Below are 142493 nucleotides of genomic sequence, written 5' to 3'. Positions count from 1 at the left end.
TGATCTCAGGATTTCTCTCTCATCAGACCTAGTTCGGGGCAGTGGAGCAGACATTCAAAGTTGGAAAGAGGGAGGGAGGGGATAGAAGGATGGATGAGATGGATGAAAGAAGAAAGGAAACGAAGCTGGATGGGCGGATGGCAGGACGGAGAGCCAGAAGCCCGGTGGAAAGAATGACGTGGATGGGAGGGGGTGGCCCTGTGCGTAAGCTCCCTCCTGGCTGTCATCGCCTGCGACTCTGAGCCCACGCTCCTAACTGACCTCCTGCCATTTCTTTCAGGCGTGGTATTGGGAGGCTGCGGAGACAAATCCATTCGTTTCCGTCCCACTCTGGTCTTCAGGGATCACCACGCACACCTGTTCCTCAATATTTTCAGCGACATCTTAGCTGACTTCAAGTAAAGAAGCCATTTCCGCTATGCTCTGAGGAAGCCCTGATCTCAACAGTTGTCAAATTGATTAGTTTGCCTAATTCATGTTTTCACTTAAAGTCTCAGAGGTGAATGCATAAACTGAAGGGTGGTGTGTGGGGAGGGGACTCTTTTGGTGGCTTGGGGGGAAGGGAGAGGATGGAGGGACTGGCTCGGTTTTCCTCCCTGCAGAGCCGATGGCGTCCATCGGTGTAAGCCCAGGAATTGTGCTTGAGCCCCGGACAGTTTTAGGATGGGCCAAGAGGGTTCTGGTCATACCTCTGCTCACCCTTGACCCCAACAATTTCTTCGGAAGCCAGTCAGGGAATGACACTTGCTTCCGGGACTGGTGGCTTGTACTCCAGAGTTCTGGTCCCTTGCAAGTGCCATCTTCTGATATCAAGGATGTTGGCTCCTGTGCCCTGTGCAAACATGCTCACCCTCTCACCCAACCCCTGGAGCTCTGAGCGTGTCCCGGACACAGTTCAGTGAAGGACAGGACAGGTCATAGAAAGGCAGGGTTGTAGGGACATAAAGGCTGCATAAGGGGGCGTGGGAAGGGGTCTTCTAGCCTTCTGAAGACTTGGGCCACTCATCCCAGTGCACCTAAGGACAGAGCTTTGGAGACTCTTGGGTGGCACCACAAATGGCCGTCCTTCATTCCCCCAGGCGCTTTCTTCCTGATAAATGTCGACCAAGACCTTCAAAGACAAAACTGTAGCCTGAGCAGTGGGCACACAGGGACACAGGTGAGCTGAAGGCTCAGAATTGCAACCAATCTCCTGGGAGCCTGAGCCCAGGGCCCGGGACAGCAGTCACCTCCTCCTGTCTCCCCGGCATCTGGGGTCTGCTTCTTGGACCCCTCACCCAGGAGACTTGCTCTAGCTTTGGCTCATCCACCTTTGCTCTACTTCTGAGCAACCCTAAACTAGATCTCTTCTTAAGGGAAGCATCATAAATAAAAGGCATCACGACTCCACACAGAAAAATACAGGCTGTTGAGTTAAGGTGGTTTCCTTGTGCTTGCCACGCCCAGTTAGAGGTTTTCCTGACACGAAGGAGCGTGGCGATTACCAGGCCCGTGGGACTTAAAGGCTCGCCTGCACTGTGGCTGAGGCTACAGCAAATCTGCTGAAGGCTAGACATTCTTGGAACTGATTTGAGTTCGCGGTCTCCAAAAAGAGCATCTGGTAGTCCTAGAGCATTGAAGGACTGGTCAAAGGGCAGACAGAGGAAGTCTGGCTTCCCCATCCAAAAGGAAGCCACTTCACCTTCCAATGCTTTGGTTGACCGTTTGGGAAGATCGGCATTTTGCTCTTTTAGCAATTAGTCATCCAAAGATCTTAAAGTGATTTTTTCAGCTTCCGCTCTTGACCTGTTCTTGTTGAGAACAAAAGGCAGTCACATGCCCAAGGGACACGGACTGATCCGTGAGTTCCTGTTCACTTTGCATTCTTGCAGTCAGTGCGAATCCACTGCTTTAAAGAAGTTCTGCCGTGTGTAATGTAAGGCTGTTTACGCTGCCAATTGAATGGAGATGTATGCCTCCCTCTCTCTGTGTGGCTTCACTCGTTTGTCTATTTATTTAGTCATTCATTCATGAAACTTGCATTGACTCCCTGCTCTGCCCCAGGCCCAGTGCTAACCACTAAGATTACATACCTGAAATAAAACATGGTCCCTGCTCTCAAGGGGCTCAGAGCCCACTGTGGACAACAGACCCTCAAACCAATAATTCAACCTTCAGTGGCAAGTGCTATAGCAGAGGTATGGATAGGAGTATCAGGAAATTGGAGGGAGTGCCCCAATCCACGTAAGGGTGAGAAGAGGTTTCAAGGAGAAAGTGACATTTGAACAGAGTTTTGCAGAATGAGCAAGAATTCACCAAACAGGCAAGGCAAGGAAGAGTGTTATGGAAGGGGAACAGCATGTGCAAAGACCTACCAGTCCACGGCCCCACACCTTTCACTGGGGATTCAGATTCCACAGGCAATAGCCCAGGACTCAAGGCCTTATTTAACAAACAAGCAAAATGCACAGCAAACCATGATTCATGTATTGGCATGAGTATGCTATCTCCTAAGAACTTTAGCACTAAATACAAATATATAATAAGATTCCTGGAGTCCGAAAGATTTTTACACTAAGGCACAATCAGAGATGTGGCTCTCTTAGGTGGAGAGAGTGGCTCTAATATTTTGTTTTCTCTCCAGAGGGCATTAACAGTATAATGCAACTACTTTGTCTCTAGAAAGTCATTTCCAGCCTTATTCACTCCTTACCAAGGGAAGTTATTCTCACAGAACTTTTAAAGCCATTTATCAAGTTCTTGTTGGCTCAGGGCATAAGGAGTTCCTGAGACATCTGCTTTTGGGGGTGGAGGACTGGCTGGATGAATTTCAAGGGAAAGAATTCTCAGCAGAGCTCAAGATGGTAGGAACTTGGAAGAGGTTGGTGAAAGCTCCAGGGGGCGGGGGGATGCAGCAGACAGGTTACCATGTAGGGCAGAGCCCGCAGAGAAGTGCTTCTGTGGCCGAAGGTCTGGAAATAGATCCATCAAACATTAGTGCCATCGAGTTTAGTAAACATCTCTAGCAAATCTCATCATTTTTACAGAAAACAAGGTCCAGTAATAGCAATTATTAGCACATCCTCCCTTTTATTATAAATGGGTGTTTTTTTATAATTTTTACTGACACTCAGTAACCATGCAAAAATGTGTGCATTAATATATCTGTCTGTCTAGCTATATATATATATATTAGCTCATGGTAGAAAACCTTAGCTAGGGAGCATCGCCGACTCACCCATACGAAGTGATCTTGTTTACAGTATTCTGTTGACAGTGCCAATAAATGACAAAGAAATTAACATGTCGCAATGTAACTGATGACCATATGCACAATTCCATGAATTAAATCTGTTTCCTGTGTTAATCAGTATTGTTAAATTTAAAAAAAATATATTTATAATGGAAATATCAGAGTGAATGTGGCCTTTTTTTTTTGGCTGGAAATGGTTTGAAGTAATTATTTGGCAAGCACTTATTAGGGTCGTCTTTGGGGAACATTCTGCATTGGGTTTGGGAAGCACTGTGAGGCCATTAATTTCAGCAGGGTTCATTAAGGACATACCATGTGATAGGATGGACAAAGTGTGGTCCTTAACCATCAGCTCACCTCCTAGTAGGGCAGAGGTCACAGGAACCCAGCCTAAGGACCGGACACAGGAAGACCCTGGATACTGTACATGCATGAAGGACAGGCCTTTGTGGGGTGGGAGTTGGGTCCCTGAGTTTCCTCTTTGAGGCTGAGCACAAAATGCTCCAGGGACTCAGAGGGGGGAGCATTCCAGATCAAGAGAATAGCTAACTGAAGGCACAAAGGCAGGGTGAGACAAAGCATTTCTCCGCTGTTCAGCACTACTAGATGGCAAAGGGAGGGATCCCAGAACAGCCTCGAGATGAGGCCAAAGAAATGGGCGGGCCTCAGATGGAGAGAGCCTCCTGTGCCGTGCTGAGGGCACGCCCGCCTCCCACACAGTGATGGAGCCACGGAAGGGCTGGGGCAGGACAGTGTGCTAGTGTGCATTTGAGAAGACTCATCCTGAGTGTTCGCCATGCCAAACAGGGAGGTGGGGGGACTGGTCAGGACACTGTTACAGTCAAGATCCCCTGGTGTCCTATCTAGGACAATAATAGGAGGGATGGAGAGGGAAAGAAAAACACAGAACCCAAAACATGCATGACTTTCAACACTGGGTGCACTTTCCTCACCTACAGGGCTCTATAAACAATCCTCATGCTGGGGCCCCGCCCCAAACCAATTAAATCAGATTCTCTGAGGTAGTAAGTTGACGAGTGGCTGGAATCAATGGGCAGGCCCAGAGGGGCTGTCCAGCGAGCACCCACGTAAGGGAGTCAGAGCTTCATCCTCCCGGCGTCCTGACCTGGAAGCACCTGGAAGCGCACGGTGCATCTCATGGCCACTCCCAGCTGCCCTTCGTGGCCACTATCACCCTTATTTTTATTTTAATCTATTCATTTTAAAGAGTAGATAGAATGTGTGTGTGTGTGAGAGAGAGAGAGAGCATACGAGAGACAGAGAGAGAGAGACAGAAAGGGGGGAGGAGCAGGAAGCATCAAGTCCCATATGTGCCTTGACCAGACAAGTGCAGGGTTTCAAACTGGCGACCTCAGTGTTCCCAGGTCGACGCTTTATCCACTGTGCCACCACAGGTCAGGCCTCTATCACCCTTTTTTTTTCTCACCTGTAAAAAGTACGGTTTGGACCCAGTGATTTCCAAGGTTTCTCCCACCTTGGACATGCAATATGTTCAAGAAACAATAGACTTGTTAGGCAATATCTACCATTAAACGTATTTTTTAAATAATCACACAGTGATAACTATCATTTGTTGAGCATCTACAGTGTGCAGGCATATTCTTCTGGTGCTTTATAATTTTCACAACAAACCTAGGAGCTATGGATTTGTATGCCTATTTTTAGTATGAAGAAACTGAAGCTCATGGAGTAGTTTAGGGGAGCTGCTGAAAATCAGTTTGGAAGGCAGTGTACACACAGCTGTATCAGAGATGACACATATGTAATCAAACGTGTGCTTGCGTGTGCATACACACAGCTTGAGATTGGTTGAGGATGGGGACAACTGATGACTCAGCGACCTTTCTCCCAGCCGGCCTGGCCACCGGCCTCGGAACATGTACTTGAACCCGTGAATACTAGTGTGACATCCTAAATATGCAGTCCTAAGGCAAGTGGGGGGAAGGTGCCAGAACCTCACGATCAACTACTGTTCCCTAAAAATAATCAGTTTTCTATTCTCTGTGCTTCTTCCCCACTGGGGAGGCAGGACAAGGTGGTAGAATGACCCAACTCTGCTGCTTTCTAGCCGAGTGACCTTGAACAAGTCACTTTACCTCTCAGAGCCTCATCTGCAAAATGGGGTTGATAACAGTAATGCTCACTAACACTCGAATGCTCCCTTGGACCAAGAGCTATTTAAAGTGCTTTTCCTGTAGCGAGCCAGTCCCCTCCACCACCCTCAGTGGGTGCTTTATTATTATCATCGCTTCACAGGTGAGGAAACCGAGACGAGAATGTATAACTGGCCCAAGGCCACAGCTAGGAAGTGCCAGGGCTGGGATTCTAGCAGACACAAAGTCTTGCTTCAAAGCCACTGCTTCACCCTGTATCTACTGCCTCTCTCTGCCTCTCAACTTGAACAGTTACTGGGAGGATTCCATAAAATCATGTAATAACCACCTGGCATATAGCAGGTGCTTAATATGTTACTTCCTTTCGCTGATGCATTTCTGTGAATAGTGTCGCATATATGGTTCTGAACTAGTGGTTCTCTACCTTCTTACACTTGGGGACCAATGAAAATAGGAGAATTATTTCAGGGACCACTAAGGCAGAAATCACCTGACCATAAGTAAATTCACCCAAGATCATTGGGTCTATAATGTTCATACATCAGGGTGCTTAACTCTTTAGTGGACAGGCACAAAATTTCTAGTGGACCACCAGTTGAAAAACACTGTTGTAAATAACCTATTTCTATTAGAGTTAGCTTCCCACTTGTAAATATTAAATCTATTTCCCAACACAGGTAAACTCAACCGAATCCTGGAATATATTTCAACTGTTAATAAGTAAAACAGATGTTTTGTCCCTCGAGTTGGTACAAACATGGCCAGATGGTATTGGCTCTGCTTGATTAACTCTAATCAGCCAAGATTTTATAGTTGAATGCTGCAGGATCAAAACAAGGCCATAAAAGTTGGACTCTGCCTGAGGGTCAGAGGGGACTTAGCTTTCCATCTGGAGACTCACAAGTCCTGAAGTCATAAAGCAGCAAAAGGAAAGCTCCAGCCCTAGTTATTTGGGAAACTCACCCAGGCTGGCCCTGCATGCAGCCTAGCACAACCAGATCTGTTCTGGGGAGTGCATTAAACGGGGTCACTTAATGATGAGCTGGGGTGGGACATCTGGCCCTTTGACAAGGTAAGTCTCATTTCTGGTAACCAGTGGAAGAAGGACAACAGCTCTCAGCCACGCACAATGGGGACGTCCCCAGCTACAGCTGACATCACTCTGGTCTGGAGGACTCCGTCTTAGCTCGGGCTGACACCACCATAGACTGGACGGCCCAAACTGCAAACACTTCCTTCTCACCATTCAGGAGGCTGGAAGTCCAGTCAGATCCTTGGTGAAGGCTTCTTTTTTTTTTTTAATTTTATTGATTGATTTTACAGAGAGAGGAGGGAAGAAAACAAGAAGTATCAGGTCATAGTTGCTTCATTTTAGTTGCTCATTGATTGCTTGTTGTATGTGCCCTGACCGGGCCAGCTCAGGGTTTTGAACCGGCGACCTCAGCATTCCAAGTCAATGCTTTATCCACCACGCCACCACAGGTCAGGCTGAAGGCTTCTTCTGGTTATGCTCTCATATGGCATTCCTTAGTGCATTAGAGTCTTGTCCTCTTCTTTTTAGGACATTAATCTACTATGAGAGCCCCACCCTCAAGACCTCATCTAATCCTAATCACCTCTCAAAAGCCCAACCTCCAAACACCATCGCATTGGGGCTTATGGTTTCAACATATGGATTTTAGAGAGGACAATTCAGTCCATAACAATTACCACTGAAAACTAACATGCTACAGACCCCCCCCCCCAGGTCCCTGCATCTACATTATATGCGTCCTGGGGCTTATACAAAGTCCACACGGTTCTGAGCGGACGGGAAGGAAAGCCAGTCTACGAGAGACAAACACAGTACGTCTCACTGACACTTTCAATGACTGAATGTTTCCGACTGTCAACTCAGCTTCCAAGTCCAGAGTGGGAATTCAGGGTTGAGAAATGTTTCTTTACCTAGAAAGCCAACGTAAGGAGGAAAGGATGGAGGACTGAGTTTACCACAGCACTTTCCTTCATTTGTTAAGACAGGACATGCTCCTGAAAATCTTAAATGCTAGGTTATCAAGTTGGAAGTAGAAGTGTTCCCTTTGTTTCACCCACCCCAAACCTCTCCCCAGAGGTAATGACTGTTAACAATTAGGAATGTTTGCTTTTTAAACACAAATAAGATCACACAAAACTATATTGTTCGGAGACTCGTTTTTTTCCATATAACACCATTTCATGGTTACCTTTCCACATCAACAGAGATCGTTCAACCTCACTCTTTTTAAGGGCCATGTAATATCCCTTAATATGGACCTACTAACATTTTTTTCCATTGATTTGGGGGGAGAAGGGAAAGAGAGTGAGAGAGACAGAGAGGGGGAAGGGAAAGAGAAGCATCAACTCATTCCACTTAGTTGTGTACTCATTGGTTGTTTTTTGTATGTGCCCTGACCAGGGATTGAACCTGGGTCCTCAACGCACCAGGAAGATGCTCTATCCACTGAGCAACCCTGCCAGGGCCCAACTTTTTTTTTAGTGAGAGAAAGCATGGGGAAAGAGGGAGAAAGAGAGACAGACAGACAGGAAGGGAGAGAGATGAGAAGCACCAACTTGTAGTTACATCACTTTAGTGGTTCATTGATTGCTTCTCCTACATGCCTTGACTGGGGGTCTCTAGCCGAGCCAGTGAGCCCTTGCTCAAGCCAGTGACCTTGGTCTCAAGCCAGCAACTATGAAGTCATGGCTATGATCCCATGCTCAAGCGGGCAATCCTACACTCAAGCTGGTAAGTATGCACTCAAGCCAGATGAACCTGCACTCAAGCTGGTGACCTTGGGGTTTCAAATCTGAGACCTCAGCTTCCCAGGTCAATGCTCTATCTGCTGTGCCACCACCAGCCAGGCAAATTTTTTTTTTGGGGGGGGGACAGAGACAGAGAGAGGGACAGATAGGGACAAACAAACAGGAATGGAGAGACGAGAAGCATCAATTCTTCGTTGCGGCACCTTAGTTGTTCATTGATTGCTTTTTCATATGGGTCTTGACCAGGGAGCTACAGCAGACCAAGTGACCCCTTGCTCAAGCCAGCGACCTTGGGCTCATGCTGGTGAGCCTTGCTCAAACCAGATGAGCCCATGCTCAAGCTAGCGACCTCGGGGTTTCGAACTTGGGCCCTCCGCATCCCAGACTGACGCTCTATCCACTGCACCACCATCTGGTCAGGCCAAGCAAACATTTTTAAAATTTTATTTTTCAATTACAGTTTACCAACACTTCATTAACTGTGTTGCCTACTAATGGAAACTTAGTTTACTCCAGTTGGTGCTATTGTTTTGTTTGATTTGCTATTAGAAACATTCATTGAGCATCCTCATCCGGGTGCTTGGGTATTTCTACTAGATTACTATTTTGGAATTGTTGTCAAAAGGGGTAATAACCAAGTATATCCACCACCTGAATCTAAAGACCACTTCCATTTTCTGAGAAACTGCTGCATGGTTTTGGGGAAAAGTAAGCCCCACACAAAACTTGGGAGTGCCTTGGAAGTACCTGAGAAGCAAAAAAATACAATGCCCAGCTTCTCCCAGAATCTGCAGGGCTTGAACACAGGCCAGTTTTGCTGACTCTTTTGATGTTGATTTAGGAGGTTTTTTGGACAGCTCCCAGGTGCTGCCCACACCTGCTGTAGAAGCCCTAACCTGATTTCCAGCGTCAGGAGATCTGGGGTTTTAGCTCAGGAAGAAAGGGACGGACGATGCATTTGCTCTGTGTGCCCTCTGCTGGTGCTGCGTGAGCAGACCACGCATTGAAGTGGAAGCTCTTTCATGCCAAGGCTGGTGAGAATCCCGGCTCTCGCCTCCCGTGTGGTGAGAGCCCACCCAGGCTACAAGAGAACCACCTGGGGGCGTGGTTTGCACCTTTTTAAAAAGCTCTCCAAACGATTCTACATGTGGAGCCAGGGTTTGAGAACCCATTCTTTGGGCAAAAAATTGGCCCAGGGGCCCTGGTCTGTTGGCTCAGTGGTAGAGTGTTGGCCTGGCATGCAGGAGTCCTGGGTTTGATTCCCGGCCTGGGCATACAGGAGAAGCGTCCATCTGCTTCTCCACCCCTCCCCCTCTCCTTCCTCTCTGTCTCTCTCTTCCCCTCCTGCAGCCAAGGCTCCATTGGAGCAAAGTTGGCCCGAGCGCTGAGAATGGCTCTGGTTGCAACAGAGCAACGCCCCAGATGGGCAGAGCATCGCCCCCTGGTGGGCATGCCGGGTGGATCCCGGTCGGGTGTATGTGGGAGTCTGTCTGACTGCCTCCCTGTTTCCAACTTCAGAAAAATACCCCCCCCCCAAAAAAAAAAAAATTGGCCCAGGAACACAAAGTCCACAGAGGCATCCCACTGAAGAGCCCCTGGACCCCTGGGTAGTGAACAGTCTCGGCAGGGTGCTGTGCTCACCTGGATAACACTCCTGCCCTAGTCGTGCAGTTACCATCTGGCAGAGTGGTGGCAGAGTGAAATGACCTTCATCTAGGCTGCATCCCAGTCCCAATCACTGCTGGATCCACCATACCGTCGAATCGGAACTAACAATGCTTGCTCTCACCTGCTGAGTTTGCAAAGCACTTGACATTTATGCTTTATTCTCATACCCACCCCACAAGACAAGCAGGATTTTCCACTTCACAAATGTGAAAAACAAAGTTCAGAGAGACTGTTACCTGCCCCCAGACAGGGAGTTAAGGACAAAGAGAACACAAGTCTTCCAACTCCAAGTCCTCTGTTCCCTCTCCAATACCTGTCTTCCCATTTCAGCACTGTTCTATCTGAGTGAACTGGGCACAGCTTCTTTTAGCCATCACCTAACAATGTCATACACAAGTGCAGTAAAATCTGCACTAAGGCCTCTTTCCTAAACTGGGTTACTAGCATCCCCTTTATGAATGTCTTCATCCCAACAGACAAGTTTCCCAGGGCCCCTGGCAAAGTCTCCAGCTGTCAGACCCTTCTTTGGCCTCACCCACACCCTCAGCCTTCTGTCTGAGACCCAGGTGGCCCAGGGCTACCTGGAAGCCCAGCGCCCAGCTGTTCACTTCAGCGTCTCCAGCATCCCAAACACCTGTCTGAAACGCTCTCTGTCCAGGACGTGTCCGTAGCGCAGGGTGAGGTAGAAAGTCTGCTCCCCACTGTACTGCTGGATCCGAACGAAAAGCTCCTGGGGCCGGTCCTGGCTTTCCGTCATAGGGATCACGTTGGCCACTGGGCAGTACGTGTCCTGCCGCCAGCCCCAGAAGGTCAAGTGGGCCACTCGCAGCATGGTGCCTGACTCGTTCACATATAGGATACCCACCAGCCTCCGGAAGAAATAGCTCATCCAGCACAGCATGGCCAAGGCAAAGCCAGCTACTCCACCCACGAGACACAGGGAGTTCAAAGTCATGAGGCCCTGGGAGTACCAGTAAAAGCCAGGCGGCAGGGCCAACACCGTCAGGGCTGTCTGTGCCACCTTCAGCTGCGACAAATACCGAAAGGCTCTGATGCCATCAAACCGGTAAATCATCTGGAATTTCTCTGTCTCTGCGCCTGGTGGTTTCTCCTTCGAGGTGGGTGACCTGCTCCCCACCCACCTCCTAAACTCCTGTCCACTGCAGCAGCGCAGCCCATGGAGTGGCCTTCCCGGCACAGCTGGCCCTGGCAACCGCAGCACTGCTCGGAGGAGGGTGGCCTGGAAGGGACACAAAAGATCATTTCTCTCAAAGAACTCAACCGTCCGTGCTCATCACACAACGAACATCTGCAAAGCATCTTAACCTGGAGGCTCCCGCCAGTCTTGTGAGTGCACCATTATTGCCAAAAACGGAGGGAAAGGGAAAGCCAGACGCTTAACTAACTAACTTCATGGGATCTTCACAAAAGCTGTGTGAAATAGGAACCACTGCATCCACTTCACACCATGGAGGAAACTACGGCCAGAAAAGGTAAGACATTTACCCAAGAACACACAGAGAGTGAGTGGAGCAGAGTCTGACTCTCAAACTGGTCCTCTTTCCTCCAGGCAGTTCAAGTAGGCATGGGAAAGAGGCACAGCCTTCATTCACTAAACAGCTGCCTAGCGAGAGCCAGCTCTGGGCTGGGCACTGGATCCATAAGGCTGAACACTTCCCCAAGCAGGAAACTAAACAATCACTGTCTCAGTGGAGAACAAATTTGTTAGATACTTAACACAATAACTTTCCCAATCTGTCAGATTAAGGCGTCATCGGGGGGTTTAAGGGAACTGGTGTTTCCTTTGCCTAGTTAGGAAGAGGGGGAAGAATGGAGGAGGAGAGAAAGAGGAAGGAGCCAAACGGAAGCACAAGGGCTTTATTAGGTGCAGTTTCACACCTTGAGTAGTGCAGTGAAAGATGCTTTGGGTTCTGGAACCGGATATGAGTTCCAATTCTGACTGCTAAAGCCACATAGCTGTGGATCCCCGGGCAAGTTATTCCACCTCTCTGGCCTCCGTTTCTTCATCTTTCAAATGGGGATTCAGAATATACTGAATACGATGGTTTTAAAGCCCTCATGAGCACTTGATGGATTTGACGCACAGTGAGCGCTCAGTTTTAGTATCGCGGTTGTTGACGCACGTGACCTGAGCGCAAAGGCAGCCCGGGAATAACAAATCGTAACCCACGTCGGAGGTCCCTCCCGCGCATTCTCTATATCACAACCCAGCATCGGCCTGCCTGCCCCAAGCCTGACCCCGACCCGAAGAGCGCGTCACCTTCCCCAGTTCCCACCATCCCCCCCCCCTCTTACCATGGCCGGCAGCCTGCTGCCGGACCCCACCTGTACCCGGGATCTCTAAGAGCGCATGCTCAGCCGTAGCGGGATTGCGTAGACACATTGCATCCTGGGACTTGTGGTCCAGCGGGAATGGCTGACGCTATTCCCAGGCATTGTGGGAGTGGATTCTGCTCCTCCCGACGTGCCCTGCAGCACGGGGGTTGAACCCGGAAGTTCCGGACCGAGTTCTAGATGCCAACGGGTCACGTCTGGTGCAGCATGCCGTCTGGAGACGTGGCTATGGCGGGCCCAGCGCTCTGCCTCTTCGACGTGGACGGGACCTTGACGGCCCCGCGGCAGGTAGGCGGCGCCCAGCGGGCTGGAGGCAGCGTATGCAGAATCTCGCTGTCCCCAAATGGGGCTAATGACCGGCCAGGGCGGGCTCCGAGGGGCGGCTGAGGGCCGCCTAGATCCTGTGGCGGGGCTGACCTGTGTTCTGGACACCCGGGAGGGATGAGGCGGAAGACCTCAGGGTGCTTGGACATGGAATGGGCCCAAAAACCTCGAGAGAAAGAAACTTGTATTGAGTTGGGAAAGACAGTTCTGGACTCGCACGGCAAGCCCTGGTTCGAACCACTGCCCAGCCCCCTGACCCGCTCTGTGCCCTCCTCAGCTCTGTCACCGATGAGATGTGCCTGGCATCCTGATAATAATGAAAAAACGTGGGTTTCCGGGTCGAACAGACCTAGCAGAGTCTCAGCGTTTCCTCTTGACAACTGTGTGACTTTGAGCAAGTCACTTAGGCACCGAGCCTCAGCATCTGTGTTTATAAATGGGGACGTTCCCTGTTCCATTTGGTGTTTGTGAGGGTCGAATGAAATCAAACAAGTTCACGAAAGTGTCTTTGGCTTACAGTAGGCTCTGTTCAATAACATACAGTAAATATTAGACACCACCATCACCCCCCTCTTCCAGCCCCTGCAGTGGGTCTTGGGTGATCAAGGGGACCTAGGTGGTGCCAGGCTGCCTGTTAAGAGCCTCCTTGGACTTCTGGAAACTTCTCACTTCCAGATGGTGCTGCTGCAGGCACAGATAGGTTTCAGTTACGATACGCATTTGTGGTGAAGCTCACTCTGACCTCCTCTTTGTACAAAGTGGTCACCGAACACCAGCCAATCAAATTTGAGGCCCAGATGGCCTCGCTATCTCAGGTTCTCTCTACACACCTTAATTTTGGCTGGGAGGTAGCAGTGGTGAGCTTCAGAATTCCACATCAAACGTGTGTGACCTCAGACATGTCGTTTTACCTTTCTGAGCCACACACATTCGAGGCATCTAGTGAAGATTCAACTGCAAGTTCTCCACAGGCCCGTTTTGACTCTGAGATTCAGTAATCCACACACACCTGTGGGCTGTTAAAAGCCCATAGTGGTCTAGAGCGGAGGTCAGCAATTCATAGTTTGTCAAGAGTCAAATAACTAATGCTCCTCTTCGCCCACCATATGGTTTGTGGTAACTATTCAACTTTGTAATGCAAAGCAGCCCATAGCCCATATGTAGACACAGCATGGCTCTGTTCTGTTAAAACTTGGTTACAAAAACACAGCTGCTCAATTTGGTGCATTGGCCTTAATGGTCTAGGGTTGACATTCCAAGCCTTTTTACACGCTATGGTTGGACCCTCTCAGTATTTCTCCTTTTATCCCAAGTAGGATCGTTTTTTAAACATAAGGAAACAGACAAACAAGATGTCTTGATTTCACACAGATCTGGTACCAGTTCCTGGCAGTGCATTTGCTAAGTTTACCATTTTCTGCCATTGTTCTATGGTGGAAGCTCTTCCGGTTGCTGGATATGCCATTCAGGAAAGCTTCCAATTCCCAGAAAGACAGGCTTTGCAAGCATAGAGTATGAAATAGCAACGAAACCAGGCAACCCACAACGTACATAGTCCCTTAAAACTTTGGAAGCATGATATTCTCTGTGATGAACATAAATCATGTTAACACTCAAATCAGTAATTCAAAAGAGAATTGTTTCTATATGCTGGGAGCTCGAGGTAAAAAATAAACATGTTTTAGCAGCAGATCTTTGTTATCTAACCTTTCTCTTCCTCGCTAAATGCTCTCAAACAATGCTAAGCACAGTACAGTGTAGAAGTAGAAAGATGGGCTGTCGTTCTCTGACGCTGCTGAGACAGTAAAATCTAGTAAGAATGGAGTCCAGGACTTTGCAGCACTGCTTCAATAGGATTTTGTTGTACTTAGTACTTTCCTAAGAAATGCCGTTTCATCTAAAGACAGTTGAAACTTAGAATAAAAGCCTGCACAAAGAATGGGAGCTTAAACCTGGGGGAATTGTTTTCCAACTTTCTATCACGTGAAATTTAAAACATACCAAACCGCTGAAGAAATAGTACACAGAATAGCCGTATCCCCACCACATAAATTCGATTGACAATTTTATCTGCTTTTTTTTTTAAGTCTTTGCTGTACCATTTACTAAGCTGCAGTCATCATAGTATTTCAGCCTGCATCTCTTGAGGACAGGACATCTATCATAACCACAGAATTCATCATCACACCTAAGAAAACTTACCAAGTCCCTAGTATTATTTAATACTATAGTCTAAGGGTCAGTAAACATTTTTCTGTAGGCCAGGTGAATAGTTGAGGCTTCGCAGGCCATGTGGTCTTTGTCACAACCACTCAACTCTGTTGTTGCCATAGACACTACAGAAATGAGCCAGCGTGGCTGTGTTCCAGTCATGCTTTGCAGAAAAACAGGCAGCGGCTTATTCTGGCCCACAGATCCTATCTTGTTGACTCTTGCTCTGTTCCACTCAGTTTTCCTTAATTGTTCCAAAAGAGTCTTATATAATTGTTTTTTTCCTCCAGAAGGTGAATTATTTTTTCCACCTTAATTTCAAGCTTTTAGATCTTGCTCTGTTTTATTTTGTCTAGAGTGATTGATAAAGAATGCCTTGGCCTGACCGGTGGTGGCACAGTGGATAGAGCATTGACCTGGGACGCTAAGGTCCCAGGTTCGAAACTCCTGGGTCATTGGCAAGCATGGGCTTATTCAACTTGAACTCAGGCTCACCTGCTTGAGTGCAGGGTTACTGGCTTAAATATGGGATCATAAACCTGACCCCATAGCTAACTGGCTTGAGCCCAAGGTAGCCGGCTTGAGCAAGGGGTCACTGGCTCAGCTGGAGGCCCTTCCATCCCCCACTCCCCCGTCAGAGCACATATAATAAGCAACGAATAAACAAGTAAAGTGCCACAACTACAAGTTGATGCTTCTCATCTCTCTCCCTTCCTGTCTCTCTAAAAAAAATAAAGAATTCCTTGTAACTATCAACACAAGACTTATTTGGGAACAACACAACAATTTTGCTCTAAAGATCTGTCCTGCACTGGGATGCAGAGGATCGAGGTTCGAGACCCCGAGGTCGCCAGCTTGAGCGCGGGCTCATCTGGTTTGAGCAAAGCTCACCAGCTTGGACCCAAGGTTGCTGGCTTGAGCAAGGGGTCACTCGGTCTGCTGAAGGCCCGCAGTCAAGGCACATATGAGAAAGCAATCAGTGAACAACTAAGGTGTCACAACGAAAAACTAATGATTGATGCTTCTCATCTCTCTCCGTTCCTATCTATCGCTCTCTCTGACTCTCTCTGTCTCTGTAAAAAAAAAAGAAAAAAAAAAAAGATCTGTCTTGCAGTGGGATGTAATTTCCATGCTCTGTTGTATCACAAGCATCTGGGTCTTATTTCCTGTTAAAAAAACAAACACACACATTTGCTACCACTTGGAAGTTGAAAAGGCACCTTCTGCAACCCATTCACATTGCAGAACAGGTCTGATGACTGACCACAATACCATTTAGCTCATCAGCTTGCACAGGGATAAGATAAAAATTTCCCCTTAGGCTTCTGTTAGAAGATGAAGTTAGTGATGCTGCTGTTATTGTTAGTATTGCATTTTTCATATTTTGCAATTAAAGGAGTTTTCCCCATTTCCTCCCATTCTGACGTCAAGACTCGGTAAACCACTCGAGGGACTCAGGGACTACTTTTTATGGTCATTGACTCATCTAGGCCGCTAATGCAGTCCCAAATTTTGTCTACTGGGTCGAGATTCCACTGGAAGATGGAAAAGAAATTGCACTCTGTTTAAGCCCTTCTGTATAATTTTATTTTATTACTCATATCTATGTCCTACTATAAATTTTTTTTTTAAGAAAACAGAGGATTGGCCTGACCAGGTGGTGTGCAGTGAATAGCGCGTCGGACTGGAATGTAGAGGACCCAGGTTCAATACCCCGAGGTCGCCAGCTTGAGCACGAGCTCATCTGGTTTGAGCAAGGCTCACCAGCTTGAGCCCAAGGTTGCTGGCTCAAGTAAGGGGTCACTCAGTCTGCTGTAGCCCCACGGTCAAGGCACATATGAGAAAGCAATCAATGAAAAACTAAGGTGTCGCAACGAAGAATTGATGTTTCTCATCTCTCTCCCTTCCTGTCTCTCTGTCCCTATCTGTCCCTCTCTCTGACTCTCTCTGTCTCTCCCACAAGAAAAAGAAAAAAAAAAAGGAAAGAAAAGAGAGGATTGAGCCCCAGATGTTTATATTGAATATATGGAAGTGGACATAAGTGGTTGTTTTGGGGGTTTGTTTGTTTTTTGCTTTTGTTTTTAATTTCTGTTAACTTTACTTGTAAAGATATTTATTCCATGTAAGTGCACAATTAAGATTGCTAAAGTAATAAATTACAACTTTTAAAAATTCATTGTCAGTTGTGTTAATACAAAGATTATTTTTTCATCTTTAGTTTATAATTTCTTTTGAATTAGTATATAGTTTGGAATTTAATGAGCATCAAATTATACCACTGAATCCACTGTTTATAGATAGGAGCTTTTGTTTTAGGAGAGACTAAGAAACCTAGTCACCTTTTAGGCTTTTTTTGTTTGTAATCAAAATAAACCAATTCTGCATTTCATCTTTAATCTCTTTGTACTATTTCGTTTTTAAGTTAAGTTAAATCCATAAATAAAGCACAAGTCGCATTTGAAAGGAAGCACTGGATCTGGGTAGAGTGGCAGGGAATGATCACGTGAAAAAGACATGGATCAAGTCCACCTGTGTTTAAAAAACTAGGACCTACTTATATATATTCATATGTATGTGCATATAGCCAAGTGTATAAATGCCTAGAGAAGAAGCTGGAATGGTACACAACAGCTGTTAATATAGCATGAGTTTTAAATGAGGTAAAAATAAGTAAACTTTAACAGAAGTGATGTCCTCAAAAGTATAGTTAAAATATTTGGACTTTATGGACCTAGAAATGGAATGGGCATGTAGAAAAATAAGGGTTCTATTCTTGCGGTTTTAGTCTCCTGATTACTTTATAACTCATAGCTATTGTATTTTATTTTCTTTCTTTTTTTTTTTTTTTTTTTTTTTTTGAAATGTAGAAAATTACCAAAGAAATGGATGACTTTCTACAAAAATTGAGACAGAAGGTCAAAATCGGAGTTGTAGGCGGCTCGGACTTTGAGAAAGTGCAGGAGCAACTGGGAAATGATGGTAAATGATGCATTGCTGATTACAGTTTGGTAAAAGATTAACTTCTTATGAGGATATTGAGACCTGTAGCCATGCAGTATCCTAAGCAGCCCTAACCCTCGTCCCCTGCTTTCTTCTATAGGGAAATATTTTCTCTTTCTTTACTTCCCTCTGTTTTTAATCCTGTAAGTAAGTTTCTGGAGTTGCTGACAGAGCACTTGGTGCTCAGACACATGGGTAGATTGACCTAGAAGGGTGGTGTCTGTGTCATTGCCTGGAATCCTTCCTGTCCCCATGCACTGCTCTCTGAACCCCAGCTCAGGCCCTGTCTCTGGAGTGCCCTCACCCAGGCATTGAGGGGCCCTCCCTGTCTAGATGCCTCCTCTCTGTTGCCCCAACACAGTGTTTCCCAGTTTCCTTGGTCATGAGTTGCCCAAGCTCCTCCCCCAGCTACTGAGCCGTAATCTCCAGCGCAGGACCCCAGGAAGCTGGAGATCCTTGTGGACCTTTCCCAGGAGATTCTGAATCGGCAGGTCTGCAGGGTCTGGGAACTACCCCTGGTGTTAGCAGCTACCCCCAAGAGCTTCTAATGCACAGCCTGCCCGAGTAGCACTCTCTGATTCTGTTTGTTTTGAGGAGAGGACTGTGGATTACTCATCTCATAGCCCCAGGGCCTCCAGGGTGCCTGGCCTAAAAGAAAGAGTGGGTGGAAAAATAGATGAATTGATCATTGTTTTTGTCACTGTTGACATCTTTATAACCAAGCAAAGAGTTCTGTCCACCCCGCACTGCAGATAGCCAATTACTCTGACACAGTGCAGTGAAAGAGATTGATGTTTATTGTATAGCACTACACAATGGGGACCAGGCAGCTTGTGCTGGAAAACTCTGAACTCACTGATGGTTACAGACAAGAGGTTTTATAGAGCAAAAATCATGAGTAATCGAGAGTAGAGTCCAGAGTCATGGGCTGTGTTGATTGGCCAGTTTTTTTGTTTGTTTGGTTGGGTTTTTTTTTACAGAGACTGAGAGAGTCAGAGAGAGGGATAGACAGACAGGAACAGAGAGATGAGAAGCATCAATCATCGGTTTTTCATTGCAACACCCTAGTTGTTCATTGATTGCTTTCTCATATGTACCTTGACTGTGGGGCTACAGCAGACCGAGTAACCCCTTGCTCGAGCCAGCGACCTTGGGCTCAAGCTGGTGAGCTTTTGCTCAAACCAGATGAGCCCGCGCTCAAGTTGGCAACCTTGGGGTCTCGAACCTGGGTCCTCCACATCCCAGTCCAGCGCTCTGTGCACTGCACCACCGCCTGGTCAGGTGATTGGCCAGTTCTTATGCAAGCTTTAGCAATCTGATTTATTAAGCTCCAGGTGGCATTCTGTCTGGTTCTCTGTGACTATGGCCAGGTGGTCTTGAACCAGAAGTAGGATTGTGTAAACATCTTGGGGTTGTAAGCCAGTGACATTATCTTAAGAGCAGAAAGAAAAGAACAGGCCTATACATGTCATGCTTAGCAGGTTACATTCTTCTGTTATCTTAAGTAAGGAAACCTGCTTTACAGGCAGGGCCATGGGCCCCAGGACATGGATACATTGCAGTGTAGCTAAGACTTGTAAGAAGGGCTGATTTAATAACTTTAACTGAAAGCTGAATTCTAATGGATCTAGTCCGTTATGCTTTGGGCAGGTCATTCTCTGTTGTGGGGCTGTCCTGTGCACTGCAGCTGTTTAGAAGCTTCCAGGCCTTTATGCACTTGGTGCTAGTAGCCCCCTTACCCTCGGTGTAACAATCGAAAATGTCACCAGAAATTCCCAAAACCATCCCCAAATGAGAACCGCTCTTCTAGATATAGTATCTTACAGTCCACATTCATGTCGGCCCACTGAATGGACCAGTAGAGAGTCATCTCTGTGTTCCTTTTAAAACTCGGTTCCCCTTACACTCAATTTTCCTTCTAGGTGCTCTGTGTAGAAACACTATGAACAACATAATGAGGCACATTAAGCCCGGGAAGTCAAGTTACCTGGTCCTGATTGCCCTCCCTGCCACGGCCTTCTTACACTTAACCCTGGGCCGAGAGGTTTTGTGCAGTGTAGGATGGGGTTCGTGCTTTTGAGAGTGAGTCAAACAGCAGAATCAAACAGTCACAAGCCAGAAGAAAGTTAAAGACCCACCTGTATCATAATCACATGGGGAACTCATTAAAATAGAGAGGTGGGGGCCCCACCCAACACAGCCTGGGAAGCTGCATTCTAGCAGCACCGCAAGTTTGCGAGTTCGTTTGGATTTGTGTGGAAGGTCTCCAGATCTGGCTGCATGTAAGAACTACCAGCAGAGCTTTTTAAGAACCTGTTTTTAGCTGGCCCCTGCAGATTCTGATTGGGGAAGCAGAGCCCAGAAATCTGCACGTGTTCATCCCACTGGGGATGCTGATTCCCAGGAGGCGTGGGGGCGGCCGTCACTGGCTCCCGTCTTCCCAACAGACAGGCAGGCTGAGGTAGCGGCGTGAGGTGGGCCATCTCCAAGTCGCAGGTCACCAGCCTATCATCGTCTTTTAAATACGTAATTAATAGCCTTTAAAAAAAATGAAGGAGCTTTTTCTGACTCTCCCAAGTCTGTGAAGAATAGGTATTCTCTCAGAGTCCGTACTAGAGTTTAATTTAACTAGAGTCTTGTTGATGGTAGGTGTTCATTGAGAAATAGAAACACGCCTGACCAGGCAGTGGCGCAGTGGGTGGAGTGTTGGACTGGGATGCGGAGGACCCAGGTTCAAGACCCCGAGGTCACCAGCTTGAGTGCAGGCTCATCTGGCTTGAGCAAAGCTCACCAGCTTGAAGCCAAAGTTGCTGGCTTGAGCAAGGGGTCACTCTGTCTACTGTAGCCTCCCCATTAAGGCACAAAGGAGAAAGCAATAGATGAACAACTGAGGTGCCGCAACAAAGAATTGATGCTTCTCATCTCTCTCCCTTCCTGTTTGTTTGTCCCTATCTGTCCCTCTCTCTGTCTCTGTCACACACAAAAGAAAACAACACAAGTTTTGATTCATTGCATTCTGAGTTTTCTTCTGTTTTGGTTGCAGTGGTTGAAAAATACGATTATGTGTTTCCAGAAAATGGCTTGGTAGCATACAAAGATGGGAAACTCTTGTGTAAACAGGTGGGTTCAAGAGTATCCATCCACACTATTGTCTACTACAGGGGTCCCCAAACTTTTTACACAGGGGGCCAGTTCACTGTCCCTCAGACTGTTGGAGGGCTGGACTATAAAAAAAACTATGAACAAATCCCTATGCACACTGCACATATCTTATTTTAAAGTAAAAAAACAAAACGGGAACAAATACAATATTTAAAATAAAGAACAAGTAAATTTAAATCAACAAACTGACCAATATTTCAATGGGAACTATGCTCCTCTCACTGACCACCAATGAAAGAGGTCCCCTTCCGGAAGTACAGTGGGGCCAGGTAAATGGTCTCAGGAGGCCGCATGTGGCCCGCGGGCCGTAGTTTGGGGACCCCTGGTCTACTACTAGTAAAATGTCTTCTAAAAAAAATCTTTGACACCGCCTGCCGCTGCGGAAGTCTATTTGGGAACAGAGGAGCATGGATAGGAATGAATCTTCCCCTTGTGTTTTACATTTTGAATGTTGAACCTTGGAACTATTACATACTCCAAATTGTTAACTAAATTTTTATAATTGTTTTTTAAGGATACTTAATCTAATATTTCTGTTATGATCGCAGAGACCAGGGCAAACTGCTTCATGACAGGCGTATTAAGAAGTACTGGATAGCTCTTATTAGTGTTAAGATCATTCTGTTCAGACATATGAGAAAGCCAAAGCCGACACATGTATTTTCTTTCAGTATCAGTGGATATTTTGATTGAATAAAAGCAGCAGCAGTAAGCTCTCTAGGCCTTCCATTAAGCATGTGAAAGATAATGAATACAAAAATCTTGACTAATGAAGCAGAAAATGCTTTGACTAAGGCCTTTCCGGTTTGCCTAATGTTTTCAGCCAGAGAACAAAGGGAAGGGAGGAGAAAGGCTGGAGGGGGATGTCACCCTCACTGCCACATCAGCCTAGTGACCCTCAGCTTACAGTAGCAGAAGACCATTTTTTAAATGCCTCCCACTGAGTCGAGTAACTCCGATGTTTCCTTTGTCCTAGAATATTCAAGGTCAGTTGGGCGAGGCCCTAATCCAAGACTTAATCAACTACTGTCTGAGCTACATTGCGAAAATTAAACTCCCGAAGAAGAGGTGGGTTTGCTTTTAGCAAAGAGACTCCAGTGGAGTATGGAGTGATGTCATCTGGTGGGTTGTTGCTCATTTTAAGTGCAAAGCCCAGTGCTTAGTAAGGAATCACCGGAAGCCTCTGTAAAGCCAGAGGTAGAAGGATGATTGTATCAGTGATGGCGTGTCCACTTGATGGAAATTGAATAGGCTATGTTTTCAAAGGCTACCAGTTAAGGGAAATGCCTGTGAATCAGCACTGGGAAAAAAGCAACATAAACCCCAGACCTGGAAATCTCAAACTGGAAGCCCACGGACCAAATCCCATACAAAGCCATGTTTGGTTGACCCACAGTGTTAAATCTTGTCTGAATTCATTGCTATCGTTTAAAGTCTGACTTAACATTTTGAACTATCTGAATTTCTGGCTTGTTGCATCTGAAGACCTGACAACGGGGTGCCCATTCCCACAGAGCAGCACTCCCCTCCCCCCCACCCCATCTTTCACAGGCCACTTCTCAGTTTTCTGACTTCTGTAGGCATTTGATTTGGGGACCTACCTCTTGGATTCTATTATCTCAGTTCCCATTTTGAAAACAAAAATTAATGTACGTACATGCCCACAGTTAAAAGATTAGCAGGAGCCCTGACCAGTGGCTCAACTGGTTATGAGCATCAGCCCCAGACGCTGAGAATAGCTTGGTTGGCCTGAGCGTCAGCCCCAGATGGGGGTTGCTGGGTAGATCCCGGTCGGGGCACATGCGGAAGTCTGTCTTCCTTCCTCTCACTTAAAAAAAGGAAAAGAAAAGAAATGGCAGATAGGGTCTGGGGGAAAGGCTTCAGAGCCTGATCGTGTCAGCGTTCAGATTGGAGGCCTCTTCAGAGCAGTCTGTCACCAAGCACTCCATTGCATTTGTCAGAGTAAATAGCTTACACGTCTGTTGCATTTTTAAGAAACTCTTTTTTTTTTAAGACTCGAACTGGAAACATGGTGGGCAAAAATGTTTTTTAAAAAACAATCTTCATTTGAGGTAGCTAAAAAAGTGTGGTCAGATCAACCGTTCGGTCTGCCACTCGGTAACTTGCATTTCCTTGGTCACTGGAGAGGCTCAGGGTGATTCTCAGAACCTTTTCCTGTGTCCCTTTGCTTGGTAAGATCAAGGTCTTCAAGAGGTCCTAGCAAAGTTGTGTGGGACATACATTTTCAAACTCCTCAGAAAACTTGGAGAGCTGGTCATCGTTTTCATAGCTTTGTACTAACTAAAATTTCCTGCCCAATGCCAGCCCTGTCCAACAGGGAGCCACACACATGCAACTTTAAGTTTTCTGTAGCCACGTTAAAAAAAAAGGAACAGGTGAAATTAACGTTTCATTTAACCCAATATAGTCAAAATATAACTATTTTAACATAATCAATATAAAACATTATTAATGATAATTATTGAATACATTCCTTTTTTCTGCTAAGTCTTTGAAACCTAGTTTCAGTTTGGATTAGCTGCAATTCAAGGCTCAGTAGCCTCGTGTGGCTCGTGGCTGCCACAGCTCTGAAATGTGGATCACACCAGCCTCTGCCTTTTGGAATCACACACCTTTGTAAGCCCATTTATCCATCTATAATGTTGCCCAAAGAAATAATGTATTTCTGGGATCTCTGTCCCCTGTTCCTCCCTAGGGGTACTTTCATCGAATTCCGAAACGGGATGTTAAATGTGTCCCCTATTGGAAGAGGCTGCAGCCAAGAAGAACGCATTGAGTTCTATGAACTTGATAAAGTGAGTTTTTCTGAAATATCCTGGGTTTGTGAGGATAACAAGTGCCACTTTGTGGCAGTAAAGTGTGCAACACAATAGACAATCGGTATCTTTTTGTTTTTCTCAGAAAGAAAATATAAGACAAAAATTTGTAGCAGACCTACGGAAAGAGTTTGCCGGAAAAGGCCTCACGTTTTCCATAGGTATTGTACATTCAGATGGGTTTCCGCTTAGCCGGGAGCATGTGACAGGCTGGTGCGCGCTTGGCAGTGGACTGTGCCCAGCTCTCCAGTGGGCCAGAGGGCTCCAGAAGTCCTTCTGGAGGGAGACCTCTCCTGTGGGCTGGACCGTGGCAGAGAACTGCCCTGCTAGGAGTAGCTTCCAGGCTGCTGGGCTGGGTCTGAATTCTTACCCAGCAGGAGTCTCCCTCCCCTGTCTCCTCCTGGTAAAAATAAGCATCCTGCTTAACGGAGGGTATGAACTCATCCTCACACCTTGGGCAGAAGACGGCACGTTAGTGGACGCTATCGGGGAGGGGCGGGAGGGGAGGGAGGGGAGCCTCTTGGGTAAAAGAGACTGAACACGTTCTGGAATCACACACACACTGTTTGGAAAAGGCAGGGAAATTTTTTAGAAGTCAGCTCAGTTCTACAAATCAAGGAACTGAGGCCCAGAAAGGAAAAGGGACTGTCTAAGCTCGCCAGACTTCCAGCAACTGACAGACCAGCACACGAGCGTTTCTGGGGGCTGTCGCAGATTTCTGCCCACGGCACTCAGGTCTCGGGCTTGTCTTTTGGTGGAACGCGCCTGTCAAATGCTCGAAGCAGGCTGATTCCTCCTGTCAGTGCCGCTGAGTCGTTACTGAAAGCCCCCTCACTACTAGCGCTGATAAAGGTGCGGGTTGTGGACAGACTGGAATTGCAGACGGATCGTGTATAATGGATGATGGGTGGGCCTTTCGTGTTCCTGAACTGGAAGATGAACATCTTTTCTGACACAGCTCTGAAAGGGTTCTTGTTGCGCGTGAATGCTGCCTGTAAACCACCTCCCACGTGATTTTTGTTTCTCCTGTGAGATGAGCTGGAGGCATCGCGTCCAGGCCTTCTCCACCGCGAGCGGGCTGACGCTGGAGGTGGGCCCCGCTGAGCGAGGTCTGATCAGTTGTCCCCGGCATGCTTCGAGTGAGCCCGCTCGCCTGAGGGGCACTTACATGTGCTGACACGCATTACCCCTCTGCTCTGACACTCCAGGTCCTGTTTCAATTTTAGGGCAATAATGGTGGAAAAACACATAAGGTGGAATGAATGTCTAGAACCTGTCTGTCCCTAAAGTGGTATAAGTGGCAAACTAGAGTATTAAGAACCATGGCAAGAGTAAATTGCACATTTTTCCCAGTGACAGGTCGTTAGCCTCCTTTTCACTGTTAGCTTTTGTGTGTCCCCTCCCCACTTGGCAGGAGGCCAGATCAGCTTTGATGTCTTTCCTGAGGGATGGGACAAGAGGTATTGCCTGAGACATGTGGAAAGTGACGGCTATAAGACCATTTATTTCTTTGGCGACAAAACCATGCCGGTGAGTATGGACGTGTTTGCGGTGTCATTGTTGGTTGTGGGCCGGAAGGAAGAAGATGGACAAGTGGGCTTTTCCCCCTCACCCCCACCTGACCCACCAAACTGAGTGATGCGCCCATCCTACGAGACGGGTGTGACCGAGGCCCCTCCCTGCCGGGCGCAGCACCTGACACCTTAAGAACCGAGCCTCCTGTCTGGCTCTGAATTAAACATCGCCCTGTCCTGCAGCGGCTCCCAGGACACCTGACCCAGGGCTGTTGTCAGGCCCTCTGGCATTGCAGAGCCCTCGCCCTTCTTTTCTTTCTCCGCAGTCTTTTGTTTCCCGGGAGCACTCATTTAGGTGGGGCGCTGGGCGTCCTGAGTGAGGAGGACAAGGAGTCTCCCCGGCCTGGAATTCAGGAGTGGGCACGGGGGACACTGATAGGTAGGGGCAGTCCTGGGCAGCACCCAGGGTACAGGAGCTGTCCGAGGGTGCCAGGGCAGAGCAGAGCAGAGCAGGGTGAAAGGCCGGCCCAGGAGGAGTTCCCCAGAGTTCCCAGCAGTCTCAGGAGTTCCCCAGAGCGAGGCTCTCCTGAGGACCGGTGGTCCCCAAGGAGGTAGCCACCGTGAGGCCCAAGACAGGGCTCAGCACCAGTGTGCACTGCTGGCCTCGGGCTCAGTCTCCCTTTGTATTCCCCCCCCTCCCCAGCCCTGCTTTTCTCTCACATGCCACGCAGGGGTGGTGCTTACCTTGCCATCAGGCGTCCTGGGCCACACTGTGCCAGCAGGTGCATCATAAATGCTGCATGGAGGTTTAAATCCTTCGCTTTCAGGCCCACTCCAGAATACTTGCTTTTTTCTGCTAAGATCTATCCCTGGTGACCCTGCCTTTCAGCATGAAAGGGACTTCAGGATATATAGTTGCGTGTCTGCCTCTCAGAATTATAAAACGGGGTTCAGAAAGGGTAAGGAACTTGCCCAAGGTCACACAGCTTTGAAAGAACGAGTGGCACCAGAACAAACCACCTGCTCTTTACATGACGCTTTCCAGGCAGCAAGCCCTCTCTCCGGTGGCGCTTTCCAGGGTGTATCAGTCAGCCTTGTCCTTACGACGGGGAGAAATGGTTTCTAATCACACCCTTTTGTCGTGGTGCCCTGGCTGCGGCAGTGCTTTGAGTGCAGGCTGTGAGGAAGAGCCTCTGTCCAACTTGATGTCTTTAGAAAAAGTAAGCTAATGAAACAACACTCAAGATCTAAGGAACGGACAGAAGCTTCAGTCCTTCCAAATCAGTGCCATTCATTCAGGCAGAGAAAAAGCGATCAGGCCGACTAGAACAGTTCTCTGTAAGGGCGGTGTTCTTGCTGTGTGTGAACAGCCATCGGGAGCCTCAGGTGGGACTTGGCACAATGGGACGTACATAGTTCTTGAGTGACTTGGAAAATGACTTTATTTGGGAATTAGTTTTCTGTTTAACCACTGCATTACCAGACATCAGTTGTTTTTCTAAATCTTACCTGCTTTTAAAAAATGTGGATACTAATCAGTAGAGGATCCCGTACCCCCATTCTTAAGTATTATGCATTCATTGTAGAAAATTGGGGAAAGTATGAAGAAGAAAATGTAGGTCCCTACAGTTAACGCCGATGTGATGGGCTTTTCTCTCTGCACGGACAGGATCCCAAATGTTGGCCCCTGCGTGCTCGTTGTTTCACTTTTTGCTGCTGTTGTACCATATTTTATTTCTGTCCATGTTAGTGAGTCTTCTTTGAAAGCGAGGTTTTATTGGCTGTGTGACATCCTGTCATGTGCTTATTCCCTAGTGGAGGCATTTGTGGGTTGTGAGGTTTGCTGTTGTAACTGACAGTGGTCAGTGTTCTTGCATCATTCTTTGCCCTCATCCCTGATCTTTTTGCCGGTGATTTCCTGGAAATAGGAGTAAACAGTCCAGCCATCTAAACCTTTTAATGACAGACACAGCAATTGTAGAAACTATAGGCACAGAGCTGGTGAAATGCTAACTGAACTTTCATATTTGGGGATAGACATTTTAAAAGCTATTTTCTCTCCGTATGTCAAGCAAGGCAGATGTTTTTGCTGGCTTCCAGGGAAATGGCACCTGAGCTAAGGAAGAGCTGTCATTAAGAAGCCATTTCCCTACCAAGCACCTCGGGGCAGCGGCTGCCTGACCGCCTCCTCTCTCCCGACACGACTCGCGGGCTCTGTCTGCCGGGGTCTGGTGTTACACACAGGGTGCCGCCTGCATTAGCACCTCCAGAGAGCAGAGTAAGGAAGTAAGGCCTTGGCCCCTGCTTCTCTAAATGCCTGGCAGCCTTGGAACTCCTCTGTTGCTCCCATCGGGCACAAGAATCAGAGTGTGAAACCCACCTCTGAGTTCCGCATAGAGGCGGGACTTGCTTTGCTGCGGGGAAGGAGGTGGCCAGGGCATGGAACACATGCCCAGACTGCTCTGTGTGGCTTTCCAGGGGCTGCCGCAGCCAGATCGCTCCCAGCCTTGCTGAATTCTCAGGCAAGACAACTGCTTCTCCAATGCTTTTAGTAAAAGACATCTTTCCTTGCCTGACCTGTGGTGGCGCAGTGGATAAAGCATCGACCTGGATATGCTGAGGTCGCCAGTTCAAAACCCTGGGCTTGCCTGGTCAAGGCACATATGGGAGTTGATGCTTCCAGCTCCTCCTCCCCTTCTCTCTTTCTGTCTCTCCTCTCTCTCTTTCCCTCTGTCTCTCCCTCTCCTCTCTAAAATGAATAAATTTAAAAAAAATTTTAAAAAAAACCTTTAAAAAAAAATTAAATAAATAAATAAATAAATAAATAAAAAGACATCTTTCCTTTAAAGCAGCTGCAGCATGAAAACTTCTTAACACTTTGTGAACCGTTGACTCTGACTCAGCAGTTCCACTTGGGTTGGACCGGATCAGAGGTTCTCAGCCCGGCTGAGGAGGCCCTGCTGGCTCCCTGCGGGAGGACGGGAAGTGCTTACGCGGTCCCTGCTGGCCTGCCCGCCTCCTAGACACTGGAACCCACGGCCTCGTTGGTCCTGAGACCAGGTGTGGCTGAGTGGACAAGCCCCAGGGAAAGACCCCCCTCACACACAGCTCCTGTGCAGGGAGACTCGGGTCTCAAGCCCCTGCGCTGTGGCTAGCCTTCCAGAGTCCCTTTACGACCCTGTGTCCACAGAAACAGCATCTCCTGGGTATGCATGAGGGGGTTGTGCTCGGGCCATCGGCAGTCACAGAGGGTCACCCCAGGGACATGAGCCTGACAGCCAGCTCTCTCCACCACCCCTCAGGCTTGTTCGTCACCCGATTCTGAGCCCCTGGTCCTCAGCCCTGAACTACCTCAGACTCACCTGATAGCTTTCCAAACACGGTGACTCTGGGGCCAGGCCTTTTTTTCTTTCTATAAAGTGTAAGTGTTTATTTTATTTTATTGTGGCAGAGACAGAGTCAGAGAGGGACAGCTAGGGACAGACAGACAGGAAAGGAGAGAGATGAGACACATCAATTCTTCATTGCGTTTCCTTAGTTTTCATTGATTGATTTCTTATATGTGCCTTGACCAGGGGGGCTACAGAAGACCAAGTGACCCCTTGCTTGAGCCAGCAACCTTGGGCTCAAGCTGGTGACCTCGGGGTCTCGAACCCGGGTCCTCTGCGTCCCAGTCCGACACTATCCACTGTGCCACAACCTGGTCAGGCTAAATGTTTATTTTTTTAAAAGAAAATTCAGTACAGGTATCTAAGAGCATGCATTTTTTTTTTTAATTTTTTTTTTTTATTCAATTTAGAGAGGAGAGGGAGTGACAGAGAGAGAGAGAGAGAGAGAGAGAAGGGGGAGGAGCTGGAAGCATCAACTCCCATATGTGCCTTGACCAGGCAAGCCCAGGATTTCAAACTGGCAACCTCAGCATTTCCAGGTCGATGCTTTATCCACTGCGCCACCACAGGTCAGGCAGGGCATGCATTTTTAATTTACTTATTTTTACCCTTCTAGAAGTATTTCCCTGCTGACCACTTGGTTACAGCATACAGCTAGCTCTCCAGCACGAGCTGCCACCCTCCCTGCTGTAGCGCAGACGCTGTGGGCTGCCGCTGGGCTTTCCCGCCTTTCAGGGGCCTTTCTGACCATCGTTACCTAGGGCCGGGCCTTACTCCCTATAAAAAGCAACTTCATGTCTCTTGTACAAAACACTAATTGGCAGACTTAGGTCCAAAGTGGAAAGGGAAAAAAATTTTTACTCTAGTTCTATAAATTACTAGGAGTAAAATAAACTTTTCTCCTTGCCTAGTTATAAGGAAATTGATTCTTTTCTATCAGGGGCAGGACAACGCTGTAGTTGTTTGTGAGCTGGGCCGTCTCAGTACGTACATCGGGGCTCGGAACCCGCAGGCTGTACTCGTCTATTAACATAAACCAGATGCTGAAAAATAAAATCAAGAACATCTCAAACTAATTTTAAGTCTTTTAAAGAATAAATGACAGCCTGACCAGGTGGTGGTGCAGTGGGTAAAGCGTTGGACTGGGATGCGGAAGACCCAGGTTCAAGACCCCGAGGTTGCTAGCTTGCGCACGGGCTCATCTGGTTTGAGCAAAAGCTCACCAGCTTGAGCCCAAGGTCGCTGGCTCAAGCAAGGGGTTACTTGGTCTGCTGAAGGCCCGCGGTCAAGGCACATATGAGAGGGCAGACAATGAACAACTAAGGTGTTGCAACGCGCAACAAAAAACTAATGATTGATGCTTCTCATCTCTCTGTTCCTGTCTGTCTGTCCCTGTCTATCCCTCTCTCTGACTCTCTGTCTCTGTAAAAGGAAAAAATAATAATAAAATAAAATAGCTATTGGCAATACTTTAAAAAAAAAAAAGAATAAATGTCAAAAACATTTTAGCTTTTTTTTTTTTTTTTAGCGAGAGAAACAGAGAGAGGGAAGTATCAACTCGTAGTTGTATCACTTTAATTGTTCATTGATTGCTTTCATATGTCCCTTGACCAGGGGCTCCAGAAAAGCCAGTGACCCCTTGCTCAAGCCAGCGACCTTGGGCTCAAGCCAGCAACTATGGAGTCATGTCTGTGATCCCACACACTGGTGAGCCCTCATTCAAGCCGGCAACCTTGGGGTGTCAAACCTGGGTCTTCAGTGTCCCAGGTCAATGCTCTATCCACCGTGCCACCACTGGTCAGGCCATTTTAGCTTCTTAATCAAGGGGTGCTATAATATAATTTCAAGCCACCTTCATACAATTTATTTAACCCTGAAGCGATTTTGCAATAAGCAAAATATAAAAGGGAAACAAAGACTAACTTCCTACAGAGCCCAGCAGACAAGCTCTCTGCAGCAGGGCAATTAGCCTTCACATACTGGAGTCTTACTTAAATGTCCATCAAACATTTAGATTACTGAAAATCACAAATGTCACCAAAAAAAGGAATTTGGGCAGAATCAAAAAGCTCCCCAAAGGACTGCCTTCTCGGAAGGAATTTCAGACTGTCAGCACAGGTTAAATCCCACTGATGACTCCGTTAGAGATGAAATAAAGAGTGTGCATTTTTAAATACACGTTAAAGTTGTTTGTGGCTAATATCCTCTGCAGCTAAGTGTCACTCACCAGAAAGCAGCCGCATACTGCCGGCAAGCAGCATGCCTGCCCACACGTGCCCTAGTGGACCACCTGCAGTGGCCCGGGGACACCAGGCACCTTGCTCACTGTCATCTCTCAGGACATCCTGGGCCTCTGCACCGAGTGTCTTTATTCTTTCCCCACCTTGACAGGTACTTAGTACGCTCCTGCTGTGACTGTCCCCTATACCAGGGAGAACCCCTCTCCGCGCTCTGAGGGCAGAGCCCTCAGCTTTGTACTCATCATACCTAGAAATTTGATAGGTGCTAGTTAAACTGACCTACCTGAGGTCTGTGTCCATGGGCAGCGAGTCTGTTCTCCAGGCTACAGGGGCTGTGTGCCATGCGGGTCAGCAGTGACCCCCTGAAAGTCCAGCTGCGTCAGTCCTGCTTCTGCTATCACAGTCTCTTTGTCTCCAACGTCAGGACAATCAGGGTTCACTTCTGCGACTGGGTGCGGGGGGGGTGGGGACTGCAGACCCCTGGCCCCTTCCCTGGTGTCTCAGCACTGCAGACACCACTTCTGCGACTGGGTGCAGGGGTGGGGACTGCAGACCCCTGGCCCCTTCCCTGGTGTCTCAGCACTGCAGACACCACTTCTGTGACTGGGTGCAGGGGGGCGTGGGGACTGCAGACCCCTGGCCCCTTCCCTGGTGTCTCAGCACTGCAGACACCACTTCTGTGACTGGGTGCAGGGGTGGGGTGGGGACTGCGGACTCCTGGCCCCTTCCCTGGTGTCTCAGCACTGCAGACACCACTTCTGTGACTGGGTGCAGGGGGGGGTGGGGACTGCAGACCCCTGGCCCCTTCCCTGGTGTCTCAGCACTGCAGACACCACTTCTGTGACTGGGTGCAGGGGTGGGGTGGGGACTGCAGACCCCTGGCCCCTTCCCTGGTGTCTCAGCACTGCAGACACCACTTCTGTGACTGGGTGCAGGGGTGGGGACTGCAGACCCTGGCCCCTTCCCTGGTGTCTCAGCACTGCAGACACCACTTCTGTGACTGGGTGCAGGGGTGGGGTGGGGACTGCAGACTCCTGGCCCCTTCCCTGGTGTCTCAGCACTGCAGACACCACTTCTGCGACTGGGTGCAGGGGTGGGGACTGCAGACCCCTGGCCCCTTCCCTGGTGTCTCAGCACTGCAGACACCACTTCTGTGACTGGGTGCAGGGGGGGGTGGGGACTGCAGACTCCTGGCCCCTTCCCTGGTGTCTCAGCACTGCAGACACCACTTCTGTGACTGGGTGCAGGGGTGGGGACTGCAGACCCCTGGCCCCTTCCCTGGTGTCTCAGCACTGCAGACACCACTTCTGTGACTGGGTGCAGGGGGGGGTGGGGACTGCAGACTCCTGGCCCCTTCCCTGGTGTCTCAGCACTGCAGACACCACTTCTGTGACTGGGTGCAGGGGTGGGGTGGGGACTGCAGACTCCTGGCCCCTTCCCTGGTGTCTCAGCACTGCAGACACCACTTCTGTGACTGGGTGCAGGGGGGGGGGGGGACTGCAGACTCCTGGCCCCTTCCCTGGTGTCTCAGCACTGCAGACACCACTTCTGTGACTGGGTGCAGGGGTGGGGTGGGGACTGCAGACTCCTGGCCCCTTCCCTGGTGTCTCAGCACTGCAGACACCACTTCTGCGACTGGGTGCAGGGGTGGGGTGGGGTGGGGACTCCTGGCCCCTTCCCTGGTGTCTCAGCACTGCAGACACCACTTCTGTGACTGGGTGCAGGGGTGGGGTGGGGACTGCGGACTCCTGGCCCCTTCCCTGGTGTCTCAGCACTGCAGACACCACTTCTGTGACTGGGTGCAGGGGGGGGTGGGGACTGCAGACCCCTGGCCCCTTCCCTGGTGTCTCAGCACTGCAGACACCACTTCTGTGACTGGGTGCAGGGGTGGGGTGGGGACTGCAGACCCCTGGCCCCTTCCCTGGTGTCTCAGCACTGCAGACACCACTTCTGTGACTGGGTGCAGGGGTGGGGACTGCAGACCCTGGCCCCTTCCCTGGTGTCTCAGCACTGCAGACACCACTTCTGTGACTGGGTGCAGGGGGGGGTGGGGACTGCAGACCCCTGGCCCCTTCCCTGGTGTCTCAGCACTGCAGACACCACTTCTGTGACTGGGTGCAGGGGTGGGGTGGGGACTGCAGACCCCTGGCCCCTTCCCTGGTGTCTCAGCACTGCAGACACCACTTCTGTGACTGGGTGCAGGGGTGGGGTGGGGACTGCAGACCCCTGGCCTCTTCCCTGGTGTCTCAGCACTGCAGACACTGTTTCATCCCCAGGCCTAGGCTGGGTGGGCATTTTTTTTAAGTATTCATGGGCGGTTTGCTCGGAGCTGTGACCTCTCCTCTGGGCCCATCACACACGCTCTAACGGGAATTCATCCATCCAAGTTTTGTTTGGGATCTTGAAAGCTGAGCTTCCCCGGCTGGAGTCAAGTAACCTTTGGTGCACATGCAAACCCAGTGTCTGAAGTTGCTGGTTGTCTGAGGCCGTTGTTCAGGGCGCTCTCCCTGGCTCAGTGCTCTGGCTCTGCCTCTCCTGACCTTCCTCTGACTCTCATTCGCATGCTCTGTGCAGAGCTGGTGTGGCGGGAGGGAACGGGTGGGAGAGGTTGGGGGGGAGCGTTGTGGTGCAGATGCTTTGCTGCCCTCTGAAAGCAAGTCCAGCCCAGGTAGGGGAGCTTTTGATTCTCTGGAGCCGTTGTCCTTCTGTGTGGATGAGTTGCATAGTAGCTCCCGGCCCCACCCTTGTATGATCATGGGAGACGCAACCAAATTAGGCACCCGTCAGGTACACATCTGTCCCCAAATGTGACGTCCTCTCCAGGGAGGGGCAGGTGCCGCAGCTGTAAACCCTCCTTGCTTCACAGGTCACTGGCTGCAGGGGCCTCCGGACTCTGCTCTGCTTCTGCCTTTGCGTCCTTATCCCCCATCCGTTCTGCAGAAAGATTCGGCTGTAGGTGGAGCTCATTGTGTCCTGGGTTGCTGCTTTGTGGTGGCTTGACAGGAGGTCCCAGGTCCTTACCATGATGTTCCAGGCTCCATGGGGCCTAGCCCCCACCTGTCCTTCCAGCCCAGCCCAGTAGGTTCTGAGAGCTGAGCTGCCTTCCCCACAGATAGCTGGCCACACGGCTGTCCCCTCACGTCCTTCAGGTCTCTGCTCAAAGGCTCCTCGTCACTCTGGGTTCCCTTCTCTGTTCTGTGCAGCTCTGCCCCGTGGCCCACCGAGCTGGGCCTCTGGCTGCTGGGACTGCCAGGCAGGGAGCTCATGCCCCCCAGGCTTGTCAGGCTAGTGGGTGACTATGGGCTCCTCCCTCCCAAGTCCACGAGTGATGGAACAAACGTGTCCCAGACGGATGGGTGCTCTTGTGGGTGTGCCGGAGTTTGTTTTCCCTTGAACACAGTGCCCAGTGGTGGTATTTACCTGCCATGCCATTTCTAAGAGAAATCTGGCCTTTTCTTTGAATCATAATTATTAGATTTGGTTCCACATTTACCATGCTTGCTTAGGTAGCAGATGGCCATGAAACCCACGGTCCTCTGAATGACCAGAGGACAGCAGGCTCCCGAGTCGGCACTGGGAAAGGGCATTTGCAGCTCCAAGCCTTGGCCTCCTCCACCCAGCATCCCGTGGGCCCTGGCAGTGGGCCCTCCGGAAATCTTGAACTTCGCTTCCACCCGGGAAAGCCATCTGCTTGGGGATGGGTCAGTTTTAAAATACAGGAGTAATAATTTCAGGTGTCAGTCACCCCTTTAAAAGCATGTCAGATTTTCCTGCAGAATCTTTATGAGAAAAACCCATTTTCTCAGCACGTTTTTTCATTATATGATAAACTGAATTTTTTATTTTCAAGATTTTGAGTTAGACTGCTTATCCAGTTTTATGAGAAAAATACAGGAAATTCCATGAGAAGAAAAGCAAACCCCCCCCCACACACACACACACACACACACACAGCGCTTGGCAGGAAGCCTGATTCATTCACCTGAGACCAGCAGGACTGGGGACCCACAGTCACAGGACTGCCCCCCGCCCTGCAGCAGGCCAGGTCCCCCAGATATGTGCCCTTGCACGGAGTTCTTGCCCTCAGCACCTGGTGGCACACCCGATAAATTACATGTGAAAACACCCAGGAAGCTGAACTCGGCTGCTGCAGACTGAGATCGCTTTCCCGGGGCCTTACTCAGACCCTGTGGGCGCAGCCGATGCCACAGGGCCACTCCCTGTTTTATAGCTAGGGAGTTGTCCCAAGTATCCCCTAGTCAACAGTGGAATCAGGATCTAAACCCAGGCCGTCTGGCTTGTGGGGCTGTTTCCTTCTAAGTGAATGGAAGTTAAAATCCACTTCCTCTGTCCACTGGGCACATGGCAGGTGCCCCCGAGTCCCATGTGGTGAGTGGCCTCTCAGCTCTGAGGTGGACGCAGCCATCATCACAGAAAATTTCAGCAGAGCTGCTCTTGACTCTCTGGCCTGCCCTACTCCCTGTGACTTGTTAGAAAAGTGGGCACAGTTACAACAAATTGGCGGCACGGAGAGTTCTGTCACCTGCTGTGCTTATTTTAATAGAAAAATAAGCCCTAGACAGATCTTCACAAGAACATCGTGAGTTCTTTCATCGACATAATTACATGTTCCCAGTTGAATTGCAGTTCAGGAGAAGGTGGTAAACCCATTCTTGGTGATGACTAGCTCTTGGTTTCCAGAGGAACACTGTAACTAAAGAACCCCCCCCCCTCCTTCAGCCCCATAAAATGGCAGGTTCCTCATTTCCCTGGTGGCCCGGGCTCCAGGATTGACAGCAACCGCTGCACCTGCTTCGTGTCTCTGCAGGGTGGAAATGACCACGAGATCTTCACAGACCCAAGGACCGTGGGCTACACTGTGATGGCGCCCGAGGACACACGCAGGATCTGTGAAGAGCTTTTCTAAGGTCCCTTCCCGTGGGAGCAGAGGGTGGCCCAGCTGACAGGCCTGAAAGGGTCATTCGGTGGCTAACCCAGATCCCTCCCTCGCACGGCCACTGACTTACAACCATCCAACCCAGGACAGAAATTAAAAACACTTCCTGAAATGAAGCACCCGCTGGGTGTCAGTGCAGTGGGAACTTTGAAACCAAGGATGTGTGGTCATCAGGCAGTGCGAGCCAAGTGACCATGTGCAGTTTTCCCCCTCACTTCCTGTTTGACAGCCACAGACCTCAGCATGGCCTGCAGGTGGCTGGTTGGCCAAGTGACAGCCGACTCCGAGGAGTCTGCACCCCAGCTGGCCTAGTGCACAGGGTAGCTCAGTACCCACCGCACAGGGAGGAGGAGCCAGTTCGCCCGAGAGGGGAGGAAGCAGGTACAAACAGGCCCCGTGGAGAATTGGCACACGCCCTTCCCTGGCACTGGCCCTGAGCCCAGGCTCAGAGAGACTGACTTAGGGTGTCACGCTTTACCAAAAGCACCTCCTCCCTGGACCTGGCTGGGCTTCCCAACGGCTTTATCTGCCTCGAGTTTCTCAGGGGTCAGGTGAGAGCCACGACCAAGGACAGAACTGAAGCTGCACCGTTTGCGGATCTTTTAATGAAGACGCATCTGGCCAGGCCCTCACCCAGACCCTGACCTCAAGGCCAGGACCCTCACTCCTTCCTTCCTTCCAGGCTCTGCAAGTTCCTCGAAACTGGAAGGCATCTCCAGACCAGGGTCTGGAATAGCGTGGAAGTCAGCTTTCTAAGACAACGGTTAACATGTCACTTTTTAGCACCTGGAAATGTTGGGACTGACAGCCCTCCATGGATTGGTGCTGGGGGCCCTGCCGACCTGACTCCATGTGCTTTGCACACTCACCTCCCTGCCCCACCAGCTGCTGTCATCACAGAGGAACCTGGCTTTCCCCCAGACCTGTCCCCAGGCTGTCTTGGCACAGTGACATTTCTTAGCGGTTCCCAGGACACACCATCAGGCAGCATCTTCCCTTGTTGAAGTATTTTGCAAATGATACTGTAATGACCTTTCAGAATGAAAAGTAGCAAATTAAAGTGATTTATTTCCTATTTCTGGTTCTGACTAGTTTTTCATGTCAACCTGTCCTATCACACGGGATACGATCCCAACCACATAGGTCACTTCATTTCCGAAAAACCCTCTGAACGGTACATGTGAGCGGTCACTAACTCAGCGCCCCAAGAGTTAGTACATGTGAACAGCACCCTCAGCCCTGGTCTACACAAGGAGCAGCTAAGTCATTCCCTCAGCCTTGTGGAGTCCGCGGGATAGAGACGCCATCGCCAAAACCGGAAACATGGCGGCCACGTGTTGAGCAAGAGGAAGCTGAGGCTGCACCCTGTGCGGCGTGGGCCGGTAAGGCAGGTCCCGTCCCTGCAGTGCGGGCACTGACCCGCTGTTAGCCTGGTCTCACGGTCACTCAGGAAAGGCCTATGTGGAGGGCTGGTGGGTGCAGGCACACCAGGTGGCTGCTGGGGCTCAAGACCACCAGAAGGCCCTTCTGAACCTCGTGAGGGACCTGAACTGGACGAAGCTCTAGGTCTGCATGACAAGTGACGGGAGGGCGAGGAGGGGAGCAGACTGGGTTCAGGAAGGGCGGGACATAGGTGGCCATGAATCACTTCCTCTCCGAGAACTTCCTCTTCCCTCTTCCCCCAAGCGCTCCTGGACCTCACCCCGGCAGGCTCTGGGCTAGGCAGCCTGACCGCCAGGCCCCTGCCACCTGCCTGCCTCCACAGCGCCCTGTCTGGACCCCGGGCCATCACCCTCACCTGTGGCCAGCATCACCCGCAGTGTTTGCCAAGGCCTCCCTTATCCACGTGTGCAACACTTAGTGCAAAACATCCCAGATAGCACGATTGAGCTACACGCCTACCTGGGCCTCTCCCTAAACAGTTCAGTGGGCCGCTTCTAATTTTCCCTAATATACTTTGAAGACTTGTGTATTCTTACAATAAAAATGTTCGCCTCCACACCACCAAGTCATCTACCTGGCAAACTGGCCGAGGACCTCCCAGCCTCACACACACAGACCCGCACTGCAGCCCTGCGGTCGCCCAGCTTCCCCATCTCCCCCACCCTCCTGGAAACCAGCAGCTCGGGCTTCCATAACTGACCACTTCCCACCTCCGACCTTCCTTCTGTCCAGACTGCTTTGTTCTCACGGCTCATCTTCAGCCAAGTATAGATGATCCACAAGTGACCAGAAATGGCCTCCTGAGTTCTGCACTGAGAAGGATGATTAAGGGGAAAGGGATGACCCCGTTTTCTTACCCCCTAAAACAGGCAGGCTGGGAAGAATGGCTGAGCCCGCCTGCTCTGGGGAGACGCCCCTACCGGCTTGGCTTAGAGGAAAAGCTTCTTGGCCGCCAGCCTCCCGCGTTAACAAACACACAGCCTTGCACAAAACAAACTTTATTGAGGAAGGAGGCCGGTGGGAGGAATGAGTGTAGTTAGGAATCCGGGATGCTCCTCCCAGCTCGGTCACCACCGTGAGTCCTCTGGAGCCTCGAAGAGCATCTGTCCATGGAGACTGCACAGGAAGGCGTCCTTCCAGCTCCAACACCCTGCAGTGCTAGAACCCTCGTGACTGAAGGCGATGTGGTCACACAGGAAGGACTGACTGCAAAAGCCGTTTACAAGGGATTGCACACAGCGGTCACCTCCGAACAGCAGGTCCAATTCCCAACCGACTGGCAGGCGGAGTCTCGTGGGCTCACTCAAAAGACGCAGGCTCTTGGCAGAAGTGGCCCAGGAAGCGTGGTCTGTACCCAACAGGCAGGCCTCCCAGGGCCACCTTGGACCCAGCAGAAGGCTGAGGCAGGAAGAGGACCCTTCAAGGGGCACAACCGCCCAGGAAAAAGCAGATGGGATCATGTAACTATGACGTTTCACTGCACACACGTCATCAACACACTTAACTGTTTTAAAACAACTGCACTGGTCATCAGCTAAATAGTTTCCATCCTCCCACCCCCTTCAAATGAAGCTGTCCCCAGAATGGAGACCCTTGACCAGGCTAGTACTGCTTCCCGCACCCAAAGTCCTGTCTTTTGTCTGGACCATCCTTGTCTGTCCAAAAGCCAGCTTTAAAGGGTTCGCTTCCCCGCGTTGACAAATGGATTCATGACTACATACAAGCCACATATTTCAGACATATTACCCATTTCTATCTTTAATCACAACGAAAGCCAAACCAAACCACAGCAAAGAAAATCCTAAAGATTTGTTTACTGGGACTATCTCCCAAGGTTCGTGGTGCCAGCAGCAAAGCAAACAGCCGGCCCCTGGCTGAGAACTTGAGTTATTTAAAAGCAAAGACTCCGAAGCATTTCTTCATAGCTGTTTTCAAGAAAACACCTTCATTACAGGTGTGTTTCTCCTTCAACGTTTGACTTTACCAGGCTGTCAGAGTGCAAGCTACCTACTCTTTTCTGGATGGATCAGGAAAAAGGTCTGTTTTTAAACAAACACTCTCCCCTCTCCACAGTCCCTTCTCCCACCCCACCCACCCACCAGCTAAATGACAGGAGGCTGAGTCACAGTCACTCAGCCTTAGGGCAGATGGAATTCAGGGTCTAGAATTCACGCTGCATGCGTTCCCAGGTGCAGGGCTATGGGCCCCTGGAAAAACTTTTCCTGACGCCCAGCGGTGATGCCCAGCGGTGACACCCCCTGCTGCAAAGGCACCTAAGACCTCCACAAGGCCCTCTGCATCCTCCCCACCCAGCCCTCGCAAGTCAGGTCCCCTGGAACCAACCAAGCCCAGAATCAAAGAAGCCAGCTCTGCCCAAGGGCCAAGGAGACACTAGAAGGGGCGCTGGGGTGGAAATTCATGCTGGGAAAACGGGGCCCAGGTCACCACTCAGCGGAATGTTGAGCCTCCAACTCCAGGGAAAGGGGAACGAGGGACTCTGTGGACCGGAGAAATAGCGGCTGACCCACCCCCAGGGGGAAGGTAGGCCCCTCACTCAGCCACCAGCCGGGAGCACCTCTCCTTGTTCAATGCTTTTAATACTTTGTAGATGGTGAGGTTGTTGTGATGGTCAGAGACTGTGCTGGCGGCCAAGGCACCCCTGTGCCTGCCCCTGACACCCCTTCTTCCAGGAAATACTTGAAAGGGACTCTGCTCCCTCCCCTTGGAAGCCGTGTCTCGGGCAGAATGGATTCTCCAGTCTCATCTCCGCCTCCCCCCCGAGTCTCCCACCAGCTGGGAAGAAGGGGTGCTTCTGGCGTCTCCTAAGAGCTGACGACGTGGCCAGACCAGGTCTCATGCTTGGTGCCCGGAACCAGGTGAGTGATGACCACCTCCACGGCCTGCAGCTTCTCGTTCTTGGGTGGGATGGAACACATCTTGTAGGTGACCTCATCGCCTTCCATGGGAACGTACTCCCCTTCCACACTGCAAGGGGGGGAAGCACTCAGCGCCCAGCACTCCTTAAAGCCCCACATGGCGCAATGCCCAGGACACACAGGACGCAGCCCCCTGCTGGTTAGGGGCAACCCCTTTCTGAGGCTCTGCCCCTGTGCCCTGTCATCACAGGGAGCCACCATGCTCCAATGGCACCACACTGCCCCAGCCTCCAGTCGTGGCTCGGAGCCCCCGACCCAATCAGCTGCTTCTCCTGGGACTGGGATGCAGAGCTCCGCCCACTGGGGGTGCTCACACTTGATGTTAAGCATGGGTGCCCTGGGCCCTATGGACAGAAGAGCGGGAGAGCCAGTCTGAGCCAGAAAAAGGACTGAGGAGGTCACACGGAGTTGAGAGATGGCCGGGGCGAGGGTGTTCTGAGCACCCACAGCACGCCCGCCCACCCTGGTCCAGAAGTCCCAGGAGCCAGGCTGCAATCCCTGCTCTTCAATTCCCCAGAAACCTGATGAGCCTTTGAGAAAGACTCTTTTGTGCTTAATTCCAGGAAGGGCCCTGGCCCTCGGGATCACCCCCTGGAAGATTCCCTTACTTCCTACAAGACACAACTCACCATCCCACCCACAATGGGGAGGTGCCTGTCTTGACACTCCCTTGATGAGACCCCACGAATCCCCTTCCGGTCCTGAATGCCAGGGCCAGCCAGCTCCCCCAGACCTGGCTCGCCTTGACTGAAGAATCACATAGCAAATGGAGCCTCCCTTTTTGACCTGGCCACCAGGACGCTCAGGAATCAATGTGAGCCTCTTTCTGCCTGCCGCTTCATCGGGCTCGCAACATCGCCATCTTTCCCATGTGCCTCATGTTTTCCTAACTTCTTTTCATGCTGCCCTGTGTATGTATATCCTTGTAAACCACAGAATTCGTTTCTGGAAAGAGGCGATACACACCCACGTATGCACTCACACACACACACACACAGTGCACTGCTCTAGCCTCTCTCCTAGGTCCACGCTGTACAGGGGACCTATGTAAGACCTGATGTGCAAGTATGTGGGCGTGGTGGGGTGAAGAAAGGATAATTCTTCCATCAAGGCAGACATTTGCCATAGGGCCCTATTTCCTAAAACATGATTCCTATACACAGGGTGGGCAAAAGTGGGCTTACAGTTGTTTGTATGGAAAATGATACAATAGTTAATAAATCATAATAAAAGAAGAAACTGTTTCGTGTGCACACAGCTGTAAACCTACTTTTGCCCCACCCGGTACTGCCAGGCCCACTGTGCAGAGCAGGTCTGTCCCACACACCGAAACAGGAGATCAGGGGCCGAATCACGAGGCAGAGGTGGGGGCAGCTCAGGTCCCCACACGTCTGCAGGCTACCCCACAGACCGGAAGCGAAACACGGGCTGCAGGAGCAGGACACGGGGCCTAGGATGCGCGGGCCCCACCCGGGGCCCTTCAAGGCCTTCCAGACACTCAGGAAGGAAGGACATCAGTGAGCAAGTGACTAGAGAAAGGGTCTAGCGCCAAACTTCCTGGATCAGAGGGGCCAGGCAGCCCCCAGCCTCATCAGGCCACTTCCTGCATCCTGAAGGTCAGGCAGGAAACCGCCCTGAGGCCAAACACGGCTCCCCCAGCCCACGGGGCGCCCCTCCCGTCCCTCAAGCCACCCCAGTGGTTCTCAGCTCTCTCCCTCTCCCTCCCTCCCTCTCTCTCTCTCACACACACACACACACAGACACACACAGAGGCGGACTGCCACCTGCAATGTCAGACACACCAGCACCCCAGGTGCAGCATCTCTACCCCGCCCCTGAGCACAGCCACCCCAGGTCACACATGCCTGGCCTCACCCCCCCCCCCCAGCACCCAGCACCCTCACACTCTCTCCCTGTCCCTGAGGAACCAACCAGCGGCCAGCCCAGCCCGGCCCAGCCTGCCCAGGACAGCCGACTCACTCGGAGATGTGCAGGAAGATATCGGGGCCACCATCGGCCGGGGTGATGAAGCCGTGGCCCTTGGAGCGACAGAAGCACTTGCAGACGCCTTTGTAGACGGGGCCCTGGGAGGCCCGCACCGTCCTGACAGGAAGGGGAGAGTGAGAGGCCCCCGCGCCCATCCCAGCGCCTGCCCACAGCTGTGCCCTGGGAGCCCAGGCCAGGGCCACCACACACAGCCGTCTGGGAGCCATTCACACAGAACCCAGTAACAGTGACTCTCTGGATGACCTTGGCAAATTTTCTCAGGATCAGTTTCTCCATTTTGAAAAGAGGACATTAGACTAACAGCTCTCTCTGCTTTGCTGATGACAAATTATTAACCACAGCAGCAGGTGCCATGCGCTGGGCCTGAGGTTGGCCTCTGCCAGGTAGGTACCAACCGTGCGGTCTTTGCAGCATCGTGGCAACCCAGCTACTGTCCCATTTTGCAGCTGAGGAAGTTGAGGTCTCAAAAGGGAAAAGGTTTGTGTGCAATTAAAGGCCAATGATTTAAGACCCCGGTGATGCCCTCCTGTCGTGACCTCTCTCCCCCATCCCCAGCTCACAACAGGCCTGAGGAGTTCACAAGGCACCTTCCCAGTTTCTCACCCTGACCCCAACCCTGTCTCCCCATTTGACAAACTGAGGCACAGAGGTGGCCAGTCTCTGGAAGCCACTCAAGACTCACGCGGAGAAAGTCCTCGTCCGGCGAGTGGGCAGCGGGCTGGGGACCACGTTGCCCCGGAGAGGGGACGGGGAGCGGTGGCGGGCCCGTTGGGTGTCCAGCAGCCCGACCGAGGCCTGGTGGGTGGGGGGCTGTGATGCCGGAGGACGTTCAGATGACATGGCTGACCTGGCGGGAGACGGGGCTCTCAGGGGCTCGCACCTCACAAGGGGGCCCCCAGATACATCCCCACGCCCACGCAGGGGAGTCTGCCATCTGAGACTCATTCCCCGCGCCAGGGAATGCAGGCTCGAGCTCCCTCAGCGTGGAGGTCACGGTCCTGTCTCTACAAACACGCTGGCCCGCCCAGCTGGGTCCGAAGCAGAAGGGGCCTCCCTCTATCACAGCTGCGCTTGGAAATGCCAGTTCGTACCCATGACAAGGACATCACGGATCCCCTGTGTGTCCCCAGTGCCCAGCACAGCCCTGGGACACTTAGTAAGTGCTTGTGAAAGGAATAGGGAAGGAGGCAGGCAGGGCAGGCCGGTGCTGGCGTTCAGGCCGGTGCTGGCGTTCAGGCCAGCTGCCTAGATCAGGACCCCAGCCACTCAGAAACACTTCCTGACCCTGCCAGGCGCCAGGGGTTGGAGAAGGGGCGGCAAAGGGGGAGGGAGGGACAGCACAGTATTCCTTTAGGAAACTCTGGGACCCAGATCAAAGACTCAGGCACCAAGTCTGGGTGCCCGGGGGCTGTCTCAGCCTGCAGCAAGGGGCATTTCAAAGGGAGCATCTCCACCAGGCCCCTTACAAAGACCCAGGGCTCCAAGTGAATTTCCCCGTCTGGAAAGCCAGGCTGCGACATATCAAATTACCTTGGTGAATGGTGATCCCCAGCTCGCATCAAGGGGGGTGGGAGTCAGAGCCAGCTGCAGGGCGGAGGGGAGTGGACTCCACAGTGGCTGCCTTGCTCTAGAAGTTTTGCCAAGATCAGCATGTGGCTGTGGTACCCAAGAAACACCAAATTGTGACCATAAAGGTGCCTTCTCTAACACGGCCTTGGCACGAGGTCGAGAGGAACGAGCAAAGGCCAGGAGCTGGAAGGCCTTGGGCAAGTCCTTTCCGCTCTCTGGGATCAGCTCCCTCTCAGCAGAGCGGGGCAGCTGAGTGAGCTCACTTAGACCTGCTCAGGGCTTCTACCTGGACACAGGTGACACGGAGGAGCCTGCGCTCAGACCTCACCCAAGTTCACACAGGGGGACAGAAGCAGCCCCAGGGGGCTTTATGTGCCTCAGCTGGGGTTTTCAAATTTAAAATACGAGCTATCTTTTAAACATCCCAGGAACTTGCCCCAAACTCCAGATTTCCAGCTACTCATGAAAAAGTTGACCTGCTCTGACAATCCTGAACCCCTAGTTCGCCACCCCGCTTCCCTGATGTACAGTGACTGTGTGGTCCCGATTTTCAGTCTACATCACCAGCAACATCCCTTCTGTCCGTCCTCAACCCAAACCGCCCACGATCAGGCCTGATCCCTCCCCTCAAAACACAAAATCTCTCCCCGACATTCCCCACCACCACCCCAGCAGTCCCTTGTCAGATCTGTTCTGTCTGGCTGGGAAGGGAGAGGGACGACGGCTGGCCTTCTGGACGAAGTGACATAGCTACCTCCTGCCTTCTATCAGCTGCAGCTGCGGCCGGCGAGGACCGCAAGTCTGGGAAGACCCCACCTCAAAAAGGCCCTGGCAGCTCGGCTGGAGGTCAGGGCTCCAGCATGACCCACCAGCACAGGTCATAGAGTCCTGGAATGTTCCGACACATGGGGTTCTGGGAAGGGGGGCGCCCGGGGGAAGGAGAGGGGAGAAGGGGAGAAGGGGAGAAGGGGAGAGGGGAGAAGGGGAGAAGGGAAGAAGGGGAGAAGGGGAGAAGGGGAGAAGGGGAGAAGGGGAGAAGGGGAGAAGAGAGGGGAGAGGGGAGGGGAGAGGGGAGAGGGGAGAGGGGAGAGGGGAAAGGGGAGAGGGGAGAGGGGAGAGGGGAGAGGGGAGAGGGGAGGGGGGAGAGGGGAGAGGGGAGAGGGAGGGCCCTACCCCACCCCACCCCCGCCCAGGCTTTTCAGGACAGCAGGTGGAACTACAGAGGCTCAGGGACACCAGGGCCAGGTGGAAAACTGCCCTTCTCACTTTTCCCCATAATCTCCCTCCTGTTCTCTGGAGTCAGGCGCATCTGACTTCAAATCCCACCACTTGCCAGCTGTGTGATCTTGGGCAAGTTACTTAATCTCTCTGGACCTCATTTTCCACGTCTGGGAAGTAGAGATGGTAAGAGCCCTGACTTCACACCATGATCCTAACGTTGAAACGAAATAATACGCGCTGAGCACTCAGCATACCATCCGCCCAGAACAAGTGAGCTGTCATTGTCAGCTATAATTGCTGTATAACTGTCATCATAAAATCAACCAACAAATGTGTGCCCAGTGTCGGGTCCTGTTCATGGCTCTAGAGACACAGAGCAAAATTTGGAGCCAGAGAATAAACAGGTAAATCAATCTATGAACCAGATCATTACAGATTTCTAAAAGGGCTGGTAAGATACACAGGAGATAAAAATAACAGGGTGGGGTTGCTTCCCTAATGAAGGTACAAGCTGGGCCCTGAACAGTAACAGTCAATCATCTGAACAACAGAAGGAGGTTCTTCCAGGTAGGGGGAAATGCCTGTGCAAAGGCCCTGAGGTTGACAAGGGCCCGGGTGTGACTGATACCAGTGAAGAGACTATGTGGCCAGTGTGGGGGTGGAGTGGGTAAGAGACAGGAGGCGAGGTGAAAAGGAGGGCAGGGCCAGCTCAGGGAGCACTGGGCATCAGCACCATTGCCACGTGTCTCCTTTCTTCGCACCTATTTGTCTGTCTCCATTCCCCTTGCTATGCCCATCTCCCTCAGTTAGTAAAGTAGGCCCAGGCCTGACCAGGCGGTGGCGCAGTGGATAGAGCGTCAGACTGGGATGCAGAGGACCCAGGTTCGAGACCCCGAGGTCACCAGCTTGAGCGCGGGCTCATCTGATGTGAGCAAAAAAAAAAAAAAAAAAAGCTCACCAGCTTGTACCCAAGGTCGCTGACTTGAGCAAGGGGTTACTTGGTCTGCTGAAGGCCCGTGGTCAAGGCACATATGAGAAAGCAACCAATGAATGAACAACTAAGGTGTTGCAATGCGCAATGAAAAACTAATGATTGATGCTGTCTGTCTGTCCCTGTCTGTCCCTCTCTCTGACTACTCTCCGTCTCTGTAAAAAACAAATAAATAAATAAATAATTTTAAAAAAAAGATTAGAGCTCTTAAAAAATAAAAAAATAAAAAAAAACCCTGATGATTGACGCATCTCATCTCATCTCTATCAGTTCCTGTCTGTCCCTATCTATCCCTCTCTCTGACTCTCTGTCTCTGTAATAAATAAATAATAAAGCAGGCCCAGATTGGGGTCCCCTTCTCTCTCCACCCCAGCCCCCTCGACTCCCCCAGTGCGCTCAGTCTCTTAGAGATGCCAACAGGAGCCCAAGACCTTGTGGGGTAAGCAATTGAGGGCAGCAGGGTTCCTCTAGGGCCCCAGGGCCCAGCGCTGGGGCCGCCACGGAGCGGGGTTTTAGAGCCAGTCCAGGAATGACCAAGACGCCTTACCCAGCACCAGACCCAAAGCCCTGGCTGTGCTTACCGTGCACTTGATGCGTGCTCAGCGCCCAGCAGTCGGCAGGTGGCTGCACTCACTCACACTCACCTGGCCGTGGAAGAAACTGAAGCACTAACAGCACAGTGACTTAGCAAGAGGGGGTGGGGTGGGGGTGGCGGCCTGGGAGACCCTGGAGCCCTAACCGCCCCCTGCCCGCCTCTCATGGTCCATCTGAGCTGGGGCAGCTTGGGGCAGAAGGGCACTGGGGCAGGCCTGGCCCAGGGCCGGCACCGCCCCCCCACCAAGGAGGAGTGGGAAAAATGGCCTGTGTGGGGGAGGCCTCTGTCAAGGTCAAGGTCCAGCTCTAAGGAAGAGAGCTGGGGGAGGGGTGAGCCAGTCACCCAGGAGGCCGCTAGGCCACCTGCCCCCCCCAGCGCATACACAGGTGGCAGGTGTAAGCAGCAGCCTAGCCCCGCCCAGCCCCGCCCCGCCCCCAGGCTTCCCACTGGGTAAAGGCTCTCCTAGCACCACCAGCAGTGGCCTTGGTGCCCTGGAAGAGGCAGTGCCACCCACCTGAGGAACCAACTCCTGAAATCCGGAGGAGTTTGCAAACAGAGGCAGGAAGCTCAGGCTGCTGGCAAGAGGCTTAAGGCCACACCTGGGACAGGGCTCTAGCCCACACCTGGGACAGGGCTCTAGCCCACACCTGGGATGGCCTCTGGCCTGTAGCAAACTCAGGCCAAATACTGTGCGCGCGCACACGAGGCATGACACAGTTGCTGACTATACACGTTTGTGAACATGTGAGTGTATGTGTGTGGTTGTGTCTGTGTGTGCTCATGATGGATGGGTGTCTGTGTATGTGTGCTCTGTGTGTGCGCAAGGTGTGTGGGTACAGGTGTGTGCTCACACAGAGCTCTCTCAACAAGTGTGCACGCACTGGCTTGTGGCCCAGGCTTGGCACTGCCAGTGTGCACACCAGCGGGCTAGGTGGAGCCTCAGCCTGACCCCAAGCACACCGGGCACCTGCACTGGCACCAAAGGGCTTTGAAGAATGTGGCCTTCCATTTATTTATTTATTTTTTATTTAATTTTTTTTTACAGGAATGGAGAGAGATGAGAGGCATCAATCATCAGTTTTTCATTGCGACACCTTAGTTGTTCACTGATTGCTTTCTCTTATGTGCCTTGACCGTGGGCCCTCAGCAGACCGAGTAATCCCTTACTCAAGCCAGTGACCTTGGGTCCACGCTGGTGAGCTTTGCTCAAAGCAGACAAGCCCGCGCTCAAGCTGGCGACCTCGGGGTCTCGAACCTGGGTCTTCCGCATCCCAGTCCGACGCTCTATCCACTGTGCCACTGCCTGGTCAGGCTGTGACCTTCCATTGAAACAAGAGTTACTGGACCACCCACCATGCACAGGAATGGAACGCAGGACAGCAAAGTTCCTGTCCTCCAGCAGCTTATGTGCAGGGAGGGGAGCCGCACAATCACCAGGACAAGAGCAGCACCCTGAGGCCAGGGAATGTTCTCAGCACTTCACACATCTCAGCTTACTCATCCTCATTTCACTGGCGGAAAAACCGAGGCACAAAGTGTCAAGTGACTTGCCCAGGTCCCACATGTAATAAATTGGTGAAACACACAGTATGTTCAGCAGTGAAAAAGCTAGGGCAAGCAAGCAAGCAGGGGAGGGGAGTGTGGGTGAGGGGCTCTATTTTTAAAGCAGGTGGTCCCAGGTGAGCAGCTGGCTATATTCTACTTCTGACTTCAGCAACCCCAGGTTCTGAAAAGTGTCCAGCCAGGAGAGGGAACCCAGGGCCTAGAGGTGGGGAGGCCAGGAAGCCACTCCCACCCTGCCTGTCCCCAGGGAAGGGTGTGTTAGCAGGGCCTTTACCCTGGGAAAGGGTGGAGAAGGGGGCCTCAGCCCAAAATAGCCTGGGAATTTTCCACAGGCCATGCAGGTCCTCCTGGAAGATTGTGAGAGTCCACAGGGCCCAGGCTCGGGGCCTGCCAGACCCCTCCTCTATTCACCCACATATCTGGGGGCGGGAGACCCAATCCTGCAGGTCCTGTCCTCTCAGCCTAAAAGCCACCAACCATATCAAGGGCAAGTGTGTCTTGGGTCAAGGAGCCAGTTGCTTACTCCAGGGAGGAGAGCTTTGGCAGTAGTATTGTCAGTCACTCACACTTTAGTGAAAGGGAGTTTGCAGTTCATTTTCAAGGCTCCATTCTTGGTAGCTTTCAGACCCTTTGAAGGCACAAAGATAGGGGCACAAGAGCAGGGTTCAAGTTGGGAGCTTCGTTCTTAGCATGCTTCTCATCAAAGCCAAACCTCTCCCAGCCTATTTTTTATTTTTAAGCTCCTCCTCCTGAAAAATGAGGGTGTCTTGAGCCTTCCACGGGTTTCTGGCTAGGGAAGGCCAGTGCCGGGCATCATGTTCAGACACTCCCGACCCCAGAGCCAAGCCCCTGCTGGCAGCTGAGGATGAGTACTAACCAGCCTGCCCAAAGGGGAGGGGATAAGGCAGTGGAGAACCAGCCATGGGGGGGGGGGGCAATGAAGGTGTGATGCCCACTGTCCACCCCACTTCTGTGTCAGGCTCTTTGTCAGCATTTATATACATTAACTAGATTCATGCCAACATAAGCACCACAGAGGAGATCCTTCTGTCATCCGCATTTTACAGATAAGGAAACCAAGGCATGGGCAAGTCTAAAACAGCTCTTCTCACCCTTCAGTCAACTCACAAATCTCTTAGGATGGTCATAAAACACTCACTCTGACTCTGAAGCCTGTGAGCCTGCATTTCTAAGGCACTCCAGGGAGACAGACGCTGCTGGGCCACTGAACACAGAGCAGGGCAGGCTACCGGACTTGCCCGCCTATCGGTCAGCCAGTACCAGAGGGTGGGAGGGAGACTGAGGGTGGTGTGGTGGTAGGGGTTGAGGCTCTAGATGAGTCACAAAATTACCCTGGTGTACCGGGAACCCTGGCCTGCAAACTGAAGCAGGGACAGCCCTCCCTGGTCCCCTGTCCCCCCCACCCGCCTCCAGCCCAGGGGAGCCCCAGCCTGGCAGAACTCGAGGCTGTGCAGGCCTAGCAGGGCAGGTCGGCTAAGACAGGACAGAGCACTAGGCAGGACAGAGCGGGCCCAGGAAGCCAGAGAGGCCCACAGTAAACACCATTCCCCTCCACTGCTCTGGTATAGCCTGGCTCCAGGGGAGGAAGAGGGTGGAGTGGAGGGGGCTAAGGGAGGAAAAGGGAGCAGTGGGGTGCAGGGAGTCCAGGGCAGAGGCCCAGGAGTCAAGGGAAGGGTGGGGAGTGTGGCCACATGGAGAGAAATACAAACAGGGCAGGAAGGTGCACCCCCCCCCCCAGGCAGATGAGAACAGGTGAGCCCAGTAGGCCTTAAACTGCTCTCTGGCCCCTGTCTACCTCCTGGGGTCCGAGTGCTGGGAAGAGGGCCCCAGGACCAGTGTACTGGGCACCAGAGGTGGGTCCTCCAGCGCTGCCAACTGAGCCCCTCAGCCATTAGCACTCTTGCCCCCATCCCTCCCAGAGAGGGTAACCCGGTGCCCTGACGCCCCGGGGCCCAGCACAGCCCAGTTCACGCTGACAGCCCCTTCTGCCAGCACAGCCCAGTTCACGCTGACAGCCCCTTCTGGGAGCCCAAGCCCTTGTCAGTAACCAGAAGCCACCTCTGCACCCCCCGCGCCCCCACGGCAAGCACGCGGGTGTGCCATCCTTGCCTCACTTGCACTGAGAGTAGGGCTGCGTTTCAGGCCCGACTCTGCTCTTCACTCCCTATGTGACCCCCGACAAGTGACCTCACTGCTCCATGCCTCAGCTTCCTCACCTGTCAAATGGGACAGTGACAGTGGCAGCCTCCCAGGCCCAGGGACATTGTGCAGACTTGACGGTGCCAACTACAATAGGCTGGGTCAACAATAGTTAAGCTGCTCATGGCAGAACTATCAGGCACTGGGTCATCCAGAATGATCCCTCCCATTCCTGTCCCTGCTGATGGGACACAAACCAAATGCCCTGACTTTGCCATTCATCAGGACAAAGGAAAACCAAGGGAACCCACTCTCCACCCTACCCCCAGACCCCAGCATCCAACCTGGGCCCAGATTAGCTCATTGGGACCCCCAGCACTTACTCTGTCCTGGGTCCATGACCCTGTCTTGCCCTGAAGGCGGCTCCTGGGCCAGTTGGGAGTTAGGGGAGGACAGAGAGGCCAGCAGTGAGAACTGGAGGATCCCAGGGAGGAGAGAAGCAGTAGAGGTAGGGAGACCCCTGACCGCAGGGCGGGGCAGAATCACTTCAGGTGTGGGCTAGTCTTCCAGGCAGAGGGCCTGAAGGGGCGCCCAGGGGGAGGGGTGCAGACCACAGAGAGAAGTGGGAAGTATCCAGGTGGACGACAGAAAGCTCTGTTGAGAAGTTTGGCACTCTGACAACAATGGGGACATCAGTGGATAATTTTAAGCCTGGGGTTGATTTGAACCGACTGTTTTTACAAATTTCCCCGGGCGAACGGATTGGAGGGTGGTCAAGACTAGGAGCTAAGAGACGGAAAAATATCAAAATAGCGAGTAAAAAATGTTAAGAGTCGCTAACCCTTCGCCCCGCACTGGGTTAGCCATCTCCTTTCATTGTCACACATCACCTTACGGTAGGGAAAGCTATATCCCCAGTCTACGGAGGGGAAATTGAGGCTCTGCGAGGCCTCCCAGGTTGCAATAAGACCCCCGCCTAGGAGAACGGAGGCCCTGCCTGGGGCGGGTTGATCTGCGCTCCCCCCCACCCCAACGCACACACCCACTCCCACCCCTGAGAGGCGGTGGGGGTCAGGAGCTTCTTTTTTAAAAAAATCGAAGAACAGTTCATATCCGGCCTGCAAACGGGCAGCCAGCGAGGCCAGCTGGGAGGGGGGTGCGGATGCGGGTGAAGTTTTCGGCTCCGCCTAGGGGCCCCCAACCGAGCGCAAACACACCAGGGAGCGCCCGGCGAACCCTCCCTCCCTCAGGGACAGCCAATCGCGCGGCGCCAGGCCGGCTCCCCCACGGCCCGCGCCCGGCCTGGCCGAGGTCCTGCGCCGAAACCGCAGCTGGCGCGGCCGGCTCCACCTCCCGGCGCGGCGCCCCCCGCGTCCTGCCCGCCGCCCCGCGAGTCACCCCATCCACGCTCCGGCGCACCGACGGAAGCGCGGGGAGGGGGGAGGGCCGAGCACAGAGAACAGGTGGCCAGGCGGGAAGTGCGAACCGCCGTCCGCTCCCAAGCCCTCCGCTGCCGCCACACCCACCCTTCCCCGGGGAAGGAGGAGCGCTCTCCCCAAACAGGCCGCGGCGACCGGGATGTTTCTCGGAGCCCCGAGTCCCAGCCCGGAGCCCCCTGCCGGCGAGCTGGAAGACCCTGCACCAGGGGGTTGAACGGGGCAGCGGCGCAGAAGAGGCCGAGGTCCCATTGCGGCAGCTTCCAGGCCTCGGGTCGGGGCACCCCGCCACACCCATCCTGGGGTCTCCCGAGAAGGTCCCTACCCGGCTATCCGCTCCGCTCCGCTCCGCCAGCTGCTTGGCTCCGTCTGCCAGAGCCAAGAAGCTGGGGAGGGGGCGTGGCCCGCGGGGTGGGCCCGCCGAGGACCCGCCCCGGTCCCGCCCCCAGGAGCTTCCAGCCAATGGAACCGGGCCGGAGCCCGGGACGACGCGGGCGGGGACGGCTTCCCGGACCTTTGTGTCCGCGCGCAGGTCTGGCGGGACCGTGGGACGCGTGGCTGAGGGGATCACAGCTCCCAGCCCCGCGCGGGGGCGGGAACAGTGCCTCCTGTGCTGCTGCTCTCGTCAGACAGCTCCCCGGGAAAGTGGGAGAATCTGATCCTGGTGCGCGTCCCTCCCCTAACCCACCGGATCTGGACCTTGGCTCGGATGGGCTTGGGGCGATCTCGTAGAGCTCAAGGAATGTCAAGAAGAGGCCGAAGGGGAACGAACAAGCAAAGAACAGAAGGGAGGAAAAAGAGAGGAAATGGAAACATCAGGAAAACGCAAAAAAAGAAAGAAAACGAGGGAAAGCTGTTGACTTTTTTTTTTCTTTTATGATTGTTTTTGTCTCACTTTATTCTTAATGTCCCCTCCCTCCTTGAATTCTCTGTCTTTGGAGGTATCTGATGTTCCTGGCATTTTACAGGCGAGGAAACTGAAGCACGCAGGGAGAGAGGTGACATACCACCCCTGTCACAGCAAGTCGGTAGCAGCCCCTGAATGCGAGTCAGCCCTGGGCCCAGACCCAGGTTGGTAAATGAAAGGAAGGGAAGTGGGGAGGTTCCTGTAACTGTCCTGGGAGCACAGGGTCCAGGAGCCGGGAGACGGGGTGACTCTAAGGTCTCTGCAGGAGCCCGCCAGCTGTCTCCCACTCATCTCCCTCTATTTCTGTCCCCCAACACCCCCTGAGGAGCACACAGACCACTGAAGACAAAATGTGAGGACAGCTGTCTACAAGCCAGGAAGAGGGCCCTCCGCTGGGAACCAGGTTGGCCAGAATCTTGATCTTGGACTTCTCGGCCTCGGGCCTCCGGAACTGTGATAATTACATTTCTGTTGTTTGAGCTGCCAGCCTGCGGTATTTTGTTAGGGCAGTCAGAAGAGGCAAAGGCTGTCCCTCTTTCTTCCTTCTCCCCCCAGAGCCCTTCTCTACTTCTCAACTACTTGGAACCTCAGAATTTCACACCTTAGTTTGGTCAGTTCTGGTTTGCAGTCACTCACTGAGTAGTGTGCTCTTCACGCTGGGCTCTGTGTTTGGTACTGAACACTCAGAAATTCAAGTACCCACCCAGTCCCCCACCTCAGAGCAGCTGCAGCCTGGTAAGGTGGCAGACAGGTCGATAACCAGTAACATGGCTGTCGTGTGGTTGGCTGGATAAGCCTGCAAGGCTCTGAGTGGCCCACCCTCGGGCCAATCAGACAAGTCAAGTCTCAGGGAGAAGTTCTCTCCCAAATTGCTGTGGCTTAAGTCTCCTGTAGCCAGTGATATCTGCCCGCCACGCTGGCCCTGTCTGATAGCACCGGGCCTAGCCGCAAGCCTTGAAGCCAACAGCTAATGAAGAGATCTAGCCTAAATTTTCTGCCCAATAAGGACCACTCAGCCAGCCAGCCATCTGACAAATATTTATTGCTCATGAGCTCTGTCCCAAGCCCCTGGACTAAACAAATACTCACATTGGCCCTGCGCCTTGGAGTATTACTACATTCTTTGGGAGCAGATGTGAAACCAGGGATCACACAATGGTATAAAACCCCACTGTACCCACAGCAGGGACAGTCATTATGCTGGAGGAGCCAGTAATGGCTTCTTTGGGAAGTGCTAATTGACCTGAGATCTTCCAGAAGGTCAGGAATTAAACAAAGGAAAGGACATTTCCAAGAGAGGTTAAATGTGCAAAGGCCCTGAGGGTGAGGGTGATGGTATCCACATAAGAGCTTAAAGCTGGGATGAAATGGAGACTCCTCCATTCAAAGTGGAGCTCCCATCAACCTCCTGTCCTCTTTCTTCTCACCATGACTTGGGCCTGCACTGTCTGAGCAGGAGCAGTGGTCTCCACCTGTTCCTTCTGCCTCCCCCAATTTCATGCCCATGCTCCAATTTTCTGTGCAGCAGCCAGAATGGTCTTTCAAAATCTAACCATTTTTAAAGAAAAAAATTACTCATAATACTTGTTAAAACAGTAAAGCAGACTTTATTCAGGACTGTCATGGTAGGTTGGGGGAGCACTGCAGTGGGGGGTTGCAGTAAGGGAGAGAGATTGCACTCAACTACAAATACAACAAGGGAAAGTGGGAGTTTATACCCAAGGAGGAGGGGGGATTACTAAGAGGAAACATCTGTGTTGGGGGAAGATTCTGGCCAAACTGGCCTAGCAGGATTCTTGCAGAAAGCAGGCCAAGGTGATCAGACATCACCTGGGGGTTGGTGGGAGATGAAGAATTTGGTCAGATATCAAGGGTGGGGGACTCTGGCCAAACCAACTGGACAGAATTCTTGCTAAAACTGAACTATACAAGGACAAAGACAGGAGCCCAAGGTCAAGCCCAGTCAAGCACAGGGTTCAGAGGAGCCTGCCTGAAGTTTGGTCAAGAAGAAAATCTTTAAAAAAGAAAATAAAAAGAGGCCCTGGCCGGTTGGCTCAGCAGTAGAGAGTCAGCCTGGCATGTGGAAGTCCCGGGTTCAATTCCTGGCCAGGGCACACAGGAGAAGCACCCATCTGCTTCTCCACCCCTCCCCCTCTCTTTCCTCTCTCTCTCTTCCCCTCCTGCAGCCAAGGCTCCATTAGAGCAAAGTTGGCCAGGGCGCTGAGGATGGCTCTGTGGCCTCTGCCTCAGGCACTAGAATGGCTCCTGCCACAATGGAGCAGCACCCCAGATGAGCAGAGCATCGCCCCCTGGTGGGCATGCCGGGTGGATCCTGGTCGGGCACATGCGAGAGTCTGTCTGCCTCCCCACTTCTAACTTCGAAAAAATAAAAAAAAAGAAAGAAAGAAAAGAATCTTTGACACCATTTCCCTCCCATGCTCAGAACCTTTCAGTGACTTCTTATTGCTCGATAAACAAAATGCCAACTCTTCTGCTGTAACATTGCAGATTTGGCTTAACTGAATATAAGAACACTCCAATAAGAAGCTTTTGCAAGTGGGAGATTTATATCTGTCGAGTTACACGTCTCGGGTGGATACAGCAGGTCGACAGTCCTCAGAGGACTTGGATGTCTCCTATGTGTTTTCTCGCTCTATCATCTGTTGGAGACTGCAAGCTGACTGGGTCCTTGCGGTTTAGATTTGGGGGGGACCGAGGTGTGGGGGACTGGCAGTGGGCTGACAGTCCAACCCCCCACCTCACTTGCTTTCTCAGGTTGCTGGAGGCTGTTTTCCCCACACCTCCATGTTACCTGTGATGCTGGAGTGTTTCTACTTGTCCCATCCCCACTTGTTTGATGAAGTTGCTAGAGGCAATTTACATGCCCTTCCTCTTCCACTTTGTTTGTTCTGTGTTGGTTGATTTCAGTTATTATGCAGGGTGGGGGGATTCCTGTTTAAGCCTTAAAAGGATTCCTGTTTATGCCTCAGATGTGTGATTTTGTATCGGAAATGTCCTTATTTGCACATAGCTCTGCACTATATAATAAAGCAAACCCGGGGCTTTGCTTTTGCTCTGGTTTGCATCAGCTTGCAGAGGCCTCCCAATCCCATCCTTTTTTCTCTCTGAGTTTATTTCTTCATTCCACACCATTCTCACTCGGGACCTGGACAGTTACTAGCCGCGCTGGTCCCTGGCAATCATCCTAACATTTGGCTTCTGGCCTCAGGGTTGTCTAATGGGCCAAAGCAGCTGCTGGAGCTCCAGCCATCACACATCAGCATGTTTATTAAGTGGGCGGAGGCAAAAGAGTGTCTTCTCATCTCTCAAGTCTTAACACTATTGCCTAGAGGAGCCCTAGATTCCCCTTAGAGTTCTCATCTAAACCTCTTATTATTTTGTCTGCCAGTTAATTTTGTCCCCCAGTAGAACATAACTTTGGGAACACACAACATTGTCTACTGGGCTTAGTTAGCATGCATCTCCAGTGCCCGGCCTGCACAGCGTCCTTGAAAGCAGTCTTGAGTCAGTGACGGAATACATGAATGGATAAAATGAATATGTGCTTGAAGCCATTTCTTACCAAACCCCTTTTTTTTTCTCATCTCCATAGAAATGCTGACCTGGGGAACTGGAGTGACTCTTCCTTGGTCCTGCCCAGGACTTCCTGGAGGGCTTCCTGTAGGAAATGCCAAGTGGAGTCTTAGCAGATGAGAAGAACATTCCAGGCAGGGGATTGGCATAATTGAAGACCACCTTTCAACCTCCCACCCTCCCTCACAGCTTAAGGAGGTGCCACCACCCCCAAGGGTAGTGTTTTGGGAATGTCGTAGGGCCTCCAGGGTCATCCAGCTGACTCTGGGGCACTCCTGGCATGAAGAGCAAGAGGCCATGGTTATGCAGGTGATACTGTGCTGGGCAGGCTTACCCAGTGAAGACTCGCCCACATATAAACAGCTTCCAGCACCCCTCCCTACACCTGTCAGTAGAACACTTCCTAGAACTGTTCCCCTGCCCCACACACACGCAGGCCCCCCACGATCAGCATCCCCCCCAGACTGGAACACGTTACAGTGGATGAGCGCATGCTGACATCATCACCCCGCGCCGCCCCCACAGGCAGGCCCACCCCCTCCATCTGTTCCCGCTCAGCTTTCAGGGGTGTCGCCCCTCTGCTAGGGTCAGACAGATATTCTGTGGCATTTCCTGTTTCCTTCTCATTCTTTCATCATTTTGAGAAGCCACTGTATATCTTCTGGAATGTAGATCGGTGAGTGGGGGGAGGAGGGGCCCCCCATCCAGCTGTGTTGAGCTAGGTGGGCAGTCTCTGGGGACAGAGGGCTAGTGCCTAGACTCTGCTGACATCCTGACCTGGGGGAACTATTCCCAGCATGCCTCTTTCTGGTCATTACACCAAATTAGGGGACCCTCCTCCCACCCTGAACCAAAGCTGGTGCCCCTGCAATCAGCGTGTCCTCTCTATCCGCCGTCATTGTCTTCATCAGCCTTTTCCCGGGAGGACGGTGTTTGGTGTCGGCTTCCCCACTGAGGTGTGAGCATCCGGGCAGGCACCTCGTCTGCCTTGCTTCATTTCCTAGGCCTGGCGCCCAGTAGATGCTCAACAAGTGCATGTCTTCTTTTTGCTTGCTTGTTTTTAAATAAACACATGTTGAAGAAACAAGGGCCTGTCACCGATGAGGGACCAGGTAGATGACTCAGTTTCCCCTTCTGTAAAATGGCGCTGGAAGACCCTATAGTTGAGAGGAAGCTGAAAACTTCACCCTGAGCCCGGGGTGGGGGCCATGGAGGGGTCCAGCCCTCTGCCTGCCCCCGGTGCCCCTCCACACGCCTTTCCCACATGGATATGGACGCACAATACCTCTGCATACCTACCTGCATGCACACAAATACCCCATGCAGAGATGTTCACAGACAAGCACATTCTGCCCCCATGCAAACACCGCAGGGGAACATGCGTAACCACACACCCTCCCCATCCCACGGCTTCCGGGGCTCCCCCAGGCCCCAAGAGCTTTCTCAGACTAGAAACAGTGCCCACTTCTCCCCCAGGCAGGCCTCCGGGGCGCTGTCCAAGAGTTCTGAGGGCAGGGGGTGGACAGCAGCCACCAGGGACTGTCACCCTTCTCCGTCAGGGGTGCCTGCTGCCCTGCCCGGGAGAGGGCCCCCACCTGCCCAGGAAGTGAGGCCCCACCTGCGGTGGGGCTGGGCTGCCTACACTGGCCCACGTGCCTCACACCTCCCACCCCCAGCTGACCACACGCTGGGAGGAAAAGAAAGCAGACAGGGTGGTTGGCAGAGCTGGGAATTCCACTCAGAGAGGTTAGGGGACATCCCAGTATGACCCAGCAGTTCCCCACGCAGAGCTCCAGGCTCCCCGTGGGGGGGGGGGTGTGGAAACTCGCTGATGGGCAGGAGGACAAGGAAGGGGGGGCTGTGGTGAAAACCCTGGCCCCCTCAGCAACCCAGGCCCCCTCCCCACACACTTGCCCAATAATTACAATTACAGGCTCTGGCTGGTTAGCTCAGTTGGTTAAGGCATCCTGAAACGACAAGGTTGCAGGTTCGATCCCTGGTCAGGGCACATGAGGGAAGCAACCAGTGAATGCATGACTGAGTGAAGCAAATGAATGCTTCCCTCCCCCTCCCCTCTCCCCCTTCCTCTCTCTGTCTCTCTAAACATTAATCAATAAAAAATTAAGCCCTGGCCAGATAGCTCGATTGGTTGAAGCATTGTCCCAAAGCACAGAGGTTGTGGGCTCAATCCCTGGTCAGGGCACATACAAGAACAGCTCGATGTCTCTCTGTCTCTCTCTAAATAATAATTACAGTTATGATTCCTTCCTCTGGGTTTCTTCCTCCTTATCACATCGCCTTCCTGAGAAGAGAGAATGAACAGGAAGGAAAAAAATGCCCCATCTCATTTTCCCCTTAAGCAGCCCTGGCTTCAGAGTCTTCCTTATTTTTCAAAAAGAAAGCATAACCCAGAGAGGGTGAGTGAAGTGCCCAGGGTCACACAGCAGGAGAGAACCAGAGGGGTCTGCCTAACTCCAGGCTCTTTCCATTCCCAGGATGGCCTGCCCACGGCCCTGGCTTTCATGCCTCTGCTTACTTAATTTATTATTGTCATGCTTATTACTGTTAGTGATTACTAACTCGTTGTAAGCTTTCTCCTGGCCAAGCACAGGGCTAAGGGCTTCACGTGGGTTTCTTTCATTTATTCTTCACTCAACAGATCTTTATTGAGCATCTACTATGTCCCAGGCACTGTGCTAGGTACTAGGGAGGGAGCTGGGAACAAAATCTATCAGGGTCCTGGTAGATTTATGGAGCTGGTGTTTATAGGGCAATGGACAATGATCAGGTAAACTAAGACATAAACCAGCCAATTCCATGCAGAGGTGACTGTTGTCAAAATTGAACCAGGTGGTATGATAGAGTACGGCCGTCTCCTCTCGTCAAGGGAGCCACAGCACCCCCCATGAGGAGTGGCAGGTGAGCTGAGTTTGACGGTGAGAATGGGCCATGGGCTGTCTTGGGAAAGAGCATTCCGGCACAGGAACAGTGAGTGCACATGCCCAGTGGGCAGGATGGAATGAAGAGAAAGTAGTCGTGTGAAGGATTAGCCAACAAGGTGAAACTGTCTTACTGAATTTTCATAACATTCGTAGCTGGAAGGATTAACATTATTAGATCCATTAGGCAGAGGAAGACACTGAGGCCTCCTGGGGTCACACAGCTAGGAGTGACTGACTCCATGTTTTGGCCACCTCTTTTCTCCTCTGTGCCAGGCCTTATTGGTGATGCAAAGGTTTAAAAGAAACAGTAAGTCCATCCTCCAGGATCCCTGAGCTTGGCACAGAACTGATGCTCACCAAAGAGGCCCAGGAAGAGCCCAGTCGAGTCTCAGGGCTCCCCCAAGGGCCCTGCGTGTCTGGGTGCAGAGAGACTGGGGACTAACCTGGCTCCCCACAGCCCTGCAGTGTGGCCTGGTGCTGGCCTCCAGCCCCCTCTAATAACTCCTCATTCCTTCCAGCCTGGCTTGAAGGAGACCGGGTGGGACAGGAGTCCTCAGGCCCAGCACAGGGTGGGGACATCCTTCAGGGGAGGGTGGCAGACGCAGCCTTGCTCCATGAGTCCATGCCCAAAATGGAGACCTCTCACCCCAGCAGAGCCCCAAGGGATGAGGCTGATTCATGCAGCCTGGTGCTGCCCTCTGGTGGCCATGTCTGGGATGGTCGCGCCCAAGAGCATCGCCCATCAAACCTTTCTTCATTCACCCTCAGAGTGTCCCACGCAGTCACAGCAGCCAGGACCCTAATCCTCGTTGAGGAAGACCGTCGTCTGCAAAATCCCCAAAGAAGGCAGTCTCCAACTGCTCCCAAGATATCTCAAGTCTATAGGACCTTGGGTCCTGGAGTGTGATATCCACGGGATTTTAAGCCAAATGGCGTGGGCTGCGGTGAGTGGATCATGCAGCTTATTCATTCTTTCATTCACTCGTTCATTCACTCCCCTACTGACCTATTGAACCTATAGGTATTGAGCCCCTCCTCCACTCTAGGGGATGCAGTACTAGCCTGGGGATCTCAGAGGCTAACACGTATAGGGGGGTGTGGATGCCATGGGTATGGGTAGGGAGATGGAGAGGAAGGAGGTCAGAAGGTCAGCTGAGGGGGGCGGGTGCTGCTGGAGTCAGGCATTTCATTTTTCCAGGAAGATGGCGCCTTTGCGGGAATTAGCAAAGGGCTTCCTCAAGAGCCTTTCTTCCCCTTCAAGAAAAGAGGTTATTACTGTGCACAAGTCTACGGCAGCCGAGACGTAAGTGGCGCTTGGCTACGCCAGGCACCCCGGCCTGCATGCTGATTCTCTCGCTGCGTAGACAGCACCTGCACTTTCACCAGACCGCACAGCTGAGCCTGTGTTAGAGGCTCAGATAAACAGACTCACAGGAGACGTACTGTGTAGGGCAGGTTTCTTTTGCTCAAAATTGTTTTGTGAGATATATTCCTCTTGCTGAGTACATCGATGATTCCTTCTTTTTATTGCTGCACAATGCTTGGTATAAATATCCACAATCTGTTTATCCACTCACCTGTTGACAGATATTTGGGTTGTTCCTAAATTTTGGCTATTATGAATATTATCATATGGGTCTGGTTCTGAACATATTTTTATTTCTCCTGGGTAAAAATCTGGGAGTGGAATTGCTGGTAACAGGTGAGCATGTTTGTCTTTATAAGAAACTGCCAGTTTTCCAAAGCAATGCATTGATTTACATTCACACAAGCTCTGCACAGCCTCATCCCTGTATTGTCTGTTTTTAGACATACCCAGTATTGTCTGCTTTTTAAATGTAAACCAGACCCTGGGCGGTTGGCTCAGTGGTAGACTGTCAGCCCAGCATCTGGATGCCCTGAGTTTGATTCCAGGTCGGGCAAGGGACCATCTGCTTCTTTACCCCTCCCCTTTCTCTCTCTCTCATTCTCTTCTTCTCCCACAGCCATGGCTCAATTGGTTTGAGTACATCGGCCCCCGGTGCTGAGGATTGCTCTGTGGAGCCTCTGCCTCCGGTTCTGAAAATAGCTTAGTTGTGAGCATGGTACCAGGCAGACAGAGCATGGGCCCCAGATGGGGGTTGCCGGGTGGATCCCAGTCAGGGTATATGTGGGAGTCTGTCTCCCTATTTTCCCTCCTCTCACTTGGAAAAGAAGAAAAAATATTAAACCAGTGGTATATATATATGCTATTCCTATTGTGGAGTTTCTGTCTAGATTTTTTGCCCACTTTTAATATTGTATTCTTTTTTTTTTTTTTTCTGAAGCCGGAAACGGGGAGAGACAGTCAGACAGACTCCCGCATGCGCCCGACCGGGATCCACCCGGCACGCCCACCAGGGGGCGATGCTCTGCCCCTCCGGGGCATCACTCTGTCGCAGCCAGAACCACTCTAGCGCCTGGGGCAGAGGCCAAGGAGCCATCCCCAGCACCCGGGCCATCTTTGCTCCAATGGAGCCTCAGCTGCGGGAGGGGAAGAGAGAGACAGAGAGGAAGGAGAGGGGGAGGGGTGGAGAAGCAAATGGGCGCCTCTCCTGTGTGCCCTGGCCGGGAATTGAACCCGGGACTTATGCATGCCAGGCCGACACTCTACCACTGAGCCAACCGGCCAGGGCCTTAATATTGTATTTTTAAGATAGCTATTACTGAGTAGAAGGAGCTTTTTTATATTCTGGATACCTCTGCTTTTTGTCACACATACGGACTGTAAATATTTTCTTTCAGCCACAGCTTGCGTTCGTTTTATATGTGGTGTCTTTTAAAGAGCGGGCACTCTGAGCCCTGATGAAGTCATTTTTCAGGTTTTTCTTTTATGGCTTGTGCTCTGTGTCCCCTGTGAGAACTTTTGATATGTTATCACATTTGTTTGTTTTCCATTGCTTTTCGTTCTTCAGTGTTGCTTTCTTCTTGTTTACATACCTCTTTTTTAATTATAAAAAAAGATACAGTTCCAAAGTCAAACCAATAAAATTATATAGCTCCCTCCCTGTTTCCTTATAAAGTTGTACTATATTATATATATATATATAATCTTCATGTTTGTTTTTCTTAGCAATATATCCTGTAGTGATTATACCACATAACACAGGGAGATCTTCCTCTTTTATCTTTTCTCTCTCTTCTCCTTTTCCCTCCTTCCTCTCCCGCCCCCCACCACCTGGACCCCCATCTCTCTCTCCTTTCCTCACTACCTCCCTGTATTTTTGGTAGCTGAAGAGGAGCTAGACAATCATTTGGGGTTATGTCTACTTTTCACTGCTGTCTTGAATAGTCTGGTGCCTGTGTCATTTGATTTTTTGGCTAGTCCATATTGTGGATGCATTTCTAGAAAAAGTCCTTTCTAGTCAATGGGTCCCGCATCGGTAACTCTGCTAGCAATCACCGAATCCTGCCTCCGCCCAGGCTTGCCATAACTTTTGGTTGCCGCTAGCCTGAGACAAACAGGCTATCCAGAAAATCCGCCCCCTCTCCCCCCCAATTTTATGGCCCCATGAGAAGCCACATAGTAAGTATACTAACCAAGTGTGTGCCTCTGCACGCACAGATCCTGGCTGGGCCCCGCCTGGCTGGGACCCCAGCTTAGACACTGAAGCCAGCCTGTGCCCGGACACTACCCCCTGCAATTGGGAGCATCTATTCCAAGCTGTTCAGGCCACTGATCACGTCACAGTGACAATGCTGGCTTCATTCGCTGCACCCGGCTGAGCCCATTACTTGGGTTATGTCACTGGATCTCATAACAACCCTATAAGGTAGCTATTATTATCCTCATCTCACAGATGAGTAAGCCAGGGGATGGCTGGGTAGAGAAAGGGGGGATCTGGCCCAAACTCACACAGCTCAACAAGCAGGAGAGGCAGTTGTACGAATGTGTGTATCACATATTTGTAGTACATGTCTACATACATGTATATACATGTGTATGCATATGTCTGCACATCTGTACATATATAGATGTGTTCATATATAATGTATGCATATATATACATGTGTGTGTATGTATATACACCGACCTACAGACAAGACATGAACACCCTTATAGCTGGATCTCTGCATAGAGCAGAATGAATCCCTCAAAGCAGAATTGCGAGCTCTAATCAGGTCCATTACTCTAAGGCTCCAGGTCAGCTCTCCCGCCGGTCCTGTGAGCCACGGCCCCGGCTTCCGCTCTGCCACAGCGTGGGACAGTGGACAGGTGCTGACAGGCCCTCTTCAGAGGTTCCTCGGACTGGGCACCTGGGGGTCCCCGCCCCTCCCACAGAGTGAGGGTGAAGCTCACCCCCTGGCCATTGTGAGGACACACAGTCACAATGGCTGTCCACCCAGGGGAGGCCTGCAGTCCTGTCCACAAGCGGCCAGGCCACCATGAGGACTCCTGGAGACGAGGGCTCTGCCGCTCCGAGCTTGGGACCCGGCGTGCTCAGATACCGTTGCTAGAACAGAGGACCTCCAGGGAACCAAGATGGAATCATCCCCAGAGTAAGGCTGTCCCCGTTCAGGTGTCGGGGCTCGGAGAGGCAGGGCCCATGGGAAGCAGCCGAGTCATGTGTCTCCTTACTGAGCTGGGGGCTGATTCCAGTCCTCACCCTCCCAAGCCCTGCTGTCCCCCACCAACCTGGGAACACGTGACCCAATGGGGACAAAGTGGGGCCTTTGACATCCTGTGCCCTCTCTTAAAGTGTCACAGGAAAATCGTGGACCAAAGCTAATGACTCCTGCAAGTATGTCCCGCCCTCCTCTTGCCCACCCGCCGTGTGACCAGAGACACCTAGGCTGACAGGGTGGGGTAGGGGTTCTGACCATGCTGACGTGACCTTGGGTAAGTCTCTGAATCCCTTTAAATCTGTCTTCTCATCTGAACACTGTCGGGAAGAATAGAAGAGACGACTGACGTAGGGCTGGGCGCTTGCTAACTCAGAGATCAGAATGACTTTCTAACTCAGCGGTTCTCAACCTGTGGGTCGCGACCCCGGCGGGGGTCGAACAACCAAAACACAGGGGTCGCCTAAGCCATTGGAAATACATATTTTATTTAAAAATGTATTGTATAATAAATATGTATTTTCCGATGGCTTTAGGCGACCCCTGTGTTTTGGTCATTCGAACCCCGCCGGGGTCGTGACCCACAGGTTGAGAACCGCTGTTCTAACTAGAGCCCTGGGCCAGATACTTAATTTCTGACCTTCAGTTTTTGTCATCTGTAAATTGGGTACACAAACCAGCCCCTGGTGTGGCTGCTGGGGGCACCGGGTGGGTATGAAACCTCTTCTTGTCCCAAGAGTCTAGACGGTGGTGAGGAGTTGGGGGTAGGGTCCCTGTGTTCTGGTCGCTCCTCTCTGGGGAAAGGCACTGGGGGGAACCCAGGGGTTTCCCTCAAGTCATGGGGCCCCTTTCCTGGAACGGTCTGGTTCCCGTGCAAAGCACTGTGTGGCTCCCAATGATGGGATCCCATCCATGGCCCACACTGTCATGAAAATTATGGGGCTCATCTCTCAGACCACACTCTGGGGACCCAGGGTCCCAGAATCCCTTGTCCAAACAGCCTTCCTCCTGCATCCAGGGCCTGTGAGGGGACTCCTCCTGGTCCCCAAGGGCCGGCCAAGAGCTGACTACTGGGAGATGATGAGGGACAGAGCTGGGTGTCCATACGCTGTGAGAAGCCTCTTTGGGTCAGGAGGGACCCAATGTTGGGAAGAATGGAGTCAGACCTGGGGGCCCAAAAAGTCCTTCCCGGAAGGAGTGGCTAGGCTGTCGCCACTTTCTGAGTTGTCCTGACCAGCGGCAAGGGACACGGCACAGCGCAGCCTGTGCTCTGGAGGCGGACACGCCAAGTCCCATCCTCGACTCTGATGCTTATGTGTTGGGGGACCTCAGGCATGTCCCTTCTTCTCTCTGAGCCTAATCTCCACATCTGCAGATGTGGAATAATGCCACATAGCTACCTCGCTGGTGTTTCAGCAAGAGTAAATGGCAGTGAGGGATGTAGTGTGTCTTCTGTGGAATTTGGCACATAAACACTTCAGATTAAAAAAGAAGAAGAATACTAGAGTCCCGTGCTAGCATCTGTAGCTCCCTGGCACAGCCTCCAGGAAGGTCTTACATCCTACGACAATTCCAGCACCACTGGCATCAGAAATGCCTGGGTTCACCTCTCAGCTCTTCCATCCATGCACCGTACAACCACAGGCAACTTGGTTCATTCCGCTTGGCCTCGGTGTTCTCCCCTGTAAAATGGGTGTCTTCCTCAGGCTTTCAGCTCAGCAGCTGGCACATAGTGGGCCTTCAAATCACGGGTGTTTCTCCTTCCTCTCTCCCAAAGATCCAGCACCGCTGCTGCTACCCCAACTCCCCTCCCCAAGAAAGAAAAAAGAACCTCCCCGAGGCCCAGAGTTGTTCACACAGGTGAGTGCCCTGCCCTGCCTCCTCGCCTTGCCCTGACCACTCACCAAGACTCTGCCAAAAGAGCACCTCCTCTGGAAGCCCTCCTTCCCTGCCCCCACAACAGCCAGGGGCCACAAGCACTTCCTCTGATGGGAAATCACTAGTGTGGGGCCTGGTACACAGTAGGTGCTCAGGAGATGTGTGTGTGTGTGCCGGGAGGCAGAATCCTGTCCCCCAGGCTGCGAAGGCACCACCCCACCCACAGATGCGGGGGAGGCAGACCCCAGGTGGGGCCTGGGCTTTGGGATGGTTCTACACACTTGCCAAGGAATTCGGGAGCACTGTGAAGACTGAGCTGCTGGGCTGGGCTGTAACCCCCGGTGGGCTGAAGGAAGATGGCGTCCTCTCTGTTGGAAAGGCCGTTAGAGCCCGCGGGTCACCCCTTTCTAGCAAGAGGCAGTTCTATCCTCAGTTCTCTGCCAAACCAGGGAGTCCACAGCTTCACACAGCAGGTTCCAGCTCTCCGAATCCAGCACGCCCTCACCCTGGACCCAGAAGCAGCCAAAGTCTGCCATAAGCACTCCCCGTGGCTCTGACCAAGTCCACCCGGCCAGGCCCTGAGGCTTCCGTCCGCCATGGCTGAGCTTCCTGGAATCGGGGCTTCCTGACAATAAATTTGGCCAACACCAAAGCCCATCCTTCTCTGCACACACACCCAAGAGTGTAGACATGGCTAAACCGTTTAAAAGAGCGACACACAGTGTTTTGGGTCCCTCTGTACAAATGCAAACGGGATAGACAAGAACACTCCAGGAAAGTTTGGGGATTTGGGGCGGTGCTGGGTTTTTGTTGTTTTAAAAAATTAGGGGACATTTCAAAATGAATATGAAGCAATTAAAATAAGCATTTGATTTTTCTTATTAAAAACATCAGAAAAGCAATTGATAAGTTCAAAGAAAATTGTTCCATTATGCTAATGAGATGCAAAACTAACTTATTTCGTTGGTGAAAATGCACCATACAAAAGGCTGAAAGTACTGGAGTATCTGCACGTTAATGCAGCTGCTTTACCAAGGGTGTCAGTCAGAGCTTTGTAACTGCTGGGTTGGAACCCAGCTCTGGCTGAGTCAAACAAAAACCCGAGAGGGAGGAACTCGCTGAATTGAAGTTGAGCCAGTTTTAAACCCAGAGACGCTCGCCGTTCCCCCGGTCCCGCGGCCAGGGGACACGGGCTGCCTGACTGAAGGCGGCCCTGAGCCCTGACAGCTGGTGGCTGTTAGGAAGGGGACTGCAAGGGGGCGTGGGGGCCCATGTGGACAGTATGGGCTGCTCAGGGGAGCACGGAGCACCTGCAGAGGGGCACAGAGCATGGGGTCTTCCCAGTGGTGGCCGCTGGGGAGATGGGGAAGAGGCGTGAGGTCTGACGCCCGCCCCCTGCCCCCAAGCTTGGTTCAGCGGTGTGCCTAGGACAGCGTCTGCCATACCGACGCGGTACCTGTGTCCGTACTGCGGCAACTACATCATCACGGTGACCACCCCGGTCCCGGGGGTCCTCACATGGCTGCTGTGTACGGGCATCTTCTTACTTGGGTGAGTGGGGGCCTTGACCATCGGCAGGGGCGGGCCCGCTCGGTGGGAAGGACAGGACCAAAAATGAGGGGTGTGCGGGCTTGGCTTGGGCTGGAGCGAGTCTGGCACTGCCAGCTCACGGCCCGCTGTTCCTGAGGCTGCAGGGGTTTCCTGGGCTGCTGTCTCATCCCCTTCTGCATTGACGGCCTGATGGACGTGAAGCACACGTGCCCCGTGTGCCAGTACGAGCTCTTCCGCTACCATCGCCTATGAGCCTTCGCTAAATAAACGTCAGTGAACTTCACCTGCTGTGTCTGTCCTGCTGGGGCTCCTCCACTCCGTCCCTGTCCAGGGCGCTGTGAAGGGACGGGGCCGTGCCCACCTGCCCTTCCCCTGCCCTCATGTCCGGGGGAAGGCTGGGCTGGCTCAGACCAGCGCCTGCGCGGCCTCTCCGGACCCCTTAAAAATTATAGTCCATTGATCAGCTCCCCCTTTCCCATCAGCTCTAGCTTCTACATTCTCTCGTCAACACCTCTCTGCACCCCACCCCGTCATCTTCATCCTCCTTGCCACTCACTCTGCGTGCCACACCCGGTCCCACACCCGGTCCCCTGCCCTGCCGGGTTGACCAGTGACTTCCAGTTGCTAAGCCCAACATCCACCAGACACTTTCGTTCTTGCTACCTGCTGGCTTCTCTGCAGCCTCTGACCCCACTCTGCTGTCCACCCGTACTGCACTGGTTCCCGGCCATCTCCTGTGCGCCCCGTCCGGACGCCGTGCCTGCTGATAACCCCATGGTCCCATCCCGGGTCTCTCCTCACATCACCCCTGTCCGGACGCCCTGCCTGCTGATAACCCCATGGTCCCATCCCGGGTCTCTCCTCACATCACTCCTGAGGCTTCGTCCTCACCTGCATCCCAAAGCCCTCCCCTTGGATGCCTCAGGGGTCCTGCAAACCCAGCAGGTCTCAAGGCGACACCTCCCCCCTGGTGGCTGAGGGTGGCATGGCCACCTCCCTGCAGCCTTTCCTCTGACCCCAGATCCCTCCAGCCCCAGTACCCTCCTTCAGCCCTCCTGCAGTCATTTCCTTCCCTTTGTTTTCACACCCTGGTCTCCCTGGGAGAGGCAGGAGCCCCTACAGGGCCCTGTCCCAAGTCTCACCTGCTCCCTCTGGCTGTCAACAGCAGTGACTGACAAGAGTTAGCTCAATGAATGCAGGTGACAATTAGGACCTGCAGTTCTGATCATACCAGAGACCTGCTAGAACTCCCCGTTCTCAGGACCGAGTCCAGACTTAACGGGGTCAGCTGACGCCGTCGTGAGCTGGTGTCTGTGCCCATCTCCCAGGGTGTTGCTGTCTGTCCACCATGCGTCCAGACTCCTCCCTTTGCTGCCTCTCCTCTCACTGTACCTCCCAGTCCGGCCCAGCAGGGGTCTCATTCCTGGGTCCCCTATTACCTCCCCAGGCGGGTTTATGGGAGCTAGGAGGGGGAAGCAAATCGTCCCAAATCTCTATCCCCATCCCCAAGGAGAGGTTTAATCCTTATCCCTTCGCGGCTAAGTCAGTAGCTATCCTGTACCTCAAAGGCAGCTATGCAGGAACTTGGTGGCCTCTTAGGTTAAAAAGCCCCGAGGTGGCTTAGGAACAGGAGCCCCTGGGGGTAAAATGGAGTCTTCCCGGGGTCCAGGTCAGGGGTGGATATGAGTAAAGGAAAACCCAGGGCACAGCTAAGGGGCCTTATTTGGCAAAATATAAAAAATAGGATCCCACCGTGGCGCTGGCTGGGTAGCTCAGTTGATTAGAATGTCGCCCCGACACGCCTATGTTGCGGGTTTATACCCGGTCAGGGCACGTACAAGAATTGATCAAGGACATGAGTAAGTGGGATAACAAATCAATGTTTCTCTCCCCCTGCCTCTCTCTCTCTCTCTCTGAGTCAATAAATAAAAAATTTTAAGAATGATCCCACCCATCTTTTCAATTAAAATGATTTTCATAGAGAAGGGAGAAGGGGGCTGACAAGAATTAGGAGGCAGAAGAAAGTAACAGGAAGAAAAGGGCCTGTGAAGCCCATTTTTCTCATTAAAGCAGGGGTCTCAAACTCAACTCAGCATGTGGGCCGCAGAGCAAGATCACAGCCGTTCGGCAAATACAAGTAGGCCCCTAGGCTTACTTAATTTTATCCAAAATATTTTGAACTTTGTGGATTAGTCTGCGGGCCTGCACAAAATTGTTCGGCGGGCCGCATGGGGCCCGCGGGCCGCGAGTTTGAGACCCCTGCATTCAAGTGCGGCAGGAGGCTGGCTGCCAGGCTCCCCTAGCTGCACAGCCAACGCAGAGTCTGGAGGAGGCCTGTCCAGGCCCGGGAACTAGACACGCAGCTGGAAACGCAGCCCGTCCACCCAAGAACGCAGCAGTGAGTCAAGACATAGTGTTGGGCAACTGTGTGTGTGCGTGCGTGTGTGTGTGTGAGCATGCACACATGTGCGGAGCCGACATTGTGGAGGCACTGAAGCATAGGGTAGCCTTCTATCAAGCTGCCTTCAACGGGCCGAGAGGCTTCTGGAAGCCTCAACAGGTCAGGTGAGAGCCACTGTGCCCATACCTGCCGTGACAACGCTGACAGCGCTGGCAAGTCCTGTGTTGCACCAGGCGGGGCTGTCACACCTGCAGGGATGACAGATCACTCCAGGTCTGCACGTCGGCCCCACAGGCTCCGCAGCAGCTGCCCTTCGCCGTCAGGCACTCCCGTGCCCTGGAGAACCAGGAGCACCAACTCCCGAGCGGGCACTAGCTGTGGGACTGAGTCCCAGTGGCCACGTCCAAACACAGACCCACTTTAACAAGACTAGGATTACAGTGAAGGGAAAGCATCTGACAAACCAGGCCCCCCACTCCTGGACACTGAGCTCTAATTTATAATAAAGCAGGACAGAATGGTGGCAAATGAACCCAGGAAGACAGGTGGCCACCATCTGGTTCCGTGCTGATAGCGAGACCACACTGTCCCAAACAAGGCAAGACTCATTACTGAAAGAGAGAGGGTGTCCTGAAGGACAGGATGGCCCCACTGTCCACCACGATCCAGGGGAAGAAGTCTTGGACGGGAACTTGGCCAACCACTGGGAGGAAGTCCACGCCTCCGCAGAGGTGCCAGGCATTGCAGATGATGGTCATGGGGCACACATGGCTGGAAGTGGATACAGAGAACCCGACTCCAGGCTGACATTCTGATCCCATGCTCACCAGGCAACTTGCTGGTTGACAGGCACAAGCATTCAGTCCTGTGACAGTGACATCTGTGGCAAGTGCGGGGCCACTGCGGCACACCATTGGTCTGCCTGCTGCCTAGTCGAGTCCCAGGTCATCCTTCACCGGCTGGCTCAGTCACCACTGCACCTCCAAGGTCCCGCCGGCTCCAGGCTCCAGGCAGCACCTTCCGTGAGCCACAGAGCAGTCCCCAGGCCTGATTTAGATTGCCCAGTGATAAGAAAATGTTTGTCACTGAAAATCCACTTTTCAGCTTCTTTTAAAAACTCTTCAAGTCCAACTACACAGGATCCCTGTTGAGCAACCATGAGACTGGACAGAATCTGTCCCCTCAGCCCAGCCCCACCAGTCCCGAGAGCCCCCAGCATCCCAGGGCGACCTGTCACTTCCTCAGACATCTGGGCCTAAATCATTGTTTCCATTTCTTAGTCTTTCAGTGTCTGCAGCCTGGTCCCAGGTCTCACTGCAGAACCAGCCTGGGGTGCATGGGGTCACAGCCTTTCCGCTTATGCACACTTCTGTGCTCAAGGTTTGTCGCTGCACCAACCGGGAGCTGCCAAGCGTGGACGCATGTCCAGGCGGGCCCAGGGCTGAGGCTCCGCAGCTCCCATCTCAGAGGACAGCCCTTCTCCCCCTCTGCCACCCCACCCCCCACTGTAGAAAGGGTTCTGAAAGGGCTGAGAGTGCCCACTCCTCACTGGTGGGAAAGGCAACAGGCCAGCATCACTAAGCTTCATGGGGGCTCAGCATGTTGGTTTTTCTCACTTAACACTCTATTGTGACATTTTTAAACACACATCAAATCTGGCAGAATCCTGGGGTCGCCACCCATATTATGCCCAAATGATCCACCCACTGATGCTTCTCGGGCTCTGCTGTGGGCCAGTGGCCCCCTGGAGCCCTGATGCGTACACACCCTTCCTCCGGAAGTGCAGACTCAGCTGTGCTCTGACCACTCTAAACGCCCCATGGACCCGGCTCACTAAATAGCAAGGACGGGTCAGCACTACCTCCCATTCCCCTGGTGAGTAACAAGACACAGGGAAGCGGGGAACTTGGTCCTCGCGTGACCTCGTTCCGTCCAGCCCGTGAACACACCCGAGGACTCTGCTGACGAAGGGTCAAGAGAGCTCGAGCCCCATGCTTAGTGTTTCAAATACCGACTCCACAGCTCATCGCTGGAACAAACTACAAAGGAGGAAAATTTGGTTAGAACAGCCTATCCCAGGGATCCCCAAACTTTTTACACAGGGGGCCAGTTCACTGTCCCTCAGACGGTTGGAGGGCCAGACTACAAAAAAACTATGAACAAATCCCTATGCACACTGCACATATCTTATTTTAAAGTAAAAAAAACAAACAAACAAAAAAACCGGGAACAAATACAATATTTAAAATAAAGAACAAGTAAATTTAAATCAACAAACTAACCAGTATTTCAATGGGAACTATGTGCCTGCTTTTGGCTAATGAGATGGTCAATGTCCAGTTCCATATTTGTCACTGCTAGCCCTAACAAGTGGTATGACGTGCTTCCGGAGCCGAGACCTGTGCGTCCCACGTCACCGGAAGTAGTACTGTACGTGAGCGATGCTGCGCTTTGTGGCACCACCATATACAGTACTCCAGGAGCACAGGATGCATCTGCACTGACCTCTCACTGACCACCAATAAAAGAAGTACCCCTTCTGGAAGTGCAGCGGGGGCCGGATAAATGGCCTCAGGGGGCCACATGCGGCCCGTGGGCCGTAGTTTGGGGACCCCTGGCCTATCCAAATGGTAGACCAGTGATTTTCAACCCTTTTTTCATCTCACAGCACACATAAGCTAATTACTAAAATTCTGGAACACACCAAAAAAAGTATTTTTTGCTGACCTGACCAAAAAAGGTTATAATTTTCATTCATTCACACTAGATAACAAGGGAAAAAGAGCTCAGTGCCTCTGATTTGTCAGGTATTGGATGTTTTAAAAATACTGGCAGCACACCTGTTAGAAATCACTGTGGTAGACATCAGCCACCTGTGACAACCTGAAGTTCATGCCCTCTGCCATTTCGGCCACATTTCGGGTACTCAACAGCCATATGTGGCTTGTGGCTACTGCACAGTGCACAAGAAAAGCTGCCACGGCAGACTAGCCTGCACAGTGCCTGGTCACAACAAAACGGCCAAGGCTGGCCAGGAACGCTTAACAATTACCCATGAGGCAGCCATGGAGCTCTATGGTTCTAACTCGCTGCATCTGGGAATGTCCTGTGAGGGGCCGGGCTGGGCCAGGCCCCACGCTTTTTCTGACACACCTCCTCCGCAGTGGCCATGCTGCTAATCAGGCCGCTGGCGCCCACCAGGAACCCCCACAGGTGCACCTTCTCCGTCTAGCCCAGGGGTTGGCAAACTGCGACTTGTGTGTCTTTATAAATGAAGTGCTACCACGTTCAGCCTTGCCCATCCGCTGAAGTGCGTCTGCAGCTGCCTTCAGGCTCCACGGCGAAGCTCTCTCTAGTCCCGTGAAGCACCACGAGGCCCTCCAAGCCAAAAGCATGTCGCACTCAGCTGGCACAGGTGGCTTTGGTGAGCGACTAGAAACCCCAACCCCACATACCACCCATGCCACATCTGCCTCACAGCCAGGTGAGAGGCACACATGAGGTCAGCTCCAGTTAAGGCCTTGCTTAGGAAAAGGATTCTGGACACAGCTTTTCTCCCTGCAGTCACAAACTCTGGCCCCGGGTCACCCTCTGAGGGACCTGCCTCACAGGGGCCTCTGCAGCTGATGCTTCTCCCTTGCGCTGCGTTACATGCCAAAGCCACACCTCCCAGCGTGGTACAGACTGCAGCTTTTAAAACATCATCAGTTATACATATTAATATGGTAATACTTGCAAACACGTGCCTCGCTTCTTGTGGGATGTGGCAGTCCCCAACACAGTCGATTTGAAGCTCTTACAGAGGCCAGAAATCCATTTCATTTCAAAGGTGGTCCCCACACTGGACTAGCAGGGACATCGGAAAAGTGCCCTGGGAACTGCCATTAAACAGGTGACAATGGCAAGTCCTGTTGACTACTTAGAATGCTTTTAATTCTAAAATGCAACCACCTTTCACCCTAGCCAGGTGGCTCCATGGTTAGAGCGTTGTCCTGAAGCACCAAGGTCACAGGTTCAATCCGTGGTGAGGGCACATATGAGAAGCAACCAGTGAGCGTGCAACTAAATGAAAAAACTAAGTGGAATGAGTTGATGCTCCCCCCTACCCCAACCAAGTCGATGGAAATAGCAATAAAGTAAAGCGCAGCCATTTCGTCCAGCACACTGCTTCTGTGAGCGCGGGTGGTGGGCCCCTCGTTCTCGCACACCCCAGCTGCCAAGGATCCACCACTCTAGGACTGAGGTCACGAGACACCGACATCTTGAAGGAAGAGGATGAACACCCTGGGGGTTCAGAGTGATGTTTGAAAGGCACTGTCTCCATCCCTGCCCCCCCCCCAAATCAGTTTTATGAACTTAGACTCTTGACACCGTAACTCAGAGTGGATGGAAAAGAAAAGGCAGCAGATGCCACCCACCCACATTGTAAAATCAATCATTTAATAACTTCAGGGAGAATTCCGTCTGTCACCTAAAACAATGAACCTACCCTCAGCCAAAACCTGAAACAAAACACTTGCCACGTTCACTGGAAGACAGAGGAACGGCGCTCTGTGCGCACACTCCACAGTGGGAGTCTGGGGTCAGACCAGACCAGAGACCAGGAACCATGCGCTGGAGGGGCGGGGCCACTCCAATGCTGACATCCCCTAACTGCACCTTCCACCATTTTAATCATATTCCCAGTCACCTTATTAGTGCATGGTTCCCACCTGGAAAAGCTTTTATTTCTTCAGCTTAAACGAGCCTAGTAAGAGGTAAACAAAAAGAAGCGAAGCCAGAACATTAGCAATACTGAAAATGGGGGGGAGGAGAGATATCTTGGTAAAACCTTGTTATAAATGATGAAAAGGTTTTTCCCAAGCCTCTTTCTGGGGAGAGCAGAAAACTTCCTCAACTTCCACGTCACTGAGTTATAATTTTTATAGAAAATTTTATTCAACATACAACATTTTCCAGCAAAAAGGCAATATACAGGAAGAGTGGGTGTACACTGCTGCTACAGAAACGAACAAAAATACCGGGAAAGGCTGAAAAATAAGTGTGATTTGTTGATTCTATTTTACTGCACTCGAAACTAGACACGCAGCTCGCATTAGCTCCAAAATAAAAGGCCTGGACCGAAATAAAACCACACACAATGAATATCAACATCAGTGAGTCACTTGTAGATTCACCCAACAGAAGTCACCTCCTCCCAGCAGTAAATTGTACATGTCCATTCATTAAATATACAATTTCATTTTTCCTGTTTTTTTATTTTATTTTAACTTTTTTACAAAGTCAACAGCTTACTAACCACTAGTGAGCATGCCCTCTTTGCTAAAAGGCTCTCCATTTTTTTGTTCCATAGGTTCCATTTTAAGGAAATTCTATTTATAACTTTTTTTCACCTGCTCGTACGAACTTTCGCGATCATTCAGTGTGCCAAGACAGTATAGTGCACCCTAACTGTATTAACAGTGCTTCCCATTTAATAAAGACCCCAGCATGTCTGTCAGGCTGTGTTCAGTGCATCCACTTTGCAAATGGGCTGCAGAGCAGTGGTGGCTGATAGAAGTGAGACGAGTTTATGAGAAAGACCCGGGCAGCGGGGGACAGAGCCGAGGAAGGGGCGACAGGACACGCAGTGAAGGAAAGAGCGCTATTTATTAGCTTGTGAGTGTCTCTGTTTTGTCTTTACAGATGCACAAAAGGTCACTGAAAGTGTAAAATACTCCAGACGAGCCTAAACATAAGAGTGCCTAGCTGCGGGCGGGGACCAGGACCCCGAGGCAGCCAGGCAGCTTATGCCCACTAGACACAGACTAGAGACCTTTCGCCAGCGCCACGCCTCCCGCTAACCTCTTCTCCCCATTACGCTGACAGGTGCCTTGCATCGTGGTTAAAATAAAATAACTCTCATTGGCATCCAAGCTTTATAAAAACACCTTCATTTTGCTCAAAAAGGGCAGTCAATAGATACAGAGAAGCCAAACTGAACAGCCTCAACAAAATAAAATTAACACCAGCAGCAAATCCTCTTGCTGAAGACTTCGCTAGAGCGCACAGGTACCAAGTTCTCGCTGTTAAAAAGGGGCACACACCCACACGCGGTCCTCGCCTTGCACGCACGGGGTGAGGAAGTCAATTATGGATTTTAATGGCCTTTTCAAGGTAAGTGTAGCGACTTCTCTTTGGGGCTTTGTTGAAGTGGTCGAGCCCTAGCCACGGCCGAGGGTGAGACATGTTACCTGGTGGGAGAGAGGGGCAATGAGACCACAGAACAAGTACCAGGAACCCCGCGCCAGGAGTGGCCAACGTGAACACATGAGCAGAGCTGATGCCTGGCAGGGGTTCAGTGAGGCTGGGCTCCTGGGTGTTTGTGCACCCAGAGCTGGGGCACCCACACCCTGACTCAGTGTCTAGTGGCTTCCACATGCAACACTGTCAGATCTGGCCACTCACACAGAGCCGTCCATACCTTGATGTTGGAGCTTAGTTTTTTAGCCACTGTGTAATGCAAGCCACACGCTTTAATCCTTATGAGAATTCATGGGTTATGGCCTGCTGTTCCCCCTTTGACAGATGAGGTGAGCAAGCCCAGGTCGCCCCGTTGTGGAAATGGAAGTGGTGGCCCTTGACCAAGGGCTCTCCACCTCGAGCCACTTACCACTTGCTTCTTAGATATAACCTCACATGGAAGGCAAACTGTGGGAGGGCTCTTACCAGGCTGAGGTTCAAAGTCTTTCAAGTTTACTTCGTACTCATCTTCATTTATGTATTGGTGCCGGCCCATCATCACAATGGCAAATTTAAACTAAAAGACAAAAAGGAAAACTCCTGCCATCAGTCCTGGATGTCAGCAAAACTCACAGCTCTGGCGAAGCGGAGACCCCTCACTAGTCGAGGCTCCAGGTGCTGCCCGCTGAGCTGCTCCGAGCCCAGGAAGCGCGTACCTTCTCAAACTCCTTCTCTTGGATGTCGAGCAGACTCTGAATCCGCTTCATGACTTCTCGGAAATGCTCGCCCTATGGATGGGAAAGGACAGAGTGCTCACAACCCGGTGCTCACAGCCCACAGGGACGCCACCAAAGCCAACTGTCGGCCCACCGAGGCAGGAAACCAGATTTAGCAACGCTGACCCAAAAGGGGTGCAACACTGTTACCACAAAGTCTCACCTGGTGTATCCTCAGCAAAAATGGGATTCCAAATGTTCCAAACACCTCTTTGTGGAAATGCGCCACTGTGATCAGCATCTCGTTTTCCTTATCTATGTCTACCTGGTCCAAAGGTATTTCCTGGGGACACATATTTTAGACACAGAGTTCAGAGCCAGAAGATACCTAAGTTTTTAAGGACAACACCCGGTTTAAGACACCAAATAATAGAGTTTTCCAGTTACTGTGGAAGCACAGCAACTACAGAAACCAACAGGGACCCAGCTTCTGAGAAGACTGGTCTGAGAGCCCGTACTTGAAATTAATGTCTAAGTACAAAGACGGTACGAATCTACTTATATGAGGGCCTAGCGCAGTCCGACGCAGAGATAGCATGGTGGCCGAGGGGGGGAGCATTAATGGGTATGAAGTTTTAGTTCAGGAAGATGAAAATTGTGGCAACGTGGTGACAAGTGCTCAACAGTGTGAATGTACTTAATGCCACTGAACTGTCCACTTAAAATAGTTAAACTGGTAAATTTTATGCTGTGTGAGACAACTGACTGAGCGGCTGACAGCTGCCCCGCCCACCCAGGGCTCAGACCTCTGCGGTGCCGAGGACAGGGCAGTTACCTCTATTCGAAACGTCCTACTTGTCGCAGGAGATAAACATTCTAATAGTTCATCTTCTTGGTGCACACCAATAATTTTGTAGCTTACAATTTCTAGCAGCCTGTACAAACAGGGTGGGGTAAAAAATACAAATTCATATGAAAAAAAACAGGGACTGCCAGTTTCCTTGTTACAATGCTATCAAAATTGCTTGTCTTCTCTCTCTTTAAACAGATTGAAATGTCCAAAGCAGGCATCCAGGGGAGCAGACACAACACTGGTCAGGTGGCCCCTCCAACGCGGCCCTGTAAGAGTCAGTTAAGCCAAGTCGCCTGGAACTGTGAGAATCTCCCTCCAACAGTCACACACTAGGCAGGACTTGCGATATTTTCCTCCCTCACCCTTTAGAAAATAAAGGTCTCCTTCTATCAATACAAGAGAGAAACCGTTCTAGGAACCAACAGCCACAAGGGCTGTTTTGTCCTGACACTGAGTGGAAAGGCGCCGTGATGAGAAGGACAACCTCCTCTCTGAAACAGAAACTGCTCATCGCACGTGAGGTTTCTCGCTTCAGCCTGAACGTAGGCTACACGGGTAAGTAGTAGCTGTTTCTCTAATATAATCAATGGCAGCTTTCCCAGTTTCAGTTATTCTACTGGAATAATATCCTTCATCTGCTTGGCACTCCTAATCACACATTTTTATTATAGGTAGTTGATATCAGGAGACTGGGAGAGAAGGAGGAAAAAAATGGCTTAACTGTAAAATATTTAAAAACGTCTGCAAAGATAGGCGGAGATGAGTCTGGCAACAACGCACCCCAGTTCTGGCTGTGTTCAATCCTCACCAGCACAACTGCAGCACTGGGCTGGGACCGCCCTCTGCCCACCGCCCGCGGGGCCCCAGGTACCCCAGACAGTACTTGCCTAAGTTTCCCTGATGCCTTCTCCCCAAGCTCTACAGCCTTTTTACATTCTTCTAACAGGTCCCGGACACACCCGTGCTTGTCTGGATATAGTGTTATTTCCTAAGAAATGACAAGATGAAAGAAATACTTTAAAGAAAACATAAAGGGTCTGCTGTATCAAACCAATTTTGCTTGAAGAGAGCAAGAAACCGGCACAGATGCCCTCAGTCGTCTCTAGCCCTCACCGCTTTCTCGTTCACACTCCCACCACCACGGCCCAATACATGAGTCCACTCAGACGGTCTGCCCATACAGAGGGGGATTTAGGAAATGCCACTTCACTGCAAGAGTTTGCCATTTCCAGGATAGCTTCTCAGGAAATGACCCTCCTGAAAGATCATCTACAAGCCTTTCCAATTCTCAGCAGTGAGCAAGAAGGCTCATTAATCTAGACCATGATCACAAGTGGGCTTAATCATTTCAGCCCCATCAACTCCACACAGGTGTGAACGTCTATAGCATGTGGCAAAGTCCCCCATCTCAAAACTGGCAGAGAAAGAAAAGTGAGAAAGACTTGGGATCCCAGCAGTGCAGACATTCTAGAAGAATGACTACAGTGTGGCTGGACGTCTTCTGTACGCACAAGCACAGACACGGCGCCACCCACGTCAGCACCTTCCTGAGTGGGCGCCCAGCAGTCAGTGCCCACCCCACCTGGAGGCCAGTTGCGCTCACAGGCCTGAAATGGTTTGAGAAAAATACTGCCCCAGGTCAAGCAGCAGGGCACTAACTCAAAACATCCACGTCAGTAAGAAAAGCGTTCCCGGAGGTTCCAGGAGCATGACATTGCTATTCATTCCCCAGGGCTTGGACGTGGGGGCAGGAGGGGACACAATGCTCGGGCTATGTCTGTCCCAATTTCTCAGACTCTGGGCCCGGGGACCTCGAACGTGCTGTCACTCACTGTGCTCTTTCATTGTTTTAGTTGTCAAGGTCTGGAAAAACAGAAACCATAGACAAGCTCCAATAAAAACAAAAATTCATACCATTAAAAAAAGAACTTACCTCTTCCCTAAATTGGCTGTTTAACCATATACACTTAAAACTTCTCCTGTTTTCAAAGTCTGTGATTTTCATCTTAAGCTATTAAGGAAAGAGAGACCCATTTAGATATGCAGCCACAAAAACCCAAGGCTTCTCTTTATTACCCGTGGTTACATTAATTTGGACTCATACCTGCTGATAGTACAGTTTCTTAGGTTGTCTAGGCTTGAAGAATTGTAGAAGATCTCTTAAAGTACCTTCATAATTATGTCTAAGAGGATTACCTGGGCCATCCCTATAACTACACAAGAAAACAACATATAAATAAGTGACTTGTTTATTTGCCTAAAATAAATATCTATGAGCACAAAAGCAAACCACTAGCCTTATACACCTAGACTTGAAATTGGGACCTGGCACAGGGTTCCACTCTAATGCTCCTATTTCCCCGAGTCCTAAGTCCCTCTGACTATCACACCTGAATGTTCTCTGCAATGGTGACACAGCACATAGAAATCTGCTGGGACAGACCCAGCTGGACACATAGGGGACGTGTTTACTGATGACGCAACTAAAGGGAAGTCTGACTATAGATGAGGCTGACAATTATTTTGCCATCTTGGAGTAGTGTGGTCAAGATATGAGTGGTGACAATTCTATATCTGAAACTAAGCAAGAAATGGCATGTCAGGTGATGTGGCCAGCTACTTATTAAAATTAGTTCCAAAATGTTTGGATGAGCTATGAAAAAGCATGCGGTAACAACTAAACCAAGTGAGAGTGTGGCTTACCCTTGAGACTTGAAAAACTGGAGCAACATTGGGTCTGTGTTGAGCCTCTGCGCAACCGTCTTTGCAACCTGGGGGAAGGGCATGGGCCGGAAATCAGCAAGGAAGGTGCCCATTTGGGGAAATAAACTGAAATCTGCTTATAAACTTCATCATTAATTAGCCACTTCATGCTCTCAAAGAAATGTGGTAAGAGCAGCCTGAATTTAAATGTTCTAGGAATTTACTATCTAACAGGAATAAAGCATACCACCACGGGAGTGGCATATCTGAAGATAACTTGTAAAGGGTTTTTCACTTTTAATGGTGAAGTCTACAGATTTTTCATTTCCTGATGCTTTTTTTTAATGCTTCACACTTGGCATGTTATAACTGAAGTAAAGAAACTATTACCACTATTATCTCTGAAAGCAAACCGTGCCAAGTAGAGAGGGCTTCAGGACAAAGAGCGCAGGTGGACATGGTGGCGGATGAGGGAGGGAGGCCGAGGAAAGAACCCACCCACTTCAGTCAGGGATTTTCTCAGACAGTGGGACCAGCCCCTCCGCCTGAACCAGATCCATTAGCCTCATCAGCATTTAAAAAGAACTTGGCTTTTCTGGTGTGGAATCTGAAAGCAGAAGAGCATTTATCAAATACCTGAAAATAATTCATTCTATTTGATAACGTGACCACAAATCCAGGATCATTAGGGATTGTCTTATCACAGAAAATGACATCAACACGGTGGTAGAGGTCTCTGAAATATTCTTTTGCGGTGGGTAATTCACTATTATCATTTTCAGGGTCATCTCTGGGTGGAGAAAGAACAATGTGTAGAATGAATCAAAGCCCAAGGTAGGGTCACCGCCCTTGATCCCAATACAAAAATCGGTGTCCTCTCCTCTACAGACAAGAGGAAGGACCCAGGTGAAGTGCAGGGCCCACACAGCTGGCTCGTGTAGAGCCTGCTCTCTGACCAGGAGTTGGCGGACCGCCCTTTCAAGCTGAGGCAGCAGCACTCAGTAGTTGCTAAGTCTCAAATGCTGACTGCCTGGCCCTTACAACAAAAGTTTGTAGACCCCGCGGTTGGCCACTGCATTTCTGAGCCTGCCCATAACCTGTACCAGGACCATCCAGACCAGATTTCAAGAGCAAGTAAAAGGCAACAGCAGGCTCCTTTTAGGCCAAGGCCGTAGACCTGCTGGTTTAAATCAATGAACTAAGTAGATGCATTCTAAGAAATGCCCTATGCTTTAAGGGAAGGAAAACAATTTTACTATTTCATAAAGACTTCTGTTAACAATTATCATGCTCACTGTAGACGTTTTAGGAAATCAGAGCTTTAAATGATGAAAATGCTCACCACCCCTAATTTCAAAACCCAGAGATAACCCACTTCTGTCAGCATTGCGAGGTCCTTCAAACAAGGCGGGACTCCAGATCTAGACACATTTTTGTTTTCTGTTATAGGACTTAGGAAAGAAACTTCTGACATTAGTATAAAGTGATAAAATCTTTTAAAAAATACGTACTTCTGAAACACTATAATATCACCATCCATTAGTTCATCGAGGGCTTTATCAAGAGATACGTCATAGTCTTGAATTCTCTCTGTAAGATTCGGCTTAACTTCCTAGAATAACAGAAATAAAATAGTTACAACAAAGCAACATCTGTAATGCTTAATATAACCATACTATGTATTTTCTCTACACCCAATTCTATCCGCCCCATATTTTTTAGTAAGTTAAAATGCTAATGGGAAATATTAATGTCCATAAAGATGCAATAATCACTAATCAATCCTCAACTGGTAAAAATAACAAATCTACAAATGTGATCCTCACCCTGAGGTCACCTTAGCTACAGACATTATACGTAACAAATTCAGGTTAGCAAACCAAGCAACAAAAACCCTCTACAAACTAGTAACAATATACTAATTACAGAAGAATAAACCATCCAAACCTCATAGAGGATAAGGCTAGTGTCTTGGCTAAATCCTGCTCTGTCACACATAATCGGGAGCAAGTCACCTGGGAGAAAAAGAGAATCCAAAGCTGTGATACACTGAGACTGTAGCAGAACCAACTCAGAAGGTGAGCACAGTTGGACTTACGTATTTTACAGGATATTGGCGTGTAGATGTGCCCACAGTAATTCAAGCTCCGTGTTTTGGGATCATACATCTTTAAAAATAACATCACATCATCTACAAGGTTCATAAAAAAGTTTTATTAGGATCTTAAGACTCAGTACACTGTTAAAAAAAGACAGTAACAGTGAACTTATGTATGCCCCTAAATGACAGCTTACTGCACTTAACTGAAAGTTACCGCCAGACAAGCGGTAACTGGAGCATCACTCCAAACATCCACACCCGAGGAACTCCCCATATGTGCCACAGAGAGAATGGGATTGGGGCGGTGAATTTAGGAATCCCAGGTTCAAGACCTGGTACTAACTAGATGGCTGACTGTCATGGGAATATATGTTAATGGTTATATGTCTTTGCTAGAAACGTGACTGCTTACAGGAATAAAAATGCAATCTTGTGGCAAATTCTGCCCCAGCTGTTTTGTATACAGTGCTGGAATACAGCCAGACTGTTCACTTAAACACCTCTGTGGCCACTTTTGTGCTACAATGGTCGGCAGAAATCATGCTGCCCACAATGCTTGAAATATAGTTGACTCTTAATAATGTGGAGATGAGGGGACACCCCCCCCAGAAGTAAAAAAATCCATGTATATCTTTTGACTCCCCAGAAACTTGACTAACAGCATACTGTTGACGGAAGGCCCCATTGTTTGTATGTTTATGTATTATACACTATATTCTTCCAATAAAGTAAGCTAGAGAAAAAGTTATTACGGAAATCATAAAAAAGAAAAAATACACAGTATTTATTTTTAAAAGTAGGCCCATGAGCCTGACCAGGCGGTGGCGCAGGATGTGGAGGACCCAGGTTCGAAACCCCTGAGGGCACCAGCTTGAGTGCAGGCTCATCTGGTTTGAGCAAAAGCTCACCAGCTTGAGCCCAAGGTTGCTGGCTCAAGCAAGGGGTCACGTGGTCTGCTGTAGGCCCCCTGGTCAAGGCACATATGAGAAATCAATCAATGAACAACTAAGGAGCCACAACGAAGAATTGATGTTTCTCATCTCTCTCCCTTCCTGTCTGACCCTCTCTGACTGTCTCTGCCACCAAAAAAAAAAAAAAAAGTAGGCCCATGAATTTCAAGTCCATATTATTCAAGAATCAACTTGCTGTTGACGGCAAGTCTGCAGACCCTGCCCTCTAAGATCAGTCCAATAGATAAAAGACCAATGTGATCAGTAAACATGGATGCCAGGACTGAAGAGGGAACATGGTGACTCAACAATACTATTTCCTCCACTCCTCCCAGGACCCTACAACCCATGGCTCAGCTCTAAGCGGCTTCATCAAGGCACCTTGACCATGACAGGGGTTTAATATGCATTTTTGGATGTAATAAGATTTATTTGCAAGGAAATAACGCTTAACCCTGTGTGTTTAGAACGATGGTCCAGGAATCCAACACAACAGCCCTGAAGGTGGTCGGGTATTTGGTGGGCACTTACGATCTTTATCAAACTTGGGTAATGTTGCTCCACTAGCTGCCAGCTCCGGATCAACTGTTTCCAGGAATATTGTCCAAGGGTTTTCATTATCACTGAGTTCAATCATCTATTTCCAAAAGATATGTCAATTTTAAAAAATTTTAATGGTGAAGTGAGAATAAAACACTATACTCCTGTACTGAAGAAAACATATCTAACTGGAGCAAAGGGGAGACAGGCTGCTGCTCCAACAGCAGAGCACACTGAGGCATGTAACTGTCAGCAACACTCACTGTCTTATTGCCATCTGCCTCGTTGTCTAACATCGCTGGTCGTTTGGTTCCATTGCTCCTGGCTTGCATGGGCCATAACCGAATTTGATCTTGTGGAAATCCCTGGGGAAACATTTTAAAATTTAAATCCATTAAAACTAAATCAGTTCATATTTGCCTGACCTGTGGTGGCGCAGTGGATAAACCGTCGACCTGGAAATGCTGAGGTCGCCGGTTCGAAACCCTGGGCTTGCCTGGTCAAGGCACATATGGGAGTTGATGCTTCCAGCTCCTCTCCCCCTTCTCTCTGTCTCTCCTCTCTAAAGTGAATAAATAAAATTTAAAAAAATAATAAAAACTAAATCAGTTCATATTTTAATTCTCTTAAGGAAAAAAATCGTAACAACATCTCTCCTTGCTGATTTGGGCAACAGTAAACTGCCCGCAGGATCACTAATATTCCAATTCCTGTCCATTTTACCAAAAAAGAAGAAAAAGGGGGGAGGGTATAAGGGGAGTTTCATGTTCACATCCAACTTCCTTCATGGCAGATTCAGTTAAAGATTAAGTCAAAGGGCAGACACAGGCACAACCCAAAGGACATGAGGTCAGGTCACTCACTTCACTGCTCAGGCCCAGACACAGCACCTACCCCAAAGGTACTGCCGCGGCCAATTCTAAAGAAGGGGCTGGAACATGGAAGTCAAAATAAACATCAGCAGAGCACCTGGCACTCACCATGGTCTGAGAGAGGTTCTGGACAAATTCAGCGAGCGAGGAATTTTTCAATACTTTGAACACAGTGTACTTCACTTTTTCTTCATCGTACATATCATTTCCTTGGTGGCCACAAAACTGGTCCTCTGCAACTATCTGAAAATATGCACAAAAATACAGAACTGACATACAAAATAAAATGAGACCATGCTCATCAAGAAAAAGTTCAAATAGTAAAATGCTAACTAGTCTTGTTTTCACAAACCTTTTTCAGAAGACCCAAGGAGAAAAGTTTCAAAACTAATAACTAAATCAAAATATTTATTTAGAAAAGGCAAAAAGCTACATTTTCATGCAGCTACTGTTATCTACTGTATAGAAATCCATCATATGGTGATCACCAAATATTAGAAAGACAGGATGTGCCCAAGGCATCATTTCCCAAGTAATTTGTTAAAAGGATGTTTCATTGTTTCCTAATATCGCAACTGAATCATGAACCAGAACATCTGGAAATTCACCTCACTGCTGACTCCGGCCAGCCTTCTCCTCCTGGGTGTCAGGAGGCCTAATGTGCCACTGCCCCCTACCCACCTGGGTTCCACTTCTAGATGACCTCTCCCTTCCTGTGCACCCTTCCATTGAGTCCTGCAACCCTCTAACCCCCTCCACACCTTTTATAAATACTCTAATGCAGTGGTCCCCAACCCCCGGGCCGCAGACTGGTACCAGTCTGTGGGCCATTTGGTACCGGTCCGCAGAGAAAGAATAAATAACTTACATTATTTCTGTTTTATTTATATTTAAGTCTGAATGATGTTTTATTTTTTAAAAATGACCAGATTCCCTCTGTTACATCTAAGACTCACTCTTGACGCTTGTCTCAGTCACGTGATACATTTATCCGTCCCACCCTAAAGGCCGGTCCATGAAAATATTTTCTGACATTAAACCGGTCCGTGGCCCAAAAAAGGTTGGGGACCACTGCTCTAATGTATTGTTGCTCTGTGCTGGCCTGAGTACTTCTCACATCTAAGTCTGTACCCTGAACTGGAGTATATATTCCAAAAGGTAAGGGAACTGGCCCACAGTCCCTCAGTTAAAAATGCTCAAGGGGCTGCCCAAAGCAATCCTGCTCTGCCAGCAACAAGCCCATGTTTGTACCAGCCCTCATAGCAGTGTAGCACTCAGCAGGCCCAGGGCCCCAACCACACAGGGTCCTGGGAGGCTGGGACTGACCTGCACTTGCATGTAGAGATGGGCTTCTTGCCTCTCCTTCCGCTTCTGGGCCTCGATCCTTTTCTCTTCTTGTAATCGCTCCACCAGCTGCTGAGGAATATCATGGTCGGTGACAGCTTGTAACACCTCACCTGCACGGAAAATGCATCTTCAGTCACCTTTGTCAGGTTCTACTCTCCCCCCTTAAAAGGTCCCAATTTTATATCCTCATTAATTTAGCAATCTAGTAAAGGGAAATTACTTGATGCCAAGAATCCACATCAAAGCCCACAAACCCAATCTATCCTGCTTCCAGATGTTGTAAATAAGGCACAGTAAGCAGAACATGTGTCTGGACAGGAGACATACCAAGGCCCACTGTATCGTGGCCTAAAACATCACAGCAGTGATTCATGGGACAACTACAGAACTAACCACAGTGCAGAGCATAAAAGACCGGCTCTACTCACTCAGCTTGGACTCCCTGATATAAACCAACATGTACGCGTTCGTGCAGTGCCGGACGGAGAGGTCGTCGTCGTGGCCCCCGTAATTGTGCTCGATTGCTTCCTCTTTCGTACACCTCGACACCACGTCATCGTCAAATTTACACCACTGGATGGAGAGCAGCGAGATGTCAGCAGCAAGGCAGCGCCCCGGGAAGCACACAACCCCCACCCCCAAACGCAGTGCTGGGCCAGGCTCTGCCTTGGGGTCCCTCTGAGCAAGCCCCACCGTCCCTCTGCCCATCTCGTTCCACATTCAAGGAACTGCTAATGTTCATCCACTGGCAATTTCTGTAATCCACTCAACCATTTCAATTCAGGTTCAACCCAGTAATACTACAACCTGTTACAGGATGAAAAAAGCCATGCAGAGTGCACCCAACTCAGCTAATAAAATTCAAATTTTATGACGTGGTTAATAAAATTAAATGGGACATTTTTCTCCTACCTCCTGACATATAATCACAGCAAGTAAGGGCCTGACCAGAAAAAGAGCTGCTTCTGCGTAGTTCTCTTCCAATCTCTTCGTCATGGACCAAGTCATTTTAAGGGGCACTCAGCCTCAGTTCAAGGTTCATACAGGTCTGTCTGGCTTAGCGGAGCTGCTCCCTGGCCCTATGCTACAGGTGCAGACCCCCACAACCCTCACCTAACCCCCTTGGGGAAGATGATGTGATGAGATGCACATGGAAGAGGAAGAGATGCAACCTTAGAGTGTGGACCGGGGTCCCCAAACTACAGCCCGCATGCGGCCTCCTGAGGCCATTTATCCGGCCCCCACCGCACTTCCGGAAGGGGCAATTCTTTCATTTGTGGTCAGTGAGAGGAACACATTGACCATCTCATTAGCCAAAAGCAGGCCCATAGTTCCCATTGAAATACTGGTCAGTTTATTGATTTAAATTTACTTGTTCTTTACTTTAAATATATTTGTTCCCGTTTTGTTTTTTTACTTTAAAATAAGATATGTGCAGTATGCATAGGGATTTGTTCATAGTTTTTTTTATAGTCCACCCCCCCAACGGTCTGAGGGACAGTGAACTGGCCCCCTGTGTAAAACGTTTGGGGATCCCTGGTGTGGACAATGAGTCGTGTGGAGTACCATGCAATCAGTGCTGCCTGCCCTGCCCACTGCACTTGATTAGTCTGTTGTAACTTGTAAGCGGAAAGGAAGCACCTTGTATTAGATGTAATGGAATTCTGTGAGGTCCAACATTCAATACGAACAGAGAGACCCACATATACAGTATAACCACTAATGTACTATTTGCCTTGAAAGTAGCAGCAATGAATAAATGAGAACATACAGGTAAGCCAGAGGCCAGGGAGGAACCCTTCACTAAGGCCAGCAGGCAGGATCAGGAAATGGTGAGGCTGAGTGCCAGCACAGTCCCCACACCCAGCACCACGCCTGCTCCGCCCCCGCCCCACCCAGCACTTACTTTGCCATCCCCTTTGGGGTTTAGATAAACCACATAATGTCCACCATGATTATCTCCACTATGAACCAGGACTGCGTGAAGAATATAATTTGCAGGGTCCTTAGGGTCTGTTTTTTGCAAAAATTCATCAAGTGGTAACTGTTCAGGGAATTCAAACCTATTAAGAAAAAATTTTTAAAAGAAATTCAGGTTTCACTTATAAGTAAATTAATTCACTTTCCAGCTTTATTTACTGTTAGGCCTTCTAATTTACTGGCTCATGTTTATTTAGAAAGGGAAATATGAATTTGACTTTAGAGGCCCTATAAACTTGAGGCAGCTCCTACTTGTTAGAACAAACAGTTTATATGTCACTACAAAATTTAAAGCTAGATATGAGAAAAATGCCTAGAACAACACAACCAGTGCTATGATAAATGTGAACTGTGACTTTTCTAGGACGTAAATAATTCAATGAAATGATTCTGATAGTGCAGGATGAGACCACAAAGCTATCCTGGAGGTTGGAGAAATGTGGAAAAATCAGAGTTGGAGAAGGAGAACATGTACAAAAGAACTCCACACACCGATTTCTAAAGACATCCCCTGAACTCAACTTGTTTTTAAATGGCTGCCTCCATAAACCTGAACCAGTGCTGATCAGAGCGCTGTCAGAGGCAGGAGGGGAGAGGCGGGCGGTGAGGGCCGGGCAGAGATGCGCACGGACCCCGAAGGGGCAGCCGGGCGCTCGCCCACCCCACTGCTAGAAAAATTCTGGCCCAGTGTTGCCAAAAGTTCTGAATTCATAAAAGATGCCAGAAATCTGGACTTTTATGGGAAATTGTGTAATTTTTTAATGTTGGCAACTAGTTCCAATAAAAATAGAAACAAAACCAAGTTAAGGACCCAACAAAACACACCAGCAGGTAGGACGTAGTCTGTGGGCTGCCTGTCTGGGGGATCTAGTGGAGATAGTGAAGTGTAACAGTGGGTGAGCAAGGACCCAGCTGGTGACAAGTAATCAGACTGGGTTACGTTTTCCCCTCAAGTCTGAAGTGTGACTGACCAACTTCTACCCTGTACAAAGCTGGTGCTCACACTAATCAGGATTAAAAAAATCTGTATTCTACACTAAAGTGTATGTAGTATCATTCTTATATTTTGTATTTTAAAAATCTGGAAAACCCCTCGAATGGGGCACAGGCACACATACTTCAGAATTCTTGAATACTGCAATGTTCTACAAGTCAACACCAACCAAGATACTCCCAATATATGGGAGACCCCTGTTTGACCAAATACAACAGCATTCAAATCCCAAGTCTGAGGGACCATCTCAGGAGGACCCTCCCTCACAGACCCCATCTGCCACAGTGCAAAGCGGTAGGGTTCAAGGCAGAGCTACAAAAGGAGCAGCCTCAAAACTTCAGGTATCCCTTTAAAATTACAGTGTTACCTCGAGATATGAATTTAACTTGTTCTGTAACTTAGCTCATAAGTCAGTCAACTCGTATATCAAACTGCTGATACTGGACCCGTGTGGCAGAGCGCCAACTAGCGGCAGCTTCCGAACCACAACTAGTATCTCGGAATTTCACTCGGATCTCAAACAAAAATACGGGACGAGTCAAGCTTGTATCTTAAAAAATTCCTATGTTGGTCTGTTCGTATCTCAAGGTACCACTGTAATTCTTGGACATGTAGGTAGAAGGGAATCTTAAATAAATCAGATACATATAAAGACTACACAAAGCACAAAGACTAACCCCATAAAAACCCAGGTGATAATTAAATCTTAGCTTCCACACCCCATTCTGGATTACCTATCATTGATCTTGATATTTTGGTCCGTCTGAGGGTCATACATAAATCTCATCAGTTGTAGATGTAACACTGGTGGCAATGTGAGGAATTTCACACCTTTCTCTGCTTCCTGAACATTGAAAAAGAAATGCAAGTTTAGTTGACCGCAACTTATTTTATGAAGTAATGAAAGCAAGAGCATTTCAGCAAGATTGGAACATGCCGGGAACGTCTGGTGGGAGAGGCAGGGTCACACTAGAGTCACGCTAGTGCTCTCTAAAACAGAACGTCCAGACTAAGAAAGGAAATTCTCTAAGTTCTGAATACCAGCAGCATATGAAAAGCTGTGAGTAACTATTAGTTCACAATTAAGCATAAGATGTGAGAAGAAAGTGAAAAGCTATAGCAGGACACTGGCACAAAATTTCCAAGTTACCTGCAAGCCATGCTCCCCGGCGTCATACTTGTTGTCACCATCTAGTTGTTCTACGGCCACATAATCCACAAATGATTCAAATACTTCAAAGAGAGAAAGAAAAAAAGTTATCAGGAAAGCTTTGATTACGGTGCCGTATTACTTCCACTAACAGCTCAAGTGTGAACTCTTAGGACACTGGTATGGCTTCCTAAGGGTCTCACAAATGGTAATATGGAGTCAACACTCTAAAAACTTTAACAGGAATCAAGGAACAAATTGTGACCAAAACACTGATGAAGCTACAATGATGAAGACAGAGCACAGCATGAGGAGAGATGTGGGGCGCAGGGAGGGGCGCAGGGAGGGGCAGACCAGGGCACAGACTCTCAGCCATCGCAGGAACAAGGTCTGAGGAGCTAACGTGACACGGTGCCGTGGTTAGCATAGGCGCGTACAACTGAAATGTGCTGAGAACAGAACTTAAATGGTCTCTGCAAAAAAAAGGGGGGGGGGGGTGAAATATATGAAATGATGTATGTGTTCATTAATTAGAAGAAAGTAATCCTTCCAAAAGGTAGACATATATCAAATAATCACAACGTGCACTTTAAATATCTTATAATTATCAATTAAACTGCACTGCAGAACAATGAGGAAAATGTGATGGATCCCCTTAATATGCATGTGGATATCAATCTTGACATCCTATCACATGCAAAAAACCTATTCCAAGTGGGTTGCACATAAATAGAAAAGATAAAACAATAGCAGATAATATCCTGACTTCAAGGCAGGTATTCTTAGGACACAAATTACAAAGAGTGATACAATGATGATCACTAAACTTACAAAATTCTGTGGAATAAATGACGGCATTAGAAGAGTGAGAAGGTCAGCCTCACTCTGGGGGAATGACCTCAGCCGGCCCCCCAGAACTAGCACCTGCAGTTCAGGAAGCATGCCTGCTCCAGCAGGGAGAGAGGAGCAGGACCCGGACTTAGTCCCCTGCAGTGGACACAGAAAGCAGCACTGTCTACACTGGACCACAGGCAGTGCAGAGCAGTGGCCCCTGAGAGGGCCCTTTAAGTCCCAGCTGGGGCACCGTTTCCAGGCTGCGGCGCAGGGAAGAGAAAGAGGGCCCAGAGTGTTCCCTACGAGAGTAAGGGGCCCAAGGCAGTGTGATTCCGTAGGACAGAGTGCCCAAGGAAAGGAAGCTGGACAGGAGAGAGCTCTGGGGGCTCTCAGGGGCTCCTCCTGGAGCCTCCAGGGAGTGCCGATTCCAGTCATCAGTACAGAGAGGAAATGATCTGGGGCTGGGAAGAGCCACAGGGATGGGGGGACGGTCCCCAGAGCTTACACCAGCCTAGGACCAGTCTGTGCTTCCTCCTGCCACAGTGGAGAAGTCCCATAAGACAAAGGACTTCAGGCTCAATATTCAGAAAGGTGCGGCCTCAGTTGTGGAGACAAATTAACCCTGAATTGAAAACTGTTGTGCTCCCACCTGACAAAGCTGAAAAGCAAGCCCCAAGAAAAAACAATTATTGCCAATGAAACTAATTAGGCTTCAGAAAGAAGGCCAAGAACAGTCAACACCCAACAAGATCAAAATCACAACAGCTGGCATCCAATAAAAGGTGACCAAACATACAGCTAAGCTGGAAAATACAGCCCATGTCAAAAGCAAAGATAACACAAAGAAACAGACTCAGAAATCACACAGGCAACAGAACTTATAAACTAGGACATTAAGTCATTATTAACTGCATTACGTCATGTTCAGAAAGATACTGAAATTGCCAACAAGTATTTGAAAAAGTGACAATCTCAGAACTTCAAAGAAATGTAATTTAGAACCAAGACAGCATCCTACTGCCATCATAATGTTCACAGTCTGATAACTGCCAGCTCTAACACATGCTTAGGAGGAAGCTTGCTGGTTTTATCTAGTAAAGGTTCAACATATGTATGTGCAGCTTGTGAACCAGCAATCCCACTCACCATAAATGCAAAAAGAAGTGTACCAGAGACAAAAATAAGCATGACCAAGGAGCTTACGCCTAACAGCCTCATACTGAAAACAACACAGATAATCACCATGAAAAAATGGTTTCAAAACTCTTCTAATATATTCCCAAACTGGAACACTGTCAGCCAATGAAAATGACGAATTTATTTCTATAACATACATGAACTACAGTCCTACCGCTGAGCTAAATAAGAGAGAAAGACACTACCATCCTACATAAATACTTACAACATGCAAGCGTAACATGTACCGGGCCATTAGAAACTAGGATGCACGGGCTGACAAGGGCCTCGGCAGGACCGGTGTCACTCGGTGAGCTGCACAGGCATCATCGGGGCAGTGTTCCATGTGCTATAGTTCCATAAAAAGCACTTGCGAAAGTGAAGCACTAAAACCCTAACAGACTTATCAGAACGTCAGCAGGACACTGATCGCACAAACTTACTGTTTTTCTTTCCCTTGATGCTCAGCTGGATGTCATAATAATCTTCCCTTCGATCAGATCGATAATCCACCTCTTTACACTGGATATAGGACTGCAAACGAGGGAGAAAAGGCGCACGGATTACCAATCAGCAAAGGGTTAGCATTTTTAAATCTTTTTAAGTCATTTGTTAAAAGTGAGAATCACATACCACCATTTTGCCTCTGAATAACTTAGGTATGGTGCCCTCTACACACGTGCCTTTCATCTTATTTTCCACATTATCAAGCAGCTGGAAGAGAAAGTTTTGGTTTTAAGAAAATGTTATGCTTAATTCATATACAGTAATTTGTAACGAGTAGGAAATCTCAATGGTCAAAGAAATTCTAGACTATAAATATTATGACCTTTGGCATGCAATTATCAAAAACATACAAAATCTTCTTGGTTGGATATTTACAAAAATATCTACATGCAACAGTTGAGATTAACCCTCTATATACAGCCTTCTGAATGAATTAGTAATCTGTAGTGCCTTTAGAAGCATTTTTTATATTCATTTTACCTCTGTGGAAAAGCATGTAAATTGAGCACTAAACTTAACTCGTATTGGTCCACACCAAGAGATTAATGAGGTTGAGCCTGTCAACAGGATTGACTGGTTTGTCCATGGATATTTAATGAACTGGATTCAATCCAGCTAGTGCTGCAAAAAAGAAAACACACCTTGCCCAGCCAATCACCTTGAATAGCCATTTCATGTTGTGTGTGTGTTTGCGTCTTTCATCACAACTGCAAGAATGGGAATCTGCTAGTGACTAAAGCTGGTTTGAGGGAGAGTCACCCACACAGAGGGGTGACCTTCTGCTCAGAGGAGGGGTCTGGATGCTGCAGGATAATGACAGAATTCACTGTCCTCAAGTGAAGCAGGGTGTCAGGACAGCTACTACGTAAGCCAATCTGTAATTTCTTTATTAACAACTCAAGTAGATATCGCAATCTAACACATTAAACTACCTACTACTTAATTAAATTTTCCCCTCATACTTTCTTCCCTCTCAAATAATTTTTTTTTCATTCTTCCTGGCTTTTAAACTAGATAGATGCTGCTCTTTCCTTTTAGTCTACTTTTGGTCCTGAACAAAAATGGGCATATCTGAATTGCGGTGACACGAAGTAGGTTTGAGGTTTTACTGGTAACAGCGTCTGACAGTGCTTCAAAATATTTAATGTCAGTAGAATACAATTATAGTTTACAACTTACCACTCGACATAGCTCTTGAACATCATGTTGCATGAAGCTATCTAAAGTTTCCCACCTTGGAAAAATAAAACGGACGTTTATATCGAAACTTCCAAATTTCAACTAAGAACAAATTAACAAGCAGCTTAGATTAAAAACAAAATTGTATAATCGGCCATTATTCCTAAATTCATTTTCTGAGATTATTTTCAAAATTATAATTCGCAGATAAATTGAGTTTTTATCAGGACACTCAAATGTTCACAACTTTATCTTGTTCTAAACAACTTAACAAGGGGAGGTTGTGTATGCCATGATTTAAAAACTGTATGTGCTGTTTATTTGGCAGGTAAAGCTTTTAATTGGTGATTTCTCAACCAAAATTCTAACACCAAGCCCGCTATATCCAAAGAGATCAAAGAAAATACAATAAAGAAAACACTCTGACATAAGTAAATGCCTACACTATGCTTGCATTCTTCCAGGAATAAACCCATCCTTCAAGGGAGCAGCAGAACGGGAAGGTGCATTTCTAATACATACCCAAATGATTTCGTGAGCTTTTTTGTTCCTACGGGCTTATCGCTGTGCTGTAATTCATAGAACACTCTCTGTAATGCTAAAGGGACACTTTTGGATGAATCATCACCCTCTGTTGGCATCATGTACACGGCCTAAAAGAATCAAGAAATAAAAATGAAATTGGATGTGAAAATACCATTTCTAATATAATAATGGCTAATGTAGTTTTAGTTAGGTGCTTTAATTATCCCTTAAATAGGACAAAAAGTTCCTTTTTTTAAAATCATGAAAGTCTTTAGCAACAATCTAGAAAATAAGAGAAAGCAAAAAAAAATTTTTTTTCTTTTTAATTACCTATGGCTCATCATCCAAAGAGAACCACTTTTATTACATACTTCTTAGAGCATCACTTTAAAACTTAACATTACTTTTTTGACAAATATTTAATGAAACAAATGCTACTGAAAAGACCCACATTCAGCTATCCCAGGACATACCCTAGCACAGCAATTCACTTGGAGAACAGTGCAAACACAGAAGGAAAGCCAGCACACCAGCCCACGGTGCCCCACAACCAGGAGTCCGTGTAGCCTGCACTGCTCCACGCTGCCCATCCGACATTCTCAAGTACAAGACTCTGTCTCCTACATTAGATTCAAGGGAGGTCAGTCTGGTTTAACTAGTCTTACAGAAGTAAGTTTTACCTATAATAGGTGAAAATTAAGATTGCACATTGCACAACCAGTGGTTTTCCAAATGATCAAATAACTTTTCACATGTTGCTAGTGGCTTTCATATTTAAATCAAACCCATATTATTTCTAGCTCAAAGTTAGGACCGTTAGCTGTAGTGAACTTCTGATAACCCCAGTAAGTGTCCAAACACCGAGGAATCAATATATACACAAGCATACGATGGCGGCCCTCTCTGGAGACAGCACTATGGTATGGGGAGAAGACAAGGCAAAGTTTGGTGCGAAGACTTTGCTTGTTTCTTAACATTTGAGAGAAAAGGGTGGGTGGAAGGTTGAGGAGAGAAATACCATCCATTTACCTTTCGTAGTTGATTTGTGAAAAATAAAGTCTGCAGCAGGCTGTTCATGTAACAAGTCGCTCCCTGATTCTTTAAACCGACATAGCCCGTGTGCTTCTTTGAATCCCACCTACAAGATCAGTTTGAGGTTGAGGGAAAACTGCACAGGACACTTCCTTGCTTCTGCAACGTGTGTGGAGCGATTCGACTACATGTCAGCGTGGCGGCCAACACTTCACTGCTATTTCCCACCATCCAGACACAGGAATGAAAGCCAATCACCCTCCAAGTTAATAACTCATTGTCAGGCCCATGGCACTAAGAACTCCAAGGACAAGAGTTCTTATCACAGGGTTCCCTACAATGGTCTTTGATTCTCCACCCAAGTGCATGGACCAGGGCTAATTCAACCCCAGGATTCGAGAAGCAGCTTAAAACACTGTCTGCTGATGGTACTGTCATCATTTCCCAAGATCAGCGCTCAGACCTGAATTAAACTCTGTATACTGATATCAAACTGACTCCCAGTGTAGTTCTATTACATACATACAACGGTAAAATGAAGTTAGCAAGAAATAAAAACAGCTGAGACCCCTCTTTTCCATAGTCACCTACCCAGGAAAAGACAAACATGTATGCTGGCAAGTGCTGTCGCAGACTTTCAAACATCTAGAGCTTTTCTCTTTAGTTTTCTATTTTGGTAGAGGTTCGGAGAAAAGGCAGATGTTCTCTGAGTGGAAAGTCCCATCTGCCACCCCTTAACCCCCATAATAACAGGAAGATGAAGAGAATACCATTAGAAAGCAGAACAACGTCCCCACCTCCATCTGTATATAGATATAATACGAACACATAAACACTCATGATCGCCACTAAGTATGACAGGAGACATTTACTGTGAGAGAGTCAACAGTACTCGGAATACAGGTGTTAGTCCATGGCCTTGCAAACACACTCAGGAGTGTTAAATGGCCCCAGTTAAAACTCACATGTGTGTGTAAAAATTATTTTTTAAAATCAGCAAGAAAATGCAAGAATCCTAAATTATAGATGGCTAATTTAAAAACTATAAAATCATAAAGATAGGTATTAATGGTTGAATAAGTTTTGTGGCTGAACCAATTAAGTCTGTTTTGATTGGAAAGACTGGGAAACCCAATCTGCTTTCTAAGTCAAGACACATAGGAAAAAGTTCTTAAAACGAAGAGAAAAAACCCCCACAAAAAATTTAATTAGAAATACCTTGCTTTAGCCCCCACTTCTGATACTAGACTACAACATAAGTGTATGTTTTGAAAAGGCCACTTAAGAAAAGCCCGATTCCTCCTATATCAGCCCAATTAACATAAAGCTAATAAACAATATTTGCTTTTAAAAAAAATCCCCAGTGCCACCCCTCGGCCACATTAGCCAGGACCCAAACTAAGGAACAGCTCCATGATGGCCACCCCATTGTTCTCTGCCTCATTCCATCAAGGCCAACTGATGAGCTCTTGCCCAAAAGAAGGGCCATGTAACAGAGTAACGCAAGCAAGAGATTGGGACCTGGCACTTAACTTCTTCCTAGATAGCATGCTACTGTTTCACTCTGGGTCTTACAGAGTTTGCTGGTCTTCTACAACCTGACCTCAAGTCACCACTAGTCTTCAGTTCCGCTCTTCACTGTCCTGTTGTTCTGCCCAATCCCAAACTTGCCTGCCGGTGCCTTTACCCATGTCGTTCTCCTCACCCCAATTCCACCACCCTTCTTATCAACCAGTAACACAAGACATTCTTTAAGGCCAAAACCTCCTTTGCACATGGGCCTTCCTGGACCAACGGACAGAGGCAGAAGCATCCTCTGACCCTCCTCTCAGCTCTGTGGTACCCCACTCACTACTTCACCCGCTCACTGGTACCCCCATCACCATGCATTGATATCACTCCCTGATTTGTACGTCCCTGACCTCTTCAAAATAAAAACAGAGCGGCTCCTGCTGTAGTTATTTACAAACCCCAAGGCTCTCTTGTTGACCATGTAATTATATTCCTAGTGCACAGCAGGGTCTGGCATACATGTCTGTGTGTTCCACGTGTGCCTAGTGGCAAGCACAGAGAGGGTGCCTATCTGTGGAATACATGCATCTCTGATTATATGCAAATGCTGCCCTCTCTTCAGAACAAAACACATTTCTTAATAGCACCCAATTAAAGAAAAACTTACGCAACTCCATGGGGAGCATCCGCCTGTACAAAGACTTCAAAAGTCACTTTGTCATCATCTATAAATCCTTTCTCAGGATCAGTCACTTCCTATTAAAAAAAAAAAGTCCAACTTGCATAAGATCACACGAATGCTCACTTTTACCCTAGTGTCCCATACTTAAGAGATTAACATACTACTTTTCAAACACCCAAATTATGCTTCTAGTTTTACAGTGTTCTGGTTTGCTTTAAACAGTGTCGCCTGAACAAAAGGAGGCATCTGGAGGCATTGGGGGTGCAACACCATAGCGTGGAAATCGAGAGATTAGTGTCTCCTTATTAGAGCAACACTGGGAAGGTTCCAGAGAATTCAGGCTAGGAGAATTGAGCAAGACGTTCCCAAGAATGTTATGCGAAAGGCAGCCAACATGAACTGACTTGAGAATTCATGAAGGTACATAAAACCACCCCGTACTACAATCTGACTGAAGGAAGGACCTCAACTGGTGCTATTCTTTTAAAGAAAATTTACCTATCAGAAAAGCTACTATTATAACTAGCTTATAATGTATGACAAAATGTTGGGACTTGAGTCCTGTTGGCTGCTAAAAGCTTAGCTAGGAAAAAACAAAAAACCATATACAGATACCTGTTCAACTTAAACATTTTGATTCTAAAATGAAGAGAAGGCTTTGAAGAATAAGAAATTCAAGGGAACACAGACTGATGTGCAGATTATCGAGGCTAAATCCACTGTTACTTACACTCCAGGCCATAAAATTGGAAAATCCCCAATCATTTTCTTTATGGAAGAACAAATGACTAATACGACGACTGAATGACTTCTCTTCTTCTCTGTAATTTATTATCTTCAGCACGGCTTGTGCGTGACAAGACCACGACCTGTTTAAAGAAAATAATCTAAGCCTTAGGTAATGTAATTCACTGATATTTATACATGTTTTAAAACACAGCATACAAAAATTCCTGTATCTTTTTACTCTTTTTTTTATGGACAGGAGGGTTGGGAGGAACATTATTCACCTTTAGTGGAGAAAAAATGCTTAAAGGGTTTGGGGGTGTCCCTGCCTTATGTACTGATTTCACTCATGGTATTATTTTTTAATTTTTCAGAAGTTTAAGGCACGTTTTTTACTGGTATCAATAAGCACTGGCCAGGTAGCTCAGTTGGTTAGAGAATCACCCCAATGTACTGAGGTTGTGGGTTCAATCCCCAGTCAGGGCACATTTAAGAATCAACCAGTGAATGGATATATAAGTGGAACAACAAATCAAGTGTTTCTCTCTCTTCCTCCCCTTTCTCTATAAAATAAATAAATACATTAAAATTTAGATTTTATATGAGACTATAGCTTTTGGGTCAGATTATAGTTCTACAGTATTATTTGAAAAGAACAAGAATAAAGAATGATAATATTCTTTTATCTTTTAGAAGAACAGACTTAAAAGCTCCAGGTTCCAGTAATAAAGGTGTGACTTGTAAGCATCATTCCTGCCGCTGGTAGCTCATAGGTACTGTGGCTGTCCAGTTCTTAAGAGCACCATCCAGGCCCTGGCCAGTTGGCTCAGTGGTAGAGCGTCAGCCTGGTGTGCAGGAGTCCCGGGTTCGATTCCCAGCCAGAGCACACAGGAGAAGCGCCAATCTGCTTCTCTACCCACCCCTCCTTCCTCTCTCTCTTCCCCTCCCGCAGCCAAGGCTCCACTGGAGCAAAGTTGGCCCGGGTGCTGGGGATGGCTCCATGGCTTCTGCCTCAGGCGCTAGAATGGCTATGGTTGCAGCAGAGCGACACCCCAGATGGGCAGAGCATCGCCCCCTGGTGGGCATGCCGGGTGGATCCCGGTCAGGTGCATGCGGGAGTCTGTTTGACTTCCTCCCTATTTCCAACTTCGGAAAAATAAAAAAATAAAAAAATAAAAGAGAGAGAGAGCACCATCCACACCAGCCTCCATGCAGGGCTGTACCAGTGGCTCCTGGGAAATTCTGAGCATGGTCATGTCTCATAGCCACAAGAGACACGACCAATAGATGCAGTCAGTCATATTTGAGGCAGACCACAAGGAACCTCTGGAACAGTGTTTAAAAACCAAAAACAGCCTGACCAGGCAGTGGCACAATGGGTAGAACATCGACCTGGGACGCTGAGGAGCCAGGTTTGAAACACCAAGGTCGCTGGATTGAGCAAGGATTCACTGGCTCAGCTGGAACCCCCACCTCCTTCCCGGTCAAGGCACATATGAGAAAGCAATTAATAAACAACTAAGGTGCAACTCCCAGTTGATGCTTTCATCTCTCTTCCTTCCTGTCTGTCCCCCTCCTCTTGCTTTAAAAAAAAAAAAGAGAGAAAACCCAAAACATATACTACTTTAAAGGTCCACCAAAAGGTTTACAATGAAAGCAGAACTTATAAAGGAGCGTCAGGATGCACTGTGAATGGGCTGCAAGCTCACTGAAACACCTAGAAGAGCAGTGCAGTGACGTCGGCACTTCCTCTTGCTCAGGATAATCCCCACGCTGGATGCAGCCGGCTCACTGTGCTTCCAAACTGCAGCTCAAGCTAAGGCTATCAGATTAGAATCTAGCCCAAACACGTGTCAGATCATCATGTGAGCATAAGAGGAAAAGTTTCAATCTACAGAAAACCCTGGCTGCACCATAAAATAGGCTTAGCACTTCTTAAAGATTCAAGTAAAAAGAAAAATAAAATGAATTGTGTTCCCCGGAGCTTTGACAGGACAGCTAGAGCCAGTGCCCTCTGTCAATGGGCCACTATCCGGGAATAGCAGGGAGACTGGACAGGTGTGGTCCAAGGAAGCAGCTTGGTGACAACGTGATCTGGAATCCCTTCAGACAGCGTCATTTGGGGGATCTGATATATATTGAACAGTGGCAGTATTTAACTAAAGGAGTCACTTAGGAAACAGGAAGAAAATATGAAGCCTCTAATCCTTGGCTTCATCTGAATACAGGGACAACCAAGACTCTTCTTTTAATTTCAAGGACACTTTATAAATATAACTCCTTTCAGAAATTACACACAAAAATGTTTTTTTCTACAATAAGTCTGACAGACAGACCCCTGTTATAAAGCCCTCAAATGTTTTCATTTTAATTTTCTGAATAACCCAGAGGAATTGATTAGCCAATGGGAAAGAGGTCAGCCTGAAGAATTTTCCTTAACTACAATTTTCCCTTTGGAGAGCTACTGGTGAATAAGGATGAAGCCTGGGAAACCAAGAGTCATCTAGTTCACTGGATCCTGATTCCATGTTCATACCAATTTTTCTATTTGCAATAAAAATATTTATCTTTTCTAGTTTGGGTATAATACCTACCAGAAAGTTTTAATAGGAAAGTGTATTTAATCAGAAAATGTATTTAATCTAACTCAAAAGCAAAGGGCTATTTAGAAGCAGCATGGAAACTAAAAATTTCAAAATTCAAGAGGCTGATCAAAATTTGGCTTCCAACGTATTATAACTATCTGCGGATTTTTAATTGCATCATTTAAACTGTCTTACGTGGAATCAGATTCAGCATTGCACTGGAGAAAGAATCCTACGCTTTTTTGGTGTGGTCTGTCTGGATAAAAGCGTGGCATCACCATAATCTTCCATGGCAGATTTCGCACAAAACACGGAGGGCTAAGGACCGACTCACTCAGTCTGCTGAAGCGCTCGACACTGAACTGAAAGGTTGCCTCGGAGCGCCAACTCGTGTCTGCAAGAAAACACGTAGTCAGTAGGAGTCGTGCATGGTCAAACAGCCCTGAAAGCACCAACAACAAATGGGGATATCTACTCCACACAACCTCAACCTCGCTGCTGAAACCCAGCTCTCTGGAAAAATGAGAGTATCAGTTCCAATTTCCTCATAACCTGAAGCACCACAGTAACACAGTTTCTGTGTGAATGAGACCCGCCAAGCTCAGAAGGCTAACAACACACTCCTGCTTTCCCTCCTCGATTTCCGAGTTCAGTGTGATAACATCTATTCTCCTCTACCTTAATTCCCACATAATCCTTAGTGCACGGAGGGGCTCTGGAGGGAAGGGATGAAACACGTAACATCTGTTCAAGGACAGGACTTGGGAAGGTAAAGACAGCTTGGGAACTGGGCTGGGCAGAGAGAATAAACAGAGGGGGCACTGAACTTGCTAACACAGGTGGCCTTTGGGGGGAGTGGAATACGGCCAGACGTTCCCAAGGAATCCTTTCCAAGGAAGCGCAGCACTGTTTAGAAACAAAAGGTTGCTAAAAAGTTAGCCTAAAAATAAAGGCTAACTTCATTAGCTAAAATTTTTGTGAAACAAAGCCTGCACTCCCTAGGGAGAATAACTTAAAAAACAAAACAAAAAAACTGGTATTCTTTATTACTCAATGAGACTTAAGGCCAATTTAATTATAGTTTCCTCTAATAAAAAGCAAACTGTTGATACAGAGTGCTTCTTAGACTTTAGACTAAAGTCACACACTTTGGAATTCCACCTTAAGTGATGGTGGCTATTCATTTACAAGTGACACAGGCCCTGGGTTAGCTTTGACAAGCTCAGCAGTATCCTGATGCTTCTCAGACTCCTATGTGATGGAGCGGCCCTCTCAAAGCCACCCACCAACCTGTCCCTGCCAGCACTTCATAATAAAGCACCATGGATCGGTGCAGCAGGCCCATTTCTAATGTTCCTCTCGCTCTCTGTACCTATTTCTCTGCAGATGGAGAATAGCTCACAGATGGGCAGGGGACCAAGGCCACACCTTGAGGGGCCACAGCTGATCTACAAAAGGAGCCTGGAAGGCTTTTAAGAGTCAGGTGCTATTCTGACCCCCTGCCAGCCCCCAGGCTCCTGAGGGAGGGAAAGAGGGTGGAGGCTAAAGGGAAGCAGAGCCTGTGAAGAACAAACCCCCTCTTCACCCTCAGCCTCCACCCTGCACACAAACGGCTTAGGCTGGGACTAACTGAATTTGTTCTTAGGAAAACATGTCCATCAGTCCTCATGAGAGGGTAATATAATACTCTTTACCAAAGAAAGAACCAAAAGTATGCATGAAAGTTAGCATTTTTACCTTCTTTTAAACACTTTTTTCATCCCTAATTGTCTTTCCTACAGGTAGCCGTGCTCAGCAGTTAGAGAGGCCCTCTGAAAGGAGAGCCCCGGCGGGAGGGAGTGCCGTCTGAGTAGCACTGTGCAAGAGACTCCCCCCAGTGGCCGGCAACACGGAGCCCTTTCAGGGACAGGAAAGGCCAGAGAAAAGGCAAGAAATCTACTCAAGAGAATGATGTCTACAATGGCATAGGAGAAAAGTAGGCCAGTTTTTCAGACACACTGCTCACATTTGAGCTGCATTTAAATCCTGCAAGGTAGGCAAGGGCAGCTATTACATAAACCTCACTTTATATAGATGACAAAACTGAGACTCGCTGAGGTTAAGTAGCCCGTCTCATCCAAAGTGTTTTGCAAAGTGATCATGGAGGACTCAATACCATGATTTGTGAACACTAAGTACAGTCCGTGATCCTGCCTCTGGTTCGTAGAATGCCATTCTAACGCTCCACCAAACACAGACCCCAATAAAACTGGCTTGCTTTACAGCGATAGAAGAACTGTGTTGCCCCAGTACTCAGGCCTAAGGAGACATGGCAGGGTCCTGCCTCCCCTTCTAATTTTCCTATTTTGTTTTCAGATACAATTCAGCTCTTTGTAGGGTTAGATTTTTATACAGGTAAAAACTGATACATAGTGTGGAACTGAGTCCACAAGCTGGCAGGCCCGGCAATGGCTCAGTTCACCGTTGTTGAATTATACACTAGATGTAAGAGTCTGCTTCACATTGAGGGCACAACCTTAGAATAGACTTATCTTCCAAAACATACTAATCAGGAAATTTAACATGAAATTTCATGTGAATATAAATCTCATCCTATGGCTGGCAAGTCTTTATACTAACTGAATGATTGAAAAATTTTATTAAATACCAAAAGGTCAAAACAGAAGAGTCTACAAAAAAAAGAGAAGCTGACTTGAAACTCATCTTTGCCAAATAAGGCTGGCCTAATTCCCCCATGAGAAATTATAAGAGGCTAATCATATACCGTATCTCCCCATGTATTAGACTCTCCCATGTATAAGATGCACTTTACTTTTGGGGCATGAAATTTGAAAAAAAAAACAAAGTATTACATAAAGTTATTAAACTCAAGTTTTATTCATCATAAAATTCATAGAACTCCTCATCACTGTCAACAAGCGCAAAAACAAGAGTGAAAAAGTGGGAAATGCAAGTAAAAAATCTACAGCCACTGTATAAATAAGATGCACAGTTTTTAGGCCCCAAATTTTTCAGAGGGAAATGTGTGTCTTATACATGGGGAAAGACGGTAATTCTTTGTCCAAGAAACGGAGTGTAAGGTACTAAGGATCCTATGTACTATTTTTGCAACTGCCTGTGTCTATAATTACTTCAAAATTAAAAACGTTTTAAAAAGCAGTATACCTGGGATTATGAAGGATACCCCATATCCAGTAGTCTTAGTATTTCATCCAAATATTAGCTCTAAACTTCCAGGATACCACAGAGCACCTATTTCATTACTCCACGCATTTTTTTACTGTAGATAATAGGACGCTGAACTTGTGTTAACTGCCTGCGGTCACCACGCATCCTCAGGCAGAACTCGATCAGCACAGCACCTTCCCACCCTGTGCTTAGTAGCAGTAGCAGCTACCACGTACCCACAGCGACCACTGTGCCCGCTCAAACAGTCTTATCTGCACAGCAAAGGCCAATGTGCTGGCCTGGGGTTCGGGTGCATGAAAAAGTAGAAAAAGATGTATTACTTTGGTTTCCTGAACGAGAAAAGTTAGCCTGAAGTTTTCCCAAATGGTACTCTCGCAGTTAATTTTATCAAACCTCTTGGTTCACAGGTACCAACAACCTCAATCTATATTCATCTAGCTCTGCAGAGACTGCATTTGCTAGAAAACTTCCTGTGGTTATCTCAGGAAAACAGTAAGAAGCTAAAATCAAAGTAAAGTGGGTACGACTAGAAATGATTTTGATACTTGCCCATAATTCTATATCAGGGGTCCCCAAACTGCGGCCCCCTGAGGCCATTTATCCGGCCCCCGCCGCACTTTGGGAAGGGGCACCTCTTTCATTGGTGGTCAGTGAGAGGAACACAGGATGCATCCGCATCCTGTGCTCCTGGAGTACAGTATGTGGCGGCTCCGCAAAGCACAGTGTCTTTAACGTACAGAACTACTTCCGGTGACACAGGACTCACGCCTCACGGCTCCAGAAGCGCGTCATATCACTTGTTACAGCTAGCAGTGACAAATATGGAACTTGACATTGACCATCTCATTAGCCAAAAGCAGGCCCATAGTTCCCACTGAAATACTGGTCAGTTTGTTGATTTAAATTTACTTGTTCTTTACTTTAAATATTGTATTTGTTCTCGTTTTGTTTTTTTACTTTAAAATAAAATATATGCAGTGTGCATAGGGATTTCTTCATTTTTTTTTTTTATAGTCTGGCCCTCCAACTGTCTGAAGGACAGTGAACTGGCCCCCTGTGTAAAAAGTTTGGGGACCCCTGTTCTATATTAACAGGATTTGTAAATGCTCTCTACCTCACATTTTCCTGATCTGTGCTGTTAGCTATTTAACTTTTGTTTAAGAAACATCTCTTATTAAGGCTTCTCTGCACATCTGACCAGTATCAGTGTTTTACAGATTAAGATGTTTAAAGGATATTCAGGAAAAGGGGTTCTAAAGTCCAGAGTGTCGGGGAATCATTAATAAAAAGTCTTTAGGAGAAAGATGTTCGGATCCAATGGCTAGGGTATTATAACACAGAAACTTGTTTAACCTAGCACTCTTCAAACTCCCTAGATTCACAACACACTTGCCCTTAAGTACAGCTTCTACTCCTAGAACCACCTCCTTCCGCCCCTTTAGCATCAAATGGAAATTACCCTTTTCACTCTCTTATTCCTGGGTCTTTCAAAGGGCACCGAAAATTCAAACCAGTAAGAAAGTGCTACTGAAGATCCCTCTACTTTTTCCTACAATATAGTTTTTCCACGTGGTAATTCACAACAGGAGCATTGCCCTTTTAAGTTCTATGGCTCGGCACCATTATTTACTACTAACAATTTAGTAAAATGCCTCAAGATAAAAGGAATTTTATATACATTGCAATCTCCTAACAGTGGTTCACAAATGAGGCAAATTCCAGGTCCCAAGAGACATCAGCCAGTATCTAGACATCTGGTTGTCACAATTGAGAAGATAAGGGTAGAATGACACTGGTGTCCTATAATGCAAAGGACAGCTCCCTACAACAAAGAATGACCCATCCAAAATATGCAGTGGAGCCGAGGCTTAGATACCCCTGCCCTTTTATCTGCACCAAGCCCTCCCCCCTAAAAGCACGAGTGGAAATATCAGTCCAAAACTGCTCTGGAATCTAGACTGAGAGCACTGTGACTGGGCTGGGCCAGTCAATGCTCCACAAGTGCTAGGACTGGTCCTTCACTCACATCTGGCACATCAGACCTGGCAGTGCCTGCCCTCTGCACTCTCTGACTCACTAATGGCATCTCCGGTGTCTAAAATAAAACCAAGAGCCCAGGAACCAAAGAGACCACACCCACACCGTTGCCCTTGGTCTCGAGTGGAAAGTGCACTGCACAGGTAACAAAGCAGCGGGGTTTAGACCACGCCTCTTTACCTTCCTTAGATATTGCCTCAGCCAGCTGCCAGGGGATAAACCGCACTGTGAGAGAACTCTCAACTACGGCTGCAGTTTCTCATGAAGGCTGAACTTTTGGCAGGAGGTCTGAACAGCAGTCCTTCTGGTGGTGCAGCCCGTGGCTGATGAGGTTTCTTTCAACTGCCCCGTTACACCCCTGGGAAGGACACAACCCTCATGAGGATTGATGGACATGCTTTTGACAGAACATGGTTTCATATTACACTGCAAGATTCCAGGGGCTGAATAAGTGATTACTAGCTGCTACCTGCTCACGATTTTGACCTTGCAAATGTACAGGTCACATAAACTGATAAAGTATAAAAAAGAAGCTGTCTCAAAAGAAAGTGACTCCCTAAGCACAAAATGTCCATGCATGTACATATGCATGTTTTTCTTGTACAGAAGTGATAAAATTTAGTGTGGGAGAATCAAGCCCAAAACTCGGTCTGATTTCAAACCTAAAAGGAGTGGGGTGCAGACAACTGATATACACACTACAATAAGAATGCAATGGAAAGCCAAGTTCCAATGTCTAGAAGCTAGAAGTAACTTGCTGAAGAAGGAGAGGAGAGTAACATGTATTACTTGGTCTGAATACTAACAGTGGCTGAAAAACTGCAGGCTTGAGTAATACCCATCTATTATAAACGTATTTAAACCTTCTCACCTAGGCTGGGGAGAATCAACTTACCTTGAAATTTGTAGGTGATCTTGAAATTCAACACCAAAACAGGCTCCTAATTTTTCTTCAGCTACAACCTCCTAAAAACTAGCTACTTTTAAGAAACTCAGAAGTGCTTGAGAAAGAAACAGGCAAGGCATCTATTTGTGTTTCCAACAGTTTTCTGCCCAATGCAAGTAAGCAAACCACTTGTACTTACCATCCTCCATATCTTCCTCCGTGTTGTTGTGCCCATCACTCATGGCTACATTCCCGTTGATGACAGGGTTCTGAGTAATTCTCGGTGGGTCATCTGTATCTCCAGCTTTAAAGAAAACAAAGAAATTCCATGGTTTTTACCTTCATGGCTTAGATTAAATAAAAATATGTTGGTACTTTTGATGATTTCTATGCCCTAGTAAACTCCAACTGTGCTATAATCAATATGCTCTAACCCAAAAGGTATTTACTAGCTTCTTTAGTAAATATGAACTTGGGCTGATTTATAATGCTAAATGTATTTGAACACACACTATATGCCACACAATGATCTGCTCCATCCACAATATTTATTTTGAAGGAGGTTTCTGACTCATTAAAACTTAATTAATACTAGAGAGATTATTAAAGATTTTACTAAATATATACAAAAAAGTGTGCATTAAATTTGTTTTTTTTACCAGAGATCATATCATGTCAGTGCCTTAATACATCACACTGTCATTCTCAAAGTATCTCTGGACAATTACTGTATAATTTAAGTGTAAGTCCATGCAAAAACCAGAACTGGTATTTTGGGGGCACAGGGAAATGGGAAGGAGGAGGGCTGGCATATAGAGAATCCAGAAAGGATTGAGGGCTAATAAAACAGTTTTGATATTCTGTATGCTTGTTGAAATCTGGCTTAAAAAACATCTACATATAATGAGAAGCGTGGATTCAAAACATTTAAGCGATGACTGGCAAATATAAGGTGGATCCAACTGTAACATTCTCATCATTATTTCCACTCATTAAATTTAAAAACATTTTCTTACACTGGCATAGCTCCATGATTTAAAAGGAGGGTGGTGGTAAACAATCTCTATTGGCCAAAAGGGCCATTCTTCACATTTTTAAATCCTCTCCTTCTTCCATATATCACAACAGCCCACTGCAAGTAGGTAATGCTGGCCCCATGTTGCCTATGTACTTGGTGTTCCCTGGGGCATCAGACATTTCCATAGGAATTAAAGGGTCTCAGCTACAAACAGCAGGTGTGATTTTAAAAATATCTACGTAGGTGTGTCCTTGGCCTCTGATATTTCAGAGCCTTTCCAGCATTCGGATCAGCACTGTCAGGTTCAGCACCACGGATAGCACCCATCTCCCCCCTCCCCTTTAGACACTCCAAAACCCCAACTATCAGGTTACAGCTCTCACATAATTTCTGTATATAAATTGTACATTATCCTTCTTTAAGCATCTCACACACATCTTAGAAATTCTTGGAATCCAAGAAACAGGTATTACCAACCATTTCCTCAGTTGTTTTATTAACTATAAACAAATATATACACTTTAAAAAGCCATTTTTAAAAAATAACAATATATATATATTTTAAACTGACCTCTCTAATACCACACCCTGACAGAAAAACTGGCGAAGGGAAATATAACCAAGGAGAAATTCCTTTTATATCATTGGTTAACTAGCTCAAATCTAAACTCTTAAACCATTGTTTTTAACCTTTTTTTATATTTGGGGACTGAAAATAAAAGAATTATTTTGGGGACCACTAAAGAAGAAATCATCTTGAGCATAAATGAATTCAAGAAAGATTATTGGGTCTATAATCTTCATTCATCAGGGTGTGGATCAACACAAAATTTCTGGTGGACTGGTCTGCAGACTGTTGGTTGAAAAACACTGCTTCAAAACAAATGTGCTTTAAAAGCAATAAAAAACCAAGTACATTGACCGAAATGTCTTCATCCACATTATCCTCTAAATTGTATAAAACCACAAAAGAAATATTTTGAGAAAAAATCCCAAGAAGGTCCATGAATTAAATAGTACACTGTCCACCAATAGAATATTATGCAGCAGTGTTTTTTAGAACTTATATAGAAAATTAAGACACCAAGCAATAAATGCAACCCTTGTTATAAGAGATATAGAGTATATTGGAATGCTATATAAATTATTTCCCTTTCTATGAATAAACCAACACTTAAAAAAAACCATATAAACTATAGTAGTAGGAGTTTCTACAGAAGCAGCAGAGTATTGGTCACGCACGCACTCACATCATGTACACGTACTACAAATCTAAAGTAATGTGCTTGATACCTGTCGCACTGCGATTGCTTTAAAATGGAGTTTATAACACACAAATGCAAAAATAACCAATTATGCACAAAACAAAGCCCTGCTCCTGAAACTAGGATGTTATATAAATGTTGGCAGTCTAAACTGTGGCAAGTCATGATTCTGAAGATTCTGAAATCCAGGCAAATTCAAATTACTGCTGAGAAAAAGTATCTTTAAAGGATCGTTTTAGTGACTTGCAATAGCGGAATTTTTTGTCAGAAGTTACAGTAATAAAAGTCAAGATCAATTCGAGAGATTCTATGGATCACCATTCACACTACCTTACTGTATGGTGTGGGAAAATGAGTAAGTTGACAAATTGGTTTTTCGCAGTAGAATTAACAGCATTGTTATGAGAGATCCTGTTCTAGTGTTAATGAAGACAAGCTTTCTCTGCAGTTGGCCCCTGAAAGCAAGGCAGGTAGTTTTATAGCTGACCAGGATTCTCCTGAGCAATGCCCCATCTTTTATTTTACACACCAAGGAACATGTTTCTGCTGGGCTGACCAAATTGTTCTTTTCCACTCTTTCTAAGCATGGAGATAGTGGTCAAGACCAGTGGCTGTCAAGTGGCACAAAGTTCCTGGTTGGTCCACCATGTACATGAGAAACCAGGCCAACAACAGGGCCGATGAAGTTCCCAACCAACTGCCATAGAAACTTTGTAAAGTTGTCAACACAAGTCTAACTCCTGAGGGGCTGAACATCCAGTTAAAAAATGCTCCTCATAAAGGAGTTCAACAAGAGGATTCAAATTTTAATTAAGACACAGTGAATCCCTGGACCAGAATTAAATGATAAAAGCACTCGATACCCACAAAGTCTTTACTGGGCTTCCAGAAATATCCCAAATGAATAAAACTGCCTTCTTTATCATCAAAGAAGCCCAAAACTGGTGTGTACATCTATTGATCGCTGTACACAGTGATCTTGCTCCTGATTTTTATGTCCTGCCTAGCTGGAATTTCCCCTTCTGTGTCAATTCTCATTTGGCCAATATGAACAACACTAATTTTCTGATATACAATTTTCTGTTGGCCTTGACATTTTGTCACCTCATACAGATCTCCCAAACCTGTCCCAAAAAAACTCGATTTGAGAAAACCAAACACCACAATAAAACTTCACAGCCTTCCAACTAAGTTTCAGGATCTCAAATATTAAGACTGGAGACATGTTTGGCGATGACAATATGGAATGCCTCAAAGAGACAAAGTCTCTGATAAGCCAAATGTCTGCAAGGTGAAAAAGGCAGTTATTAATGCAAAATATACACGACACTCAGAAAAACAACAGAAGATCATTTCCATTACTTGTGATTGGTAAACCTTTTGATAACAAATCTTGGGATAAGTATCAGGGGTATAATTTCAATTCTTATGTTAAAAGGTACAAGATAGCCTGAACAGGCGGTGGCGCAGTGGATAGAGCGTCAGATTGGGATACGGAGGACCCAGGTTCGAGACCCTCAGGTCGCCAGCTTGAGCATGGGCTCATCTGGTTTGAGCAAAAGCTCACCAGCTTGGACCCAAGGTTGCTGGCTCGAGCAAGGGGTTACTTGGTTTGCCGAAGGCCCGCGGTCAAGGCACATATGAGAAAGCAACCAGTGAACAACTAAGGTGTTGCAACAAAAAACAGATGATTGATGCTTCTCATCTCTTTGTTCCTGTCTGTCTGTCCCTATCTATCCCTCTCTCTGTCCCTGTAAAAAAAAAGGTACAAAATATCTTTTTTAAAGAGTGACTTTAGAAAAACACACAGGCTACCTTGGCTAGTAACGAAACTTTTATACCCTCTTTTACTGAGGATGCCTATAACTATGTTTAGCTTTCCTACCTGCTGACTTTCGTTTGTGATGTCATCACAGAACTACTAACCCAAAGAACACAGTCAACTGCCATGGAAATGATGTGGTCTAATCTAGCTGCTGAATATCATTGTTGGATGAGCTAACATTATCGCAATGTGTTCTTTGACATTTTCTGTCATCTCATAAAGATCTCTCAAACCTGTCCCAAAAAAGCTCAGTTTGAGAAAGCCAAATACCACAATAAAACTTTGCAGCCTTCCAACTAAGTTTCAGAACCACAGAAAACTAGCCATGCCTCAGATGGACTCTTCACTCAGCCTCCCAGAGTCCTGCTCAAATTTCCCAACTAGTGCCACTACCCAGTGAGCAAAACCATGACTTGGTTAAGACGGCATAATAGCAATTATCAATTTAGTCCCTGAATTGGTCAAGTAGAGCCTTTAACTGCCCCTGTTAATCCCAACCCTACCAGTTCACCTTGAATTCCAAGTCAGCCCCCGCCCCAGGACTCTGCTTGTCTTCCTTTCATCTCTCCCAGCACTGAACCCATTTTAAAGAATATTACATAAAACAGAGGTTATCAAGGTAAATTAGAACACTGGTATCTTTCAGTATATTCTTCTCTTAAGTGGCAACTCCAAATACATTTCAGTACAGTTCAGAAATATCAGTATTGGTCCTGGAAACCCATCAAGCAGCATCAAGACCCCAATCTGAATTCCGGAGTCACCTTCCTGCCCAAGCCTGTGGTTCTCAGCCATATCTGCATGGCTCTGCAGCAGAATCTGCTGGGCTGGGGGAGGGGAGGGTTCTCTCCCCCACATCAGAGTGACAGCATAGATTCTTTAGGAGCTCTATTCTTATACCTCAACATTCTTTCTGTTAAAGCTCCCCACAAAATAAGAACCAGAAATAGATTCAACCAATTTCAACAATTTAAATATTCACCTTCAAAAGGCAAAGTATTTGGCTCCATGAGGTGGGTGGCTTTTAGGGCACAACACTACCGTGTTAGGTCCTCTGTAGGTATATTTAACAAGAACAGAACCAATCCTATGTAAAATGTGTGTATATGTTTGTATGCATACTTCTTATTTATTTATTTATTTTAGAGAGGCGGGGGGGGGAGAGAGAGAGAGAGAGAGAGAGAGAGAGAGAAGGGGGAGGAGCTTAAGAAGCAAGTCCAGGGTTTCAAACCAGCAACCTCCGTGTTCCAGGTCATTGCTCAATCCACTGTGCCACCACAGATCAGGCCATACTTTTTTTTTTTTTAGCAAGAGAGATAGGAGGCAGAAAGAAAGATGAGAGGTACCAACTCATAGTTGTGGCATTTTAGTTGTTTACTGATTGCTTCTCATATGTGCCTTAAAGGGTGTGGCAGGCTCCAGCTGAGCCAGTGACCCCTTACTCAAGCCAGCAGCCTTGGACCTAAGCTAGCGACCATGTGGTCATGTCTATGATCCCATGCTCAAGCTGGTGACCCCAGGGTTTTGAACCTGGGTCCTCAGTGTCCCAGATCAATACTTTATCCACTGCGCCACCTGGTCAGGCATATGCACACACTTACTGAAAACAAATAGTTTTTAAATTTGTAAAGCACTAAAGCATAAAAGATAACGGTGTACAGTTATTAAACTTAAAGCTTAATTGTAACATTTAGTTTATAAAAGGCTCTATTTTCTATGGCAAAGACTTTGACACTTAAAAAATAGAAGTAATACTTGACTTTTGTAACTATTTCCCTGGTCGGCAAACTGTGGCTCGTGAGCCATCTGCGGCTCTTTGGCTCCTTGAGTGTGGCTCTTCCACAAAATACCATGTGCGGGCACTACCTCGATAAGGAATGTACCTACTTATACAGTTTAAGTTTAAAAAATCTGGCTCTCAGAAGAAATTTCAATCGTTGTACTGTTGATATTTGGCTCTGCTGACTAATGAGTTTGCCGACCACTGATTTAGGTTATTTTAAATAAATGATTATCTAATAAGAGTAAAAAAGGGGAGTGGGGCAAAGTAGCCCAGAAATAGATGATAAGGTAGATGGGGCGGGGGAGGGAGGGCGGAGACCTAGTTACTAGTTCCTTAGTTATTCAGTTGCTAACAATGGGAAACTGGGTATGGGATATGTGGTGACATGCTGCACTAGCTTTCCAACTTTCCTATACATCTAAAATGAATCCAGAATTTAAAGTGTACTTTAAAAAGACAACACAGCAAACCCTCAAGCCTAAGAAGCAAGGAATATAACATTAGTATCCACATAAACATGTCTGAAATTCTCACACAATTAGAAGGAAAAAGAAAGTGGAAAAAGATATAACGTTGGGTGGTGGGTGCATGGTGCAGTGTGCAGATGATGTGCTATATAGAACTGTATACTTTAAACCTATATGGTTTTATTAATGTCACCCCAACAAATTCAACTAAATAAATGAATGAATGAACAAAGAAATAATGAAGAAATAAAAATGAATGAATGAATGGATAAAAAAAATGGCAGCTTGAGAGCCGAGACACAAAAAGCTTCCCACACAGGGGCCTGGGCAGGTGCGCAGAGCCGAGTTCTTCCACGGGCTGCCAGAGAGGGAGAGCTGTGTCTGCGCTGGGGCAGGAGCAGACGTCACGTTTACGTGGAACAGTTCATGAACCAGTAGCTGCCGTTTCCTGGACCCTACTGGGTCTCAGGTAGTGATCACAAGGCCCAGGGTAAGGCAGAGTGGGATATTCTCCATTTCCGGATGGAACCTAAAGAGAGACTGTCACCAGACCAGGGTCACAGCTGGGCTGTGAGGGTACTGCCACAGGAGGAACCCAAGTCTCTAGGCTATGGAGCCCCTGCTATTTCTCTACTTTACCTCTCTACAGCACTATCTGCCCACGTGGCCCTTTTCGCAAGGAGGCATGCTCGTTCCACAGACCCAGTACAAGTTGAGGGAGCAGCCAAACGAACCCAGAGGCACCAGTTGGGAAAAAACGAGATGAAAAAAGTCCTAAGCATAGAGGCGCGATGCTGTGAGGAAGCTGAGATTCTTAACTCTATGCATGTACTTTTTAAAATGCCTACTCTCTCAACATAACCTGCAGTCCAGCACAACTGTTACTATATCCCCCGTATTTCATTCTTCTATTAAACTCATTGTGATATCTGCAGATTCACAATTACCAGAGAAATAACAGATCCCTTTCCCTTTACCCAACTTCCCCCCCCAAAAGGACAATTTTGCAAAATAACAGTACAATATACCATCTTCCAGGATATTGATGTTGGCACAATATACTAATCCCATTCCTATTTACTTGAACTCATTTTATGACATGTATAGGTTTGGTTGTCCACTAGAGTCAAAAGAAACACACAAGGACCCTCAGAATGCATACACATAGCCACAGCCACATCCCTTGCACCCACCCCCCTGACCTCTGGCAATGACTAACCTCCACATTCATAATTTATCGTTTCAATAATACAGAAATGGATAAAGGTACCGTATTTTTCGCTCCGTTAAGACACATTTTTCCCCAAAAAAAGTGGACGGGAAAATGCCTGTGTGTCTTATGGAGCGAAAAATATGGTATTTTATTAAATATTTTAACACACCATTCGGTTCAGAATATTTTCTTTCTTATTTTCCTCCTTAAAACCCTAGGTGTGTCTTATGGTCACATGCATCTTATGGAGCGAAAAATATGGTATCCTTTTGGGAGCAGGCCTTTTGGTTAACTCCCTTGACTTATATCGCTAAGCAGGGTTCCACGGCAGGGACACATCATCATTCACCTGCTAACATCAGGGTTGTTTCCAGTTTGGGAATAGCATGAATAATATTAATAAACTATTAATATTTTTGTCCAAGTTCTGGTTTCATATTTACTTTCACTTTTGGATTTTGAAGAATGAAATGCTCACAGTAGCAAGGCAAGGGGTGCTGACGCGCACAAAGGCAAATAATCACTTTCCCCCTCCAAGCATAATGTGAAGGATTCCACCGTTTGATGTGTCAACTTCCCAGCTTTCTCAGCATTCCTGGACAGACACATGCACAATGTGCATGCACCTCTTTTCAGGAACAGAAAAATGATACACACTCACCGCACTACATGAATCAATTACAGCTATCAGCAGTCAGTACACAGACACATATGCACAAATATGTACACATATTTCATTTGGAATATACCATAACATTATGTGATGATTTACCCAACCACTCCCCTAGGAATGACTGTTTCCAGTTTGGGGGGATTTTTTGGCCACTTGCATGATGTGCAGCAAACAACTCCATACTGTGACTTGCGCCCTGCTGCATGTTTTGTAACCAGGTCTTTCTCAAACAGATCTGCCTCCCCCCGCCCCCAAGTAGTTTGCCACACTCTTCCCAACAGCACTTATCAACAACTCAAGAAACAGGACACTACGAAATGGCTCCGAACAGCTAAATTACAAGGCTCCCCTCCTGCACAGAGTTGGCATACTGTTCAAGAGAACTCCTCCAGCTCATAAACAGAGCTCCACTACTATAACTGCAGGAACTCAAATACAATCAAATTCCTGATGTTCTGGCCCAGAACAAATCCTCAGTGAATGGAATCTACCTCCAAGCTCACCGAGGGGGGCAAAAGCTGACAACCCAACAGAGAGGCAGGCGTATTAAGCATGACTAAGGAGCTGGGTTCAGCAATCAGGCTGGTTACAGAGGGAGGAAATCTCAAAGCAGGTGGCATTGACCAGTGAGCTTCAGCAGGAACACCACAACCAAGAGAGAGAGAGGAGGGCTGTCATGAGGGACATCTTTTGGGAGATGCCACTCCGTAAGAAACCAGAGCTGGGAAATGACTTCCTGACAGTTGGAGAAAACCTACAATTCCGGGGGGAAACTCAGTAACTGTAGCCCACTCCAGCTCCCTCTGGGGGAGTCTTATAAGCAATACTGGGCTTCAGACAAGACCATGGAACACAGCCACCCCTTGAACAGAATCTGGAGTAAGCAAGGACTGAAGTTCTTAAGGGATACAAACAGTTGAAGAATAACAGATCTGGTGGCGCAGGTGGCACAGTGGATCAAGCGTCGACCTGGAACACTGAGGTCGCGGGTTCAAAACTCTGGGCTTGCCTGGTCAAGGCACATATGGGAGTTGATGCTTCCTGCCCCCCCCCCTCTTTCTCTATCTCTATCTCTCTAAAAAAAAAAATGAATAAACAAATAAAAATTCTTAAAAAAAAAAAAAGCCTGGCCTGTGGTGGCGCAGTGGATAAAGCATTAACCTGGAATGCTGAGGTTGCGGGTTCGAGACCCTGGGCTTGCCTGGTCAAGGCACATATGGGAGTTGATGGTTCCTGTTCCTCCCCCTTCTCTCTCTCTGTTTGTCTGTCTCTCTCTCTCCTGCCATCTCTCTAAAGTGAATAAATTTAAAAAATTTTTTTTAAAAAAAGAGTAACAGATCTGAATTCCTCTCTCACTCCAGCTCTCACAATCAGTCTTTTCTCCCTTCCAGGACTCAGTGGCTCTGAGTTTACCACCCTCACAGCCACTGAATGAAGAGAAGGTGCCGACCAGGCAATATGGCCCATCTGCCAACAAGCTCACCTTCCCCATCACTGACAAAGACCACACTGCCCACTGGCTCTCAGGAAACAAAGCACTTACCAGCCCTCACTCCTTCTGTGCCTGACTAGGAGAGTGAAATCTCCCAGAGCAGTTTCTGAGAGTGGTCTTAAGTGGAAAACTTTATGCTTCAAAAAGATTTTTTCTAATCCCTTATCATTCTATTACCAAGGACTTCAAGCATCCCCCTAAATGGTGGAGATATCCTATCTGCCTGCAATTACAGTAAAAACAAAGCAGACATCCTAATTAATTCTAACACATCTTTCCCAACAGGAATAACTTGGAAAGTGAAGGGATGCATTTCTGTCAAGAACGGCAGAGCCCATACTCACCTCTCAGAAATTGGTCCACTTATTTACCAAGTGTCTGTGTGCCGAGAGCAGGGTGGGGCCTGTAGCTCAGGAAGGAACAGATCAGCTCCCAGCTCGCCTGGAGCTTCCTTTTTTGTGGTAGCAGACAAGGAGACAGTTTACAAGGAGGGGAAACAAGAAGACTGACAGAACCGTGGGGCTTGAATACAGACCATCAGCCATGAAGGAAGAGGCAGCATCCAGGTAGAAACCAGGAATGAAAAGGAGCCAGCTGCGCAGAGATCCCAGAGAAACACATTCTAGATAGAGTAGCAAGGGAGAAGATGGAGGTTCAGATGACAGGTGGGCAGCCAAGGCTGTGGAGGGCCTTCAAGGCCATGATAAGAACTCTGAATTTCATTCCCAAATGTTCTCTCTAGGCATGTGCCCATCACCAAGCGAAAAGATAGAAATCCATTACTGATGGGGAAGTGGGGTAAGAAGGGTGAGGAAAGGAGACTTGACTTTGGTGGTGAACACACAATACAATACAGACATGATATATTATAGAATTGTATACCTGAAACCTGTAGAATTTTAGTGACCAAAGTCACTCCAATAAATTCAATAAATATGAGAAAAGGTTTGACCAAGAGATGGTGCAGTGGATAGAGCACTGACCTGGGACACAGGTGACCCAATTCGAAACCCCAAGGTTGCTGGCTTGCACGCATGATCATAGACATGACCCCATGGTTGCTGGCCTGAGCAAGGGGTCACCTGCTCTGCTGGAACTCCCCCCCCAGTCAAAGCACATAAGAGAAAGCAATCAATGAACATCTAAGGTCCCACAACAAAGAATTGATGCTTCTCATCTTCCTTCCTTTCTCTTTCACTAAAAAGAGAAAAAACAAGGAAAGCCACCATGGCCTTGAAAGCACTGCTCAAAGCACAGTTCTTCAGTTGGTCAGAGCTAGATGGTCCCAGTGTTGGGACTCTGGCTGCCACCCCATACACCCACCTGGTCAAGCCTGTCTGAAGCATCACAGGCAGATGCTCCTTTGCTGTCCTGCAGAGGACGTGGGTGCCCTCAGGTCTAACCTGCCAAAGTTAGGTGGGCAGCCTCCAGTAGTTCTATGAATTCCTTTTGGTCATATTTTTAACAGATGAATTATGACTTAATCAATACAATTCTAAAGTGTTCTGGCTTTATTACGATTATAACTTTTATATGATTTGGCTACATGCATCTCCCATTCAACTGTCTGGGAGCCTGCTGCCAGGTAGCAGTCCTATCCTACTCCACCAGGATTTCTTTGGTCCTCTGCTGTTGGTGGGCCACCACGTGGCCTGAAGTCAGTATCGGCCCAGCTACTAAGCAGCAGAGACTGGAGGTTAAATGTAGACCCACTGTACTGAAACCCAACAGTTAGTTCTACACTCTGAAATAATACCAATTTAAATTAGTGATATTAAAATAAAGCCACAAAGAAGGCCACATATAAATTTGTGTTCCTTAAAAAGAATTTATTTGTTTGAGGCTTTGTTTGGTTGATTATATAAAAACCACCTGTTCCCTAGAGGATCACTAACTGCCAACCACGTCTGTCCCACAACCGCTGGCTGACGACTGGTGTGAATGCTGGCTGGGCAGAGAAGGTGTGCAATCCTGTACTGCTTTCTTCCACATCGGTCTGGTTTCACAGGAAAAGAGACCAGCATTATCTGCTAGGTTGTCACGCAGGCCACTAGTAAAAAGGAAGTCCCAGCACACCTGGCAGAGACAAAGCTTCATGGAAGCTACAGGATGAAGGCTGAATATATTTGCAACACGTAATAGCCCAAGGATTAAAATATCCAGAATATACAGAATTCCTAAAAATTAAGAATCCAACTATAACAAAGGAGAAATTAATAATAAAAACTAATAAATATTCTCAGCTTCCCTAATTAACAGGACACCATTTTCCATCTACCATATTAACAGTAAAAAATATGGGTGTTATCAAATGGGTAGCTGGAGTGTAAATTTAGTCAAATTATTTTCCCCAAAGGCAATATTTAATAAAACCAAGTCAAATATCTTTTTATACAAAATGTCATTTCTAAGAATTCATTCCAAAGAAAACTAGCATACATGCCCAAAGATATACACATGCACATTTCTTACATCAAAATACCATTTCTTTGCAGTGAAAAATTAAAAACAAGCCTGACCAACTGGAGGCGCAACAGAGAGAGCGTCAACCTGAGGTCTGAAACCCCAAGGTCTCTAGCTTCAGCATGGGTTCATCCAGCTTGAGCACGGGGTCACAGACAAGACCCCATGCTCACTGACTTGAGCAAGGGGTCAGTGGCTCACTTGGAGCCCCCCAGTCATGGCACATATGAGAAGCAATCAATGAACAACTAAGGTGCCGTAAATATGAGCTGATGCTAACCTCTCCTCTTTCCTGTCTCTATCTCACCTGCACCCACTAAAAATAAATAAATAACAATGTAAGTGCCCATATCACCAAAGCTACATACTGTATGGCTCCAGTTATATGAAGTGTCCAGAAGATGCAACTCTTTAGAGACATAATGCAGAGAAGAGGTTACCTAGAATTGAGGGGAGTAGATGGGTAGGAAGTGGGGAGATTTGAGAAGTAATGGATACGGGGTAGAGAGTTTTCCTTTTGGTATAATAAGAATCTTCCAAAATTGACTGGGGTGATGGTTGCATAACTCTGGGAATATAGTAAAAAGCTACTGAACTGTACACTTTAAGATTTTATTTATTCATTTTAGAGAGAGAAAAGGGGAGGAGCAGGAAGCGTCAATTCCCATATGTAAGGTAAACCCAGGGTTTCAAACCTGCAACCTCAGTGTTTCAAGTTGATGATTTATCCACTGCACCAACACAGGTCAGCCTGAACTGTACACTTTAAATGAGTGAAGTGAAAGTATGTGAATTTTGTCTCAATAAAGTTCTATTTTTTAAAAAGGGCACAAGGACTTAATAGAAACGGGCCATTCCATCTGGAGACAAATAGTTTCACAAATTACAAATTTCTAGGAGCTCTTCATAGTAAATGATGCACTTACTAAGCAACTGAGTCATGTATAAATGGTCCATTTCTGCAGTATTTCTCTAAAAATAGTATTAAACAGTTAGGTGTCCTTAAAATTCAATTATCCACAAAGTTTACTTATGTACATAAGTTTACATTCATGTAGTTTTAAATACAGTAAAACTAAAATAGGGAGGCGTGCCCATCAATAGAGGAATCACTGAATAAATTATAAGGACATCCTTACAGAATGAATGAACCTGCATGTATGGACCTGGGGCAATATCCATAACACATTAAAGATACAATGTTTACTCTTCTGAGGAATGGAGATTTTCTTTCTAGCATCCTTGTTGTTTAAATGTTTATTAGCTTTACAATAAGAGTCAAGCCTGACCAGGCAGTGGTGCAGTGGACAGAAATTGGACTGGGATGCAGAGGACCCCAGGTTCAAGACCCCGAGGTCGGCCTAGCGTGCGGAGGACCCGGGTTCGATTCCTGGCCAGGGCACACAGGAGAAGCGCCCATTTGCTTCTCCACCCCTCCGCCGCGCCTTCCTCTCTGTCTCTCTCTTCCCCTCCCGCAGCCAAGGCTCCACTGGAGCAAAGATGGCCCGGGCGCTGGGGATGGCTCTGTGGCCTCTGCCTCAGGCGCTAGAGTGGCTCTGGTCGCAACATGGCGACGCCCAGGATGGGCAGAGCATCGCCCCTGGTGGGCGTGCCGGGTGGATCCCGGTCGGGCGCATGCGGGAGTCTGTCTGACTGTCTCTCCCTGTTTCCAGCTTCAGAAAAATGGAAAGAAAAAAAAAAAAAGACCCCGAGGTCGCCAACTTGGACCCAAGGTTGCTTGCTCAAGCAAGGGGTTACTCAGTCTGCTATAGCCCCAGGGTCAAGACACATATGAGAAAGCAATCAACGAACAATTAAGGTGCCACAACGAAAAACTGATGATTGATGTTTCTCATCTCTCTCTGTTCCTGTCTATCCCTCCCTCTGACTTTCTTTCTGTATCTGTGTAAAAAAAAAAAAGTAAAATTTAATTTTTTTTTTAAAAATTAAGAATACAAACACACAATACAAGCAAAGTAAATCATGGTGCAAAAATGCACAAACCAGAATATTTCCCAAGCATTACAGCACCTCAACAGCCCTTAGAAGTTGTACCAGGCCTGACTATAGACATGACCCCATGGTCTCTGGCTCAGCTGGAGCTCCCCCCCAGCCCCCCTCTCAAGGCACACAGGAGAAAGCAATCAATGAACTGAAGTGCCCAAACTACCAGTTGACACGTCTCATCTTTCTCCCTTTCTGTCTGTCTCTCACAACAAACAAACAAACAAAAAATTAAAAGTGTCAGATAAGGGAAAAGAGGGTGCACCAGCTGCCTATTTAGAGTCAGGAGGTGGGAATAGGGAACAGAATCCAGAACAAAGGGATTACCTACACAATGTGTGGCCTGGAAGGTCAGTTTACACCTTGGCAAAAGGCAGCATCCTCTCTTAAATGCCTGCACTTTCCTTTAGAACTACTCTGAAAGACAAAGCAGTTGGAGGGCTGAGGGTGAGACCAGAGGTAGAGAGATTTTTACACAAGCTCTTGGGCTAAATAAAACTCTTAACAGCTAGTCAAACAAAACCAACTTCAAATGAATTCCTTTATTTGAATAAAACCACAAACAGAATAACCTAGGACAAAAGACTAATTTATTTCTGGTTTTCAACATGTAGGCAGGCAGACTACCACTCAGGTTTTACCCTCCTTTTGAGGGGACCCACCCTGAGTTCTAAAGACATGCTCCCATTCAAGACCTTTTGAAAAACTAGTGGCTAAAGAAATGGTTTGCAAGTTCCCGGAAGACTAGGCTCCCAGGAGAAGCAAAGAAAATCTGGTCTTATTTTAAAAAAACATTTTTTTAAAGGAGGAAAGGAGACCGTTCAGTTCACAAACATGCAGAAACCTTTGAAGTACTAGCCTTGTCCCCTGTGAAAAGTGGACATCAGAAGGTAGTCATTGGCACAAGAGACATACCATGTTCATGCAATGGGAAACATAGTAAAGATGGCCATTCTCTTCAAATTAACCTTTCTGTCTGAACACAGTTCCAATCAAATTCCAGTAGAATTTTTTACAGCTATAGACAAGCTGATTCTAAAATTTACATAGAAAAGTAAAGGAAATATATAGTGTAAAGCCAGTAGCCACGGCCACCATCACAGCCATCCGACCCATGCAGGTTTGCATTAGGCTTGGACAGACGGTAATAAACAATGGAGCCAAGAGCTGGTGGGCCATTAGCTTTAATCCTAGCTTGCACCCGGCGGGCAAGTAAAAACACACTCTGGGCTCCAAAACCCACTCATTCGGCGCTCACAAAGCTGCTGACTTATCCGAGTTTCCTAGAATCAAAGGTTTCTACCTAACCAGCCTTATTCACCTCTGTTCCCCATCTCCTTCTCTCTGTACAAATTGGCTTCTCCCTCAGCACTCCACCATCTTGGCTGCCTCTCCTCTCCTCCACATGGCCTTTCTCTGCTCTCCTACAGCATGGGCTCCTCCTAGAACATAATCACTCTTCTCCAGGAACAACACGATCTCTCTTTTAAAACCTTTTGGCGCGAAAGCCCTCCCCCAACACATATTAACATTATCACACCCATCCCAAGCAATCACCTGGGCAACGGGCTTCCACATGGGCAGCGCCATCTTTAACAAAGTGAGCATAATAGATTTATCTGCCCAACAAATAGAGTAAGTAAAACAATTTAGAAAACTGAGGATACAGTTTGAGGAATTAATTTTTAAGACTCACTATAAAGTTTCAGTAATCAAGATAGTGTTCCACTAGCAAAGAGAGAGACAGACTAATGAACAGGAGAGCCCCAAAACAGACCCACAGAACTATTTGATTTTTGATAAAGGTATAAGCAATTCTAGGGAAAGGAACATCTACACATCCACAGGCCAGAACAAAGACCCTCAACTTCATACCTATGCAAACATTAACTCATAATGGATCGTAGATTTATATATGAAACTTTAAAACTTTATAAGAAAACAAATGGGGTGGGACAAAGAATTCTTAAGACACAGAAACAAAAGCAAGAGTTACAAAATAAATTTTCTTTTGATAGACTGCACTTCATTAAAACTGTAAAGTTTTGCTCCAGAAAGACAATGTTAAGAGAATAAAGAAAGTACAAATTAGAAGAAAGTATTTGTAAATCACCAGTCTCACAAAGAACTTGTATCCCAAATATATAGAGATCTTAAAACTTGACAGTAATAAAAAATAACTCAATACTTGGACATACTTCAAAGAAACATGGCAAATAAACAAAATCTGTTAGACTATTAGATAGATGCAAATAAAAACCAACTAATATACCACTACCGAACCAATGAGGATGACTAAAATTAAAAATACTGCCCTGGTCGGACAGCTCAGTTGGTTAGAGCAGTGGTCGGCAAACTCATTTGTCAACAGAGCCAAATATCAACAGTACAATGATTGAAATTTCTTTTGATAGCCAAATTTTTTAAACTTAAACTATAACAGTAGGTACATTCCTTATCGAGGTAGCGCCCGCACATGGTATTTTGTGGAAGAGCCACACTCAAGGGGCCAAAGAGCCGCATGTGGCTCACGAGCTGCAGTTTGCAGACCACGGGAGAGAATCAGCTCCATTAACAAAAGTACGTTTGATCTCCAGTCGGGGCACATACAGGAACAGACTGATGTTTCTGTCTCTCCCTCTGCCCCCTCTTCTCTAAAATCACTAAATAATATATATTTTTTAATTAAAAATACTGACAATATGAATTGCTGGCAAGGATATGGCTCAACTGGTCTGACTGTACACTGATGGTGAGAATGCAAGATTGTACAGGCACTCAAGAAGACAGTTTCTTATAAAGGTATGCACAACTTACTCTTAGAAAAATGGAAACTCATGATCATACAAAGACTGGATAAGAATATTTATGGTGGCTTTATTTTAGAACTGCCAAAAACTGGAGACAACCCAGATGCCCCTCACTGGGAGAAGGATAAACTCTGTGCTATATCTGTACAATGGATACTGCCCAACAGTAAAAAGAACTACTGATACACCTAACTTGGATGATGAATCTCAAAGGCGCTAATGAAATAAAGAGGTCTAAAAGGGGAATATGCTGTATGAGTGTATTTACATGACATTTACAAAATAAGAAAACAAAAATAATGAATAAAACCACCCTAACCAGATAGGTTGGTTAGAGCATCATCCCCAAAGTGCCTATGGATCCATGGTCGAAGCACATATGGGAACAGATCAATGTTTCTCTATCTCTCTCTCTCTGCCTCTCTCTGAAATCATTTTTTTAAACAAAGGTTTAAAAATACTGAATAAAACCTATGAATAAAAGTCATGAGAACCACCATGACCAGGAGGCAGTACAGTGGATGGAGCATCAGCCTGGGACACAGAGGACCCAGGTTCGAAGCCCCCAAGGTCACTGGCTTGAGTGTGGAATCATAGACATGACCTCATGGTCGCCAGCTTGAGCAAGGGGTCACTTGCTCTGTTGGAGCCCTCCCAACCCCGGTCAAGGCACATATGAGAAAGCAATCAATGAACAACTAAGGAGTTGCAACAAGGAATTGATGCTTCTCATCTCTCTCCCTTCCTGCCTCCGTCCCTGTCTAACCCTTGCTAAAAAAAAATCATGAGAACCACCACGTCCTTCTGAACCAATACTGTGAGGTTCCACAGATGAAATACTATGCTGCAATAAAAAGAAATGAAACTGATAACTGCCACAACTTGAGTAAGTTGTGAAAACATGGTGTTCAGTGAAAGAAGCCAGACACAAAGGCCACACATTGTATGACTCCATTTATGTGAAGTCTAGGATAGGCAAATCTGAAAAGAGTAGATTGGTGGCTGCCTAGAGCTAGGAGAAGACAGGAAGACCCTTAAGGAATATAAGATTTCTTTTCGGAGTAATGAAAATGTTCCAATTTTGATTATGTTGATAATTACACAATTATGAACATACTAAAACCCACTGAATTAGATACATTTTAAATGGGTGATCTGTGACATCTGTGAATTATAGCTCAATATAAGTTGCTATTTTTAAAATCATCGTGATTACTAACATTTTACCAAAAAGACTTAAGAGGGACAACTGCAAATCTAACCCTTTATAACTGTTACCAAAGTGGGTAGAATTAAGGTTAATTTGCATTTAACACTGTGGCATGTTCCCGTCTGACAGAAAAAAATATATAAAAATGCAATGCATTTGATTATTTGGTGCTGAGGACAAACTACTGTTCAAAAGGTAGAAAATGACCTTGGCTGAATGAAGTTCCTGATCTGACCTAGACGTAAGGTGGTGGTGGTGGGGAAGTAAAGGAACACAATTCAGTGAGTGTGTTGATGACAACACAATTATGTGCCTGGAAACACAAAGCAATGCCCCTACTTCCATCCACCCAGAAACCATGCCTCTGGCGCTCCCTCCCCGCCACATTCCCCGGAACTCCGACCTCTAACCATCCCTTACACGCAATGCAGGACTTCACCAAGCTTGCACGCTTCCCCGCAGCCTACTGTGATCTCTCTTCTCCACTTCCAGAGCCTATCTCTTCGCTCCTAGTAGCATTCTTCACTTCCTATCCTGCATTGACCACGTATGCACATGACCCATCTATATCCTGCTGCCTTTCCTTAAGCAAAGACATCATGTCATTTTTTCAGCTTCCAACCACCCCCACCCCCAGAGCCTGAGGCAGTGATTCAGTGACTGCCACATTACCAGTAAGTATGCACTATACTGAGCCGGTCTGAAGAATCTTCTTCCTAGCTTTTTACAGAAGAAAGCGCTTGGTTTTCCCTTATTCTAAACATTCTTTTGTTCAAGACAAAAAGCCCACTGTAAGAGCCAAGTCCAGTACTCCGGCTGGGTCTAGAGCAACACTGGCCTTAAAGCTCCAAACAACCAAGCAGATGCTCTAGCAGGGGTCCCCAAACTTTTTACACAGGGGGCCAGTTCACTGTCCCTCAGACCGCTGGAGGGCCGCCACATACAGTGCTCCTCTCACTGACCACCAATGAAAGAGGTCCCCCTTCCGGAAGTGCAGCGGGGCCCGGATAAATGGCCTTAGGGGGCCGCCTGCTAGTTACCTGTGCTGTCCGACACAGAAGCCACGAGTCACATGTGAGTACTAAGCCCCTGAAATATGATTAGTGAGACTGAGGAACAATTCAATTTTACTTAACTTTCATCAGTATAAACCTAATTAGACAGTACCAGTCTAGAAATCACTACATCCTTCAGAGCCTGCGTTTCTTCACCTGAAGAGTTGGGATTTAAATAAACACTTTCTGCCCTAAAACAAAACCATAAATTATACAGCCAAGTGCCCGCTGATATCAAGAGACTCAAAATGAAAACAGCATTAAAAAAATAATAAAGGGCTCCTTAAAAAAAAAAATTATAGGGCTAAACTTCATAAAAAGATAAATTAGATTTTAAATACTGACCATAACAGAAAACATTTAGACTTTTACCAGTTAATTCTCCCTCTCCTCATATCCACACCCACAAGTTAATTAATTACCAACTTTAGCATAATCCTGAAGACTTAACAAATCGGCAGGGACCATACTTTTAACATCACAATCCCAGTCAACAGAGAGTGCTGAAGGAGGAGACAACCACCTGTTACCAATTTGCACCGCTTTGTCTAAGATACAGAAGCTGTGCAGCTGGCTGGCATGTGTCTTAGAGCTGAACTAGTCACCTCAAGGACCATCTGCAATTCTGTTCCCTGCCAGGATGCCCATGGGTCAACATCATTTAGGAATTTTATTTTTATTTTTATTTTTTGTATTTTTCTGAAGTTGGAAACGGGGAGGCAGACAGACTCCCGCATGCGCCCAACCGGGATCCACCCGGCACGCCCACCAGGGGGCGATGCTCTGCCCATCTGGGGCGTTGCTCTGTTGCAACCAGAGCCATTCTAGCGCCTGGGGCAGAGGCCATAGAGCCATACTCAGCGCCCGGGCCATCTTTGCTCCAATGGAGCCTAGGCTGCGGGAGGGGAAGAGAGAGACAGAGGAAGGAGAGGGGGAGGGGTAGAGAAGCAGATGGGCGCTTCTCCTGTGTACCCTGGCCAGGAATCGAACCCGGGACTCCTGCACACCAGGCCGATGCTCTACCACTGAGCCAACCGGCCAGAGCTTCATTTAGGTATTTAAATTCTCTTCAGACACCTCCAAAATCAACTCACTTGAAGGTGTCGACTTTGCCAGCCCACTGCTCAACACACTGGCAACCATCACGTGGTGCTGTCACTCATCTTGTAGACATCTTCACTCCCCCCAAGCACCATAAGAACAGAACATCTCCCATCTTCAAACTTTCTCTCAGAAGAAACTCACACATAATTGATGGCCAATAAATATCCTAAACTTACTATCTGCACAATGACTCAAATCACTCATCTGATGCAATGTCCAAAGAAGGTATGCTCTCAAAGGAATCCACGAAGCTTACAGCCCCTCGGCTCACCTAATGCACGGGAGATGGGTATTACATGGCACTGTGAAAGCAAAGGGGACATTCAGAAAAACAAAGGCCACATTTATTTAAGCTTTCTTCAATCAGTGACTTAATAAGCAAAGGCTGACATCAAGCCAAGTGAGGCTTTCTGTATATTTCAAACTGTTTTTACTACAGTTTTTGACTGCTACGATCACTTTACACACTAAACATGCTTCCCAAAGTTGCCTATGAAGATAGATACCCTACTTAAAATTCCCTGTCAAGAAAAGAAGTCTTAAAGGAAAACATTCAAAATAGGCCACAAAACTAACACCACACAGCTAAGCTGAAGTTAATGAGGCAAGCTAACAACCCTCTGAAGTCACCTCATTGCTCTTGACCCCTGCCCGGTTAAGGAACCCCAGTATTCCTTCCACCCTGTGAAAGCTGCTGCCCTAAGAAAGAAACTAGGTGATCTAGGAGAAGGGATAAAACCACAGCAGTGGTAAGAGCTTCAAAAGAGAACCCGACCTGGGTTAAGAGGGAGCAAGCAGCCAGGTTCGCTCCATCTGTGTTGTGTGTGTGGGCCTACCCACCTGGAGATGGGACCTGAGCAGACGCGGTCTACACCTTGGACTGAGGTGCCTCACTAGCTAACCCCTGTAGGTCCCATTAGGTCCAGAATTGGGTACACTGAGATGCAGCACACTTGTGCCTTGAGCCCCAGCTAACAAGACTTGGGCCTTCTCCATATACCCAGAACCCAGCTGGTTTGTTTTAGAGATGATTCATTTCAGCTCAGGATCTTATAACATGTTACTGAATACCTGATTCTGTTACTTCAACTCTCGGAGGGAGGAGTCTACCTTTATAAACTCATACTATACTACTCACAAAAATTAGGAAATATTCTATCGCTTCATGGTCATTTATAAACATCCCCAAATTTTTGTGAGCAGTATATTTTGCTGTGTCTCCTGCCACCCTGTTCCACTTGTTGAACAAACCGTAGTGGCAGCCCCAGACGATTTTGACAGTGAGCTACTTTCTATATTCAAAGTATGTGGGGAACCATACGAACCACGTTCAGACTAGGAAGTCCAACTGCAGATTACCAGCACAGGGTGGTAAGGGAAGAAAAACATGAAGAGGGCAGGAGGGGCGTTTAAGTTAAAAAGCAGTAGCCACTATCTTTATGACCAAGTATCTACTGGCAATGACAAATCACAAAAAGTTGCAAAACCAAAACGTGTGGGTTCAAGACACACCACTGCCCCTGAGAAATGAACTTGCTCAGTGCCTTCTTTAAGCTCTGCTACAAAACAGGCACACTCCTGCATCTATTTCAAAGGAGTCGGTGCAGGTACAGCTGCACAGCACATGTCCTGGCCTACTGAGGGTTAGCTGCCTCATGCTCATCCACCCTCTCTGCCCCCTCTCTGAACTTCAAGGCCTGCTCCATTTATTGGGCACCCACCTGCTGCTTCTTAGCCCTGTATTAGTTGCTAATTGCTACTGGAACAAATTACCACAAACTTAGTGGCTTGAACAACACACAGTTTATTATTTTATAGTTCTAGAGGTCAGAAGTCTGAAAATAGGGCTCACTGGACTAAATTCAAGGTGCCAGAAAGGCTGTGCCCCTTCTGGAGGCTCCAAAGGAGAATGTTTCCTCACCTCTTCCAGCTTCTATAGACCATCTGCATTCTTTGGCTTCCCTTCCACCTTCAAAGCCAGCAATGGCCTTCTCACACCACACCACTGACACTCCCTCTTCCACGTGGAAGTACCCTACTCATTACACTGGGCACACCTGGCTAATCTCCCCATCTAGGGATCCTCAACCACATCGGCAGTCTTTTTGCCATGTAGGTGACAGTCACAGGTTCCGATTAGGACACAGACACCTTTGGAGGCCATTAGTAGGTTGACCACAGATCCAAAACCTCTAGTGAGAGACTTGTAGGTCCCTATCCCATCCTACTATTAAATACCTCCAACCTCTGACCACTCCAGCCCACCCCTCTTTTCAAACTCAGCCAAGAATCCTCAGCTGACCCACCTCTTCCCCAGCGTAGGCCAGTCCTGTGGCACAGCCTCCTTCTCTCCACTTATCCCACGAACGCCCTTCACTGAAGCCCTACCCTGTGCGCGTTTACCAGGCACCTTCACTCTGTGATGCTTAAGTTAAGGGGGCAGCCAGCACTATACCTGCCAACCAAGAGGGGGTTTGACAGGTGTACGTTTGATAAACAAAAGCCTCTGATCAGGCTCTGAGAGCACTACACCGAAGTCAGCTCTGCTGTCGCTAGGGTGCAAGAGTCAAGAGCAAGCCATGATCCCTGGTCCACACGGAAAACCAGAGAGCACAAGGGGCGGAGTTAAAAACAAAGATGTCCAGGGGAGTCTGCATAGGAGCCCCTCTGTGGGTCTGCCAAAATGAAGAACAAGCAGACACTTTTTAGCAATCTGACTTTCCTGCAACATCCAAGCCTGGGCTGGTTGGGATGAGCTGAGGTTAGCTGGGGTAAGTTGGGGTGTTGTCGAATTTGTGTGGCACATGGCACACAGGCTTACATTACAGCTTAGCAGACTTTATTGTTAGTTTGTTAACTGCAACACAAAAGTGGATATAACCCAAAACCCATTTCTTTCACTAAAAGATAATTTAGCCATAAGTTTATAAGCTATAGTTGAGCTGTCTACAAATAAATTTTGGAAAATCTCTTTCAAGATCTCTCCCATTTTCACTGCTACATGATTCATATGAGCATTAGTAAGACAAAGAAGCAGTTTGAATAAACATCATCCTTTTAAGGAGCAGGAATGCTGTCCATCTAAGCAGGAAACAAAATTAGTTGTCACTTCAAAAATTATTCGTGGACCTGGCCCGCTGAATCAGTGGATAGAGCATCAACCCAGAATATGAACGTCCTGGGCTTGATTCCCAGTCAGGGCACAAAGGAAAAGTGACCATCTGCTTCTCTCCCCCGTATCCCTCTTCCTCTCCTGCAGCCAATGGCTCAATTGGTTCAAGCATTGCCCCAGGACCTAAGGGTGGCTGGGTTGGTTCATGTGCGTAAGCCTCAAGCACTAAAAATAGGTCGGTTGATTCTAGCATCGGCCCAAGACAGGGGTTGCAGGGTGAATCCCACTTGGGGCGCATACAGAAGTCTATCTCACTATCTCCCTTCCTCTCACTTAAAAAAAAATTATTCACATAAGTTGCATTCTTCAAAATGTGCATGTAGGACCCTGGCCGGTTGGCTCAGTGGTAGAGTGTTGGCCTGGCGTGCAGGAGTCCTGGGTTCAATTCCCAGCCAGGGCACACAGGAGAAGCGCCCATCTGCTTCTCCACCCCTCCCCCTCTCCTTCCTCTGTCTCTTGTCTCTCTCTTCCCCTCCCGCAGCCAAGGCTCCATTGGAGCAAAGTTGGCCTGGGCACTGAGGATGGTTCCATGCCTCTGCCTCAGGCGCTAGAATGGCCCTGGTTGCAACACAGCAAGGCCCCAGGTGGACAAAGCATCGCCCCCTGGTGGGCATGTCGGGTGGATTCTGGTCGGGCGCACGCGAGGAGTCTGTCTGATTGCCTCCCCGTTTCCAACTTCAGAAAAATACCAAAAAAAAAGTGTACGTAGGCTTCTAATACAGGGAATTGTATTAGAATAGCGTTTCTTTATAATTGCCTATACACATACCTTGTTTCAGCAAACATGTATGGTTTGTGTAATACTTTCCTTTCTTCCTATGTATGTAAGTATAACTGTCAAAATGAACTTTACCCTTTGTTAAATTTAATAATAAGCTGGGGCTTGTATTCTGTATGTCTATTTTATTTCACTCCTTAACATATTTGCCTGCATTTCTAAAAATTACAGTTCAGAAATTGTCTGTCACAGAGGACTGGAAATTAGAAGAAAAAAACCTGGTCTGTAACTGGAGAAGCCAAGCTCTACAGGGTTTGCCCAAGAACTACTTATCCACAAGTTTCTAATGCTTTTTACTCATTCTAATTTTACTCTCCCAGGACACACTAGAACAGCGGATCTATAACGTTCATACATCAGGGTGGCTAACTTTCATGGAGCGACACAAAATTTCTGGTGGAGCGGTGGTTGAAAAACACTACACTAGAACACTTTCCGACACTCAACGTGACACCAATGCTACCAGATACAGCTTCTAGCCAAGGATCCAACCAGAGCAGCAGTGTGTTTGGGCCAGCACCGTGTAACACATTCTGTACTGACTGACAGGTTCATTTGCACTGGCCACCAACATGTGCAGTTACTGAACGCTTAAAATCAACTAGTCAGTTGAGGGATGGGATTTTTAATTTTATTTTAAATTTAAAATCACGACCATGCAGCTACTTGCTACAGTATTACACAGCACAATAAACCCAATCCTGAAGTCTTCTTACCCCACATGTCATCTCCCCATGCCCCCATATGAAAACAAGTGGCTTTCTGAAGAAAGATGAGTCTAAAGTAGGAAAACCACCTCAATTTGTTCCCGCACACCAGCAGCAGACCTGAGACGCCCCTGTGAAATGAGGACTCCTTCTGGCTAGGACAGACAGACACCACACCCACCAGTAGCAGCAGCCACGGGCTACCATGATCCCAGTCTTGACGAGAGGAAGAGTCTGAAGGCTGGGCTCACGGAGAGGCCACAGCAACCCTCCACAGCTACTTATGAGTGCAGTCCGCAAGTCAGGTATTCCAGCCCCTATGTGTTCATCCTTAGTCCTCACAATCTCAACACAGAAAAAAAAAGGGCTGAAATTCTTGGGGAGAATTTCAGTAAGTATCTATGATGGTTAGAAAACAGTAATCTGGACTATCAAATGTGTTTAACGACTTCACACAGTTTGCCTTATTGAAGCAATTTCTCCTGCAAGCTGATATAAACTACTAACTGTAAGAAGCAAGCACTTCAAAATTACTTAACCTACATTTAAAAAGGAGCTGGACCACATAACCATGTTAACATGTCAAGGAGTGTTAACATGTGATTGTTTTAAAACAACAACTGCAGCCTGACTGGTGGTGGCACAGTGGATCAAGCATTGACCTGAAATGCTGAGGTTGCTGGTTCAAAACCCTGGGCTTGCCTGGTCAAGGCACATATGGAAGTTGATGCTTCCTGCTCCTCCCCCCCTTCTCCCTCTCTCTCTCTCTCTCTCTCTCTCTCTCTCTCTCCCATCTCTAAAATGAATAAAACACAGCAACTGCAGGAAACGTCTGATATCTTGCTTTCTGGCAATATCATCAGTTAGCACAAATAAACTCTTTCAAAATTACAAAAATAAATAAATAAGAAAAAAAAACAATTGCACAGGACCATTTAAGAGTCTTAAAATATAATTTATTCTCCAAAGTTATACTGGTGAAATCTTCTTGCAACTTTAGGTAAATGGCCAATAAGCCTTTTTTTAAGGGGCCTTTTTAAAAGGGGCTGTAGAATGGCAGGGTCTGCTCAGCCCCCACATAGTTTCCCTTAGAAATGCTCCTCTCAACTGTTTCTGAAAATCCTATGAGTGGGGTGGCAAGAGGGACAGCCAAGAGAAGTGAGATTACCATCCAGACAAATGTGGCTACTACACCTGGGGTGTGACCTCGCTCTGCAAAACAGGTCACCCTAACAAATGCATACAGCTGCTTCCCAAACCAGAGGCCAGTTGAACAACTTATTGCGAGAGCTAGACCTTCCCAGGGTCAATATTTTGGAGGCTGGTATGTAACACAGGACACTGCCCTCCCAGTATTAGGATGTCAGGAAAACCAATTTAGTTACTGGCATAAAATCAAAACCTAGGGAGGGCCTGGGTTTCAAATACTCTATGCCAGGCAGGAAAATCAGGTAGAACCATTGAGGTCAAAGAGGGGAACCTCCTTCTTCATAACTTTTAGATCATCAATGACCCAAAAAGAAAAAAGACCCACTACCTTGAGACTCAGACAATATTCCCTCACATGTCATCAGGTCACTTGGACTCCTTGAAAAACACCTGGGCATCTCTGTGACTATTAACAGCTATGACTTCACAACAGTGGTCCCCACACCTCAATAGCTGAGTAAGAAGCTACAATGTGGCTTCTTCCCAGTCAGCACCAGACAGTGAACTATCCTTCACTTTGACCTCAACGTGGTCTTCTACTCCCAGCTCTCCTCCACCCAACAATGTAAGCAATGACATTATTTCTCAGGGTGTTCTCCCAGAAGGCCCTCTTTCTCCCTAGTCTCACACTCACCTTGTCATCAATTCAGCTCTTGCCTAGGTTAGTATATTCCCCCTACATGAGAAACTTTCTAATTACCTCCATTCCCAACTTGCAAGCTTAAATTCACCAACCCTCAGAGCTAAGCCTGCTACTCTTCAAGAGAATTTCAACACATCTGACTTCTCATTAGCCAAGGCATGTGTTAACTCACTAGAAAAACGGTATAACTTTCTCCTTTTTAAATTTTTATTTATTGATTTTACCGAGAAAGGAAGGGAGAGACAGGAACATCGATCTGTCCCTATATGTGCACAAACTGGGGTGGAACTAGCAGCCTTTGTGCTTTGGGACGAGCTCTCTGGGCAGGGCCAGCATAACTTTCTTGCCTACACATGGTATTTAACATCCTGCTTCCTCCAACTTTCCTAAATTCAGATCTTCAGAATTAGAAGTTTACGAAACAGATGACATGTAACATTGAACTCTGTCATAATACATGTCAAGAAATACCTTGTTACAACTCTTTGTCTCCAAAGTAAAATTGCTTTGCTTTGGAAGTCAAACAGAAGAACCCAGGCCACATACAGCTCATCCAAAAACCAGAAACAGCGCCTGACCAGGCGGTGGCGCAGTGGATAGAGCGTTGGACTGGGATGCGGAGGACCCAGGTTCGAGACCCTGAGGTCGCCAGCTTGAGCGCAGGCTCATCTGGTTTGAGCAAAGCTCACCAACTTGGACCCAAGGTCGCTGGCTTAAGCAAGGGGTTACTCGGTCTGCTGAAGGCCCGTGGTCAAGGCACATATGAGAAAGCAATCAATGAACAACTTAGGTGTCACAACAAAAAACTGATGATTGATGCTTCTCATCTTTCTCCATTCCTGTCTGTCTGTCCCTCTCTCTGACTCTGTCTCTGTAAAAAAAAAAAAAAAAAAAAAAAAACGAACAAAAACCAGAAACAGCAACAAGAACAACTCTGAAAATACCCAAAAGAGACCTTCAGTAGTTTATGAAGGGTCTGTCAATGTCCTAATCTGGAAAGCAAGCTTCTCCTTCCAAAAGGATCAAAAATGTCATTTGAAAACAAACTCAAATTAAAAGCAATAAAATTGAATTAGCAGCTATCAGCCTAGGGGTTTACGGCTTTGGCACTCCTTCACACGCCCCTTTGCCAGCCAGCCAGCCAGGTATCTCCTTGCTATCCTTTAGCCTTAGAATCACTCTTTCCTGCCTGACCAGGCGGTGGCGCAGTGAACAGAGCGTTGGACTGGGATGTGAAGAACCCAGGTTCAAGACCCCGAGGTTGCCACCTTGAGCGCGGGCTCATCTGGTTTGAGCAAAGCTCACCAGCTTGGACCCAAGGTCTCTGGATCGAGCAAGGGGTTACTCGGTCTGCTGAAGGCTCATGGTCAAGGCACCTATGAGAGGGCAGTCAATGAACAACTAAGGTGTCGCAACGAAAAACTAATGATCAATGCTTCTCATCTCTCTCCGTTTCTGTCTGTCCCTATCTATCCCTCTCTCTGTCTCTGTAAAAAAATAAATAAATAAAAAGTGGCTAACATTAAATAAAATTACTTTAAAAAGAATCACTGTTTCCTGAAGAAATATCTTCCACAACTACATTTAACAACAAAAAAAAGAACATAAAGATGGTCACCTTCAGCACAAATAATTCAACAGCAAGGAAGACGAGTACACAACTGGTGACCTCACAGGTAGTACATGGAGCAAAAGGTTGACATGGCTCTTAATTAAGCAAGGAAAATGGATGAGGTGACCAGAAAGGTTGAGGGAAAAGGTACATCTGAATGGGTTTTGAGCTCTTTCCTAGCATATCTGTCCTACGCGTCCCCAAAAGTGCAGCCGTCGCATGGCCCTAACGCAGCTGTGGGGTCCAGAACAGGAAGCAAAGTGTGTGTTCGCTAGGAGCCTGAAGCACAAAGGAGGCTAAGGCCATCCCGAGGACCCAATGGCCTGGACTGGGCTGTGTGACTTACCCTCTGGGAGGGGCAGCACACCTGAGTCCTTTTAAAAGCAGGGCAGTGACAGGGCCAGGCAGTTCAGTGGGAAGTCTGTTTCCATAGCTGTGTGGGAATCAGGAACGGTGGCAGCAGAGACCAGTAAGAAAGCTATTGCAAAGTCCTGGCATGAGGCAACACAGGGGCTTTGCTTTCGGGTGGCAGCTGGAAAACCAAAAGGGCTTGCTTGGTGACGGGACATGGGGGTCCACAGAGAACTCAAGGCCGACTCCCAAAGTCTGGAGGTTTTATGACCTGGCTTCCCCGCTACAACCTGATGCTCAACCTCAAATCCAACACAGATGATCATGTCATAACACACCAAATCCACTCATCTCCATTAGCCATTTCATCTTTCTTAAAATATTTACACCACTGGCCTTAAATACCTATTTCGGCCCATCAAGCCCAAAATTTCATAACATTGCTCAGACTGAGGCTGGTTGTATTTTCTTCCTTATCCATATTTGGATGTAATTACCCTGACATTTTCACATACCACCAAAAATCAACTTGCCCCACCTGGGTCTGGCAAGCCTTCTCCTCCTCCTCAGGTGCAAAGGTTGGACCATCACAGCAATACCATCACCTGCACATCTCCCAAGCTCCCAACTCGGTGCTTAGCACTTTACATAGGCTTTGTGTCTTCATACTCAATACCTTGCAAGGCAGGTTCTCCTTTTTGAGAATGAAGAAACTGAGGCACCAACAGCTTAAGCAATGTACCTGAAGTCACACAACAATTACATGGCAAAGTCTACATTCAAAGCTCAGGCCTGACCCTAAGCCTGAATGCTCAGTCACTGCGAAGTTTTCAATGGCCTCTTCAAACTAAACTGAATCCAAAAAAATTAAGGAGAAAAGTATATACTTTCTTCCCATATTTACTGTATCAATCTCTTATTTGTTTACGGATAATTAAAACCAGCAGCCTGAAAGAATGATGAAGGCTGATGCCTAACTTCCAATCTACTCAAAACCTGACAGGCTCAAGTCAGATTATGTTTCTAGGTTTGGCCTAATTTCTTTCATATTTCTTCAGAGTTGATGATGACATTGTGACTTCGCAGTTCTTTTAGCAGCAACTCAAGTTAATGTGAGAAGAAAATCAATATTCTCACATTATTTGATTTGCCTTGTTATGATGTTACTTGAAAAGGAAACGATTTAGATATAATAAAATGCACAAGTTTGGTTTTTCTGGATGTATGTGTAAGAGAACTCACTTTCCACTCCCAAACCTGCTTTAGCAGAAAAGTAACTTGAAACTCTATCTAACAACACACAAGTAAGAAAAAGAAACCCATCACTGGTGTCCCCCAAACAAAGACCATGGAAGGCTGTGGTCAATTCTTTTCAGAAACTGCAGATGACTGACTCACTGATTTGCTCCCAGCTTGGCGTCCCTGATAGCAGTGGTCTGAGTGCTGTACAAAAGTCAAACAAAACTGTCTGTCCCCATTAGTCTCAGGGATTACACTCTGAAACAGACACTGCTCACAAGGGCAGAAGAAACACACCAGGGAACAAACATGAGGATATTTACATTTGTGTTAGTCAGTCTATTCAGCAGAAGCAAGGCCTTGGGAAAACTTCCTGTTGACAGAGCGTAACACAGACCAGATTATCACCTCTCCAAAGTACTCAGAAGGCAGAGCCCTGTACAAGCCATTCTTTCAGCCTCTCAGCCTGCACTGCCTCTGAGTTGGCCAATAAATAAACTACCAAGCACCCTCATTCCTGGCCAGACCTAACAAGGCCACCACCTCCACAGCTCTATATGCCCCCCAACTTGAAAGGTGAGATTGGTGGCTTCAGGTCTTATAGGAATTGTGTGGTCCGACCCTAATGAAATGATGTGTTCCCCATCTTTTTCCTCTCTGCCTTTCATCCTTCATAACTTTCCTAACTGCGGAGAAGACATTTTTAATGTAACAAACCTGAGTACTGTTATGCTCCAGCAGATATGCAAGGACCATGCAGAGTTCAATGAAGAGCAAATGCAATCCCAATAAAGTGGAACAGGAGGAGAGCAAACTAACACTGACTTATTGATAGGAAAAAACAACCAACCAAACCAGTCTCCCAGACTTCTTGGAAATCACCCTGCCCAGGAGGTTCAGGCAGGATGCTCGTCAATAATAAAGCCTTCCCGCCTAACCAGGCGGCTGCACAGTGGATAGAGCGTTGGACTGGGATGCGGAGGACCAAGGTTCGAGACTCAGAGGTCACCAGCTTGAGCGCAGGCTCATCTGGTTTGAGCAAAGCTCACCAGCTTGGACTCAAGGTTGCTGGCTTGAGCAAGGGGTTACTCGGTGTGCTGTAGACCCATGGTCAAGGCATATATGCAAAAGCAATCAATGAACAACTAAGGTGTCACAACAAAAAACTGATAATTGATGCTTCTTATCTCTCTCCTTTCCTTTCCTGTCTGTCCCTATCTATCCCTCTTTCTGTATCTGTAAAACAAAATAAAAATAAATAAATAAATAAATAAATGAAGCCTTCCTTTCCTCAAGCAGATCAGACCCTTGAGATTCCAGCTGCTAATTATATTGGACACAAGGCAAAGGCAATACACAGGTGCAATGGAATCATAGTCTGGCATATGGAGTTTACCAGACTTAAAAAGAACTAAATGCCATCTTGCCAGCTTTTTAATAGGACCCCTTCACTCTTCCTGATCCTAAACTACGATATAGGGTGAAGTAGGTTTACAGTTGGTCACATGGAAAATAATACAAGAACAAACTTTTGCAGACTCACAACTGTAAACCTACTTTTGCCCCACTCTGTATATAAACCTAGCACACATTTTTAGAGTGAGAAGGCTAAGAAAGGCAGAAACAGACTGCCTAATACACAGGCAGCCTTTAAACCACACACCTGGGGGTGCTCACAGGGTGTCACTACAATCCTCAAAAGACAAGGTACCTTCTAGATGAATATAGGACAGAAGCCCACTCAAAAGAAACAAGTTTCTTACATTTAAGGAATCAGCATTAATAACTGCAACTTCTGCCATACAATGTGAGTGAGGTTCTAGCACAGGGGTCCCCAAACTTTTTACACAGGGGGCCAGTTCACTGTCCCTCAGACCATTGGAGGGCCGGACTATAAAAAAAACTATGAACAAATCCCTATGCACACTGCACATATCTTATTTTAAAGTAAAAAACAAAGGGAACATATACAATATTTAAAATAAAGAACAAGTAAATTTAAATCAACAAACTGACCAGTATTTCAATGGGAACTATGGGTTTGCTTTTGGCTAATGAGATGGTCAATGTGCTCCTCTCACTGACCACCAATGAAAGAGGTGCCCCTTCCGGAAGTGCGGTAGGGGCCAGATAAACGGCCTCAGGGGGGCCTGCACGTAGGATCGTAGTTTGGGGACCCCTGTTCTAGCAAGTTTGCAGATGAATGATTTTAGGGAGTGACCTTTCCAATGCAAAGCCTGGTATAAAAATAAAAGTCCATGAGAAAAGAATTGAGTCTCGAAAGCATGCACAAACTTCTCAAAATTCTTCCACCATTCTTCAACCCTCTCTGGTCTTACAGAAAAGTCCTTGAAACTTGTGGACATGAATGAACATTTCTCCAAAGACAGAGTTCTGCACCAGAAATAGACTCTTTAGTTATGTCCACACTTATTAATTCTCACTAGTACACAAAAACACTTGAAAAGAGGTAAGGCAATGTAGGTGGAAAATTGATAGGCTAGCACTATTGGATTTTTGTCCTGACTGGGTAATACTCAAAAAAGAAACTGGAAAGCAACCCTTTTCGTTATGCAGCATCCAAAGAATATACAAAATTCTCTCAGTAACGTAATCCTTCAGCTAGCTGGTTGAATTACACTTGTTAAAAGCTCTGCAAAATGACTAACTACCTTGCTGGAGCCAAGTGAAGTAGCCCTGTCCTTGGTGTGGACTCCCACTTTCCTGCCCCCCATTACTGCCACTGTTAAGTACTACTGGGAAGTGCTTTCTGCGGGCATCTCCGCCACTTGGTGCTATGCAATCTGGCAAGCCAGTTTTTCAGTCAATATCCATTTATTGGCAGCAAGTTCTTCACAGGGGAATACCAGTCATGGTTAAGTATTCCCACCAACCAGTGCACAGTGCCCCACACGTGTAGCCACCTCACAGACAAATGCATCTTTTCCAAGCTTCCTTAGCGCCTCCATTCATTTATGCAACTCAGTATCTCTTGCTAAAAGCAAAACAATAACAAAACATTCACTATCAGACTCATTCACGTGCCCCTTTTTGACTCCTGCCAGACTGATTCAAGGCATAAGGACACTATCTTTTAAAACAACTTTGCCTTTACCGTCTCAAGTACTTAGCTCCAAGAGACATGCTTTAACAATGACCAACTCTGCCTGAACTATGTAAGTCAAAGACCCTTTCCCTTCCAGTGCCTTTACAAACCTTCCAAACGAGACCTTACATCTCAAAGTACAGTACCTAGGAAAACTGCTGCCATGGCAGAAAATTAAGTTACCTTGGGAGTTCGGTTGGATACGGATGTAGGTAGCCATGTGTGGCGGGGCTTTTGCGTCGTTTAAATACACACCTGGCCGGATGCTGGCCGCACCGTAAACAGTCTGGGACCAAACTTCCCGAAAAACAGGTAACTTAGAAACCAAGAGCGCCTGGCTCACAACTCTGCGCCAGTCCAAAGGCTGAGAACATCTGCGTTGTTGGCAGGTGTTTGAAAATGAAGCCCGACACTGGCAAATGCTGTTTTAGGGCGATCTGGGGGACCGTCTCTAAGCTCGGTGGGCTCTCCAGGGGAGCGCACGGAAGGAGCAGGTGCCGGCGAGCCCCGCGTCCACGGAGATCGGGTTCCCGAGCTTACCGGCCAGAACCAGGCCAGACCGGCAGGCCGAGAGACGCCCGACAAGGGGGACAGTCCCGGGAGCCCAGTTCCCTCCCCGGGGCGGCCGCCAGCAGCATGAAAACGCCTGCGTCCCTCCGCGGCCGGGGCGCCCTAATTTACAACTCCGAGCGCTTTGTGCCGGGAAGGCCGCCCGGGGTCCGGGGTTCCGGACAATGAGCGGGGCGGGGGGCCTCCGGGGCCCCTGCCCGCGGGCCCGGCATGACGGTGCAGCCTCGCCGGGCCGGGCCAGCCGCCCGCCCGGGCCTTCTTTAAAGATGGCGAGCCCCCCGCGTGGCTCCCGCGGCTCCCCCCGGTCACAATGGAAGGCGCCCCCGGCCCCGCCGCCGCCCGCGGGCCTCACCTTCCATCTCCATGTCCTCGGGCTCGCTCAGCTGCTGCTCGCCCGCTTTCTGCTGCTGCTGCTGCTGCTGCTGGTGGTTCATGTCGGCCGCGGCCTGGGCCTCGCCTGCGGTCGGGGGCCCGGGCTGCGGGCCCGGCGGACCGGAGGCGGTGAGCCGGGGCGGCGGCGGCGGCGGCGGCGGCGGCGGGGCGGCCTCCTCCTCCTCCTCCCGCGCGTCGTCGGCGGCGGCCCCGGGGCGGCCCGCGGCGGGCGGCGGCGGCGGCAGGGAGACGCGCACGTACTTGCTCGCGATTCGCCCAATCTCGGCGCCGAGGCGGGCGGACGGCCGGCGGGCCGGGCCGGACGGCCTCGTCGTTTGCTGCGGCCGCCGCCGCCGCTGCCGCCGCGGGGCCCGCCTCCCGCCGCCGGGGCCGGGGCTGCGGGGCTGCGGGCCGGCCGGGGGCGGAGGGCGGCCGGGCGGGGGCCGCGGACTCAGCCCCGCCTCGGGCCGGACGCGGCGGGCAGGAGGCCTGGCCGGGCGCGGCGGGCCTGCGGGCCCTGGGGCCGGTGGGAGCGGCGGCGGCGCGGGCGGGCGACGGGCCGGCCGCGCTCGGGGCGCTGCGGCCTCCGCCTCCTCGGCGGCGTCGTCGTCGGGGCTCAGGCAGCGGACGCGGCGCCCGGCGGCTCGGCTCGGCTCGTTCTCAAAATGGCGGCGGCCTGAAATGTCACATCCGCATGGGGGGCTGAGAGCGAGCTAGCTTGCGAGGAGCGGACGAGCAAGCGGACGCCGGGCAAGGAGGGCGGAGCGGGAGGCGGAGCCGGGGGCGGAGCCGGGGAGCGGCCCGCCCGCCCGCCGCTGCCGCTTCCTCGGCCCTAGGCCCGCAGAGGCGCGCCCCCCTGGCAGCCCCGGCCCTCCTCGGCCTCCCGCCCACTCCCTGCCTACCGTGCCTGCTCCTGAGCCCCAAGGTTCGTTGGGGCCCGAGGACGCTCCGATGCGGGCAACCCAGCCCAGCCCCTCAATCCTTAGGCGGTGAGTACCCCGGAATCTATCCTATTCCGGGCATGTGATCACCTAGAAAGACCCAGTGGCGGTCCGGCTTAAGGGTCGGAAACCTGCCCCGAGCCCGTGCGACCTTGGGCAAGTGGCTGATATTTCCCGTACACTGCGTAGAGCGTGCAGGAGGCAGGGACAGAGCAAGGGGTCAACGCCTACTAGCAGTTAGCTCCCTTAAACCGATCTGTGATCTATTCACCCAATGCCGAACGCGAAAGAACTTATTTTCTCACTATAACCCAAACCAGAAAAGTTTATTTCCTCAAAACCAGCCCAAATGGCTTTTTTCGTTTGGCATTAGTTTATTCCCTTCCTATCTGCCCTATCTGGCCACGACTCACCCAGAACCCCTCTCATTCCTGGAGATAACTCAGCGAGTATCTTCCGTGCTATCTCCTCCGATCCGTGAGGGACTGGTGATTTAGTGACTTTTCCATGGTAACCAAGACAGTGTGAGTGGT

General features: G+C 48.2%; 6 protein-coding genes across 8 annotated transcripts in view; 3 read left to right on the top strand and 3 right to left on the bottom strand.

Moving 5' to 3' along the window:
* Positions 1–3393, top strand: part of ABAT (4-aminobutyrate aminotransferase) — a 96904-nt gene extending 93511 nt beyond the window's left edge. Inside the window, exon 16 of the mRNA XM_066382645.1 lies at positions 281–3393. Within this exon, the coding sequence (XP_066238742.1) occupies positions 281–402 (122 nt within the window). The 3' untranslated portion in view covers positions 403–3393. The remainder of the gene's footprint in view (positions 1–280) is intronic.
* A 6548-nt stretch (positions 3394–9941) lies between these two features.
* On the bottom strand, positions 9942–12185 carry TMEM186 (transmembrane protein 186). The gene is made up of 2 exons (XM_066382639.1): positions 12133–12185; positions 9942–11056 (listed from the first exon to the last, which is right to left on the bottom strand). The coding sequence occupies exons 1-2, from the start codon at positions 12133–12135 to the stop codon at positions 10421–10423; spliced, it is 639 nt and encodes a 212-aa protein (XP_066238736.1). The 5' UTR covers positions 12136–12185; the 3' UTR covers positions 9942–10420.
* A 129-nt stretch (positions 12186–12314) lies between these two features.
* Positions 12315–36880, top strand: PMM2 (phosphomannomutase 2). Its single transcript, XM_066382638.1, has 8 exons — positions 12315–12459; positions 17574–17685; positions 20750–20826; positions 21845–21936; positions 23585–23684; positions 23791–23866; positions 25120–25235; positions 35677–36880. Exons 1-8 carry the CDS (start codon positions 12352–12354, stop codon positions 35773–35775), a joined length of 780 nt encoding a protein of 259 aa, XP_066238735.1. The 5' UTR covers positions 12315–12351; the 3' UTR covers positions 35776–36880.
* A 2946-nt stretch (positions 36881–39826) lies between these two features.
* Positions 39827–52147, bottom strand: CARHSP1 (calcium regulated heat stable protein 1). 3 transcript variants are annotated; one of them, XM_066382637.1, is made up of 4 exons: positions 52052–52147; positions 42874–43038; positions 42165–42287; positions 39827–40233 (listed from the first exon to the last, which is right to left on the bottom strand). In XM_066382637.1, exons 2-4 carry the CDS (start codon positions 43029–43031, stop codon positions 40071–40073), a joined length of 444 nt encoding a protein of 147 aa, XP_066238734.1. In that variant the 5' UTR covers positions 43032–43038; positions 52052–52147; the 3' UTR covers positions 39827–40070. The 3 variants fall into 3 exon arrangements, with proteins under 3 accessions (XP_066238734.1, XP_066238730.1, XP_066238733.1); XM_066382633.1 differs by lacking the exon at positions 52052–52147 and adding an exon at positions 46617–46828; XM_066382636.1 differs by lacking the exon at positions 52052–52147 and adding an exon at positions 43722–43833.
* An 11426-nt stretch (positions 52148–63573) lies between these two features.
* Positions 63574–67431, top strand: LITAFD (LITAF domain containing). Its single transcript, XM_066383660.1, is given in 4 exon segments — positions 63574–63619; positions 63622–63687; positions 67035–67179; positions 67323–67431. Coding segments are annotated over 4 exon segments (366 nt in total).
* Positions 67432–75210: 7779 nt separating this feature from the next.
* On the bottom strand, positions 75211–141727 carry USP7 (ubiquitin specific peptidase 7). The gene is made up of 31 exons (XM_066382644.1): positions 141000–141727; positions 107078–107182; positions 100962–101160; positions 98186–98324; positions 97441–97529; positions 95259–95367; positions 94227–94357; positions 93705–93759; positions 92652–92732; positions 92462–92552; positions 90009–90091; positions 89593–89702; positions 87791–87947; positions 86313–86457; positions 85864–85994; positions 84646–84780; positions 83929–84030; positions 83657–83762; positions 82173–82265; positions 82022–82089; positions 81586–81686; positions 80711–80864; positions 80075–80142; positions 79476–79584; positions 79305–79382; positions 78259–78359; positions 77354–77453; positions 76742–76861; positions 76519–76590; positions 76289–76379; positions 75211–75813 (listed from the first exon to the last, which is right to left on the bottom strand). The coding sequence occupies exons 1-31, from the start codon at positions 141079–141081 to the stop codon at positions 75707–75709; spliced, it is 3312 nt and encodes a 1103-aa protein (XP_066238741.1). The 5' UTR covers positions 141082–141727; the 3' UTR covers positions 75211–75706.
* Between the last annotated feature and the right edge of the window lie 766 nt (positions 141728–142493).

Source organism: Saccopteryx leptura, chromosome 4 (genome assembly GCF_036850995.1).
Source record: "Saccopteryx leptura isolate mSacLep1 chromosome 4, mSacLep1_pri_phased_curated, whole genome shotgun sequence".
In the NCBI taxonomy this organism is placed as follows: Eukaryota; Metazoa; Chordata; class Mammalia; order Chiroptera; family Emballonuridae; genus Saccopteryx; species Saccopteryx leptura.
This window is presented reverse-complemented; position numbering and strand designations above follow the sequence as displayed.

Excerpts from the sequence above, each read along its gene's own strand:
- PMM2 (XM_066382638.1), top strand. The coding sequence starts at position 12,352 with ATGCCAACGGGTCACGTCTGGTGCAGCATGCCGTCTGGAGACGTGGCT. Across the intron at positions 17,686-20,749 it reads GGAGCAACTGGGAAATGATG|TGGTTGAAAAATACGATTAT; the intron begins GTAAATGATGCA and ends TTTTGGTTGCAG. Across the intron at positions 25,236-35,676 it reads TTGGCGACAAAACCATGCCG|GGTGGAAATGACCACGAGAT; the intron begins GTGAGTATGGAC and ends GTGTCTCTGCAG.
- CARHSP1 (XM_066382633.1), bottom strand. The coding sequence starts at position 46,732 with ATGAGAGGCGGGCAGGGGGCGGTTAGGGCTCCAGGGTCTCCCAGGCCG. Across the intron at positions 43,039-46,616 it reads TCAGTTTCTTCCACGGCCAG|GTCAGCCATGTCATCTGAAC; the intron begins GTGAGTGTGAGT and ends GTCTCCCGCCAG. Across the intron at positions 40,234-42,164 it reads ATCTTCCTGCACATCTCCGA|TGTGGAAGGGGAGTACGTTC; the intron begins GTGAGTCGGCTG and ends CCCCCCTTGCAG.
- USP7 (XM_066382644.1), bottom strand. The coding sequence starts at position 141,081 with ATGAACCACCAGCAGCAGCAGCAGCAGCAGCAGAAAGCGGGCGAGCAG. Across the intron at positions 84,781-85,863 it reads ATCTCTACATGCAAGTGCAG|ATAGTTGCAGAGGACCAGTT; the intron begins GTCAGTCCCAGC and ends GCATATTTTCAG. Across the intron at positions 77,454-78,258 it reads AAGGCATCAGGGAAACTTAG|GCTGCTAGAAATTGTAAGCT; the intron begins GCAAGTACTGTC and ends CTGTTTGTACAG.